The 144,179-nt window shown below is 38.5% G+C and overlaps 1 protein-coding gene across 1 annotated transcript; it reads left to right on the top strand.

Moving 5' to 3' along the window:
• Window positions 1–25,892: 25,892 nt before the first annotated feature.
• On the top strand, window positions 25,893–116,292 carry GLI2 (GLI family zinc finger 2). The gene is given in 13 exon segments (XM_053698083.1): window positions 25,893–25,994; window positions 47,314–47,510; window positions 51,091–51,282; window positions 76,540–76,719; window positions 76,722–76,740; window positions 77,130–77,328; window positions 80,162–80,275; window positions 82,039–82,170; window positions 82,354–82,503; window positions 86,306–86,470; window positions 87,937–88,218; window positions 93,830–94,160; window positions 113,299–116,292. Coding segments are annotated over 12 exon segments (4,134 nt in total). The 5' UTR covers window positions 25,893–25,994; window positions 47,314–47,428; the 3' UTR covers window positions 115,587–116,292.
• The last annotated feature ends 27,887 nt before the right edge of the window (window positions 116,293–144,179 follow it).

Genomic DNA, 144,179 nt, shown 5'->3' with positions numbered 1-144,179 from the left:
TAAATGTGCAATAACTTGCCTTGCCGTTATTTTTGGGAGTAGGAAAGAAAAACACTTTGTTTCTTGGCTCAGTAAGTTACTTTCCAGCTGCAAGACGCACCAACACAGAGGATATTTGCCTCACTTTGTGAAATGAACCCCTCTTCTGACCAGGGAAGGCAGATCTATGTGTGACTGGTTATTTGTGTATTTTATAAACCACCTGAGGTGGCATAATGGTGAACTTATTCATAAAAAATGTAATTTTACATATAAATGTATTTTATTAAAGGGATATGAAACCCACATTTTTTTTCTTTCATGATTCAGATAGAGCACGTGATTTTAAGCAACTTTCTAATTTACTCCTATTATCAATTGTTCTTCGTTCTCTTGGTATCTTTATTTGAAAATGCCAGAATGTAAGCTCAAGAGCCGGCCCATTTTTGGTTCAGCACCTGGGTAGCGCTTGCTGATTGGTGGCTACTTCAGCAAGGGCTACCCAGGTGCTTAGCCAAAAATGCTTTTCAATTAAAAGATACCAAGAGAACAAAGAAAAATAGCTAATATAAGTAAATTAGAAAGTTGCTTAAAATTGCATGCTCTATCTCAGTGGTTCCCAAACTTTTTCGGTTCATGGCGCAATTAATGTTTCAAGATTTTTCCATGGCACTCCAAGTCAAACCATAGTTCTATATTACATACCTGACTGTTACAGCGTGCAGTTGGTGACTTGTTGCGATTAGTTATATAAAAAAGTTAAACGCAAATAATCACATTTTTACACTTAAATTAATAAAATCATAAGGAATTTTTGTCATATTTATGATATTTCTGCTTCTTCACACACCCGCCACTACTTTGTGGTGCATCCTCTTCATTTCAGTCTTAGGCCCATATTTATCAAGCTCCGTATGGAGCTTGAAGGGCCGTGTTTCTGGCGAGTCTGAAGACTCGCCAGAAACACAAGTTATGAAGCAGCGGTCTAAAGACCGCCGCTCCATAACCCTGTCCGCCTGCTCTGAGCAGACGGACAGGAATAGCCGGAAATCAATCCGATCGAATACGATCGGGTTGATTGACACCTCCCTGCTGATTGGCCGCGAGTTAGCAGGGGGCGGCGTTGCACCAGCAGCTCTTGTGAGCTGCTGGTGCAATATTAAATGCGGAGAGCGTATTGCTCTCCGCATTTAGTGAGGTCTTACGGACCTGATCCGCACTGTCAGATCAGGCCTGCAAGACCTATGATAAATAAGGGGCTTAGTGTGCTTTTTAAAGTTCAATAAAAACTTGTAAATTTTTAGGGGGATAAATACTATGTTCTCACAGAACAATCTAGTCATTATATTCACGTGATAACTGACATCTGGGGGAGTTCATTCGGGTCTATTTTCTAAACGATACTATGCAGTCTCGTCAGTAGCACATAATTTATGAATGAACCAATCATAGCACCGGGGAAACACTTAGAAAAAGTGTTGGATATTGTTATTTTTGTATTTTCATCATTACACTTAATATATATTTTATTATAACGGTGGTATTATTATTATTTCTATATATTTTGAATTATGTTTGTATCTGTTACGGTTGCAACAGACGTTTAATATTTGAATATTTTGTGGCACCCCTGTAGGCCAGTCATGGCGCACCAGGGTGCCGCGGCGCACAGTTTGGGAACCACTGCTCTGTCTGAATCATGAAAGAAAAAAATTGGGTTTCAGATCCCTATTTAATAATGAGGTTTTATTAGTATCTCAACAAACCAATGATTACCTACTAGAACCTTTATCTCAGTAAACATTGTTAAATAGTTGAACAGGTCTATGTGTAAATTAAACATTGTATGCTGTGTTACTGTAAAGTAATACAATTACCCTAATAATAAGCATTTTGATTAAGATGTAAATTTTGTTTTCCAGTTTGCAAAGTTACTTGGCCATTTCAATTGTAAAGTATGTACAAATGGATATCATTAGGTATGAAATGGTTTTTAATAAATGTTATGTGACTTTCAGGAAATGTGTTGAATCTGTTATTTGTTTACAAAGCAGTAACATTTTGTACTATAAAATGATACAGGGAATACATGGAGCAAACACAAATGCTTCGGCTAGGAAGAGCCTACCATCTAGATGTGGGCACTGCTAACAGATGTTTAAAGGGATAGTCTAGTCAAAATTAAATTTTCATGATTCAGATAGAGCATGCAATTTTAAGCAACTTTCTAATTTACTACTATTATAATTTTTTCTTTGTTCTCTTGATATCTTTGTTTGAATGCAAGCTTAGGAGCCAGCCCATTATTGCTTCAGCACCTGGGTAGTGCTTGCTGATTGGTGGCTACCTTTAGACACCGATCAGAAAGTGCTACCGATCAGAAAGTGCTACCCAGGTGCTGAACCAAAAATAGGCCACCACCTATGCTTACAATTCCTGCTTTTTCAAATAAAGATACCCAGAGAACTAAGAAAAATTGGTAATAGGATTAAATTAGAAAGCTGCTTAAAATCACATGCTCTATCCAAAAAAAGTATGAAAGTTTAATTTTGACTAGACTATTCCTTTAATATCCAGCACATATCCATGAAATCTGCATAGACAAACATTAGCAGTACAATGGATTGTATTTAAGAGCTGTGGAAATGTCAGAGGATGACACCTTTTACCACAAGTCAGTTTCTGCCCAACTAAATCTGCCCTGGTCAAATGTAACTGCTATTAGTGTGAAGTGGAAGCATCTAAGAGCATCAGTGGGGCAACCACTAAGTGGAAGACCTACAAATGCATAGAGCAGGTTAGAAGAGTGCTGAATCACGTAGCACATAGCAATCACTTCTCACCAGCACTCACTACATAGTTCCATACTGCCTCTGGAAGCAACATCAGCACAAGAAATGTACATCAGAAGCTTCATTAAATGGGTATACACAGCCGAGCAGCTGTGCACAAAGTTCACATGCACAATGCAAAGCATCAGCTGAAGTTGTGTAAAGCCGCTGCACTCTGGAGCAATAGAAACGTTCTCTGGAGTGATGAATTACGCTTCACTATCTGGCAGTCTGATGAAAGAATCTGTGTGTATGCCAGGAAAATGCTACCTACCATAATGCACAGTGCCTACTGTAAAGTTTGGTGAAGGAGGGGTAGTGGTCTGGGGCTGTTTTTTAAGGTTTGGGTTATGTCCTTTGTTCCAGTGAAGGGTCGTCTTAAAGGACCAGTCAACACAGTAGATTTGCATAATCAACAAATGCAAGATAACAAGACAATGCAATAGCACTTAGTCTGAACTTCAAATGAGTATTAGATTTTTTTTCTGACAATTTTAAAAGTTATGACTTTTTCCACTCCCCCTGTACCATGTGACAGCCATCAGCCATTCACAAATGCATACACGTACCATGTGACAGCCATCAGCCATTCACAAATGCATACACACTTATTCTTGCACATGCTCAGTAGGAGCTGGTGACTCAAAAAGTTTAAATATAAAAAGACTGTGCACATTTAGATAATGGAAGTACATTGGAAAGTTGTTTAAAATGGCATGCTCTATCTGAATCATGAAAGTTTAATTCTGATTGAGTGTCCCTTTAATGCTGCAAGATACAAAGACATTTTAGACAACTGAGTCCTTTTCTATTCCAGCATAATTGTTCCCCTGTACACAGAGAGATCCATTAAAATGATATTCTACTGTAAAGTGAGATTTAAAAAAAAAGTGTTTGCTACCCCCTATAACCCTTCAGTAATAGCAGTGTTCTCCCTAGGGCCTTTTTATTGGCCATACCAAGTGACCACCTGGCTAAAATGTAAGCTAATATTAGCTAATATTAAACACGTTCAATGCTTATTTCACAGATTAAAAACACAGAATTTGTAAAACTTTGAAAAAGTATGTAAGGAGGAGCAGGTAGCCAGCCGCCTTACAAATCTGCTCCATAGAGGCCTCATTCTTGAAGGCCCAAGAAGAAGCCACAGCTCTAGTTGAGTGAACCGTAATCCTCTGAGGAGGCTTATCTCCCGCTGTCTCATAAGCCAAGCGAATCATGCTCCTCCGCCAAAAAGATAGGGAAGTAGAAGAAGTCTTCTGCCCCTTGCGCTTCCCTGAATAGACAACAAACAATGCTGAAGTCTGTCTAAAATCCTTCGTAGCCTGAAGATAGAAGTTCAAAGCTCGAACCACATCCAAATTAGTAGTAACAATTCCTTCGAAGAAGAAGGATTAGGACACAAGGAAAGAACCACAATCTCCTGTTTGATGTTGCGATCAGAAACAACCTTTAGGGAGAAAACCCAACCCAGTGTGAAGAACAGCCTTAGCAGCATGAAAAACGAGGTAAGGAGGCTCACATTGCAAGACCGCCATCTCAGAGACTGCGCAATGAAGCAATAGCCAGTAGAAAAAGAACCTTCCAAGACAGTAATTTAATGTCAACTGAGTGCATGGGCTCAACCGGAGCCTTCTGCAAAATTTAAGAACCAAATTTAAACTCCAAGGAGGAGCGGAATGTCTGAACACAGGCCTGATTCTGGACAGAGCCTGAACAAACGACTGAATATCAGGAAGCTCAGCGAGCTTCTTGTGTAACACAGAAAGAGCCGAAATCTGTCCCTTTAAGGAACTAGCGGCAAGTCCCTTCTCCAAACCGTCCTGGAGGAAGGAAAGGATCCTGGATACCTTGACCTTATAATTCAAGAGAATAAAGGGAGAGGAAAGAGGTATATATATGGCACACTTGAATAAAGAGACTTAAAGGGACACTGAACGCAAAAATTTTCTTTCGTGATTCAGATAGAGCATGCAATTTTAAGCAACTTTCTAATTTACTCCTATTATCAATTTTTATTCGTTCTCTTGCTATCTTTATTTGAAAAAGAAGGCATCTAAGGTTTTTTTGGTTAAGACTCTGGACAGCACTTTTTTTTTCCGTGGGTAATTTTATCCACCAATCATTAAGTACAACCCAGGTTGTTCAACAAAAATGGGCCGGCATCTAAACTTACATTCTTGCATTTCAAATAAAGATACCAAGAGAATAAAGAAAATTTGATAATACGAGTAAATTAGAAAGTTGCTTAAAATTTCATGCTCTATCTGAATCATGAAAGAAAAAATTTGGGTTCAGTGTCCCTTTAACTACGTTTAAATGATGCAATTCATTTCCTTCCTTATATGAGGAGAGTCCACGGCATCATTCCTTACTGTTAAGAAATACTGAACCTGGCCACCAGGAGGCGGCAAAGACACCCCAGCCAAAGGCTTAAATACTCCCCCTACTTCCCTCATCTCCCAGTCATTCTTTGCCTTTCATCACAGGAGGTTGGCAGAGAAGTGTCAGAAGATTTGGAGTAGTTCCTTATATCTACCCTTCGAAATGGGACTGGAGTTTTAAGTAGTCTTGTCAGCCTCTAAGTGAGAGCATTGACGAAAGTTAGAGTCTTGAGATGCATGGAGAGTCTTTCTGCGAACGCATCCAGACTCGTATTTACAGCTCCTAAGCAATCAGTGTTGACGAGTTTCACTGTCTGCTTCCATCACTCAAGTCCATTTCAGGAGTGATGCTACAAGACTGTCAAACTTGTGAGGCTGTGTTTCTGTTCCACGGCTAGATTCCGGTAGTTTTGTTTAATTTTTAATTTTTTTTTACACGTATGATAACGCAAGAAGACAGGGTCACAGTGTGGTTCATTTTATCTGTATGGAATCAAGGGTTAATATCTCAGGAGGGGGATTATTGAAAAGTGGGGATTAATCACATAAGTTTATTTGATTATGTTGCGACATGTGTGAGATGAGGCTTAGGCAGATGTTGGAACGTACAGGGTTTTACTTTCGTTTTGGAAGCTGCACAGCCTGAAATGCTTGGCACTCTTTTTTGCTATTATAGCAGGGGCGGTCCTGCATTGCGCACCACGTGACTGGGTGTGGTCACACTTATTTCCTCTTTCCTGACCGTGCGGTTTACCGGAGAAGAAGCGGTTTCTCTGTTTGGCCTGGGTCATAGGAGGTGGTGAGTGCCCCAGCCATTGGGGGTATAAATGTGCCGTTTTTTTCTTATTACGCAATAGGCTGCTTTGTAAGCGCAAGCTATGGAGGATTCTGATGCGTTAGAGGGTACTCCCTCTTTACCTAAGTCTAATACCTGTCTATATTGTGAGGATGCTGTGGTATACCCGCCCACTCAACTATGTTCTACATGCCTTGATAAAGTAATCATGTTAAAGAAGGTTAATAATTTTGATACCACTGAGCCGTCCACCTCTGAGGAGTCTCCGTCCCATGAGGTGCGCACCCTACAGTCATCTCCTAATACACATGTAGCTTCCTGTAGCACTCCTAATCCTCCATCTGGAGGGGGCCTTTTACCGCCAGACTTTACAGAGCAGTTGCAAATGGCAGTGTCTGCGGCCTTTAGTGCTTTACCTCGCCCTGCTAAGCGCAAGCGAAAGGCCATATTGCTATACTTCCCAGGGGTCATCAACTAGTTTATTTGATTTATCTGATACAAGATTATCCGATGATGAAGGCGCCTCTGATACTTCAGAGGGTGCTCTTTCTGGGTCTGCTGCCTCTAAACCTCTAGTTGCAGAGAAACCAGATTTTAGATTTATGATTGAGCATTTATGCTTTTTGTTGAAGGAAGTTTTGGCTATGTTAGAGGTTCCAGAGCCCAAATTTTCTGAGGAACCATTGATTCCTAAATTAGATAAGGTTTACGAGGACAGGGTTGTTCCACAGACTTTCCCGGTTCCCGTAAAGATGGCGAACATTATTAAGAATGAATGGGAAAAGATTGGTTCTTTATCTTCCCCTTCTTCTTCCTTTAAAAAATTGGTCCCGGACTCTCAATTGGAGTTGTGGGGTTCCATCCCCAAGGTGGATGACTCTATCTCCACGCTTGCTAAATGCACTACTATCCCGCTTGAGGATAGTTCATCGTTTAAAGAGCCCATGGATAAGAAGATAGAAACTCTGTTAAGAAAGATGTTTTAACATACAGGATATTTGTTTCAACAGGCAGCGGCTGTTGCTGTGGTTGCTGGAGCGGCTACCTTCTGGTGTGACAACTTATCTGATCTGGATCACGTAGGGGGCAGACTGTTGCTCTTTTCGGACGCTTGGTTTGGGGACGTGCAAGACCCGTGGGTTTGCGTTCCTGGACCAGCACTTCCAGTTTATTGCACTTCCGTTTGGTCTAGCTACTGCTCCAACAGTTTTTACAAAGGTTACGAAGACCATTCGAAATCTCTTCTGTTTCTTCAATCTCATGGTTGGAAGATAAACTTAGAAAAGAGTTCTCTTATTCCCAGTACCAGGGTGGAATTCCTGGTTACTATAATAGACTCCATATCCATGAGGATATTCCTTACAGACCAGAGACGTTACAAGCTAACTTCCACTTGTCTTGCCCTCAAGACCTCTTTAAGGCCCTCTGCGGCTCGGTGTATGGAGGTGATTGGTCTCATGGTGTCCAGCATGGACATCATTCCTTTTGCCAGATTCCACCTCAGACCACTTCAGCTGTGCATGCTGAGACAGTGGAACATCGATCATTCTGATCTGTCTCAACAGATTTCTCTGGACAAGCGGTCAAGAGAATCTCTCTCCTGGTGGCTCTGTCCAGATCACCTGTCCCAAGGAACATCCTTCTTGAGACCATCCTAGGAGATTGTGATTACGGACGCAAGTCTATCAGGATGGATAGCTGTTTGGGGTGCCAGGATGGCACAGGGCCTGTGGACCCGAGAGGAATCCCTCCTCCCGATCAACATTCTGGAACTTCGAGCAATCTTCAATGCTCTAAAGACTTGGCCTCTTCTGGGTTTGTCCCAGTTTATCAAATTCCAATCAGACAACATAACCTCGGTGGCTTACATCAACCATCAGGGGGGAATGAGTAGCTCCCTAGCAATCAGGGAAGTATTTTGGATTGTGGAGTGGGCAGAGGCTTACAACTGCTTGCTGTCAGTGATCCACATTCCAGGTGTGGACAACTGGGAAGCGGATTTCCTCAGCAGACAATCCTTTCATCCGGAGGAATGGTCCCTCCATCCCGAGGTGTTTGCAGAGATTAGCAACAAATGGGGGACGCCGGAGATGGATGTCATGGCGTCCTGGCTCAATTCCAAGCTACCCAGATATGGGTTGCAGTCCAGGAATCCTCAAGCGGAGCTAATAGATGCATTAGCAGTGCCTTGGAGGTTCAATATAATTTACATGTTTCCGCCATTACCACTTCTTCCCCGTATAGTGGCCCGCATCAAGCAGGAGCAGGCATCAGTGATAGGTATTGCTCCATCGTGGCCGCGAAGGATGTGGTTCGCGGACCTGGTGGGGATGCCCTCATCTCCTCCGTGGAAGTTACCTTGTCACAGGGATCTGCTGGAACAGGGTCCTTTTGTTCGTCAAAATCTAGATTCTCTGAGGCTGACTGCGTGGAGATTGAATGCTTAGTCCTAGCCAAGAGAGGTTTCTGAGAGGGTTATTGACACTCTCATTCAGGCTCGTAAGCCTGTTACTCATCTCATTTATCATAAGGTGTAGAGAGCTTACTTATTCTGGTGGGAAGAGCGTGGTTTAGCCTGGCACAAGGTTAAAGCTGCCAGGATACTTTCCTTTCTCCAGGAGGGTCTGAAGAAGAGCCTTTCTGCCAGTTCCCTGAGGGGACAGATTTCGGCCCTTTCTGTTTTGCTGCACAAGAGACTCACAGATCTTCCTGACGTGCAATCTGTCATTAAGGCTCTTATTAGAATTAAACCTATGTTTAGATCTAACGCTCCATCTTGGAGTTTGAATCTTGTTCTTAAGTTTTTGCAACGGGCTCTGTGTGAGCCTATGCATTCGGTTGACATTAAATTATTGTCCTGGAGGGTTCTTTTTCTATTGGCTATTGCGTCGGCATGCAGAGTTTCTGAAATAGCTGCCTTGCAATGTGAGCCTCCTTTTCTGGTGTTCCACACTGATAAGGCTGTCCTACGTACCGGCTTGGGTTTTCTACCTAAGGTGGTGTCTGATCGTAACATTAATCAGGAGATTGTGGTTCCTTCCTTATGTCCTAATCCTTCTTCTTCAAAGGAACGTTTACTTCATAATCTGGATGTGGTTCGTGCTTCAAATTTTTATCTTAAAGCTACTAAGGATTTTAGGCAAACTTCTTCCTTGTTTTTTTCTACTCTGGGAAGCATAAGGGTCTGAAGGCGTCTTTGACTTCCTTATCTTTTTGGTTGAGGAGTGTTATACGCTTAGCATACGAGTCAGCAGGACTTAGACCTCCTCAGAGGATTACGGCTCATTCCACTAGAGTGGTGGCTTCCTCTTGGGCCTTTAAGAACAAGGCCTATATGGATACGATTTGTAAGGGGGCTAACTGATCCTCCTTACTTACGGCTAGATGACGAGATGTGCATTAAGGTAAAAAAGCAGCGTTAACAAGTCCTAACGCTGCTTTTTTACGCCCACTGCTATTACGAGTCTTGCAGGTATAGGTGTACTGCACACTTTTTTGGCCTTTCCGCAAATCAACTTACATAAATTTCGTAATGGGACTTGCATAGGGCCGGTATTACGAGTTTGTCCTTGGAGGCCAAAAAGTGAGCGGTACACCCTCTACCGCCAAGAACGCATTTTAAAGTCAGTAGTTATGAGTTTCACTCTACAAAGCTGTAGAATAAAACTCATAACTAACACCCATAAACTACCTATTAACCCCTAAACCAAGGCCCTCCCGCATCGCAAACACTAAAATAAAAATATCAACCCCTAATCTGCTGCTCCCGACATTGCCGCCACCTACCTACATTTATTAATTCCTAATCTGCCGTCCCCAACGTCGCCGCCGCCACTATTCTAAATTTATTAACCCTTTAAACCTAAGTATATCCCTAACTTAAATATAATTTAAATAAATCTAAATAAAATTCCTATCATTACCTAAATTATTCCTATTTAAAACTAAATACTTACCTATAAAATAAACCCTAAGCTAGCTACAATATAACTAATAAGTTAAATTTTAGCTATCTTAGGGTTTATTGTTATTTTACAGGCAAGTTTGTATTTATTTTAACTAGGTAGAATAGTTACTAAATAGTTATTAATTATTTAATAACTACCTAGCTAAAATAAATACAAATTTACCTGTAAAATAAAACCTAACCTAAGTTACACTAACACTAAACTACAATTAAATAACTTACCTACATTAAATACAATTAAATAAATTAAATACAATTAGCTAAATTACAAAAAACAAACACTAAATTACAGAAAATAAAACACAAATTACAAGATCTTTAAACTAATTAAACCTAATCTAAGAGCCCTATCAAAATAAAAAAGCCCCCCCAAAATAAAAAAAAAAAACCCCTAGCCTAAACTAAACTATCAATAGCACTTAAAAGGGCCTTTTGCGGGGCATTGCCCCTAAGAAATCAGCTCTTTTACCTGTAAAAAGAAATACAAACAACCCCCTCCAACAGTAAAACCTACCACCCACACAACCAACCCCCCAAATAAAAGCCTAACTAACTGATGCAATCAGCCAATAGGCTTGAGCTTGCATTCTATTGGCTTATTGGAACAGCCAATAGAATGCAAGCTCAATCCTATTGGCTGATTGGATCAGCCAATAGGATTGATCTTCAATCCTATTGGCTGATTGCATCAGCCAATAGGATTTTTTCAACCTTAATTCCAGTTGGCTGTTAGGGCTATTAGATTAGGTGTAATTAGTTTAAAGATCTTGTAATTTATTTTTTATTTTCTATAATTTAGTGGGGGTTTTTTTGTAATTTAGCGAATTGTATTTGATTTATTTAATTGTATTTAATTTAAGTAATTTATTTAATTGTAGTGTAGTGTTAGGTGTTAGTGTAACTTAGGTTAGGTTTTATTTTACAGGTAAATTTGTATTTATTTTAACTAGGTAGTTATTAAATAGTTAATAACTATTTAATAACCATTCTACCTAGTTAAAATAAATACAAACTTGCCTGTAAAATAAAAATAAACCCTAAGCTAGATACAATGTAACTATTAGTTATATTGTAGCTATCTTAGGGTAAGTATTTAGTTTTAAATAGGAATAATTTAGTTAATGATAGTAATTTTATTTAAATTTATTTAAATTATATTTAAGTTAGGGGGTGTTAGGGTTAATACATTTTATAAAAAATTATATTAAATTTAAATTTAATAAATTATATTTAAGTTAAGGGGTGTTAGGTTTAGGGGTTAATAAATTTAGAATAGTAGCGGCGTTGGGGGTGGCAGATTAGGGGTTATTAAATGTAGGTAGGTTGCTGCGACATTGGGGGAGGGAGATTAGGGGTTAATAAATATAATGTAGGTGTCGGCGATGTTGGGGGCAGCAGATTACGGGTTCATAAGTATAATGTAGGTGTCGGCGATGTCCGGTACGGCAGATTAGGGGTTAATAAGTATAATGTAGGTGTCGGTAATGTTGGGGCGGCAGATTAAGGGTGTTTAGACTCGGGGTTCATGTTAGGGTGTTAGGTGTAAACATAAAATGTGTTTCCCCATAGGAATCAATGGGGCTGCGTTACTGAGTTTTACGCTGCTTTTTTGCAGGTGTTAGACTTTTTTTCAGCCGGCTCTCCCCATTGATGTCTGGGGAAATCGTGCACGAGCACGTGTAACCAGCTCACCGCTCACTTAAGCAGCGCTGATATTGGAGTTCAGTGTGGAGCGCAATTTTGCTCTACGCTCACTTCTTTCCTGTTAACGCCAGGTTGATAAAAACCTGTAATACCAGTGCTGTAGGAAAGTGAGTGGTGAGAATAAACTGCAAGTGAGCACTGCACCCCTGTTACCGCACAACTCGTAATCTAGGCGTTACTTTCTCAAAATTCTACAAGTTCTGCAGCTTTTGGTAGAAAGGTTTTACAGGCTGTGGTGGCCTCGAATAGTGTGCGCCTCTCTTTTACCCCTTCCAGTATCATTCAGTGTCCTCTAGAGCTTGGCTATAGTTTTCCCAACAGTAAGGAATGATACCGTGGACTCTCCTCATATTAAGAAGGAAAACATAAATTATGCTTACCTGATAATTTAATTTCCTTCTGTATGAGGAGAGTCCACAGCCCCCTCTTGTATACTCCGATGGGTGGACCAAAATTAGTTTTCGTCTCCCGTCACCATTTATACCCTCCTACTGTTCCTTGTTCCCTTGGCAGAATGACTGGGATATGAGGGAAGTAGGGGGGAATATTTAAGCCTTTGGCTGGGGTGTCTTTGCCTCCTGGTAGCCAGGTTCAGTATTTCCCAACAGTAAGGAATGATGCTGTGGACTCTCCTCATACAGAAGGAAATTAAATGATCAGGTAAGCATAATTTATGTTTTGTGCTTTGGATATCAGAAAATGCTATAATTTAATAAAATATTACACTGCACCCACCGGGCTATTTCTTAATGCCACCCACCTGGCAACATTTTCTGTGGAGAACACTGTAGGGTCTTATTTTTCACTTGATAAAGCAACCAACCCTAACTATTCAATTCTGTAAAATACCAAATGAATATGTGCTGGGATCAAAGCTCATTAAAGGGATAGTAAACCACAAAATGTTCTTTTATGATTCAGATAGAACATACAATTTTAAACAAATTAGCATTTTACTTCTATTATCAAATTTGCTTCATTCTTTTGTTATCCATTGCTGCTGGCAACTAGCTGAACACATATAGTTATCCAATCACAAGAGACAAATGTGTGCAGGCACCAATCAGCAGCAGCTCCCATATGATGTGCATATTCATTTTTTAACATGGGATACTAAGAGAACAAAGCACATTTGAAAATAGAAGTGAATTTAAAAGTGTCTTAAAATTACATGCTCTATATGAATCATGCTAGTTTAATTTTGACTTTCCTATCCCTTTAAGTGTTAGGATCCTATTTGATTGATTACCAATATTTTGTCCAGTTCCACAAAGCCAAGTGTCACAAACAGGACACTGCAAATTACCCACGAGTCCTAGAACATGAACTTCCTCCAACGCTGGAAGGGTCAATCTTCATATTCTATATGCTGTTTTTTTCCTTTAATTCCTCTGTGAAATTAAAACCAAATGTGTTACAGTTTTAATTGTTTTTAAGTCTTTAAATGGTTTCTTTTTTTCCACTATGAAAATATATCTATAAAATAAAATAATCACTAGGCACACACACAGGGTTGCTATGCAGATCTCTCTGTATTGCATATTAATTTAGTGCTAATGACCAGGTCATAGCTATGCTGACTTTTAATATACTATATATATATACAATTTTTACTAACTTGAATCACAAAAAATAGATGCAGACAGAGCATACAATTTAAAAAAAAAACAAAAAAAAAAACTTTCATTTATTTCTGTTATCAAATTTGCTTTGTTCCTATGATATTCTTTTGTTGAAGAGAGACCTAGGTAGGTGTCTGGAGCACTAAATGGCAGGAAATAATAACTAAAAGGGTTAATAGATTTAACTTTTAGTAAATGAAAACCAAATGTTTCTTTTAAACAAGCTGAAGCTGCGGTAATCACACAATAGTGTTTCTGGTCATTTTCATTCAGATGGATGTGTGTGTTGATTATTACAAGTTTTTTGGCACACACAAAAGGTCTCTCAGTAAAGTAATAAATAAAATCTTATAAGAATCCTATCTGTTCCTAAATCTTTTATGTGAATTAAGCACTACATACACAGTGTGACAGAAGGTCAGAAAAATAATGAGATTTTCTGTAAATGCTGAGCAAGATAAAGTGAATAACCCTCACAACCTTAAAGGGACATAAAACCCCATTTTTTTCCCAATTTCCTTCTATTATCAAATTCTCTTTGTTTTTTTGCTATGCTTTGTTAAAAAGTAGGAAGTAAGTTTAGGAGTGTTCATGTGTCTGCAACAATATTATACATTAGAAAGAGCACTAGATGGCAGCACTTTTTCCTGTCATGTAGTGCTCCAGTCGTGTGCATGCTACCTATCTAGATATCTCTTCAACAAAGAATGACAAGAGAACAATGCACATGTGATAATAGAAGTAAATTGGAAACTTTTTTTTTTTATTGCCTATCTGAATCATGAAAGGAAAAGTTTGTGTTTCATGTTGCTTTAACCTTGACATTACATTTCTTTGTGTCTCTCTTTTATATGGGGTAGAGTGGCAAGACGGAAGCCTTTTCTTACAAAAAAACATCCAAGCCCAGCTACATTTTGCAAAAACACATCTGAAGTTTCCCAAAAGCATGTTGCAAAAGGTGTTCTCGTCTGATGAAACCAAAGTTGAACTTTTTGGCCATAATTCCAAAAGATATGTTTGGCGCAAAAACAAAACTGCATATCACCAAAAGAACACCATACCCACAGTGAAGCATGGTGGTGTCAGCATCATGCTTTGGGGCTGTTTTTCTTCAGCTGGAACTGGGGCCTTAGTCAAGGTAGAGGGAATAATGAACAGTTCCAAATACCAGACAATATTGGCACAAAACCTTCAGGCTTCTGCTAGAAAGCTGAACATGAAGAGGAAAATGTATCTTTCAGCATGACAACGACCCAAAGCATACATCCAAATCAACAAAGGAATGGCTTCACCAGAAGAAGATTAAAGTTTGGGGATGGCCCAGCCAGAGCCCAGACCTGAATCCAATTCAAAATCTGTGGGGTGATCTAAAGAGGGCTGTGCAATTCTGTCAGATTTAGAGTGTTTTTGCAAAGAAGAGTGCGCAAATCTTGCCAAGTCAAGATGTGCCATGCTGAAAAACTCATACCCAAAAAGACTGAGTGCTGTAATAAAATCAAAAGGTGCTTCAATAAAGTATTAGTTTAAGGGTGTTCACACTTATGCAACCATATTAGTTTAGTTTTTTATTTTTATTTCCTTTACCTATATATATATATATATATATATATATATATATATAACACAGGGCTCGACAAACTCAGGCACCAAGGAGCCACTGGCTTCTTAAAAGTGTTATTTTATAATGCATGTGTATGTTATGTGTGTGTATATACACATTTGTCTATGAATATACTATAATAAAAATGTTGATGTTATTTGTATAACTATCTAATTCTCATAGGGGACTAAAAGTTTATAGCTCCTAAATAAGTTTATGGGTAGCTCATAGATTTTGAACACATTTGTTGATAGAACACATGTTTACATACCCATTCACAGTACAAGATATTGTTTACTTTGCCTTTAGGGTTACCATCCTGCCAGTATTTTACCAACACGGCTAGTATTTTTAAGGTTTAGGTCAATGTTGGAAATAAAGAATACATATAAAAAAAAGAAGTTTTACCATGATATCCTCTTTAAAGGGACATAATACTCATATGGTAAATCACTTGAAAGTGATGCAGCATAGCTATAAAAAGCTGATGTAAAAATATCACCTGAACATCTCTATGTAAAAAAGGAAGATATATTAGCTTAAAATGTCTTCAGCTCAGCAGCGTAATTGCACTGTGAACAGTTATACTTTAGCTGCTGTCTAGCGTCAAGTTAAATAAAAGGCAATCAGTATCATCAGTGCCGAGGTCATGCTTTGCTTTAATGTGATCTCATGAGATTTCATAGTAAACTTTCTTAAAATAGGAAAATAACATGACTGTGCCTGCACATGCCAAATGCACACTCCCTTGCAAGTCCTGGAACTATCATCTTGATTGGCTGCTTAAAGTTTCTTAACAGTGGGGGTTGTGTCAGCTTTTTACAGCTATGCTACATCATTTTCAAGTGCTTCAACATTTGGGTAACAGGTCCCTTTAAGTGTGCTAGAATATAATTGTAAGCTAATAATTATTTACAATCCGTCCTAGCAGCTTTAGTTCCTAATTTATGCTGTAAAACTATTTATGCAAACAATGCTAATGAGCTTGGCGGTAGTTTTTGTCCAGAAAAGGTGGCAACTCTATGCCCCTTTATGGTTGAACCTTAAAAATACCAAAAAACAACAACATTTATTTGTATATTTATACAAGAGCTTGGCAGATCCTGGGAGCCAGGGAGCATAACTTATAGAATTTTACTTCTTGCTTCTAAATTTTTGGTTTTCTCTACATATGTCTATATCTGTCTGTCTATCCATCTATCTACCCTAGGTTGGAAAAAAGTTACCAGTAGAGAGACAAAAAGTTACTTGTCCACTCGATATGAGAAAAAGCCTAATTTCTTACTCATTCACTTCAATTTCTTACTAGTCTTGGACTTGTGGAATTTCCCAGCTCTGTATATAATGCTTGTTTAGCTCCTAAAAATATGTATCTGGCTCTTTAATATTCTGAATGCCTTCTAACATCCAGATAAATGTATCAGCCTCAGTGCCATACATTATTGGGTTATGTAATACTATGTATGTTACCTGTAATAGACTAGTACAGCGAGTAAGTTACATATGTCTGAAACCTCGCCATAGTAGTCATCTGTAATTAGATATATTAAAGGGACAGTCGATGAGGGATGGGCGAATGTGTTTATATTCGAATTCGAATGTTAGAACGAATGTTATTGTAGAAATTTGATTTACATAATAGAATGTTTATAAGAACGAATATTCGTAAAAATTCCATTTTTGAATGTTATTTACAGTTTTCGAATGTCACATACGAATTCGAATATTACATTTATAAAACACAATTGTAGACTAGAAACACTATTTCGAATTCGAATGTCACAATCGAATCATATCACATTTGAATTTGAATATTACATTTATAAAACACAGTATTAGACTAGAAATACTATTTCGAATGTTACATTCGAATCGAATATCACATTCAAGTTGAATATTACATTTATTAAACACAGTTGTAAACTAGAAATACTATTTCAAATTTGAATGTCACATTTGAATTCGAATGTCACATTCGAATTTGAATATTACATTTAAAAAACACAGTCGAATCGAATATTACATTTATTAAACACAGTTGTAAACTAGAAATACTATTTCGAATTCGAATGTCACATTCGAATTCGAATATTATATTTAAAACACAGTATTAGACTAGAAATACTATTTCAAATTTGAATGTGACATTCAAATGTAGCATTCAAATACTATTTACATTTACAATAATATTACATTTCGAAATTGAATGAATACATATCTAAACATTCTATTATTCCAACGAATATTTTCGAATTTTATTGAAAAATTCAAAAACGAAAATTTGAAAATAGAATGTTATGCAAACATTCGAAATTCGATTCGAACGAATGTATAAAGATTCGTTTTAAATTTCGAAGTTTTAGAAACATTCGCCCATCCCTACAGTCAACACCAGAATTGTTGTTGTTTTAAAAGATAGATAATCCCCTAATTACCCATTCCCCAGTTTTGAATAACTAACAGTTATAATAATATATGTTTTACCTCTGTGATTAACTTCTATTTAAGCCTATGCAGACTGCCCCCTTATTTCAGTTCTTTTGACAGACTTGCATTTTAGTCAATTAGTGCTCACTCCTCGGTAAATTTGTGTGCATGAGCTCAATGTTATCTATATGAAACACGTGAACTAACGCCCTCTAGTGGTGAAAAAATGTCAAATGCAGATGCGGCCTTCAAGGTCTAAAAAATTAGCATATGAACCTCCTAGGTTTAGCTTTCAACTAGGAATACCAAGAGAACAAAGCAAAATTGGTGATAAAAGTAAATTGGAAAGTTGTTTAAAATTACATGCCCTATTTGAATCATGAAAGTTTTTTTGGGACTTGACTGTCCCTTTAAGATGCCTATATTATGTGTGAATCTGAGTGTCTGCTTCATGCACTTAGTGAAGAACAGCCGCTGCCAGGTCTGATCATAGATTCTGTTCATGATGATATATATCTAAGTCATTCGCTAAGCATAGCACACTGTAGATAAGCCATTAAAATCAACACCACATCTGCTAGCGGAATCAGAGGATGTTTGAATATTAATAACACAGAGAGATGATTTGTCACTGGAGGACTCTCTGTACTTGCAGACATAAAACTAAATTAGGCAGTGTCCCATTTCCCTGTGTTTTTTACTGGAGCTTTGAGCTGCCACCACAGGTGTACAAACTATAGAGGTGGCAGTGACCCAATTAGCTTGAAATATAGCTGTTTTACAAATAGCTGACACATGGGCTCAGTCTTTTTGGAGCCTCCCTCATTCAGACTTTTTTAGCAATGAAATTCTTGTGGACTTCCTGTTCATTACGCTCAGGAACGTCTACATAAGAATTGATAGATGTGCAGTGCTGCTTTGTCCCATATGTAACCATAGACTCCTAATAATAAAAGGTAAGGCATCAACTAGATGTGTGTAATCTGTATAAAGATGTCAACAGTTAAACTAGAATGCAGTTCTAACAAAATATACAAATAATTATGTGTCAGATTACCGGTAGTTTGTGATTAATAACATCATTACATTATATGCCATTTTAATAAGTATTTCCAGCTTTATGAATAGTAGAGCTGTTTTAAAAACCATAACAAAATTGATGCATCAGAATTTGGATACATACTTTTATATATTCTTGTTGCAGGACTTGATTTATCTTTAAGGAGCCAAAACATATATACTTACCGTTTTAGTACTCCAAAGCAATGAGCATGTATCTAACAAGTTAAATAATTCCCTATTTTCATGTGATAAATCTGTAGAGAAAAAGAGACTTTTTGTATCATTTTTTTCAATGTACTTCTAATCGCAAAACATCATTATAGTCAAACTGATCATTTCTTTACTATGCATGTGACCTGGGTAACATATAAGCTGTAGGTCACATGTATTCAGTATTTTTACCAGTACAGACTAATATTGCATCACCTCCTGTACCCCTACACTGGGCAAAAGGCATAACTGATATATTTTACTAGAAACATTGCTAATAGAATTGTACTGTTAACATTATTCTGATTGCATTGCAAATACATGTGCATTTCAAATTTAACTAGAATTCCTCCTTATAGGGACAAAGAAATTTGCTTCATTTTCCTGGCATCCTTTATTGAAAGAGCAGCAATGCACTACTAACATCCAGCTAGCTGAACAAAAAGCCAATGAAAAGAGGCAGCCACCAATCAGCAGCTAGCTCCTCTTTTCCCGGCCTACTTTATCTAAGCAAATGTAAGTCAATTGGAAAGTTGTTTAAAAGGATATGCTCTGTCCCAATTATTAAATTGATTTGTAAAGTTTGGCAATGTAATGCACAGTATATAAAAATATTTTTAAAAACAGGGGCTCTTTCATTCCATAAAATTTTTAAAGACGCTTCATTTGTAAAATAATTTACAATCACTTTCAAGAAAAAACTTGGGTTTCATGTCCCTTTAAGTATACATTTAGGGGCACCATCTGTATTATGTGGTCTGACTTGTCCTGAAGTAATTATTTATGTAAATGCTGCCTCTTAAAAAATTATATTTAAAATGATGTTACACAAGAAGGCTAAGAGGTTATGTTGCCATAACAGCATTAACAATATTGTAAACTGTTTCAGCTTTTTCTGTATTTTTTAATGACATTAGACAATATAAATAAAATCCTATCTATAAATCAGTTCATAAAGTCATATTGTCACATTACTATACACTGCAGGCCTCACTGGCAGTTAAGGGGTTAAAAGGGCGGCGCAGGGCTTGGGTCTGCTGTGATTAGGATTGCAGCCAGTTTCTCCAAAAGGAATTTCCTGCCTGATTCCAATTTCCTTTGCTTTTTTTCTCTTATGCTTTTAAATTGAGACAGAAAATCTTTTTTTAATTACAGGGCCCAGGGTCAGCCCTCAAGAATATTATTATTATTCCAATAAGTACTTCCTGCCCAGAGAGGGGAAACTCAGTCAGCAACTTTCACCAAGAGTGAAGAGAATCCTTGTGTTGTGCGCACAGACCCCAAAAGCACCTAGCCACCAAAGGGTTAAAAACTATAAATCCCTGACTTGGGCTCGCAATTTTTTTATTTTTTTTTATTGATCATTGTATTGTTTTCCAGATTGTATTATATGGTATTTAGAAGTTGCAGACTTGTGTTAATTAGAATACAGATGTTAAAGGGACAGTCAACACCAGAATTTTTGTTGTTTAAAAAGAAAGATAATCCCTTTATTACCCATTCCCCAGTTTTGCATATCCAACACAGTTATAATAATACACGTTTTACCTCTGTAATTATCTTGTATCTAAGCCTCTGCTGACTGCCCCCTTATTTCAGTTCTTTTGACAGACATGCAGTTTAGACAATCAGTGCTCACTCCTAGGTCACTTTACGTGCATGAGCTCAATGTTATCTATATGAAACATGTGAACTAATGCCCTCTAGTGGTCAAAATTTATTCAGATTAGAGGCAGTCTTCAAGGTCTAAGAAATTAGCATATGAACCTCCTAGGTTTAGCTTTCAACTAAGAATACCAAAAGAACAAAGCAAAATTGGTGATAAAAGTAAATTGGAAAGTTGTTTAAAATTGCATGCCCTATTTAAATCATGAAAGTTTTTTTTGGACTTGACTGTCCCTTTAAAGGAATGGTGGTAAGACAACTTTTTAAAGGGACATGAATATTAACTGGCATAGAAGATTGTAGCTGCAGTTTCAGTAACTCCTTTTTGCATTGGTTAGCTTTGTGATTATTGGACTGATTGTTTTGCTCTGAAGAGAAATGTATCATTTGCAGTTTTCCATAGAGAAAATATTTCAAACTTGCCTTTACAAAATCACAGCAGAAAACTGAGATTATTTTTTTTTTTTTATATATTTTGCTTCGTTTATTTTCTTTTTCTTAAATAATAAAATAGAAATATTGATATCATTTTGATATGGTTCTGAAATAAGAAGAGAGTAAATATATCCAGAATTTTCGTATTTGCTGTAAACTGTGCATTGTAGGGGAATTCAACAGTATACTAGATGATACATGACTGAGTGCTTTCTTTTTAATATCATATCTATGATTTCATAATATCAAAGGCTTTCATGAGAGAAACTGAGTATGCGACTGTGGAAGAGGGGTTCAGAACTATATGCTCCGTATAACTAAGATAAACAAGTTTACCTCATTTAATACTACATTTAAATATAAATTTAATTCACCTTTGATAAATAACACACAGCGTCTCGTCTTTATTTTGCCCGGAATTGCTAATTTGCAAGGACCAATATGATAAATTTAGGGTGTTTTTGGCAGAGAAATTACACATTTAGATACCACTGGAACTTCAGATTATATTGCTGGAGTTCTATATTTAAAAGAAACCACAAACAAGATGTATCTTCCTCTATGCTCAGATACCTGTGGTACCATATTACTACAAATATGTAAAGACCAGATCTATTTGTGTGTTACCAGCAAGCCAGCAATGTGGTCAAATGTGACTGGCTGGGAAGCCTGGTGGTCACTCTGTGTGAACTTATTCCTGCTATTCAAGCAAAATTCCTTTTCGGCTACTTCACATTTATGTGGACAGCTGTTCCAGGCTGCTCTAGACCTCATACTCTGCTTGCATGGTTCGGAGGAGCTTTGGCATTTCTGCCTTGGGACAGACTATACCAGGACAAGAATGCAGGACAGGTGGTAAATCAGACTGTATCCAGCCTTAAAATCCTTTAATTGTTCTACAATAGCCTTAAATTGGGTAGGCTCTGAGTGTGTGCCTATAAAGCTGGTTTAGCCCACATCATTGGACTGTGCTGAAGCGGTCCAGCTGAGTTCAGATGTGAAGTTACGTCTATTTTCCATGGGTACTGGGTGGCTGATTCCAATCATTGTTCCTGTGGGGTATACCCATATCTCCTGATTGGCCATCTCTTGGTATGAATTTGTCTCTACCATCTGTTTCCTGTATCAGCTGGTCTATAAAATATACCTCCTGGCAAAATATATTTGAGATTAGGCATTATTTTTTTAATGCAATATATTGCAAAGTTGTGACTATGTAGCCTGTAAGGATATTCTGTTTTACTTCTCTTTATATCCACTTATATGTGTGGGACTGAGGGTGTGCAAGTGATTTGTAGAGCAGGATATGTATTTTCTGGCAATTAAAAAAGGGCAATATTACCTGATAAAGAGGAGAGAATTGGGTAATTAAGAGAAGCTTCCTAAAGTCACATGTGACCCTTGAGTTGCCAAGATGAGGTGAGTATCATATCTTGACCATGCGGTTTGAGAATCATTTGTTCATGTACATTGCAATTGCAATTAGATGGTCATCTCTTGAGGGAGGGCACAGTTAATTATTAATGAATTAAATATTCATATGTTTATTGGATTATATTTGTCAGGGAATGAATGGGGGAAAAACTGATTCTCATTTTTGTAATTGAAGACACATTTCTGTGTTTGATTTGTGGTTTCAAATGTAAATATTCCTACTAGCAACGGAACAAGCACTTTTTAAACTGCTTTTGTTTTGAAGAAAAATAACCAATTTTGAATGAAAAACATATAAGTTTATTGTATCTTCCTGTGTTTGAGTGTCAAGCGGAAAAGGGACTTCACCTATAAGCTTATTTTACTGAGCATTATATTTTACAGTAAGTGTCTCTCCTTCACATAAAGTTATATTAGTGATCTCCTCTTAATAAGATACATAGCTCCTAAGGTACAAATTGCCTTTAAAACAATCCCTGATGGGCCTCGTAATACTGATAAAGCATGTTATAGAATCTCGCCAGACCAGGCGGCTATAGAAAATTAGGCCGTTAGGCAAGTGGTTCCAACTACGCAAGTACTGAAGGGGGAGCATGTATGCAAATAGTTTAGGTAGGCACAGTGTAGTTTGAAGTGGTTTGAAATGCACAGAACCAATATTCTGAGGTTTTAGGCTTAATGCAAATACTGATTAATTCAGATTAAGCATGCAATTTTAAGCAACTTTCTAATTTACTTCTATTTATCTAATTTAATCATTCTCTTGGTTATCTTTTGTTGAAAAGCAGGGCCGTAAGTTTAGGGGCTTGCAAGGGTCTGGCGCTCTATATGGCATCAGTTCTGCAGGAATGTTATACATTAGCAAGAGTACTAATTGACAGCACTATTTCCTGCCACGTAGTGCTCCGGACACCTACCTAAGTATCCCTTGCTTTGTGGGTTAATGGCGGATTAGGGGTTAATAGTTTTAATAGGGACTTTGCGATGTGGGTTAATGGCGGATTAGGGGTTAATACATTTATTAGGTAATTTGCGATGTTGGGGTTGGCGGATTTTGGGGTTAATACTTTATTAGTTTCGATGTGGGTTTGATGGCGGATATAGGGGTTAATATACTTTATTCGTTATTGCGGTGGGGGATTGCGGTTGACAGGTAGATAGATATTGTGCATGCGTTAGGTGTTAATATTTTCAGGCAGTTACGGTGCTCACATACTCAGCGCAAGACTTGCTGCGGCTGCCTTTGTGTGGCAAGGTGATAATGGAGTAAAATGTCTCCATTTTCGCCACGTAAGTCCTTGCGCTGAATACCAATTTGCGACGTGGTTCTATGTTAGCTTATGGGAGTAAAAATTGCGGCCGATGGGTGAAATATAGGTGCCGCATTTATATGCGGCGCTGTATATGTGATACCAAAATCGCGTAAAAAAATGGCTTTTGTGGGCGACGTCGCATATGTAATGGAGCCCCTCTTTTGAAACACAAATTTTTATTTCAAATATATTTATCTCATTATGCAGAGTCCATGTGAAGGAGAGACACCTACATTACAATATAAGGTCTCAAAAAATCCTAAAGATTTAGCTTGATTTCTATCTATACCGGCGAGATTTTGAATATCAGGCCCAGAATCACAAAATATTTATTTTTGTGATTCATATCCTTTTGATTATTAATACAATGCAATATTCAAATATGCCTCAATTACGGTTTGCCTTATACAGTACATACAGTGTACAAAAAGGTGTGAATTTGTTATTATCATTTCTGAAAGTTTTGTTGGTTGAATATAAATATTGTAATACAAATATAGGGACAGAAATATTAAAGGGACACTGAACCCAGTTTTTTTCATTTGTGATTCAGATAGAGCATGCAATTTTAAGCAAGTTTCCAATTTACTCCTATTATCAATTTTTCTTCGTTCTCTTGCTATCTTTATTTGAAATAAAAGCCATCTAAGCTTTTTTCGGTTAAGAACTCTGGACAGCACTTTTTGATTGGTGGATGAATTTTTTCCACCAATCAGCAAGGAAAACTCAGGATGTTCACCAAAAATGGGCCGGCATCTAAACTTAGATTCTTGCATTTCAAATAAAGATACCAAGAGAATAAAGAAAATTTGATAATAGGAGTAAATTATAAAGTTGCTTAAAACGTCATGCTCTACCTGAATCACAAAAGAAAAAATTTGGGTTCAGTGTCCCTTTAAGGTTGTTCTGGTGGCTGTGGGTGGTTCTAACTGCCTTGTTCAGTGGTGTAATTTCCCTACACTTACGGAGTTATTATTTGCATCCTGGCTCCCTGCAGAATATGTTTAATACACCACATGTGAGCTTTCTATGAGCCATTTGGATTATTTATTTGCCTGAGTACAAATCATACTTCACACAACATGCAGCCAACTGAAATCTCTGCAGCCGTCTTCCCTCCCCAACAAGCAGTGCATTCTTCATGTAACGGGATGGTAAATACAATTTATGCAGCACAGATGAAATCTAGCTTTGTGTTATATTGAGAATTTGTGTTCCAGACCAGCACTGTGGAAATATATTCTTTTAATCGTGGAAAAATATTGCAAATAGGCTGTTTTGGTGTCTAAGGGGTTAAAGTGATAGGATGAGTCATTAATTCCATTAAAGGGATAGAAAAGTCTAAATTAAACTTGCATGATTCAGAAAGAGAATGTAATTTAAAGACACTTAAAGGGACATAATACTCATATGCTAAATCACTTGAAACTGATGCAGTATAACTGTAAAAATCTGACAGGAAAATATCACCTGAGCATCTCTATGTAAAAAAGGAAGATATTTTACTTCACAATCTCCTCAGCTCAGCAGAGTGAGTTCTGTGTAAAAAGTTATACTCAGCTGCTCCCAGCTGCAGGTAAAAAAAAATAGAAAATGAAGAAATGAACAGCAGCCAATCAGCATCAGCAGTGCTGAGGTCATGAACTCTTTTACTGTGATCTCATGAGATTTCACTTAACTCTCATGAGATTTCATTGTAAACTTCCCTAATCTGAATAGGGAAATAATATGAGAGTGCACGAGGCTCATCCTTTCAGCTGTCCCAGGACAGACATACTAATATGCTGCTTAGAAATCCTTTACAATGGGATGTGGCTACTGAGGAACTTTTGAGGTAAAATATCTTTCTTTTTTACATTGAGATGTTCAGGTGATATTTTCTAGTCAGCTTTTTACAGCTATGCTGCATCACTTTCAAGTGTTTAAACATTTGGGTATTATGGCACTTTAAATTCTTTTCTATTTTCAAATTTGCTTTGTTCTCATAGTATCTCTTGTTGAAAAAGAATATGCACATATTCCACACTAGTGGGAACTAGCTGCTGATTGGTGTCTGCACACATTTGTGGTTGGCTAACTAGATAGGTTACCTATAGGATATCTACCTGCCAGTAGTGCAGCAAATGATAACAAGAGAATGAAGCAAATTTGATAATAAAAGTAAATTGGAAAATTGTTTAAAATTGTATGTTTTAATCCAAATCACGAAAAAAAAAATTGGGGGTTCTGTCCCTTTAAAGACTATAGAACCAAAGCACAGAGGGGATCAAGCACTGAATAAATTTCAATGAGAATTCAACCAACATCATATTTTTAGATTTATTAATGTTATGTTTGGTCGAGGCCCCATTTGTTTTACCTCCTTTAATGTTCATGTCCTGCTGCCTGATAATGCAATGTGTGCATTTTTGTTGTGATTGTTTGTTTTAATGTCTCTCAATGTCCTTTGCTCTCCACAGCTCCAGCACATCTCTTTCCTGCGTTTCATGCGCCATTTCCAATTGACATAAGGCATCAAGAGGGAAGATATCATTATGAGACTCATGGGATCCACGCCATTCATGGGTGCGTTTGTTATGACATTTGATAATTGATGCTGGTGACAAAAAGGGATGGGTGAAACGTTCTGAAGTAACTGTTACAACATATATCTAATTCATTTCTTCTGTTACTCCGTATAGATGCTTTCTGTATACAGGTGGCCCTCGTTTTACAACGGTTCAATTTACACCGTTTCAGAATAACAACCTTTTTTTCCAGTCATGTGACTGCTATTGAAAAGCATTGAGAAGCAGTGCATTTATTAAAATAGCCAGTAGGTGGAGCTGTCCACTTGTGTTGCAGCAAAGCCAAGCAAGCTGAAATTAATCAGTTTAACCAGACCTGAGCTATCGAGAAGATTTCAAAGGAACAAAATCTTCCTGTCTATAAATCAGTCCAGATTGGAATGCATAGAAAGAACTGTTTGCAGAAAAATGCAAGTGAAGTCTGTGTTGTGTGATTATTTTATTAGGTTTATAATGCTGTTTAGCATTTAAAGTCTTAATTTCAAAGCTTTAAAAATAATGTATTCAGTGTTACTTATGACAATTTTGAGAGGGGCCTGGAACCTATCTCCCTCACTTCCCATTGACTTACATTATAAACTTGGTTTCAATTTACAATGGTTTCGATTTACAACCATTCCTTCTGGAACCTAACCCCGGCGTAAACTGAGGGCTACCTGTATTCTATATCTGATCCATATAATGTGCCCCATAAGAATTTTCCTTACATCACCTCTGTTCTGCCAAATAACATCTTTATATAAAACACCTGACTACTATAATCATTTAGTTCTCCATAAAGCTCACGTTAAATCTCCTTTTTACAGGTGAGTTTGAGGTATGTAGTGTACAGTGAGCACCACCTAATTTAGAACTAGTCTTGAAGTTCACCCCTTCCTAGTTCGTCTCACAGAGGAGTAATGAATATCGGCCATATTACTGCAAATTAATCGCTGCTTGTTGGTACCGTAAAAACTAATAACTGCATCAATAAAATATCCTATTGCTTCATATTAGCCTCCCTATAATAATGTATAACTGTCCATTTAATTTTTTTATAGTTTCATATAACTCTTTACATATCTTTTTCAATTGAATATTTAAAGGGACTTGCAATTTCAAATGTTTCCTTTGTTTCCTGTTTACTTTTTGTTATATAATTTGCTTTGTTCCCTTAGTATCATTTGTTGAAAAGTATACCTAGGTAGCCTCAGGAGCTGGGAGCTAGCTGCCGATTGGTGGCTGCACATATATGCCTTTTAAGTTCTGCTTACCAATGTGGTTAGCTAGCTCTCAGTAATACATTGTTGCTCCTTCAAAAAAGGATACCAAGTGAATGAAGCAAATTTGATCATGGAAGTAAATTGGAAAGTTGTTTACAAATGTATGCTCTGTTTGTTTATTTATCCACTCTAACTTATGTTGCTTCATATACTCCTCACATTTCTCAATATAGCCCATCACTACAACTCTTGTAAGACAGTATATTCCGTTTCTGTGATGCCTGATATGTCATATAGCGATATGTTTTCAAACCTTATTAATCAGGCGTGGGGGGTTTACTACCTCAGACTAAAGAACGCACACAAATCTGGGAATTAATTTGTGTGTTGACACAAGTACTAAATATTTAATGATTAAAGGGACATTAACTACCTCTTTATTTGTGTAAAATGTGTGTTTAGTCCCACACTCCCTAGAGAGGCAAAAAGATAGGGGCCCGATCCAATATGCAGCGTCGCTCGCAAAAGCCGGCGAGGCCAAATTTTGCGTGGGTTTGGTATCCTATATACGGCGTAACCTAGAAGTTACGCTCTTATATTTCTGCCTTCGGCCGTAGTTTTTTGGCCCATAGACAGGTATACCAAACCCGCGCAGTTTGGTATCCAATATACAGCGTAAGGACTTACGTGGCGAAAATGGAGAAATCTTACTCCATTTTCACCTCGCCACAAAATGCAGGCGTAGTAAGCCTTACGCTGAGTATTGGAGCCCCGTAACTCCCTAAACTACCTGCAAAATAAAACCTAACGCATGCGCAATGTCTATCTACCTGTCAATCGCAATCCCCCGCCGCAATCCCTAATAAAGTGCTTAACCCCTAAACCGCCGCTCCCGGACCCCGCCGCCACCTACATTAAAATGATAACCCCCTAATGTGAGCCCCCTACACCGCCGCCACCTCAATTATATATCTAACCCCCTAATGTAAGCCCTCTACACCGCCGCCACCTATATTACATATCTAACCCCCTAATGTGAGCCCTCTACACCACCGCCACCTATATTATATATCTAACCCCCTAATGTGAGCCCCCTACACCGCCGCCACCTCTATTATATATCTAACCCCCTAATGTGAGCCCTCTACACTGCCGCCACCTCTATTATATATCTAACCCCTAATGTGAGCCCCCTACACCGCCGCCACCTCTATTATATATCTAACCCCCTAATGTGAGCCCCCTACACCGCCGCCACCTCTAATATATATCTAACCACCTAATGTGAGCCCCCTACACTGCCGCCACCTATATTATATATCTAACCCCCTAATGTGAGCCCTCTACACCGCCTCCACCTATATTATATATCTAATCCCCTAATGTGAGCCCTCTACACTGCTGCCACCTATAGTATATATCTAACCCCCTAATGTGAGCCCCCTACACCGCCGCCACCTCTATTATATATCTAACCCCTAATGTGAGCCCTCTACACCGCCTCCACCTATATTATATATCTAATCCCCTAATGTGAGCCCTCTACACCGCCGCCACCTATATTATATATCTAACCCCCTAATGTGAGCCCCCTACACCGCCGCCACCTCTATTATATATCTAACCCCTAATGTGAGCCCTCTACACCGCCGCCACCTATATTATATATCTAACCCCCTAATGTGAGCCCTCTACACCGCCACCACCTCTATTAAAATTATTAACCCCTAATGTAATCCCCCTACGCCGCCACCTCTATTAAAATTATTAACCACTAAACCTAAGTCTAACCCTAACACCCCCTAATGTAATTATTATTAAAATATATCTAAATAATATTAATAATAAATTATTCCTATTTAAAACAAAATACTTACCTATAAAATAAACCCTAAGATAGCTACAATATAATTAATAATTACATTGTAGCTATTTTAGGGTTTATATTTATTTTACAGGTAACTTGGTATTTATTTTAACTAGGTACAAAAGCTATTAAATAGTTAATAACTATTTAATAGCTACCTAGTTAAAATAATTACCAAATTACCTGTAAAATAAATCCTAACCTAAGTTACAAATACACCTACACTATCAATAAATTAATTAAATAAACTACAATTATCTAAACTAAAATATAATTAAATACACTAAACTAATTAATTACAAAAAAAAACACTAAATTACAAAAAATAAAAAAAGATTACAAGAATTTTAAGCTAATTACACCTAATCTAAGCCCCCTAATAAAATAACAAAACCCCCCAAAATAAAAAAAATGTCCCTACCCTAAACTAAATTACAAAAAGTAATCAGCTCTATTACCAGCCCTTAAAAGGGCCTTTTGTGGGGCATTGCCCCAAAGTAATCAGCTCTTTTACCTGTAAAAAAAAAGAACAACCCCCCCATTACAACCCACCACCCACACACCCCTACTCTAAAACCCACCCTATCCCCCCTTAAAAAAACCTAAGTCTAACCCCCAAGTGGTCCTTACCTGTCCTAAAGACCGGCGGAGAAGGTCCTGTTCCAGGCGGAGAAGTCTTCTTCCAGGCGGCGACCTCTTCTTCCAGGAACCAACCGGCGCGGAGCGGAGACATTGAAGACCGATGACCGCGGAGCTGAAGACCGTCCTCTCTGGAACTGAAGACCGGCGATACAGGAACTGAAGATCGGCGACGCTGGAACTAAAGACCGGAGCCATGGAGCATGGAGGATTGTCTTCATACGATCGCCGCCGTACACTGAATAGGAATTCAAGGTACACAATTAAAAATGGCGTCCCTTGAATTCCTATTGGCTTTTTTGAGCCTTCAAATTCAAATCAGCCAATCGGATGAGAGCTTCTTTAATTCTATTGGCTGATTTGAATAGCCAATAGAATAAGAGCTACTGTAATTCTATTGGCTATTCTAATCAGCCAATAGAATTACAGTAGCTCTTATTCTATTGGCTATTCAAATCAGCCAATAGAATTAAAGTAGCTCTCATCCGATTGGCTGATTTGAATTTGAAGGAACAAATCAGCCAATAGGAATTCAAGGGACGCCATTTTTAATCGTGTACCTTGAATTCCTATTCAGTGTACGGCGGCGATCGTATGAAGAGGATCCTCCACGCTCCATGGCTCCGGTCTTTAGTTCCAGCGTCGCCGATCTTCAGTTCCTGCATCGCCGGTCTTCAGTTCCAGAGAGGACGGTCTTCAGCTCCGCGGTCATCGGTCTTCAACGTCTCCGCTCTGCGCCGGCTAGTTCCTGGAAGAAGACTTCTCCGCCTGGAACAGGACCTTCTCCGCCGGTCTTCAGGACAGGTAAGAACCACTTGGGGGTTAGACTTAGTTTTTTTTAAGGGGGATAGGGTGGGTTTTAGAGTAGGGGTGTGTGGGTGATGGGTTGTAATGGGGGGGTTGTTCTTTTTTTTCACAGGTAAAAGAGCTGATTACTTTGGGGCAATGCCCCACAAAAGGCCCTTTTAAGGGCTGGTAATAGAGCTGATTACTTTTTGTAATTTAGTTTAGGGTAGGGACATTTTTTTATTTTGGGGGGCTTTGCTATTTTATTAGGGGGCTTAGATTAGGTGTAATTATCTTAACATTCTTGTAATCTTTTTTTATTTTTTGTAATTTAGTGTTTGATTTTTTTTTTGTAATTTAGTTTAGTGTATTTAATTATATTTTAGTTTAGATAATTGTAGTTTATTTAATTAATTTATTGATAGTGTAGGTGTATTTGTAACTTAGGTTAGGATTTATTTTACAGGTAATTTGGTAATTATTTTAACTAGGTAGCTATTAAATAGTTATTAACTATTTAATAGCTATTGTACCTAGTTAAAATAAATACCAAGTTACCTGTAAAATAAATATAAACCCTAAAATAGCTACAATGTAATTATTAATTATATTGTAGCTATCTTAGGGTTTATTTTATAGGTAGGTGTTTGGATTTAAATAGGAATAATTTAGTTAATATTATTAATATTATTTAGATTTATTTTAATAATAATTATGTTAGGGGGTGTTAGGGTTAGACTTAGGTTTAGTGGTTAATAATTTTAATAGAGGTGGCGGTGGTGTAGGGGGATTACATTAGGGGTTAATAATTTTAATAGAGGTGGCGGCGGTGTAGGGGGATTACATTAGGGGTTAATAATTTTAATAGAGGTGGCGGCGGTGTAGGGGGATTAAATTAGGGGTTAATAATTTTAATAGAGGTGGCGGCGGTGTAGAGGGCTCACATTAGGGGGTTAGATATATAATAGAGGTGGCGGCGGTGTAGAGGGCTCACATTAGGGGGTTAGATATATAATAGAGGTGGCGGTGGTGTAGGAGGGTCAGATTAGGGGGTAATACAGTTAATATAGGTGGCGGCAGGGTCCGGGAGCGGAGCGCCGTATATAGGATTGCGCCCTAGGTTTTTAAAATGCTGCTGTTTCCCTGAACCAGCTATTTCATTTGCAGCATTTTAGATTACAGAATGTGATTTTTAGCTTCTCTAGGGAGCATGGGAAAAATACAATTTTTACACAAGCAAGAGGTGTTTAATGTCCTTTTAAAAAAAAAAGAAAACACAATACTTCAGTAAAAAAATATTGTAGGTTGTACAAGAAATACATGTCAAGTGTACATTTGCTACTGAAATGTCATTGTAGCACCAGAATGTTTTAACAATTAAAATGTTATTAGAAGAAAATAAGCATATTTATTATTCGTTATCCCCTAAGGCTTGACAATTCAGGTAACCAGAACTTCTAGAATGTTATGTCTGGCTCCTAATTTTATAGATTATTCTTCAAATGTCTATATAAAAAAAAAAACTCTTGCTTGCTTACAAAAACATGCTTAGATGTCTGTCTAGTCAATGTGGCTACTTAGAAAGATGCATGTTTCCATAGCAATTTGTTACCAGAATATTGTTTTAGTGATTTTATTTGGGCTTATTTGTTAAATTAAATTTATAGTAAATTACTCAGTCTTGGGTATTGTAGGTTTTGAGTAATAAAAAAGCTGTTTAGATGATAAAAAGCTTTAAAGCTTAGAAAACTTTATTCTCCTAAACAGTCTGTCCCATCATCCCTCAGCCCACATAAAGTGTCAGGTAATGTAGCATGTCATTTTAGCCGTTTCTGTGTAGCTTACAAATAACGTGTACTTGTAGTATTTACAAGGGTTAACCAATACTTGCAGAAACAAGTTTGTAGTAACAAACACAGATAACTCATTTTCATGCCAAACAAAACTATTTGTATATTTTTTTAATAAATGGGTATTATGTTAATTTGGTTACGAAATAAAAATATGCAAATCACATTTAATATTTTATGTGAAACAGTTGTGTTTTTTATTACAAGGTCTGAGTAATATTTTTACTGTATTTGTGAAATAATGCCCAATTGGTTTAATCCGGATTTGGGTGGTCTGATGTCTGTTCTAAAGAATGCAAATAAAAAAAAATCTAGTGATTATCACACCAAACACAATGCAAATAAATACATTTATAGTGTAATGAATGTAAACTGATGCATAACTGATGTAACAGAGCATATGGTGTCAGACCGATCCAACATAATATGTTTGCAGCTGGGTAGGCTATGCGTTAACCCTTTCATGACAGCTGATATTTGGACTGGCATTCTCTGTGATTAAGACCCTTTCTGCACAACATCAGAACAGGATGCCATTTATTCAGTCATTTAAAAAGAAAAATAACATGTCTGGTCTTTGGCACTCATGATTAATGTGATGTGTGTGTGACAGAGGACCCCTCATATATCAAACCCACATCCCAACTGTCTTTAGCTTCCCGGGCTCCAAACATACCTAATTACACCAGCCCTGCACAGCAAATGAAGTGTGGCTTTGCTATGTAAGGCTTGGGGCGGTTATCTGCCTGCCCATACATGTCATAGGGCCGTGTCCTGATTTGTCCTGTGACGTTGCTTTACTAATGCCTCTCTAGTCCTGGAACACTGAATGCATATGGTTATGTCTGAAGCACACATGGGGGGTCAGAAGAGCTATGTGAAAATATGAAGTAAGTTCTATTAAATATACTACATTTGGTGTGAACCAATGAGCAGCTGCAAATTTGTCTTAATCATACTTGGCAAGCTGGTAATACAGTGATGTCATAATTTTTAGGCAAAAGTTGTATTCATGATGTGTGGGTTCCTAGTTGAATTTTGACTTGTATATCTCTTAAACACAGCACCAGATTTTAAACAACTCCCTGTTTTCATGGTCAGTCTGAAAATGCATAGACAGGGAACAGTGAAAATACTAAAATGTTGCTGGAGAGGTAACTAGAATGTTTGATTTTACAGAAAGAGAAATCATTTTAAAATATCTATTTAACATCTATCAGGCATATGACAGAGCACTAATTGTACATATTAAAAATGTGCATGGCAAAATTAAAGTAAAGATGTTTAAATTTATTTTTGAAACTAACAGAAAGTGCACTTTTTTCACAGCTTATTCAAAGGGACAGACTGCCCATTGCTAAAAAAAAACAAAACAACAATGAGGTTAAATACATAGTTAAAGTCAGTTACAGATTGGCAGTGCACAACACAACTAGTCTGAAAATATAAATGGTCACTGAATCAATTAGGGGCAGCCTATGTGTGGCCAATCACCAGCTCTGGACTGGAATTATATTGGAGTTGGCTTTAAAGGGGCATGAAACACAATTTTTTTCTTTCATTATTCATATAGAACATGCTATTTTACATAAGTTTCTAATTTACTTCTATTATCTAATTTGTTTAGTTCTTTGTATCTTTTTTTTTGTAGAAAGATATATAGGTAGGCTCAGAAGCTGCTAATTGGTAGCTACACACACACACACATATATATATATATATATATATATATATATATATATACCTCTTGTCATTTGCTTTCAGCTAGCTCCCAGTAGTGCATGACTACTGATTCAACAAAGGATACCAAGAGAAGGAATCAAATTAGATAATAGTAAATTGGAAAGGTGATTAAAAATTGTATGATCTATCTAAATCAAGAAAAGAAAATTGTGGCTTTCATGTCCCTTTAACTATGTGTTTAACCCATTGTCACACAGTATTGCAATAATAAAAGGCATAATAGAGCATTTTGTTATAGCTCCTTTACAAGAAAACCGATTTCTGTCTGATAGGTGAGTGTAATAATTGTATAATAGGGGACATACAGTCTTGCCTCAGGGTACAGTGTGAGAACCTTTGCTTGCTGTTTGCGACACAAACACACCCATGCTCAGAGCTATAGGGCTGGAGGTATATTTGCAGAGTAGAAGTACCCTTTAAATTAATGCGAGCAATTACAGTAAGTACAAGCTTGGACAAAGTGCTTAATTACATCCTGTAATGATGTTATTGTGTAAAGTGCAACCAGCTGTAATTTTGAAACAATTAAATAACAATGAGTAATTAGTGTTTGCTCACATGTTTATTATGGTGTAATTCTGGAGAGGCCAGAAAGAGTGGTCTAAAACAAGCACCTGGATATTTTATGCATGGAACATACACTCTTATATTATAGCAAAGTTTAATATCTGTGACATTCTTTTAACAAAATGTGAGTTTTTTATGTGATATGTAATTTGTTTTTTCTTTCGTGATTCAGATTGAGCATGAAATTTTAAGCAACTTTCTAATTAACTCCTATTACCAAATTTACTTCATTCTCTTGCTATTTGAAAAGCAAGAATGTAAGTTTAGAAGCCGACTCATTTTGGGTTGTCCTTGCTGATTGGACAGCACCAATAAACAAGTGCTGCCCAGTGTCTAAACCAAAAATTGTCTGCTTCCTTAGCTTAGATGCCTTCTTTTTCAAATAAAGATAGCAAGAGAATGAAGAAAAATTGATAATAGGAGTAAATTAGAAATTTGCTTAAAATTGCATGCTCTATCTGAATCATGAAAGGGAAACATTGGGTTTAGTGTCCCTTAAACCCCTTGAGTGCTAACGACGGCTCTGTGGCGTCGCAGAGTTTCCCACTCTGGTGCTAATGACGGCTCAGAGCCGTCGTTAGCACTCTCCCACCTTGAGGAAGATCTGGGGGCTTCCACCCCCTCCTACTCCGGCGATCGGGCCTGTATAGTGACAGGCATTGCCGGGGCTTCACGTTTTGCGTAGTGACGTCACTCGCAATGACATGACGTCACTGCGCAACTTTATAAAAAAATACAATGGACAGTATAGGGAAAGGGGGCATGCTGCTTAAAAGCCTGTATCTCAGGCATCTAAGCAGCTACAGACCCCCAAGACCTACCGTTGGAAAGGCAATCGCCTAACCTTTCCAATGGAATAAGTCTTGGGGATCTGAAAGAAGAAGAAAAAAAGTTAAAAAAAATTAAAAAAATCAAATCAGCTCAGCACTCAGGTGGGAAAGTGCTTAGCACTCAAAGGGTTAAGACTTTGGTTATGGCTGATTACAGGCTGCATCAGCAAAGTATGTGATATTTGTTAATTTGATCTGCTGGGGGTTCTGCTATTGATTGGCTGAGTTGCACTCGTTATTGGAATTGTGTCTGTGTGTGTGTAGAAAGGATATGTAAACAAGAGGCAGCAAACAGCAATCATGTTCTCAGTAGGAAGTGGAAGAGATAGGTAATAAACATGTTCATTTCAATTGCTGTCTATTGACCAATGTGTAAAGACAAAGAGATAAGATGAGGAGGCCTTAAAGTATAAGCATTTCTACAGGCACAGTCCTTTTATATTAGCATGTTTTTGAGAACAATGGGCTGAGCACTTCAATCAGCAAAATATATATTTCACATACAAAAATAAACGTAAAGGATCACCTGTCCATATATTTTATACTCTGCAGCTACTATAACAAGGGAACATTAAAGTGAAGGTAAAGTTAAAGGACCAGTAAACACAGTAGATTTGCATAATCAACAAATGCAAGATAACAAGACAATACAATAGCAATTTTATTCCAACAAATTTCAAAGTTATGTATATTTCCACTCCCCCAGTACCATGTGATAGCAATCAGCCAATCACAAATGCATATATGTATAGTCTGTGAATTCTTGCACATGCTCAATAGGACTGGTGACTCAAACAGTGTAAATACAGGGAGTGCAGAATTATTAGGCAAATGAGTATTTTGACCACATCATCCTCTTTATGCATGTTGTCTTACTCCCAGCTGTATAGGCTCGAAAACCTACTACCAATTAAGCATATTAGGTGATGTGCATCTCTGTAATGAGAAGGGGTGTGGTCTAATGACATCAACACCCTATATCAGGTGTGCATAATTATTAGGCAACTTCCTTTCCTTTGGCAAAATGGGTCAAAAGAAGGACTTGACAGGCTCAGAAAAGTCAAAAATAGTGAGATATCTTGCAGAGGGATGCAGCACTCTTAAAATTGCAAAGCTTCTGAAGCGTGATCATCTAACAATCAAGCGTTTCATTCAAAATAGTCAACAGGGTCGCAAGAAGCGTGTGGAAAAACCAAGGCGCAAAATAACTGCCCATGAACTGAGAAAAGTCAAGCGTGCAGCTGCCAAGATGCCACTTGCCACCAGTTTGGCCATATTTCAGAGCTGCAACATCACTGGAGTGCCCAAAAGCACAAGGTGTGCAATACTCAGAGACATGGCCAAGGTAAGAAAGGCTGAAAGACGACCACCACTGAACAAGACACACAAGCTGAAATGTCAAGACTGGGCCAAGAAATATCTCAAGACTGATTTCTCCAACATAGGTGTGTCCGGTCCACGGCGTCATCCTTACTTGTGGGATATTCTCTTCCCCAACAGGAAATGGCAAAGAGCCCAGCAAAGCTGGTCACATGATCCCTCCTAGGCTCCGCCTACCCCAGTCATTCTCTTTGCCGTTGTACAGGCAACATCTCCACGGAGATGGCTTAGAGTTTTTTAGTGTTTAACTGTAGTTTTTATTATTCAATCAAGAGTTTGTTATTTTGAAATAGTGCTGGTATGTACTATTTACTCAGAAACAGAAAAGAGATGAAGATTTCTGTTTGTATGAGGAAAATGATTTTAGCAACCGTCACTAAAATCCATGGCTGTTCCACACAGGACTGTTGAGAGCAATTAACTTCAGTTGGGGGAACAGTGAGCAGTCTCTTGCTGCTTGAGGTATGACACATTCTAACAAGACGATGTAATGCTGGAAGCTGTCATTTTCCCTATGGGATCCGGTAAGCCATGTTTATTACGATCGTAAATAAGGGCTTCAAAAAAGGGCTTATTAAGACTGTAGACTTTTTTGGGGCTAAATCGATTGATTATTAACAAATATTTAGCCTTGAGGAATCATTTTATCTGGGTATTTTGATATAATAATATCGGCAGGCACTGTTTTAGACACCTTATTCTTTAGGGGCTTTCCCAAAGCATAGGCAGAGCCTCATTTTCGCACCGGTGTTGCGCACTTGTTTTTGAGAGGCATGGCATGCAGTCGCATGTGAGAGGAGCTCTGATACTTAGAAAAGACTTTCTGAAGGCGTCATTTGGTATCGTATTCCCCTTGGGGCTTGGTTGGGTCTCAGCAAAGCAGATACCAGGGACTGTAAAGGGGTTAAAGTTCAAAACGGCTCCGGTTCCGTTATTTTAAGGGTTAAAGCTTCCAAATTTGGTGTGCAATACTTTTAAGGCTTTAAGACACTGTGGTGAAAATTTGGTGAATTTTGAACAATTCCTTCATGTTTTTTCGCATTTGCAGTAATAAAGTGTGTTCAGTTTAAAATTTAAAGTGACAGTAACGGTTTTATTTTAAAACGTTTTTTGTACTTTGTTATCAAGTTTATGCCTGTTTAACATGTCTGAACTACCAGATAGACTGTGTTCTGAATGTGGGGAAGCCAGAATTCCTATTCATTTAAATAAATGTGATTTATGTGACAATGACAATGATGCCCAAGATGATTCCTCAAGTGAGGGGAGTAAGCATGGTACTGCATCATTCCCTCCTTCGTCTACACGAGTCTTGCCCACTCAGGAGGCCCCTAGTACATCTAGCGCGCCAATACTCCTTACTATGCAACAATTAACGGCTGTAATGGATAATTCTGTCAAAAACATTTTAGCCAAAATGAACACTTATCAGCGTAAGCGCGACTGCTCTGTTTTAGATACTGAAGAGCATGACGACGCTGATAATAATATTTCTGAAGGGCCCCTAACCCAGTCTGATGGGGCCAGGGAGGTTTTGTCTGAGGGAGAAATTACTGATTCAGGGAACATTTCTCAACAAGCTGAACCTGATGTGATTGCATTTAAATTTAAGTTGGAACATCTCCGCATTCTGCTTAAGGAGGTATTATCCACTCTGGATGATTGTGACAAGTTGGTCATCCCAGAGAAACTATGTAAAATGGACAAGTTCCTAGAGGTGCCGGGGCTCCCAGAAGCTTTTCCTATACCCAAGCGGGTGGCGGACATTGTTAATAAAGAATGGGAAAGGCCCGGTATTCCTTTCGTCCCTCCCCCCATATTTAAAAAATTGTTTCCTATGGTCGACCCCAGAAAGGACTTATGGCAGACAGTCCCCAAGGTCGAGGGAGCGGTTTCCACTTTAAACAAACGCACCACTATACCCATAGAGGATAGTTGTGCTTTCAAAGATCCTATGGATAAAAAATTAGAAGGTTTGCTTAAAAAGATGTTTGTTCAGCAGGGTTACCTTCTACAACCAATTTCATGCATTGTCCCTGTCGCTACAGCCGCATGTTTCTGGTTCGATGAGCTGATAAAGGCGGTCGATAGTGATTCTCCTCCTTATGAGGAGATTATGGACAGAATCAATGCTCTCAAATTGGCTAATTCTTTCACCCTAGACGCCACTTTGCAATTGGCTAGGTTAGCGGCTAAGAATTCTGGGTTTGCTATTGTGGCGCGCAGAGCGCTTTGGTTGAAATCTTGGTCGGCTGATGCGTCTTCCAAGAACAAGCTACTTAACATTCCTTTCAAGGGGAAAACGCTGTTTGGCCCTGACTTGAAAGAGATTATCTCTGATATCACTGGGGGTAAGGGCCACGCCCTTCCTCAGGATCGGCCTTTCAAGGCAAAAAATAAACCTAATTTTCGTCCCTTTCGTAGAAACGGACCAGCCCAAAGTGCTACGTCCTCTAAGCAAGAGGGTAATACTTCTCAAGCCAAGCCAGCTTGGAGACCAATGCAAGGCTGGAACAAGGGAAAGCAGGCCAAGAAACCTGCCACGGCTACCAAGACAGCATGAAATGTTGGCCCCCGATCCGGGACCGGATCTGGTGGGGGGCAGACTCTCTCTCTTCGCTCAGGCTTGGGCAAGAGATGTTCTGGATCCTTGGGCGCTAGAAATAGTCTCCCAAGGTTATCTTCTGGAATTCAAGGGACTTCCCCCAAGGGGGAGGTTCCACAGGTCTCAGTTGTCTTCAGACCACATAAAAAGACAGGCATTCTTACATTGTGTAGAAGACCTGTTAAAAATGGGAGTGATTCATCCTGTTCCATTAAGAGAACAAGGGATGGGGTTCTACTCCAATCTGTTTATAGTTCCCAAAAAAGAGGGAACGTTCAGACCAATCTTAGATCTCAAGATCTTAAACAAGTTTCTCAAGGTTCCATCGTTCAAGATGGAAACCATTCGAACTATTCTTCCTTCCATCCAGGAAGGTCAATTCATGACCACGGTGGATTTAAAGGATGCGTATCTACATATTCCTATCCACAAGGAACATCATCGGTTCCTGAGGTTCGCATTCCTGGACAAACATTACCAGTTCGTGGCGCTTCCTTTCGGATTAGCCACTGCTCCAAGGATTTTCACAAAGGTACTAGGGTCCCTTCTAGCTGTGCTAAGACCAAGGGGCATTGCTGTAGTACCTTACTTGGACGACATTCTGATTCAAGCGTCGTCCCTTCCTCAAGCAAAGGCGCACACGGACTTGTCCTGGCCTTTCTCAGATCTCACGGATGGAAAGTGAACGTGGAAAAGAGTTCTCTATCTCCGTCAACAAGGGTTCCCTTCTTGGGAACAATAATAGACTCCTTAGAAATGAGGATTTTTCTGACAGAGGCCAGAAAAACAAAACTTCTAGACTCTTGTCGGATACTTCATTCAGTTCCTCTTCCTTCCATAGCTCAGTGCATGGAAGTGATCGGGTTGATGGTAGCGGCAATGGACATAGTTCCTTTTGCACGCATTCATCTAAGACCATTACAACTGTGCATGCTCAGTCAGTGGAATGGGGACTATACAGACTTGTCTCCGAAGATACAAGTAAATCACAGGACCAGAGACTCACTCCGTTGGTGGCTGTCCCTGGACAACCTGTCACGAGGGATGACATTCCGCAGACCAGAGTGGGTCATTGTCACGACCGACGCCAGTCTGATGGGCTGGGGCGCGGTCTGGGGATCCCTGAAAGCTCAGGGTCTTTGGTCTCGGGAAGAATCTCTTCTACCGATAAATATTCTGGAACTGAGAGCGATATTCAATGCTCTCAAGGCTTGGCCTCAGCTAGCGAGGGCCAAGTTCATACGGTTTCAATCAGACAACATGACAACTGTTGCGTACATCAACCATCAGGGGGGAACAAGGAGTTCCCTGGCGATGGAAGAAGTGACCAAAATCATTCTATGGGCGGAGTCTCACTCCTGCCACCTGTCTGCTATCCACATCCCAGGAGTGGAAAATTGGGAAGCGGATTTTCTGAGTCGTCAGACATTGCATCCGGGGGAGTGGGAACTCCATCCGGAAATCTTTGCCCAAGTCACTCAGCTGTGGGGCATTCCAGACATGGATCTGATGGCCTCTCGTCAGAACTTCAAAGTTCCTTGCTACGGGTCCAGATCCAGGGATCCCAAGGCGGCTCTAGTGGATGCACTAGTAGCACCTTGGACCTTCAAACTAGCTTATGTGTTCCCGCCGTTTCCTCTCATCCCCAGGCTGGTAGCCAGGATCAATCAGGAGAGGGCGTCGGTGATCTTGATAGCTCCTGCGTGGCCACGCAGGACTTGGTATGCAGATCTGGTGAATATGTCATCGGCTCCACCTTGGAAGCTACCTTTGAGACGAGACCTTCTTGTTCAGGGTCCGTTCGAACATCCGAATCTGGTTTCACTCCAGCTGACTGCTTGGAGATTGAACGCTTGATCTTATCGAAGCGAGGGTTCTCAGATTCTGTTATCGATACTCTTGTTCAGGCCAGAAAGCCTGTAACTAGAAAGATTTACCACAAAATTTGGAAAAAATATATCTGTTGGTGTGAATCTAAAGGATTCCCTTGGGACAAGGTTAAGATTCCTAGGATTCTATCCTTCCTTCAAGAAGGATTGGAAAAAGGATTATCTGCAAGTTCCCTGAAGGGACAGATTTCTGCCTTGTCTGTGTTACTTCACAAAAAGCTGGCCGCTGTGCCAGATGTTCAAGCCTTTGTTCAGGCTCTGGTTAGAATTAAGCCTGTTTACAAACCTTTGACTCCTCCTTGGAGTCTCAATTTAGTTCTTTCAGTTCTTCAGGGGGTTCCGTTTGAACCCTTGCATTCCGTTGATATTAAATTATTATCTTGGAAAGTTTTGTTTTTAGTTGCAATTTCTTCTGCTAGAAGAGTTTCAGAATTATCTGCTCTGCAGTGTTCTCCTCCTTATCTTGTGTTCCATGCAGATAAGGTGGTTTTACGTACTAAACCTGGTTTTCTTCCAAAAGTTGTTTCTAACAAAAACATTAACCAGGAGATTATCGTACCTTCTCTGTGTCCGAAACCAGTTTCAAAGAAGGAACGTTTGTTGCACAATTTGGATGTTGTTCGCGCTCTAAAATTCTATTTAGATGCTACAAAGGATTTTAGACAAACATCTTCCTTGTTTGTTGTTTATTCCGGTAAAAGGAGAGGTCAAAAAGCAACCTCTACCTCTCTCTCTTTTTGGATTAAAAGCATCATCAGATTGGCTTACGAGACTGCCGGACGGCAGCCTCCCGAAAGAATCACAGCTCATTCCACTAGGGCTGTGGCTTCCACATGGGCCTTCAAGAACGAGGCTTCTGTTGATCAGATATGTAGGGCAGCGACTTGGTCTTCACTGCACACTTTTACCAAATCTTACAAGTTTGATACTTTTGCTTCTTCTGAGGCTATTTTTGGGAGAAAGGTTTTGCAAGCCGTGGTGCCTTCCATTTAGGTGACCTGATTTGCTCCCTCCCTTCATCCGTGTCCTAAAGCTTTGGTATTGGTTCCCACAAGTAAGGATGACGCCGTGGACCGGACACACCTATGTTGGAGAAAACAGAATTTATGTTTACCTGATAAATTACTTTCTCCAACGGTGTGTCCGGTCCACGGCCCGCCCTGGTTTTTTTAATCAGGTCTGATAATTTATTTTCTTTAACTACAGTCACCACGGTACCATATGGTTTCTCCTATGCAAATATTCCTCCTTAACGTCGGTCGAATGACTGGGGTAGGCGGAGCCTAGGAGGGATCATGTGACCAGCTTTGCTGGGCTCTTTGCCATTTCCTGTTGGGGAAGAGAATATCCCACAAGTAAGGATGACGCCGTGGACCGGACACACCGTTGGAGAAAGTAATTTATCAGGTAAACATAAATTCTGTTTTTTCTAAGGTTTTATGGACTGATGAAATGAGAGTGAGTCTTGATGGGCCAGATGGATGGGCCCGTGGCTGGATTGGTAAAGGGCAGAGAGCTCCAGTCCGACTCAGACGCCAGCAAGGTGGAGGTGGAGTACTGGTTTGGGCTGGTATCATCAAAGATGAGCTTGTGGGGCCTTTTCGGGTTGAGGATGGAGTCAAGCTCAACTCCCAGTCCTACTGCCAGTTTCTGGAAGACACCTTCTTCAAGCAGTGGTACAGGAAGAAGTCTGCATCCTTCAAGAAAAACATGATTTTCATGCAGGACAATGCTCCGTCACACGCGTCCAAGTACTCCACAGCGTGGCTGGCAAGAAAGGGTATAAAAGAAGAAAATCTAATGACATGGCCTCCTTGTTCACCTGATCTGAACCCCATTGAGAACCTGTGGTCCATCATCAAATGTGAGATTTACAAGGAGGGAAACAGCACACCTCTCTGAACAGTGTCTGGGAGGCTGTGGTTGCTGCTGCACGCAATGTTAATGGTGAACAGATCAAAACACTGACAGAATCCATGGATGGCAGGCTTTTGAGTGTCCTTGCAAAGAAAGGTGGCTATATTGGTCACTGATTTGTTTTTGTTTTGTTTTTGAATGTCAAAAATGTATATTTGTGAATGTTGAGATGTTATATTGGTTTCACTGGTAAAAATAAATAATTGAAATGGGTATATATTTGTTTTTTGTTAAGTTGCCTAATAATTATGCACAGTAATAGTCACCTGCACACACAGATATCCCCCTAAAATAGCTATAACTAAAAACAAACTAAAAACTACTTCCAAAACTATTCAGCTTTGATATTAATGAGTTTTTTGGGTTCATTGAGAACATGGTTGTTGTTCAATAATAAAATTAATCCTCAAAAATACAACTTGCCTAATAATTCTGCACTCCCTGTATAAGACTGTGCACATTTTTTTTAATGGAAGTAAATTGGAAAGATGTTTAAAATGACATGCTGTATCAGAATCATGAAAATTTAATTTGACCTGAGTGTCCCTTTAACTTCACTAGTTTAAGCCATATTGAAGATTTTATAAAAATAGGGCTAGTTTAATTCATCAGTTTTTTTATACCATATTATATAAATCTGTTTCTTACCATTTTAACAGCCAACGATGATAATCTTTCCTCCGCCCGCCATTTTGTTAAATTGATTGACCCGGGGGGTTCAGCCCATTACTCGCAACGTCATGCGAGTGTTAAGTGCATGCGTCCAACCCATATTAGCCTACTGTCTTCTCCATGCTCGTTCATGAGACGCGCATGAGCTGTCGGCATCACTGTTAAACCATTGGATACAAAATACATTCCGGATCGATTGTGTTCATAGTAAGTACTAAAGCTTGTTACATAGCGTACTTAGGCAATCCAACTTTTAATATCTTGTACATTTTGTTTAAAATATGTAGCAACGATTGCGATTGCCGCATGCACATTGTAAATCTGGATCTGGAACGTGCTTTTGAGCGACGTAGAGAGCAGATGGGACCGCTCAAGATGTCAGACAGAGAAGAACAAGGAAGTAGGGGTTGGGAGGAGTCGACATTGATGCGGTACCGATTTAAAAGTATATATATTTTAAAAACAAGAACTGGTATAGAAAAATTTTTTTAGCGACTACATTCATGTACTATTGCTAAATGCCTGGGTGTCTTTCATAACTGTTAACTATACCTTCACGTTAAGGGGGAACTATTTTACAGTACAATGTCCCTTTAAAAAAAAAATTGTTAAAAGTAATAACAGAGATCTTTTTTTTTTTAGCTTTTAGGGCAGAGAGAAAAAAAAATGATCCTAAAAGTAAATTTCTGCAGAATTTGTCTGTCACAATATAAAGTAAATGATAATACATAGAAATGATGTAAAACTATAACTTTTTCAGTCTTATAATCAAATGAAAGTGCTACAAGTCCGTTCAGCAGAAGGGTTAAGGTACAGACCCATAACCAGCTGCTAGCAAGCTGTGCCAAGCCTTGAGAATAGGTGTTGGAGTCATGAGCAGATTTACAGACCAATAATGTAACTTTTCACCAGAAATCTTGGGCCAGACTGACTGCACCTGCTTTTATTAGAGGTGTCTGCAATTAACCCTTGCACTGACTGTGCATAGGTATATCTATCACACACTACTTAACATGTATAAAAAAAAGACTTTAAAAGAACTGCAGTTCCTCTCTACCCCCATACAACAATATTCTCTACCCACAAACCTCTGCATTCATTCCACTGTCACCCCACACCTGACCCTTCTGAGGATTCTAGAGCTGCACTGATTGCTCATCACCTCTGTAGATAGAATACATTTATATAGAATATAAAGTAATTGAATCCTATTGTTGCGGCAGTAATGCTTTTATAAGAATGTGCACTACATATTCAGCTTTTATTGAGCTATTTTCAGTATTTCACAAGCTGTAAGTGGTTAAAGTATCTTCTGAAAGCTATAGAAAGCTTTATATCTAACTTTTAGGGACTCTTTATAAAGCCCTTATCACTGAGTGACTGGATGGTTCTTTTATTTCTAAATAACAGTATTTTATCATATTACCACTTTCTTGAATTTTTGCTAGTTTGACCTTATACTTATTATCACACTGGTTTGTTATGCCAATAAACTAGCCCAGAAATACTCAATGATTTGTACCTTCTACAGACACTAAGTAACACTAAGGGCTAGATTACAAGTAACGCACAATATAGCGCTTTTGCTCACGCTCAAACACCACCAGACATAAACCTTTAACATGCACGGATTAGCGTGTGTATGTAACTTCAGGACTTCGGTTATCACAACAGCGCCAATCTTTTTCTCCCCTTAGAATTTAATGGAGCCACAAAGTTAAAAAATATACTAACACCTATCGTTTACGAGCTAACCGGACTGCATTTAACCAAGTGCGCTAAAGCCGACTTGGGTTATAAATATTTTACATTCACATTGAAGAAAATGTTCTTTTTATTTTTATCGTACCCATGCACTAACATTAGGGCGCCACTACAAGTACATACATATATGTGTGTGTGTGTGTGTGTGTATATATATGTGTGTGTGTGTATATATATATATATATATATATATATATATGTGTGTGTATTTATAATTTTTTCTATTTATGCAATTATGTTTTTTAGTGCTGTTCATGTGCATGTGTTATTTTGCGTTTATATAAAATGGTAATGCAAAGCTGTGCTTAATTCATTTACCTAGTTGCAGATTCATTACCAGTTTATTTTTATGTAGCATCTTCTGTTCTAGCACATTAACTTCTCTGTATAATCGTGTAGAACACAAGGGTCTGGTTACTAAATTATTGTTTTGTAAAGACTTGACATAAGTGATTTGACACACTTTTCTATTAATTTTGTTTGCAAAGGATGCAGTGAAAACATTGTTGTAGAATAAGGACGCTAACAAAAGCATTAAGCTAGAACAAGAGGCAGTGGTGATCAGCAAGAGGAGGATACTTAAAGTAGCAGTGTACTATAAAATTGGTTGCATCTTAATCTGTTTCCAGTGACTTGTTATACCAACTGCAGAGTTTAAAACGTATGGGAAATTGTTCCTTTAGTTATATTTTGGTGTATGAAATAGTTGTCTCTGCTAATTGAACCCCTAATTGAAACTTTCATTTCTCACTGTAAACACAGTGAGACAAAATATATAGGGGCCTATTTATCAAATGTCTTGTGGACCTGATCCGACAGTGCAGATCAGGTCCGCAAGACATCACTGAATGCGGAGAGCAATACGCTCTCCGTATTCAGCATTGCACCAGCAGCTCACAAGAGCTGCTGGTGCAACGCCGCCCCCTGCAGACTCGCGGCCAATGGGCCGCCAGCAGGGGGTGTCAATCAACCCGATCGTACTCGATCGGGTTGAATTCCGGCGATTCCTGTCCGCCTGCTCAGAGCAGACGGACAGGGTTATGGAGCAGCGGTCTTTGTGAAGATTCGCCAGAAACACGGGCCGTCAAGCTCCATTCGGAGCTTGATAGTTAGGCCCCATAGAGTTAGCAATTGAAAATGGATATTTTAATACCTTTCTGTCCCACACCCCACTGGGAATGGGATTTCTTCAAAACCCCTAGTTTATGTATCTTTTCTATAATCAGTACTCGGGTATTGGTATTGCTATAATGGGCAAATCAGCCATTTCAAATTGCAAAATAAAAGTAAAGGATCCAAATGAACAATATTTAATACATTTCTGCAGGTAAAATGGATCAAGGGGAGAAAAAAATCACTGCACTCTCCCCTTAACAGAATTTGTTGACTTATTCCTATAGATCTTATTCAAACAGAAATATTACCTTATATTACTGAACTTAACTTGATTAAATCTGTGTATGCAATATCCTTCTTTAAACATGTACCTATAGTGACAGAAGTCGTTAAGAAAAGCTCAGATGCACGTGTTTTATTGTATTTTCTGTTTCTATGCAGAACTGTAGTGTTGAGCTTCGATTAAATACAATCTGTTCTCTGTTCACAGCCCCCCAGGTCTTAGCTCCAGCCCAGTCATTTCGGACATCTCCCTAATCCGTCTGTCCCCTCACTCAGTGGGAGCGGGTGAGTTCAGCCATACTCACCACTATGTGAGCCCCCATATGGAGCACTATCTGCGGTCGGTGCACAGCAGCCCAACTCTGTCTATGATTTCTGCTGCCAGGGGCTTGAGCCCAGCTGAGGGTAAGTGAAGTACAGCAAAGATATATCCTGTTCTCTAGTTTTCTTATTTTCATATAAATGAGACTGTTTCCCACATTAATGACCTTAGGATTTACTTTGCAGTCTCGGAGGTCCTCAACAGAAGAGATAGATAAGGAGAAACCTAGGTTTCAACATTGCAATTTTGACTTTTTTATACACACTTAAACTTTATGCTTATTTCTTCAATATTTACACCACTGTTATAAATGATATTTTCAGTCTGATCTTTGCTTTGAATACATCATTATATCTAGCATATATTTACTGTCTTAATCCCCCTGTTAAGTAATCAAAATAGAATTCCAGTTTGTTAATGATGATTATAATAATGGAGTTATGATTTATTCTTCTATTTATGAGCAGTGACTGTAAACATGAAATTGATCATTAATAAAAGCATGCAGCAGGTATTCTAAAGCATTGAATTACAGTGTTGCTGTGCTATCCTATGGGCATGCGGTGTTCAGCAGGGAACAGTAGCGTATGTTGTCAAATGATTCATTCCAAAAAGTCGCAAACATAGTTTGATACCTAATCCCATGTAAACCTGTGTGTATCATATTGCAGAGGAATCCACACCCCCATTTAGGTCCCGTTACACAGGATGGGCTTACGTCTGTTATGGGTAAACATGATCATCAGCCAGCACAAAGAAGCTATTCAAATGTTTGTGTGGAATTATCTCCCAATCATACTGATGTCAACTGCTCCTTCCTGTCCTAGGATTATACCAAAAATCCACCATAATACACATCACAATGCCAGTTTGGCAGTAAATGGGCTTAACTGGCAAGTGAGAGCTGGCAGTGCAATCAAACCTTTGCATGGGGTAATTCCTAAACTGGGTGAGGAGCCTGTGTTTAGTGAAAATAGATATGATATTTATTTATTTTTTTTAAACCAGAGATTTTGTAATGCTAACATGGGAAAATGTAATAATACCTATATAATATTAAAGAAATATGAAACTCAAAATTTTCTTTTCTGATTCAGACAGAGCATACAATTTTAAGAAAGTTTCCAATTTACATCCGTTATCAGATTTGCTTTGTTCCCATGGTATTTGTTGAAGAGATCCCTAGGAAGGAGTGTGGTGCCCTGCAAGGCAGGGAATAGTGCTGTCATCTAGTTCTCTTGCAAATTTGCTGCCATATAATACTCCGGACATGTGCAAAATTATGAGCTTACATTCCTGCTTTTCAACCAAAGATACCAAGAGAATGGAAAAAAATGTTAATATAAGTGAATTAGGTTTTAAAATTGCATGGTCTATTAGAATCATGAACATTTTATGTTTCATGTCCTTGTGAACTTGTAGATAGAAGAGGAAAGAGGTACATGACTTTTTTATTATTATTGTGATGTACAAGAACTACTATTTATTAAATGTCATGAGAAACCTGCACAATGTAACAGAATACAAGTTAAAGGGATATAATAACGTAATAGTAAACGGATCTAATTTGTTGCATTCAGGTAATATAATAAAATGCTTTATGTATCCTTAGGGATTTAACAAACAACTTGTGCAGGATACGTACAGTGATTGTAGACTGTTTCTGCTCCTTATTGTCTCTCTGGTTGTGGTCTGTTAAAAAGCAGCAGTGCAGTGAACACATAGTTACAAACAAACTGTTGTTACAAATTAGTTAATTATATTATTATATTAGTATGTCTCTTTAAAGGGACAAGGAACCCATTTTTTTTCTTTCATGATTTAGAAAGAGCATGCCATTTTAAACAACTTTCTATTTTACTTATATTATCTAATTTGCTTCATTCTCTTGATATCCTTTGCGGGAAAGCATCTAGATAGGCTCAGTAACTGATTGGTGGCTGCACATAGATGCCTTGTGTTGTTGGCTTACCCATGTGCATTGCTATTTCTTCAATAAAGAATATCTAAAGAATGAAGCAATTTACATAATAGAAGTAAATTGGAATGTTGTTTAAAATTGTATTCTCTACCTGAATCATGAAATAAATATTTTGGGTTTAGTGTCCCTTTAAGAAGAATTTTCAAACAGCTTGCAAAAAATAAGTAAATAACTGAGATATTTTTTTAGGAAAGAAATATATTTATTTTTCTAAAACTAATAGGACTGGTTAAGGTAAATTGCACCCCATTATTCTATACAGCTGTGGGACTTGGAGATGGAATAATAATGTAACCTGAACTCTATGTAGATGGAGAGAATTGCTGGACAGTTTCTTGCAACCATCTCTGGCAGCCAAGGGGTTAATCTGACAGTGCCCATTTACAATACCTCTGACCTCACTGAATGAGTGCAGACAACCATTTACTCCATATATTTATTTTTGCTCCCGCAAGCTGACCCCTCCTTTCTCCGTTTTACAATGAGAGTGAAGTTTTGAGGATTTGCAGCTGTGAGAAAGCTGCTATAATTGGCTCTGGCAAAGTAAAGGGTTTCAGGAAGCCAGCGGCTAGGACTATGTGCTTTCAGCAGCTCTCTAGGACCATGTGTGTTGTGTCAGGATCAGTGTGATTAGTAAAGACAGTAATGGGCCTGTTTAGACTGTGAGCGGCTATTCTTACAAACGGTTCATGCATACTCTGCTAAAAACAAACATTTCATTTTTACATAAATGTGTAGCTGCACTGTACATAAGTAATGCACAAAAGAAAAGCATTAAAGATGAACAAAGGGACTATATTTTTAGGTTAATGGCTCTCTTAATTTATTTATTTTTGTATGTGATTGTGTATAGTATATATAAACAATTAGCAATTCCACATTTTAAAATAATTTAAAACTGTAATTTTGTTAGTAAAAGTTTCTTTGTTTTTCAGTCCTGGTAGACACCCCTTGAAAAACCTGTTAAGTATGGTTATCTTTTCTATTTTACTGTAGGACAGATATAAATTAGCTTCTACGCTGATCAAGCAATCCTTATGTAGCAAGTTGCAGGGTATGATTTTGAATCCTATAGCATGCAACCCAACCTCTATAGGAACAATGGGATAAAACTGCATATTTAGTGGTAAATTACGTGGGGGGGGAATGAAAGGCAAAATCATTAAAGTTCATTGCAAGGTGTGTTATATGCAACATTTTAAGATTTTATTTAGACTTAATTCAACTTGATGAGTTCAGGGATTGACAATTTTAGGAGCTAAGAAGCCATGACCACTAAGTTACATATACATTTATTCATTCATTCATTCCTGGCATTAGATTTTTTTATTTATTTAATAAAAAAGAGAAATGACTATACCATATAGGAGTAAAATTGTTTAGATGGTCATACATTATATTTATAAAATAATTTTGCTCAAGTAAACAAACAGTGCAAAATCAACACAGAATTGGGTCTTTAGGTACAGCCTTCAAGGAGTCTATATTTAGAAATCTATAAATAGAACCAGTCCTGAACTAACATTTAAAAAATATACTTGTCACATTATCTTGTATCCAGCATTCTTTTGTCCGGCTGCATAAACAATCTTGGGCTAACCTCATTACATCCCTTAAATACTTCCACATGAGCTGGTCTGCTTTACCTTCTATTACACTCTATCTCTCTCTTTTTTTCACAGTAGCCCACGAGCACTTAAAAGAACGAGGTCTTTTTGGCTTAGCACCCCCACCTCCTGGTGCCAATCCTGCAGAATATTACCATCAGATGACCCTCCTTGCTAGCCATCCAAGTCCCTACGGAGAGCTCCTGATGCAGAGTGGGGCAGCTGCCACGGCTGCCCACCTCCATGATTACCTAACTCCCATGGATGGTAAGTCATCAGATCCCATGCTTTAAAACTAGCCAACACTTCACCATGTAGAACTATATCTGCAATGTCCAAACAATAAGTCATTTCAGGGTATAGTTGGGAATAAAACTGGACATCTCCATATGGGTTTTACATATTGTTGTCATACACATTAATATTTTTAATTAGATATGATTAGTGTGCCAATAGGTTGTTTAACGTATACATAAATATTTCTGGGTTTGTACATTTTTTATAATATTTAAGTGTTTCAAAAACATTCCAATGGGGTTCAGTCATGAAATTTGAAGCATTGGATATTTCTACTTAATAGTAATAAACTACTGAGTGGACGAGTAAAGTCTTTTGACATGACACATAAAATAGAAATAAAGATATATAAAATCATAATAAAACTGCATCTGCACTCACCAGATTTGATGCAGCTAAGCAAATATCAAAATAAATTAAAGGGACACTAAACCCCAAAAAATGATTTCATGATTCAGGTATAGAATACAATTTAAACAACATTCCAATTTACTTCTACTATCTAATTTGCTTAATTCTTTAGATATCCTTTGTTGAAGAAATAGCCATGCACAAAGGTGAGCCAATCACACAAGGCATCTATGTGCAGCCACCAATCAGCAGCTACTGAGCCTATCTAGATATGCTTTCAGCAAAGGATATCAAGATAATGAAGCAAATTAGATAATAGAAGTAAATTAGAAAGTTGTTTAAAATTGCATGCTCTTTCTAAATCATGAAAGAAAAAATGTGTGTTTCATGTCCCTTTAAGCCTATTTAAATTAAATTCCAGTAGTGCTTTTAATTTGTTCTAGCACCCATGTTGTACTCTAGAGCAGCGGTCGCCAACCAGTGAAGATTTTGGTGGTCCATGACACCATCAAGCAGGAATTAATCTCCTCTGATGGTGTCATCCCGTCGTGCCGCAACTCCCTACAGTGCGTGGTTGGGCATCAATGAAAATCGACGGAGGAGTCAAATTACAATCTCCCTACACACGTTGCGTAGTACTGCACAAGTTGTGTAGCTAGATCGTATTTTTAACTCTTCCCCCCCCGGTGCTCTGCTCAGAGGAAGATGCTTCCATTCTAAAGCCAGGAGAGATTGTTATAGTCTTGGCTTGAAATAGTGGAATTAAAGTGTATAAAAAAAAGAAAATCTTTTAAAAAACTCTCTCTTATATTTCATTTATTTTCTTCCCTTTACCTGTCTCTTTGTAGTAGTTTTCCTAATTCCTTCAGATGGATTTACATCGTTTTTTGTCTTCCTCCCCTCCATCTTCTTTTTTATTTTTTTATTAAATATGAATTATTTTTCATTCTAATAATTTTCCCGCAGCAACAAAGCCATTCCACCTGAATTGCAGTAATTGCCATCCAGCAGATCAACCATATCCCACCAGTATTATAGTAATTGCCAGTAACATCAGTCGTGGTTAGCTCACATCCATATTGAGAGCTTTCTGATATAAACTTAATTTATGATGCCAATGTCAATGATAAGTAGTTTTGAATAATTCCTAACTGGGGAGGTAACTTGGAAGACTTGTGGTCCTTTTAAACATAGTTCTTTTTTCTGCCTCTCTGTTCCCAGCTCAACAGTTGGCACTCACCCTTCATCTGTCATTTGGAAGTATTCTGTCATTAAGTTAGTTGATTCCAAAAAAATAATTCTTAAACATTTGTAAAGTGGTTGGAGGTAGAAAAAATTGCAGGCACTACACATAATTTCAATTGCAAATAAAATCCACAGTTTATTAGATGGAAACAACGGTAAATACCAATCCAATGAAAAGCTTTTCATTGGATTGGTATTTACCGTGTTTTCATCTAATAAACTGTGGATATTATTCATTGGATTGGTATTTACCGTGTTTTCATCTAATAAACTGTGGATTTTATATGCAATCAAAATTTTGTGTGTAGTGCCTGCAATTTTTTCTACCTCCTATACTTTTTTCCAGTTTGGTTTCACTGCCTCTTGCTACGGCACTCCAGGAGTATTCGGCTCTACGGAAACTTTTGTGTTACTTCCGGTTCAACAGAGGGAGACTGTGTGCTAGAGTTGCTGGATCTATCTTTTCTCCAAATATGGCGACCCCTGCTCTAGAGCAGTCAACTTTTTAACAGATCAATGTTTTTGAAGCCTTAGGGCACTGGTTTTCAAACCTTTTCTCAGGCCTCCCTAACAGGCCAGATTTTGAGGATATCTGAACAGGAGCACCGGTGAAATAATCAGCTGATTAGTAAACATGGTTATTTTACCTGCTCTCACCCAAGGTAATCCTGAAAACCTGGCCTGTTTGGAAGGCCTGAGAACCAGTGCCGTAGGGGCTTCATATAGAATTATGACTCTCTCTCTCTCTCTCTCTCTATATATATATATATATATATATATATATATATATATAAAGTTCAGTGGTACAGCAGGACCAGCTTTAGTAGATAAAGTTGTAAGATACCCTCTGCCTCTAGTTCTTACCTTCAGAGGTCTCTTTTGAGTTGCGGCCACCATAAAGAACTCATTGTTAGTTCCACCTTTTCCTGGTGACAGACAAGCTATGCCACGCACTCTTAGTTCCGCTAAAAAAAAACTAGTGGAATGGGCTGCCATGTTGGTCATTTCTGCTTTTATAATATGAAAAGCTGAACCATTTATTATGTGCTATATATATTACTACATACACAGTTTGTTGTTTGTTTTGTTATGGTATTTTGAATAATGCCTATTTCTCTTGCAAGCTGTATCCAGTCCAGTTCATCCTTTACTTGTGGGATATTCTCATTCCCTACAGCAAAGAGAGCACACAGCAAAGCTGTCCATATAGCTCCCCCTCTAGCTCCACCCCCCAGTCATTCTCTTTGCTGGCTCTAAGCACTAGGGTCTCTCTCGGGAGTGTAAAGTGAATGTGGTGTTAGAATACTTTTGCTTCTTCGGAGGCTATTTTTGGGAGAAAGTTTTTGCAAGCAGTGGTGCCTTCCGTTTAAGGTACCTGTCTTGTTCCCTCCCTTCATCCATGTCCTAAAGCTTTGGTATTGGTATCCCATAAGTAAAGGATGAATCCGTGGACTGGATACACCTTGCAAGAGAAAACAGAATTTATGCTTACCTGATAAATTACTTTCTCTTGCGGTGTATCCAGTCCACGGCCCGCCCTGGCATTTAAGTCAGGTAAAAAAATTTTTTTGTTTAAACTACAGTCACCATTGCACCCTATGGTTTCTCCTTTTTCTTCCTAACCTTTGGTCGAATGACTGGGGGGTGGAGCTAGAGGGGGAGCTATATGGACAGCTTTGCTGTGTGCTCTCTTTGCTACTTCCTGTAGGGAATGAGAATATCCCACAAGTAAAGGATGAATCCGTGGACTGGATACACCGCAAGAGAAAGTAATTTATCAGGTAAGCATAAAATTCTGTTTTTTGTAGGTGAAGTTCACTGATGCAATGCAATTTATATATTTATTTATTTATATATTTACTTACTGCAGCTTGTATTTCATTATTTAAAAATTTTGAGCCCAAATATATTCCTTATACCTTTGCTGACTGGACATTTTGGTAACTGGTACCAGCTCATAATGGGATTTTATTAGTCTTTTAAGAGTTTCTGTATAAAGCCTTATTCCCCAAAGCATAACATGCTGTGATCTGAGATATCATAGCAGAAAATGCAGAACGAACGGGACACATGCAGGAACGGTTTGCTTCGCAAGGCTGTTCCACATTAGGCTGTTCAAACAGGGCTGTGCTCTTGCTGCTCTGTGTAAGTTTTCCTTCATTGCGAGGTGCTGTTTGAAGAGAATAGTGAAATACCAAGCAGCACTAGAAAGCGACAGTGCATTGATGTATGATTGGCTGTTAGGGATTTTTTTAACCCTGCCCCTAGGCTTTCCTGGTCGACAAAGCTGTGATTCCTAAATATAAGGTGTTCTTGTGAGCAATGCACCATTGTTATTACTGCATTTTTACCTTATAATTATGTGACATTTTATTTAAGAGGCATTTTAAAAACGTAAGATTTCTTTGTTTTGTTCTCTCTGCAGCTAATATGCAATGCAAATGTCAACTGCTGCAAAATATTATTAAACGTTAAAATATGCTTTATTCTCCAGTTAATCAAAACATTGCAATAATTTAACCCATCACCTAATTACTCCATAGGGGTTGCTTTACTGCACATTATAGTAACACAGAATGTCTCTTAACTACCCAGCCACTCCTTACTTTCTGAATATTTATTTATTTATTTAGGAGAAAACGTTTTTATTCGGAATACCCATTCCCATTGTAGATGCTCGTACTCATTATACACTATATAGATCCACCACACAATGTTTTGCATTGTTACAGTGCAGATACCTTTTTAATTGCTTCCTTGTGTACTGCCTTGTATTAGATTACCTTCTGCCCAGGACACAATACTTGTGTGTGCACAGGGACTGATCAGTTTCTCCTCCACTGGACACCCGTCGTCATCTTCTGGCTTTAATCAATCTACAGAATTGTTGTTTTACTTTGCATGTAAATGTAGATGTAATCATTTGCAGATCTCCCCATCGTACGTAGGCATCTTATTATTATTATTATTTATTTTTTTAATTTCTGAAAAACGTACATTTTTGCACCAGTGTCTCATTATTTTTTATTATGTTTACTACTTTTATTATTATTATTATTTTAACAAAGTATTTGTACATTTACATTTCTGGTACCTTGTTGAAATATGTCCATTTCCTGAGTAGATGTCCCTCTTTAGGCCATAAGGTCACTTTGATGGAAGCCTTAGCAATCTGGTTGTTTATATATTTCCATAAGTGAATGAAAAATGAAATGTGTCAGCAGTGACATCTGGGGAGTTCTGCTCTTCGGGGGAACCTCTGCATTAACTAGTCATGAATTTGCAGTCAGTCTGTTTTCTTTCTTTATATTCTTTATTGCCAGAATTTTTTTTTCATTAGTCTTTGAGGAGAAAATATGAAGGTGTTACTCTATCGGCAAACTTTTTATTTTATATTGTTTATTGCATAAGATACAGTAAGAACATTGTTGTTTTCCAAGAGAATTCAACCCTGTAACACTTGGTACTTTTCTCCAGGTTCAGTTTATTGCAGTTTCAGTATATGTTTCCCATGGAAGAAATGCAAATAGTGTTTAACCCCTTAATGACCACAGCACTTTTCCATTTTCTGTCCGTTTGGGACCAAGGCTATTTTTACATTTTTGCGGTGTTTGTGTTTAGCTGTAATTTTCCTCTTACTCATTTACTGTACCCACACATATTATATACCATTTTTCTCGCCATTAAATGGACTTTCAAAATATACCATTATTTTCATCATATCTTATAATTTACTATAAAAAATATTATAAAATATGAGGAAAAAATGGAAAAAAACACACTTTTTCTAACTTTGACCCCCAAAATCTGTTACACATCTACAACCACCAAAAAACACCCATGCTAAATAGTTTCTAAATTTTGTCCTGAGTTTATAAATACCCAATGTTTACATGTTCTTTGCTTTTTTTGCAAGTTATAGGGCCATAAATACAAGTAGCACTTTGCCATTTCCAAACCACTTTTTTTCAAAATTAGCGCTAGTTACATTGGGACACTAATATCTTTCAGGAATCCCTGAATATCCATTGACATGTATATATTTTTTTTTAGAAGACAACCCAAAGTATTGATCTAGGCCCATTTTGGTATATTTCATGCCACTATTTCACCGCCGAATGCGATCAAATAAAAAAATTTTTTTACTTTTTCACAAATTTTTTCACAAACTTTAGGTTTCTCACTGAAATTATTTACAAACAACTCATGGAATTATGGAATAAATGGTTGTAAATGCTTCTCTGGGATCCCTTTTGTTCATAAATAGCAGACATATATGGCTTTGGCGTTGCTTTTTGGTAATTAGAAGGCTGCTAAATGCCACTGCGCACCACACGTGTATTATGCCCAGCAGTGAATGGGTTAATTAGGGAGCATGTAGGGAGCTTCTAGGGTTAATTTTAGCTCTAGTGTAGTGTAGTAGACAACCCCAAGTATTGATCTAGGCCCATTTTGGTATATTTCATGCCACCATTTCACCGCCAAAAGCAATCAAATAAAAAAAAATTGTTCACTTTTTCAAACTTTAGGTTTCTCACTAAAATTATTTACAAACAGCTTGTGCAATTATGGCACAAATGGTTTTAAATGCTTCTCTGGGATCCCCTTTGTTCAGAAATAGCAGACATATATGGCTTTGGCGTTGCTTTTTGGTAATTATAAGGCCGATAAATGCTGCTGCGCATCACATGTGTATTATGGCCAGCAGTGAAGGGGTTAATTAGGTAGTTTGTAGGGAGCTTGCAGGGTTAATTTTAGCTTTAGTGTAGAGATCAGACTCCCACCTGACACATCCCACCCCCTGATCCCTCCCAAACAGCTCTCTTCCCTCCCCCACCCCACAATTGTCCCCGCCATCTTAAGTACTGGCAGAAAGTCTGCCAGTACTAAAATAAAAGGTATTAAAAAAAATATATATATATTTTTTTTTAGCATATTTACATATGCTGCTATGTAGGGTCCCCCCTTAGCCCCCAACCTCCCTGATCCCCCCAAAATAGCTCCCTAACCCTCCCCCTCTGCCTTATTGGGGCCATCTTGGGTACTGGCAGCTGTCTGCCAGTACCCAGTTTGCAAATAAAAATGTTTTTTTTATTATTTTTTTTTATTTGTTTCTGTAGTGTAGCTTCCCCCCCACAGTCCAATACCCCACCAGCCAAACCGATCAACAAATAAATATATAAACCCCTTTGATCCCCACTTCTAAGAAAAAACTTTCTGTAGCGTAGTGGTTCCCACCCGCTCCCTCCCCGTGCACGCGCCCGCCCGGCCTCCCCGTGCACGTGCGCGCAACCGTGCGCGTCCCCCCGGTCGTCCCCGCCCCTGATCCCGCCCCCCTCCGCATCACAAAGGCCATCGATGGCCGCCACCCACCTCCCACACCGGCTCCCACCCACCAACGAACATAGCCGTTAATGTCCGGTGCAGAGAGGGCCACAGAGTGGCTCTCTCTGCACCGGATGGCTAAAAATGGTTATTGCAGGATGCCTCGATATCGAGGCATCACTGCAATAACCGGAAAGCAGCTGGAAGCGAGCAGGATCGCTTCCAGCTGCTTTCCACACCGAGGACGTGCAGGGTACGTCCTCAGGCGTTAACTGCCTTTTTTTTGAGGACGTACCCTGCACGTCCTCGGTCATTAAGGGGTTAATGGTATATTTTATTTAGTTAGACATTAAAGGGATATTAAAGACAAAATTAAATGTGCATGATTCAGATAGATCATGTGATTTTAAGAAACTTTTAAATTCACTTCTATTTTCAAATGTGCTTCGTTCTCTTGATATCCTTTGTTGCAAAATAATATGCACATATCATACACTAGTGGGAGATGGTTGCTCATTGGTGCTTGCACACATTTGTCTCTTGTGATTGGCTAACTAGATGTGTTCAGATAGTGCAATGTTGTTCCATCAGCAAAGGATAACAAGATAATGAAGCAAATTTGATAATAGAAGTTAATTGAAAAATTGTTTAAAATTGTATGTTCTATCCAAATCATGAAAGAAAACGTTGGGGTTTCCTGTCCCTTTAATGCAGCCAATCAAGCTGTGAGGACAAAATCTTAGGTTCTATGCAGCTCTTTTTTGCTTTAGAACATCAGCTAAAAACTTTAATTATTTGTAGAGTGCTAACAGATTCCGCAACTCCACTAATTTATTTTATATACTCATGATATCCCAACCACTGCTGTAGTATAACGATATACATTGAAAATATGATATCCCAACCACTGTTGTAGTATAACGATATACATTGAAAATATGATAATGTAAGATGTATACATATTGTAGCTATCAAGATGAAAACAAATATGCCAAAAAGAGCAAACTGGAATCTTTTTACCATCATTTTTAATTCTCACTCCCTTATCTGAGCGCTGTAACACCCTAGTGTTGCTCTGGTTGAGAATGCCTGAACTGCTTGATTATCTATGTAGATAGCAGTAGTTTGGCTAATGCTCCTTATGATTGGCTGGCTGCACTGACGCACACACACCTCAGATTTAACAAAGACAGTTCTATTATTTCACATACAAAATGCCCCTTTAAAAAAAATTATACATTATCCATGATATCCCCATCTGTTGGGGTGTAAATATGTGCAAAAGAATTCTGGAAGACTGTTATGCCTCCTTATTAGCATCTAGCTCATTATATGCAGATTTGTTGTATTTTGAGTGTGCTTGGCCTTGTTCTGGATTTCTATTCGGCACTGAAGGCCTTATATGACCTCGCTCTATGGATACCTTTTATAATGCTCATGTGCACAAGATGAGTCTGTGCCAAACGGCAGATACTCCACAGTTTACTTTCTTTGTCATATCCATCATTGTTTACAATAACATAGAACAGCCAGATTGCTTTACTAAAACCAAAGAGATCAGGGCGCAGTTGGAAAATGTGAGATCTTACATCAACCCTAACAAAAACTCTTTATGGCTCCCTTCCATTTCCCTAAAACTACCCCCACCACCTAAAAAAGTTACCTTTTGCTAATACAGGAACATCCTATTCAATTAACTAGTATTAATCAATAAAAAAAAATTCTAATAGTGTTTGTCCAGGGAACTTTTGAAGTCTATACCACATCTAAAAAAGCCTGAAGTCAAGATTGCAGGGAAAATTATTACCAGTTAATTGCCTGAGTGCAACTGTTTGCATTCAATGCTGCTGAAGGAATAGCCTTTCAAACTGAATGAGCTCTCTCTCTCCCACCACCACTGAGTTGCTGATTTCTGTTGATGTCTCTTATTATTCACAGTACTGTATTCAGTTTTTCAGTATAAGTGTCAGGGTCAATTGTCAAAAGCATGCTTATCAAATCTCAAAGTAAAAGTAAAGAAGCTATTTGTAAACAATTTAAAGGGACAGTCTACTTGAAACATTATATTGTTTAAAAAGATAGATAATCTCTTTATTACCCATTCCCCAGATTTGCATAACCAATACTTATATTAATACACTTTACCTCTGTGATTACTTTGTATCTAATCCTCTGCAGACTGCCCCCTTATCTCAGTGCTTTTTACAAACTTGCATTTCAGCCAATGAGTGCTGACTCATGCATAACTCCACGGGAGTTAGCTCATTTATCTATGTGGCACATATGAACTTGCAATGTCTAGCTGTGAAAAGCTAATAAAATGCCCTGAGATAAGAGGCAGCTTTCAAGGGCTAGAAATCAGCCTACGAGTCTACCTAGGTTTAGCCTTCAACAAAGAATACCAAGAGGACAAATCAAATTTGATGATAAAAGTTGTTTAAAATTGCATGCCCTATCTGAATCATAAAAGTTTAATTTTGGCTTATCTGTCCCTTTAATACATTCCAGCAGATGAATAGATCATTGGTTTCACATCAAAAGGGGACAAAAACAGTATAATGCTACTTCAAAATTTAGCATTGATTAAGACAATGGGGCATATTTATCAAGCTCTGTATGGAGCTTGATGCGATGTGTTTCAGGCGAGCCTTCAGGCACGCCAGAAACACAGGTTATGAAGGAGCGGTCTAAAGACCGCTGCTTAATAACCTGTCCGCCCGCTCTGAGGAGACAGACATTGCTGGAAATTGACACACCCTGCTAGCGGCTGATTGGCTGCGAATCTGCAGGGACGGCATTGCACCAGCAGTTCACAAGAACGCTGTCGGCATTTATCGATGTGCAGCGGACATGATCCGCAATATCGGATCATGTCTGCTCGCACGTTCTTAAATAGGCCCCAATGTATGTATAGGTTTATATTATGATGATGATCCAAATTCAGGGTGAATAAAGGATTCAGTTACCAAACTGTTAGTACAAGTCTTGGTGATAAAAATAACTGATTAAATAGACTGGAGATCTAAGAAACTATTTAGCCAAACTGGCATTAGAAGTATACATTTATCTTGTTAAGTGTATCCAGTCCACGGATCATCCATTACTTGTGGGATATTCTCCTTCCCAACAGGAAGTTGCAAGAGGATCACCCACAGCAGAGCTGCTATATAGCTCCTCCCCTCACTGCCATATTCAGTCATTCTCTTGCAACTCTCAACTAAGATGGAGGTCGTAAGAGGACTGTGGTGTTTTATACTTAGTTTATTTCTTCAATCAAAAGTTTGTTATTTTTAAATGGTACCGGAGTGTACTGTTTATCTCAGGCAGTATTTAGAAGAAGAATCTGCCTGCGTTTTCTATGATCTTAGCAGAAGTAACTAAGATCCTTTGCTGTTCTCACATATTCTGAGGAGTGAGGTAACTTCAGAGGGGGAATAGCGTGCAGGTTTTCCTGTAATAAGGTATGTGCAGTTAAAATATTTTTCTAGGGATGGAATTTGCTAGAAAATGCTGCTGATACCGAAGTAATGTAAGTAAAGCCTTAAATGCAGTGATAGCGACTGGTATCAGGCTTATTAATAGAGATACATACTCTTATAAAAGTGTATTTTAAAACGTTTGCTGGCATGTTTAATCGTTTTTTACATATGTTTGGTGATAAAACTTATTGGGGCCTAGTTTTTTCCACATGGCTGGCTTGAATTTTGCCTAGAAACAGTTCCCTGAGGCTTCCCACTGTTGTAATATGAGTGGGAGGGGCCTATTTTAGCGTTTTTTTGCACAGCAAAAATGACAGACACAGACATCCAGCTTCTTCCTGCATGATCCAGGACTTCTCTGAAGGGCTCAAAAGGCTTCAAAAGTCGTATTGAGGGAGGTAAAAAGCCACAGTAGAGCTGTGGCAGTTGTTGTGACTGTTTAAAAAACGTTTTTGTCATTTGTTATTCCGTTTTTGGTATTAAGGGGTTAATCATCCATTTGCAAGTGGGTGCAATGCTCTGCTAACTTATTACATACACTGTAAACATTTCGTTAGTGTAACTGCATTTTTTCACTGTTATTTCAAAATTTGGGAAAATTTGTGTTTCTTAAAGGCGCAGTAACGTTTTTTATATTGCTTATAAACTTGTTTTAAAGTGTTTTCCAAGCTTGCTAGTCTCATTGCTAGTCTGTTTAAACATGTCTGACACAGAGGAACCTACTTGTTCATTATGTTTGAAAGCCATGGTGGAGCCCCATAGGAGAATGTGTACTAAATGTATTGATTTCACCTTAAACAGTAAAGATCAATCTTTATCTATAAAAGAATTATCACCAGAGGGTTCTGTCGAGGGGGAAGTTATGCCGACTAACTCTCCCCACGTGTCAGACCCTTCGCCTCCCGCTCAGGGGACGCACGCTAATATGGCGCCAATTACATCAGGGACGCCCATAACGATTACCTTGCAGGACATGGCTGCAATCATGAATAATACCCTGTCAGAGGTATTATCTAGATTGCCTGAATTAAGAGGCAAGCGCGATAGCTCTGGGGTTAGGAGAGATACAGAGCGCGCAAATGCTGTTAGAGCCATGTCTGATACTGCGTCACAGTATGCAGAACATGAGGACGGAGAGCTTCAGTCTGTGGGTGACATCTCTGACTCGGGGAAACCTGATTCAGAGATTTCTAATTTTAAATTTAAGCTTGAGAACCTCCGTGTATTGCTTGGGGAGGTATTAGCTGCTCTGAATGACTGTAACACAGTTGCAATTCCAGAGAAATTGTGTAGGCTGGATAGATACTATGCGGTGCCGGTGTGTACTGACGTTTTTCCTATACCTAAAAGGCTTACAGAAATTATTAGCAAGGAGTGGGATAGACCCGGTGTGCCCTTTTCCCCACCTCCTATATTTAGAAAAATGTTTCCAATAGACGCCACTACATAGGACTTATGGCAGACGGTCCCTAAGGTGGAGGTAGCAGTTTCTACTTTAGCAAAGCGTACCACTATCCCGGTTGAGGACAGTTGTGCTTTTTCAGATCCAATGGATAAAAAATTGGAGGGTTACCTTAAGAAAATGTTTATTCAACAAGGTTTTATTTTACAGCCCCTTGCATGCATTGCGCCTGTCACTGCTGCTTCGGCATTCTGGTTTGAGGCCCTGGAAGAGGCCATCCAGACAGCTCCATTGAATGAAATTATTGACAAGCTTAGAACGCTTAAGCTAGCTAACTCATTTGTTTCTGATGCCATTGTTCATTTGACTAAACTAACGGCTAAGAATTCCGGATTCGCCATCCAGGCGCGTAGGGCGCTATGGCTTAAATCCTGGTCAGCTGACGTGACTTCAAAGTCTAAATTACTCAACATTCCTTTCAAGGGGCAGACCTTATTCGGGCCTGGCTTGAAGGAAATTATTGCTGACATTACTGGAGGCAAGGGTCATACCCTTCCTCAGGACAGGGCCAAATCAAAGGCCAAACAGTCTAATTTTCGTGCCTTTCGAAATTTCAAGGCAGGAGCAGCATCAACTTCCTCCGCTTCAAAACAAGAGGGAACTGTTGCTCATTCCAGACAGGCCTGGAAACCTAACCAGTCCTGGAACAAGGGCAAGCAGGCCAGAAAGCCTGCTGCTGCCCCCAAGACAGCATGAAGGAACGGCCCCCTATCCGGAAACGGATCTAGTGGGGGCAGACTTTCTCTCTTCGCCCAGGCGTGGGCAAGAGATGTTCAGGATCCCTGGGCGTTGGAGATCATATCTCAGGGATTTCTTCTGGACTTCAAAGATTCTCCTCCACAAGGGAGATTTCATCTTTCAAGGTTATCAGCAAACCAGATAAAGAAAGAGGCATTCCTAAGCTGTGTGCAAGACCTCCTAGTAATGGGAGTGATTCATCCAGTTCCGCGGACGGAACAAGGACAGGGATTTTATGCAAATCTGTTTGTGGTTCCCAAGAAAGAGGGAACCTTCAGACCAATCTTGGATCTAAAGATCTTAAACAAATTCCTCAGAGTTCCATCATTCAAAATGGAAACTATTCGGACCATCCTACCCATGATCCAAGAGGGTCAGTACATGACCACAGTGGACTTAAAGGATGCATACCTTCACATACCGATTCACAAAGATCATCATTGGTTCCTAAGGTTTGCCTTTCTAGACAGGCATGACCAATTTGTAGCTCTTCCCTTCGGGTTGGCCACTGCCCCGAGAATTTTTACAAAGGTTCTGGGCTCACTTCTGGCGGTTCTAAGACCGCGAGGCATAGCGGTGGCTCCGTATCTAGACAACATCCTGATACAGGCGTCAAGCTTTCAAATTGCCAAGTCTCCTACAGAGATAGTTCTGGCATTTCTGAGGTCGCATGGGTGGAAAGTGAACGTGGAAAAGAGTTCTCTATCACCACTCACAAGAGTCTCCTTCCTAGGGACTCTTATAGATTCTGTAGAGATGAAAATTTACCTGACGGAGTCCAGGTTATCAAAACTTCTAAATGCTTGCCGTGTCCTTCATTCCATTCCACGCCCGTCAGTGGCTCAGTGCATGGAAGTAATCGGCTTAATGGTAGCGGCAATGGACATAGTGCCATTTGCGCGCCTGCATCTCAGACCGCTGCAATTATGCATGCTAAGTCAGTGGAATGGGGATTACTCAGATTTGTCCCCTCTACTAAATCTGGATCAAGAGACCAGAAATTCTCTTCTCTGGTGGCTTTCTCGGGTCCATCTGTCCAAGGCTATGACCTTTCGCAGGCCAGATTGGACAATTGTAACAACAGATGCCAGCCTTCTAGGTTGGGGCGCAGTCTGGAACTCCCTGAAGGCTCAGGGATCGTGGACTCAGGAGGAGAAACTCCTCCCAATAAATATTCTGGAGTTAAAAGCAATATTCAAGGCTCTTCTAGCTTGGCCTCAGTTAGCAACACTGAGGTTCATCAGATTTCAGTCGGACAACATCACGACTGTGGCTTACATCAACCATCAAGGGGGAACCAGGAGTTCCCTAGCGATGTTAGAAGTCTCAAAGATAATTCGCTGGGCAGAGTCTCACTCTTGCCACCTGTCAGCGATCCACATCCCAGGCGTAGAGAACTGGGAGGCGGATTTTCTAAGTCGTCAGACTTTTCATCCAGGGGTACATCGTTGGGGCAAACCAGAACTGGGTCTCATGGCGTCTCGCCAGAACGCCAAGCTTCCTTGTTACGGATCCAGGTCCAGGGACCCGGGAGCAACGCTGATAGATGCTCTAGCAGCTCCTTGGTTCTTCAACCTGGCCTATGTGTTTCCACCGTTTCCTCTGCTCCCTCGACTGATTGCCAAACTCAAACAGGAGAGAGCATCGGTGATTCTGATAGCGCCTGCGTGGCCACGCAGGACCTGGTATGCAGACCTAGTGGACATGTCATCTCTTCCACCATGGACTCTGCCTCTGAGGCAGGACCTTCTAATACAAGGTCCTTTCAATCATCAAAATCTAATTTCTCTGAGACTGACTGCATGGAGATTGAACGCTTGATTCTATCAAGGCGTGGCTTCTCCGAGTCAGTCATTGATACCTTAATACAGGCTCGGAAGCCTGTCACCAGGAAAATCTACAATAAGATATGGCGTAAATATCTTTATTGGTGTGAATCCAAGAGTTACTCATGGAGTAAGGTTAGGATTCCTAGGATATTGTCCTTTCTCCAAGAGGGTTTGGACAAAGGCTTATCAGCTAGTTCTTTAAAAGGACAAATCTCTGCTCTGTCTATTCTTTTGCACAAGCGTCTGGCAGAAGTTCCAGACGTCCAGGCATTTTGTCAGGCTTTGGTTAGCATTAAGCCTGTGTTTAAAACTGTTGCTCCCCCGTGGAGCTTAAACTTGGTTCTTAAAGTTCTTCAGGGAGTTCCGTTTGAACCCCTTCATTCCATTGATATTAAACTTTTATCTTGGAAAGTTCTGTTTTTGATGGCTATTTCCTCGGCTCGAAGAGTCTCTGAGTTATCTGCCTTACATTGTGATTCTCCTTATCTGATTTTTGATTCAGACAAGGTAGTTCTGCGTACCAAACCTGGGTTTTTACCTAAGGTGGTTTCTAACAGGAATATCAATCAAGAGATTGTTGTTCCTTCATTGTGTCCTGATCCTTCTTCAAAGAAGGAACGTCTTTTGCATAATCTGGACGTAGTCCGTGCCTTGAAGTTTTACTTACAGGCTACTAAAGATTTTCGTCAAACATGCCCTGTTTGTCGTTTACTCTGGACAGAGGAGAGGTCAAAAAGCTTCGGCAACCTCTCTCTCCTTTTGGCTTCGGATCATAATACGCTTAGCCTATAAGACTGCTGGACAGCAGCCCCCTGAAAGGATTACAGCTCATTCTACTAGAGCTGTGGCTTCCACTTGGGCCTTTAAAAATGAGGCCTCTGTTGAACAGATTTGCAAGGCTGCGACTTGGTCTTCGCTTCACACCTTTTAAAAATTTTACAAATTTGACACTTTTGCTTCTTCAGAGGCTGTTTTTGGGAGAAAGGTTCTACAGGCAGTGGTTCCTTCCGTTTAAGTTCCTGCCTTGTCCCTCCCATCATCCGTGTACTTTAGCTTTGGTATTGGTATCCCACAAGTAATGGATGATCCGTGGACTGGATACACTTAACAAGAGAAAACATAATTTATGCTTACCTGATAAATGTATTTCTCTTGTAGTGTATCCAGTCCACGGCCCGCCCTGTCCTTTTAAGGCAGGTCTAAATTTTAATTAAACTACAGTCACCACTGCACCCTATGGTTTCTCCTTTCTCGTCTTGTTTCGGTCGAATGACTGGATATGGCAGTGAGGGGAGGAGCTATATAGCAGCTCTGCTGTGGGTGATCCTCTTGCAACTTCCTGTTGGGAAGGAGAATATCCCACAAGTAATGGATGATCCGTGGACTGGATACACTACAAGAGAAATAAATTTATCAGGTAAGCATAAATTATGTTTTCTGTTTGCCTTGCATGATATTTTCATTTGTGTGGAGACCAGAGCAACTGGACTAAATGCTAACAATTTTCTCTTCACATCATGGGATCTTTCTGGAGTTACCCACTTTCTGTAAATATCACAAAATTCCTCTACATGAAATTCTGGAGACCTGGAGTATGAATACCTGAGATCTCCTTAAGGTTACTGTGACTTCACATGAGTATTTGAGCAGCTTTTGAAACTGCAGACCTAAAGTGAACCCACAGAGATGGTTGACATAAGTAACCAAAGTCATGTTGGCAAAATCTTAACATGACATGAAACAACAAGAGACCCAAGATCTGCAAAGGCAGAAAACTATAATTAAGTTCTAGAACAAAATAACTTAAAGAAACCAATGTCCCTGAGCTCTGGGTTTTTTGTATATGAAACCCCAACATACTGGAGCTGATGTCCACCACCCAATCTTATTGCACATTTTTAACGCCTCATGCATCTCCCTCTTATTTCCTTAAGGTGAGGGTTAATGTTTTGGAGACATTCTAATACAAAAATATGATATGCTATAATTTGTTAGCACATTTATTTTTTTGTATTACTAATCCTAGCTCAATTTATGTTTAACCACCAAAAAGTTTAAACACATAGGTAAAATCTTGCTTTGGAGTCCACAGGCATTGCAGTTCCAGAGCAGGAAACTGTTGATTGGCCAATTGGTAGCAGCAGTATCATGTATTCGACAACCACCAGCGGTTTTATCCTCCGCAGATGCAATGCTTGCAACTCCAAAGGGGGACCTGACACTTGTGTTTAACCCCTTTGCAGAGTTAAACATATTGTTATATCTAGGGTCAGTTATACAAAAGTAACATATACTCTAACAAATTAGTGCATGTCATTTTTTTTATATTATTCCATTTTAATGAATATATTCCTGTCAAATTAGATGAGCAAACAGCACATAACCTAAACTGCCTGTATGCAGCTAAAACAGGATTATTTACTCTGGCATGTCTGGGGAAAAACCTTCAGATCCCCTAAACTAACAAAGTAATAGCCACTGTTTGGCAATATATGTGTTTATCTGTACAATTAGTAGTGGTGATTTGTACAGAAGACTGTCTGAAATCCATTGTGGCTACAAACCAAATGTCACACAAACGTTACATGTGTAACAAGCTTCCATAAACCGCAATGTCGAGTAGCAGTGAATAAAACACTTCATAAACAGACAATCTCAACAAGCCATCATCACTGGCTTGTACTTTATATTAGTTAACATCTACTCTGTTTAATGTCCCTTTAAATGTGTTATAGCTGAGATAAAATATAGGTAGTGTTTATGCTTCACGAATCTGCATCAAATCCCTAGTAATATCTGACTGAGTGATCTGCAGATAAGAAATAACTCTTCCTTATAGCGTCCTGTTAAAAAGTCTGAAGCGCCAGCTTTTATGTGATGACTGAGTTTTTTAATGATTCACGTTTATATAAGATTTGAGGTAAGTATATAAATATATTTATATTTGTGATTATCCTGTTTTTAGTAGGTTTGGAACAAATTATGTAATATTCTGTCAGATCTTAGCTTTTTACTGGATATGTTATGTTATAATTTCTTACCTGCACTAGTAAAAAAATAAACAGAATCCTTACAGAGCTCAGTGCTTTACCTCTGTAAATGAATGTGTGTGTGTCACTGGCATGCAGAGAACTCATTACTTGCAAGTCACGTTTTGGGAGACTGCGGCCAGCATTACCCAGGCGGGCAATAAGAGTCTATGTGAGCACTGTGGCCTGAAAAAAGCTGGCACAAAACGACATAGTCAGATTTGTCTGGTCGGCGTCCGTTCGTGCCCAAAGTCAGAATATTAGGAGACCGTAACCTAGAATTTTGTGTACAGAGAGGAAAATGGAATTAGTCCACTGAGCCCCATCTGATTCTGAGAGGTCAATTGCTCTTCCCTAAGTTGTGCTTTATGTATATAGTTTATTTTTTTTTCATTTATGAATATCTAACAACTGCTGCATTCTGTCTGTCTGACTGAGTTGCTCTCTCTGTATTCCCTGCCTATACCTGTACCTGTTTTCTCACAATTCGGCAATGATTTGTGTCCAGTAGGTAACCAAATCTATTACAGTAAAACTGGGCTTTCTACCCACCTGTTCCAAATAAGCATTGTATCATGGAGGGGAAAGAGAGATTTGTCATAGCAAATCTAGATAGAGACTGCTACTGCTTGCCAGAAAAAAAGACTGATAATGAGGTGATAAGCAGATTATTAGAGGAAAAGAGACAGGCGAGATGAATAGGGCAAGAGAAAACAACAAAGCAGTAGAAAGCAAAGACTTGACGATCAGTGGCTGTAAGAAAGGAGACAGACATCCGAAACTGATGTTATATTGTCAGGCAGTTTCAACTGGTTATAATGTATCAGAATACAATGATTCTTATCTAGTGAGGATTGTTTCGTTCTTTATCAATGGAACCGTCATAGCCCAATCGCAGTTGGCCAGTTATGCCTATCCTGTGCTCCTTGCCAAAGTGTGTAAAGATAAAAATATGCTACTGTCTATATGAACTGAATAGGAAAAAGCTCTTATTGGTTACAGAATTTAAATATATTACTCCAATGTCCCACATTCTAGTATACATAGTATTTTATTTTTTAAACAAATTCATTTTTACCACGTGTTTAACGCATACAAAGGGGTTAAGTGCATAGTCAAAATTGTGCTCCAGTGCCACATCATATCAGGATACAGTTGGTGAGCAAATGAGAAGCAGAAATACATGAGTGCGCTCCAATCACTTACCACATTTTTCTTCTAACAGATATCTAAATAATCTTTTAACACCCTCTGTGGTTCTCATGTACATGATACGTGACCGTCTTTACTGACCACCCCCAGTTCCGGGGATTTTTTCTGTTTCCAGACGATGTGTGCACAGCGCTATAGAGCTTCACCCAGCACTGTGACGGTCCTTACAGCTTCTGATTGGCTGTACTGCCTGCTAAAAGAATTGTAAACCAGTATGAGGCCACCGATAACTGTCAGTAGCTTGTAGACCAGCACCACAGTGGGTGCTTTAATATTATTTAGCAATAGGGTTAAAGAAAAACACTGGTTAACCAGTACTATAACCATACTTTTTAAATAATCATTAGTTTTGTGTATTCAAAAAGATTTAGCACTTAGTAAAATAAATCTGTTGTAGAATAAAGCAGTTTCTATTTACACTAAAGTGTCCCTTTTATTTACGTCTGAGCCCCAAATGTTCTCAGTATATTCCCCTCAAAGAAGGTTTCTGTGCCATGCTCTGCCTCTCCAGGATATGTTGCTAAAGAAGGGCTTCATGTTGGGTAGAACTACAAAACTACCCACAGAAAATTCACAGCTCATTTTTAATAAACACCAAAGAAGGTGTACAAATGGCCTGCCTGTGTGTTCCATGCTTTTCTTTATACCTTTTTATGTATTTTTTTTAACCCAAGCAAATCCAGCTCTGCCCTTCTCAGTACTGGGGCCAAATCAAATCCTCCTCCTGTTTGGGTTGGATCTGAAGTATAAATTTGCAATAGGACAAGGCTGCTGTGTGGCAGGATTTAACCTCTTAGATGCTAGGTGACTCAAAATAAATTGACAGCAGTGGATATGTTTGTGTGTGTATATATATATATATATATATAAATATTATATATATATATATATATATATATATATATATAACCTCATAGATTGTTGTATCTTTAAATCTAAGCACATCTGTTACCTACAAATTAACATTTTCACTGTCGGGAAATCCTTTTATCATTTGAAAGGTGATTAATGCAGCTAAGTGGTACACCACCATTGCGTGAGTGTTGGCACAGTGTTCTGAATGATACTGTCCAGCTGCAAGGTCTGGTCACTCACTGATTGGCTTTTTTCTCTCATAAACGCAGATGCGGCAGAACTGGACATTAGCTCTGGCTCCTGGTTCCAGATTTCATATGCTCCAATCCCAGGACATTATAACACTTTTGATAGTCTTCTGGTGGGACAGGCAGACAGACACCCAGTCTGATACATAGAGAAGGCTGTTTATTACAGACCACAGGGAGCATTACACTGCAAAAATTTGTTTCCATCATGTTGATGTATTATGGGTGTTGTGCTTATTTCCTTATTTCACTGTAACTGTTTTAATACATAAATGAGCTTGTTTAACAGAACCATTTATATAAATATTAGAGACAACAGTATCATTACATGTTATCCCAGTGTGCAGCTGTTCACTATGCAGCAAGAGAAACACAACATGTTACACCACATCAAGCATGGCCAATACCTGTCAAGTACATATACATCATAAGGTTTATTTTGTTTTAGGTCTATAAAATATGCATGTTCATGTGCTGAATAAATATAAAATTGCAAAACCAACGCTTACTGTGTAAATGCTGCTTTTCATATGCATTATAGAAATGTTTTGACAACTATGTCCCTTTAAATATAACTTTGAATGCAAATTGAAGCTATTGCATTTAGAAACTAGCTTACTGGTCCGACTGTATGATCCTGCTTTGTCATGTGATAGAAACAGTATTCAAATACAAACAGCACCCGCTAGTGGCTGGAGGAGGCAAATGCATTAAATACCTATACTTGTTAATAGGACCAATGGCTAAGCCCACAATGTGAACATAAATCACAGTAAGAGAAGAAAAGAAAAATGAGTACAAGGTTTTTCTCTGTGTTTAATAATTTATCAAGGGAAGTGGCACATTAATAAACAGGTCTCCCCAGAGGTGAGTGGCTAACGGAGATAAATATGGCTGCCAAAGCTGGCCTGCTTTTCTCAGCTAATGGAGCAAAAGATTGGGAGAAATGCAAATGCAAGAAAAACAAATCTAAATACTTTGTCTCCAAATCTTGTCATTTTTCATTCCTCCTCGGATAATTATAACCACAGCGGAAGCTTTCTTTTGTGTTCATTATCCACACTAAAAAAGATGTGAGCAGTAATTAGGGTACATGTTTCTCTCCATTGTGATAAGTTGTCTGTGGAAGCAGTTTTGTGAATAAGCTTTTAAGTATAAATAAAATATTGTTAACAAAGAAAAAAAAACATTGAATGCATTGTAACTGTGATTCAATGGCAGGAACAACTATTGTATTAATATAACCTATGTAATTACAATATATTATTGAAACATATCAAGTTACAAGGTATTAAGGACTGGAAAAATATAACTACTTTATTTAACAGTAAATTGAAAATAAGTTACTAGTTCACTCAGTGTTAGACAGAAGCCTAGTTGTACACTTTGCGTGTGTGTGTATATATATATATATATGTGTGTGTGTGTATGTATTGTGTGTGTATATATATATATATATATATATATATATATTTATTTATATATATTAATAAATAATAAACTTTACTCCACTGGAAGGGACTGTAGTGAAGCAGAACATACTTGTGCCAAAAAACATTCTTACATTTCTTTTAACGTGAGCCTGTACTATGATTACTGGCTGAGATGGGAATGGGAAATCCCAGTCTTGCTTTATAAAGCACCTAGAGCAATATTAATGCCTTAGTGTCACAATGAAGGTAATTCCTCTTATTTGTATTCATAGCATTGTTACCTTAATCACTGTCATTAACCTAATTACTCAAAAATGCAGATTTATACCACTAAATGACTACTTGGAAGTGTAGTTCATCATGGAGCAGCTGACACAGAATACCATATGTAAGGGAATGAAATGCAGGCTGGTAAAATATGCTGTATTTTAAAACTGTTTGCTATACCTGGATATTAAATAATGGATAGCCCAACATTCTATCATGACTACACCAGCAGAAAAGGGTAGCTTCGAGAAATAACTTTTACGGTATCCTGTAGAGCTTGCAGCATGGGCTATTGTTGCTCCACACTTCTGCATTCACATTATTTGAAAGTAGATTTGTGAATAATGCACTTGTCCTCTGTATCGTTTCTGAATGGCTGGAGAACATCAACATGAGACTTGAATATGGGAGAGTGGAGTTGTGGATAGTCTCTCTACCAGGGGTTTTCAAACCTGTCGTCAGCCTCCCTAATAGGCCAGATTTTCAGGATATCTGAACTGGAGCACAGGTGAAAAAATCAGCTGATTAGTAAACATGGTTATTAACCGGCTCTCACCTAAAGTAATCCTAAAAATCTGGCCTGTCAGTGAGGCCTGAGGACAGGTTTGAATATCCCATGTCTACCAAGTACGATTTTTACAATTTAGACCACTCACACTTCCTTAACAAATGTTTCTGAAGAACATTATAAATAAAAATAAATAATATATATATATATAATTGTAGGAAGGAAACTTGTTATAAAATCTAACAAATAAGGAAACTGCACAGCTTTTTTTTTTTGGTCTAGATCAGTGGGTTGCAACTTTTACTGCCTTGTGCAAGTCTGAAATTCATATGAAAATCGCTGAATTATTTTTGTATGTCTGTATCACTCTTAAAGGCATAACTACTGCGATTACATAATAAAGGGACACTAAATACATTTCACTCACCTCCTTCTAATCATGTTTGCCACCATTATGGAACTTAAGTTACAAGTATAAGAAGAAGAGTTGCTGCACATGTGCAGACAGGTCAGTACTTTAATGTAGTGAAAGACAGATTTTAACATGACTAGAGGAAGGCGGCGAATAACCTCAATATGTAATTAGGGCTAGATTACAAGTGGAGCTCTATTTAGTGCTCCCGCTGTAGCGTTAACTGAGCTAGAAGTAAGCTTTATGCACGCATCGGGTTGCACTCGTATTATGAGTTAAAAGTTAACTGTATTTCGCTTGCACTCTAACCCGAACTTATGATATCGCGCTGCGATAAGGTATTCCCCCATAGAAATCAATGGAGCAAAAAATTGGGGGAAAAACTATCGTGCTACTCATGTTCAAACATGATCGCATATTCTCAAGTGCACTAACCCGACATGAATATATGAATATTTCACATTCAAATGTTCTTCACATAGAAGAATATGTTCTATTTATTCATACATACATATTTCTATACATATATGATGGTATTTTGGTACAATATATATCTATACCTATATGTAAACATGATTATATGAAGGTATAGATATATACAGTTATATATAGGAATATATGTTAAACAATACACAGAACATATTCCCTCATGTGAAGAACATTGGAATGTCAAATATTTACAGTAAATACACAGTATAACACTTTATTAAATATGAATATTGCATAAATATGTTTTTACATGTTTTCATCTACTTAACTGCAAATGGCTCCAATTCACTTATATATATGTCTATACATGCATACATATGTATTTAGGTGTTTATATGTGTATATATGTCTGTAAATACATATATACACATAGAAATACATATGTACACACACACATATATATATATATATATATATATATATAGTATCAATGAACAAATGGCTGCACTCACTGGTCCTTTTCAATCAAAAATATTTATTTCTGTGACGTTTCGGGGACCGTATCCCCTTCCTCAGACAGAGGACACATGCAAGATGCATCCCTTTATACAAACACCAATGCAAACAAATGAAGACCCCACCCCCCACAACGTGGAAAAAAACGCCAAAGGTTGTCAAAGCAACCTCCCAAGCACAGTGAACACAATGCATAAACAGTGATATATACAAAACATAAATATAACCATCTCATCAGTGATAGCAGCAACAGGAGATCATATATAACTAACCAAACTAAAATTGCATTCCTAGAATATGTTTATGATATCAATGCTGTAACCTTAATATACTGCAGACACGCTGCTGCTCACAAAATATAATACCATGCATATGCCCTATTATACAAAAGGACGATACTATTAAATTTATTACCAAACTTTGGGGAAAAGGAACCTTAATATATATATATATATATATATATATATATATATATTTACACAGGTGGCCCTCGGTTTACGACGGTGCAATTTGGGCCATTTCAGAATAACCCTCTTTTTTTCAGTCATGTGACTGCTATTGAAAAGCACTGAGAAGCAGTGCATTGATTAAAATAGCCAGTAGGTGGAGCTGTCCGCTTGTGTTGCATCAAAGATGTGCAACCCTACCTAGCAAGCTGAAATTAATCAGTGTAACCAGACCTGAGCTATCCAGCAGCTTTCAAAGGAACAAGATCTAGCAGCCACGTCCCTTTTATCTATAAATCAGCCCAGACTGGAATGCATAGAATAGCTGCAGACCTGATATTATGTAACATGCTAACAATGCAGAGAACTGTTTGCAGAAAAATGCAAGTAAAAAAATGTTTTTTTTTTCATTAAACTTAGTTTGATAATACATTCTGTGTTGTGTGATTATTTTATTAGGTTTATAATGCTGTTTAGCATTTAAAGTCTTCATTTCAAAGCTTTAAAAATAATGTATTAGGTGTTACTTATGACAATTTTGAGAGGGGCCTGGAACCTAACTCCCTCACTTCCCATTGACTTACATTATAAACTGGGTTTCAATATATATATATATATATATATATATATATATATATATATATATATATATATGTATAATAGAGATAACGGTCTCTATTTACAACCATTCCTTCTGGAGCCTAACCCTGGTGTAAACTGAGGGGCTACCTGTGTGTGTGTGTGTGTGTATATATATATATATATATATATATATATACACACACACACACATACATATACATCTTAAGAAATGTATATATTATGTATGTATTGATTTGTTAAAGCCCTTTGCCTGTTTTTTTTTTTTTCTGACACCTGAGACCTCATATCTTTGAGCCCTTATAACCTTTCATTAGCCAGTGTTATTATGATTGTAACTGTACTTTGTAATGTATTTTTGATGGTTTTTTTGTGACTCTTTTTTTGTTTTGGGAAACAGTTTACCAGAGTTTTGTGGACGCAGTAATGATTGTTTCAAATTTTAACTTGTAATGCGAGCGGAAAACCCAACGTGTGCAAACAGCCGCAATAAACTGTTAATTCGCCACTCGCAATCTGGCCCTTAGTGCCTAATATCCCTTTAAAATACTGTGAACTAAGACGTGTGTGTGTGTGTGTGTGTATATATATATATATTATGTACATGTGTGTGTGTGTATATATATATATATATATATATATATATATATATAGTATGTATGTGTGTGTGTGTGTATATGTATATATATATATATATATATATATATATATATATATATATAATATATATATATATATATATATATAAATAAATGAAACATTGTACAATGTGTGTTCACTGTTAAGTGAAATGTGTAATAAAAAAATTTAGGATTGATTTTTTTTTATTTCTTTGAATTAAAGTGTCGAGATTCTCAAGCCCCAGGGTGACCCCACGGTTAAGCAGGAAGCGAGCACTGTCAATCTCGCCCCTCTCTGATGCCAGCATTGACCTGCAAACCATGATCCGCACTTCGCCCAACTCTCTTGTGGCTTATATCAACAACTCTCGTAGTAGCTCTGCTGCCAGTGGGTCTTATGGTCATTGTCAGCTGGAGCAATAAGGTAACCAAGTTGTGTGTTTACATACTCTCTACACAAATCCTTATATTTTAGGAAGTATTATGTTTGGTCACTTCCAAAAATCCCCACATATGAGCATAGTCGGCTTGTGGTTTCTGGAGTCTGTTGTTCCAGTAATTCAGCATCCCATATCCTGCAGTCAGGCTTAAGATTTTTTTTTTTTTTTTTGCTTAGATATGGTCTTTTTTGGATTGTTAACATCTACTGTCATATTGTTTATCTTTAAAATCAAGTAAATTTAGTTTTGCTGTGCAACCAAAGCAAAATAAAATGCAGCTTAGCCTACAGCAGAAAATTAACGCACTGAGCACCAAAGGTTATATGTGGAATATTTATTTCTCATTGCATGTGTCTGTACATTTTTTTTCCAGTCCAGCCTTCAGCTTTCCCCATCCTATTAATCCTGTGGCATACCAGCAACTTTTAAATCACCAGCGTAGTCTGAGCTCATTTGGACACTCTCCTCTAGTCCAGCCTTCTCCCGCTTTCGCCTCACGGCAACCTGAAACCCTCTCCTCATCCAATCCTGCACCTAGCAGTAACCACATCTCTGCCCCAGACTCCAGTCAGGTAAGCAGCATGCTGAAAGAAAAAAAACGGCTTCCTTGGTGGGTGAGGTACATCTGTATAGTCCTTCAGAGCCACCTCTGGTGCATTGTTCACTTGCAGAGTTAGGATTTGCAGTCGTATAGGTTTTGATAGCACACACTATTAGCTCCTTAGCATCTATCATCACCTAGCAGCTTACAACATCTCCAGGCCTAAAGCTCCCCAGGTAGGTCAGATCCTGGTTTCTGATTTGCTGGTGGCATTTTAGAATAAAGGTTGATTGATTTAGGAAATATATTTATTAATATCAAAATTTACAAATCAGACATGCTACTGTCAAGTTATTTGTATCACACATATACTTCCGGGTTGTGAACTTTGTGTTACTGGAAGGCTTGAGAAGCATCCCCATCACAGCTTACTCTATTGAGAAGATTTGTGGTGCTTCAGTCTCTATTCAGAATCAGCCTTAAAGAGACATTAAACACTAAATAAATGCTAAATAGAATGAAGCATTCAAAGAAAAGATTAGTCTGAGAATAACATGTTTAAAGTTTCATTAGTTGGGAGTTGCCATGTTGTAACTTAGGTTACCTTCTCTGCTGTGGCCAATTAGAGACAGTTATAAATAGGTTGCTAGTGTACTGTCAATGACTGTGTGGAATATAACAGTGTTCTGCACTTCCATTTCTATCAGGAACTGAAAAGCTCACAATTTCAGAATGGAATTACAGGAAAAGGGGTCAAAATAAATTAAATTAAAGTATATTGCAGAGTTTTTTTGTAACATATTCAATTTATCATTTTATATTACCATCCCAAAGTGTTTAATGCCCCTTTAATCACTCTAAACCAGTGGCGTATTTAGGTTTTGTGCTGCCCTAGTCACTTAAACTCCTGCGCTCCCCCCCAGGATTTAGGCCAGCATTAGATAAACAGGTTAGACTGTCACTGGGCCCTTACTTAATAACCTCTATACTGCCGTACAATTTTTTTTTAATATAAAATGTATGAATGTGTGTGTGACTAATGATGATGTGAGAGAGGAGAGAGATTGTGATTATAAAGAGTGGTGAGAGAGTCATCTCTACAGGAGAAGTAGCTGGTGGTGAGAGGAGAGTTCAGGAAGGAAGCCTTGGGCACTATAAAATCTGGGCTCTGACATATTGCTGTCACTTCCACTTCCTATGGGTCATCATGTGACATTGCATTTTTTTAATGCTCACTCAGAGATTGTACCTACTGCCAGCATTAACCTATTCTCTGTCTCTGAGTCTGTAATGATTATGTTCCCTAACGTTTATACTGGGGACTGGGGTACTACCTGTTTGTCATAATAATAACTAAATAAGCCCTAAATAGAGGCATTAACCAGACCGTCTGGGTAAGGCCTCCATTTAGGTTTTATTTAGTTATTATTATGACAAACAGGTAGTACTCCAGTCCCCAGCACAACCGTTCTGGTTAATGCCTTTATTTAGGACTTATTTAATTATTATTATGACACAGGTAGTACCCCAGTCCCCAGCCCAATCGTTAGGTTAGGGAACATTACAGAATATAGAGACTCAGAGACAGAGAACAAGACCGCTACTACCGCTACTAGTTTTCTTGTCACTACCTGCTTTCTGCTTCCCACCCTCCCAGAGCAGTTACTGCATGATGAGCGCACGCCATAGTGACAGAGAGCACTATCTATTCTTGTGCCAAACGGTCAGGGAACATCTGACCGCCAGGGGCAACAGTCAGTGCGGCAACTACATAATTAAATTTGTTCAGTGACCCACCTGTCCTGAGTCCTTCCAACGCTTTTTCACCGCCACCAGTGCCAGTCTGCCACTAATGTGTGAAGGCTGCCTTCGCCTCTTCAGCCAAACTGACATGGAGATCATGTGCGCACGTGCCATGTACAGACTGCACTGCAGGGAGAGCGCTATTGGTGGAAAAAGTCACGTGAAGTCAGCAAGCCAGACCAAGTCAATTTTAGTTTATTAAAAAGTACTGTCAGTGCAGCAGCCAGAACTGTAGTAATGGGACCAAAAGTGCTGCAGCTGCCGTCCCCTCAAATGTGCCACCCTAGGCACGGGCCTTGTTGGCCTAGTCCTTAATATGCCCCTGCTCTAAACCATTTACACCTATCCCTATTTTATCATTCCATTGGTGCAGATCACCTCCAATAGCAGATATCTAGAAGCAGAGGCACAAAGAACAACAGTCTGATAGTTTTACTCCACAAAGAAATGAAAATATCTGTGTCTATATAAGTGTTGGTACAATCAGTTCCAACAAATTTTAGATTTAGAAGAATACGCCTACATGAAAAATAGGAGGAAGGATACTTTCTTGCAAATAAAAATAGTCTGGGACACATTTATAAACAATGTATTTGCATCAGAAAAATAGATAGATGTTTTAGAATACTAGAGTCAGAGCGCCAGTTGTTTATGAAACTGAAAGAGTCTTACCTAAGATAGGCTCACCTAGTTTTATTTCTCTCGATACACATGGGAAATGTAAATGCAACTGTTTAATTTTGTTACGTTATTTGTTGTTTCTACACTATTAAACCAAAAAGATCAGCACTTTTAATATGTACAATTGTCATTTTCATTTGAGAATTTTACTTACTTCTGTAACCTTCTAATCGCAAAGTGTGTACTCTGATTTTAATTACTCAATAAAACTGATTTTATAAAACCAAACAAAAAGACAAAGGTATACTATAGTATATAGTAAAGCTGCCTGTTAATCATTTCACTGTGGTTGCCATGAATAGCTGGCAGTTAAATAATTCCTAATTACCTGGACGAGTAGTTGACTGTTTTATAGAACTCCCTTTATTATTTATTTGCAGAACAAACCAAGCAGTGAGTCTGCTGTCAGCAGCACTGTTAACCAAGTAATCAACAAGCGCAGCAAAGTAAAGACAGAAGAAGAAGCACATCGAAGGGACTCTCCCAGTCCTCAGGTAATCCCCTTTTTAAAGGGACTGTCTACCATAGAATTGTTATTGTTTTAAAAGATAGATAATCCCTTTATTACCCATTCCCCCAGTTTGCATAACCAACAAAGTTATATTAATGTCACTTTTTACCTCTGTGATTACCTTGTATCTAGGAACATTCTTCCAGCCCCCTGATCACATGCACTGTGACTGTTTATTATCTATTGTCTTACATTTAGCATTGTTTTATGCTAAATCTTAAATAACCCCCTGTGCCTGAACACAGTGTTATCTATATGGCCCACTGTGTACTTTCTGTCTCTTTGTGTTGAAAAGAGATTTAAAAAGCATGTGACTGATAAGAGGCAGCCCTCAAAGGGCTTAGAAATTAGCATATGAGCCTACCTATGTTTAGTTTAAACTAAGAATACCAAGAGAAAAAAGCAAATTTGATGATAAAAGTAAATTGGAAAGTTGATTAAAATTAAAAGTCCTATCTGAATAATGAAAGTTATTACTAGACTGTCCCTTTAATAGCCTGGGGTTGTTTTGTAGGCCTCTGTATCACACTCTACCCACATTGTTCAGCAGAAGTAGATGTGGCACTATACAGTGCTGTTATCCAATCTGGGCTTTGAAGTATCAGTATATTGTTTTGAAGGGACCCCAACACGTGGCTGTGTAAAAAAAAACCCACATAGATATAAAAAAAATACTCCCTGATATTTACTACTGTATTGTTTTATAAATTATTCTAATTGCTTAAAGAGATATTAAACAATAAATCAATAATCTGTTGGCACTCTACAAATACCTTATAATAATAATATTAGATATAATGATGTATTCAAATTAGAGATTAGACTGAAAATACTATGTAGATGTATTTTTTTTTTTAAATTATATTTGTTGTTTAAATATTGAAGATATACGTGTTAAAGTTTAGTCATTTCTATGTTGGTTTTCCCTTACCTGTCTCTCTTGCTGAGGACAATTAGACACTAATATAAAACAGGCAATACATGAGGAGCGTGCAAACAAGGGTGTGTTAAATATTGGTTTGGTAATATTATTATATAACCGGGTTTCCACACAGTCTTGTTTTCACGCTCTCTTTATTGTTTTTTTATATATATGTCCCTAATTATCCTCAGCAGAAGAGATAGATAAGGGGGAGAACATAGGTTTCAATATGGCGGTGCATTTTACTTTACAGAAACTCAGATGAATTAAGAAAACCAACAAGTCAAATTACCGGAAAAGTGTGTCAAATAAATAATCAAAGTATATTGTAAAGTTTTTTTACTACACAAAATTAGACATTTTATATTACAAGCTAAACTGTTAAATGACCCTTTAGCAAGTAACTAGGAGCAGCTGCCTGTGACCAGTGATCTTAACAGTTAATACATTTATTTGTCCTGCTATAAGGTCAATTCATATAACCAAATATCTTACTGTTGTCTTCATATATTTTATTGCATTGTTTACCTACCTCTATTTCTTTAATAGACACGTGCACTGCACAACTGTTTTTATTATTCATTTGTAAAATGAATAACTAATTTTGTCCCAATGTAGTGAACAAATATAACATTTGCTGATTTATGTAGTTTCCCCTATGTATTAACTGGATCAACTAAACTAATGAACAAATTGTGTATTTGTTTATTTAATTAACCTATTTTAGAAAAAAGTAGTTCAAACTGATTTTTTGCACATCTAGTTGTTGATATCATCCAGTTAGTGTCCAGAGATCTAAATAGCGTCTAATTTTGCTTTTCCAGGACCATCTGACAGACCTAAAGGAAGATTTAGATAAAGATGAATGTAAACAGGAACCTGAGTTTATATATGAGACAAACTGCCACTGGGATACCTGCACCAACGAGTTTGACACACAGGATCAGCTTGTGCATGTAAGCCTTAAATACTATAATATTTACATTATGTATATGAAAATGCAGCAATTAAAGGATTATTAAATACAGAAGAATTACATACAAATTCATAATAAAAAGACAATGCACTCTGAATTTTAAATGAAAACATTATATTTTCTGGCCCCTTCTTCATTGTCCCTAATGTGTTTTCCTCTTTAGCACATCAATAATGATCATATCCACGGGGAGAAGAAGGAGTTTGTATGTCGCTGGCAGGACTGCACACGGGAACAGAAGCCATTCAAAGCACAGTACATGTTGGTGGTACATATGAGACGACACACGGGAGAGAAGCCGCATAAATGCACTGTAAGCTACTCCTGCTATAAATGTGCCTTGCTCAGCATACCCCATAAATATATACATGCATACCACCAAGGGAATGCCACTAAGCACTTAATTTACGGCACCTCAGGCTGGAGCCCGGGGGAATTCCTGGGAAAGTTGCCCTGTTTACTAGATTTTGGTTCATAAGCAAAACATGCAGCAACCGGAATATAGAACAATAGCTCATATTTATCATTTTGTTGGTGCAGCCACTTCTGAGTTATAAATTTCATAGTTTTTATAATCTTACAAGCAGGAGACACTTGTATGAGAAAGGAGCAATAAGAATTCTCATTGTAGTATGAAAGAGGCATGAAAAATATTGTGCAAGGGAGGATGACAAATTTAAAAGTACATTAAGCACGTCTTGGCCCCCGGTCCCTAGATAGGTCAAAATGGAAATTCTGAAACCTGCAAATGTTGCCAATCAAATAACAGGGCGTGAGGTTTAGGCCAGGTTTCTTCAAACTTTTTTCCCAAGACCCATTGCAATCACATACCTTTACAACCCTAATTTTATGGTTGGTCTAATAATTTCTGAAGTAATATACAACTAGATGGTTGCAATTTCTGGCAAAGTGACTTAAATGTGTACATGTTATTCTTGAGTGTAGTCAAACTTGAAAGTGTAAAATGTAATAACACACACACTCTCATACAACACACACACACACACACACTCCCAAACAACACATGCTCTCTCTACAACACACACATTCTCATACAACACACACACTCTCATACAACACACACACTCTCATACAACACACAATACACACCACACATACTTTCATACAACACACACCACAAACACACTCAAAAAACACACACACACTACCAAACACATGCATTCTCGTACAACACACACGCACACTCCCAAATAACACACACATTCTCATACAACACACACACACATTTTCATACAACACATGCACTCTCATACAACAGACAAACACACCACACACACACTCTCATACAACACACACAGTCTCATATACCACACAGTCTCATACAAAATAGACGCACACCACACACACTCTCAAACAACAGACTCACACTACACACATTCTCATACAATATACTCTCATATACCACACACTCTCATACAAAATAGATGCACACCATACACACTCTCAAACAACAGACTCACACTACACACATTCTCATACAATATACTCTCATATACCACACACTCTCATACAAAACAGACACACACTCTCATGCAACACACACACAAGTCGTGACCCAGTAAACATGGTGTTACGACTCAGTATTCTGTCCTGATCAGAATTTTCAAGAACCCTGGGTTAACCCTGGGTAGTGGTATAAAAAAAAAAAACAACTAGCCCTAGGGAGCGTGGAACAAAGAACATTTTTTACTTAAACAGGCGGTGTTTAAGGTTCCTTTAAAACATTTGAAAATTATGAACTTCTTGTGTTACTGTAATTTAAACAGGAGAATGGTGCAAATTAGTACTGACTTCTTTACTCTCTTTTGCCATACACACTATTAATACACACTAAAGAAATATGATTTTTTTATAATATTTGCAAATATTTAGAAGTTAAATGGTGCAAATTAGTGCTGGCTGCTTTACTCTCTTTTGCCATACACACTATTAATACAGACTAAATAAATATGATTTTTTAAATAATATTTGCAAATATTTAGAAGTTTAAAAATAAAACCTAGTGTATCAATATTCCTTAAAGGGACAGTCTAGTCAAAATTAAACTTTCATTATTCAGATATGACATGTAATTTTAATCAATTTTCCATTTTACTTTTATCAACAAATTTGCTTTTTTCTCTTGGTATTTTTAGTTGAAACTAAACCTAGGTAGGCTCATATGCTAATTTCTAAACCCTTGAGGGCTGCCTCTTATCACAGGCTTTTTAAATTGCATTTCAACACAAAGAGACAGAAAGTACACGTGGGCCATATAGATAACACTTTGTTCAAGCACAGAAAGTTATTTAAGATTTAGCACAAAACAATACTAAATTTAAGACAATAGATAATAAACAGTCACAGTCATGTGATCAGGGGGCTGGAAGAAGGTTCCTAGATACAAGGTAATCACAGAGGTAAAAAGTATATAAATATAACTGTGTTGGTTATGCAAAACTGGGGAATGGGTAATAAAGGGATTATCTATCTTTTAAAACAATAACAATTCAATGGTAGACTGTCCCTTTCAACATGCAAAAAAATAAAGTCTTAGACATGTTATTGTTGCACTATTGTTCACATACTGTGTAACTGTGTTTAGCTCCTGCAAAAATGTTTCTATTCAAAATTGAAATGCAGCCAGGCACTTTTCAATTTTGACCTTTGTCCCTTTAAAGTCCGCTCCAGAACAGCCGTGCACCACCTAGCTGTGCACATCTAGTGAGCCAATGACAAGAGCCCACCAATCACAAGCTATCCCCCAGTAGTGCATTGCTACTCTGGAGCTTATATAGATATACTTTTCAGCAAAGGATACCAAGAGAACAAATTAAATTTGTTAATGGAATTAGACAATTCTCTTAAAATTGCATGTTCTATCTGAAACATGAAAGTTTAATTTTAACTTTAATTTCCCTTTAACTCACAACACCAAGCAGCTCTCAAGCCTCCCAATAAGCTATCCTGAGCGTATCAATCTATGCTTTTCAACAAAGGACACACAAAGAACAAAGTACATTTGATAAACGAAGTAAAATAAAAACATTAACATTTTGTGCTCTATCTGAACCATTGAAGATTAATTTTGACTTTTATTTGATAACTTTGCTGTAATTAAAGGTAGTCTGGTGTATCAGAACTGAAATGTGATTTACAAACTATTGTCACCCCACACCAAAATTATATATTTTTTTAGCATTTGGTGAAAAGAACATTATAAAATTAAGCCTACACTTTAAAAGGAGTATGGGCTTCCTTAAAGTGAAAGTAAACTATCAATCACCTCTATGCCGGAACATAAAATACATATAAAATTATGTTGAGTTTAATTCATGATTTTTTTTATATATAATCTAATAAGGTCATAATTGTACCTTTGAATCCGCTTATGTATTTCGCCGTTCCTCCGCCTGGATTAAAAAAAAATCTTTATTTTTATATGACGAATATTGTCTTAAAGATTCTTATTGGTCCCCCAGAGGCGTATGAAAATCAGGACTTTACGCACATGCGTGTCTCATTGAATTTACTTCCTGTATAGAAGCGCGTTCATGAGACATGCATGCGCATTGTCCTTAATAGGGAAACTTTGTGATTGATGTACCACCATCTGCACAAAGCGATCGGATTAATATTTGAAATACAAACACTTATGAATTTATAAAGGAATCTGAGCATGTAATAGTTTATAATTTGGAATCTTTCACCGACAACGCATGCTCAATACATGTTTCTTCTCGGGAGCGTGCACGGATGAACACCTAAGAGCAGGTGGGACTCTTACTTGTTTAATAGCCAAACCAGGAAATGATCGGGGGGGGGGGGGCTGAGCAACATCAGAGACAGTATGTTAGAAAAATTGATAATATATAAAAGATAAAAAGGAATTAAAAAAAACAACTTAGCAACTACAAAGAGTGTTATAAGAGGAATCCATGACATTAAGTATGTTGGTGAAAATTTACTTTAACTTTAATGGATCTTTTGGTTCTTGCGTAACATCAAATGATGTTCTTATGTTTAATTCTGGCAGGAATGTCTTTAAACTGCATGTTTCCAGTGTAAAGTAATAGCAGTTGCAACTGTTCATTAATACCATCTTGTTTTTGCAGTTTGAAGGTTGCTTTAAGGCATATTCCAGACTAGAGAACTTAAAGACTCATCTACGGTCGCATACTGGGGAAAAGCCATATGTGTGTGAGCATGAGGGGTGCAATAAAGCTTTTTCCAACGCCTCTGACCGAGCAAAACATCAGAACAGGACTCATTCCAATGAGGTGAGGAACTAAACAGGGCAGTTCTTCCTTTCCCACATCTATCGTACTATGGCGATAAATATGTTTGCTCTTTTCTGCTGACAGTGGGCACTTTTCACTCTATGCAGGCACCAAAGACAAAACTTGGAGAATAAAGTTACTTGTCATACAATTTACTTTTCAGAGAAGCCAAACCACACCAACAGGCCTTTTTTGTCTCTCCTAAACCAGTAGCAGATGTTAAATGTTTTTGTGAATGGGTACATTTGGCTTTATCTAATGTCATAGACTTGTAGATAATAAATCATATTTTTTTAAATGAAAAAAACTAGTCAGAGGAAATTGATGTCTCCTTCACTGAAATGTACTTTTGTATCTGTTAAATGACCACAGCAATCTTAGAGCCACCCATTTTGTTTTCAGGTATCATAGATGTCATTAATAATCTGTGACTGTTTCATTGCTTGCTGCATACTGTCCAAATTTTCTAATGTGAGAACATTATGTGTGTGTATATATATGTGTGTGTGTATGTGTATATATGTATATATATATATATATATAAGAGAGAGTTTGGGGTAGCACTACTTTTTTTTGTCCCCTTGAGGGTTTCTATTTATTTACACTATGTTACCTCAATCTTATGAGGTAAGTGCCGTGTGGTGTATGGAGAGTCTCACAGGCACCTGGAATGTTGAACGCCGCTGCCTTCTGGGGTGTGGTAGTTTAGCATATGTTTCTGCAGTGCAGGTTTTCATGCAAAATAAAATGAGCAGAAATCCATAGCATAATAATGAATTTAACGGTACACATATACAACAATGGTTGGTCTTGCTCACATTTAGTGACCTCCATAAACAATGAAGTATTTCAAATGTAAGATCAGTAATTTCAGAAAGTCACACGTGCTGCTGTGCTCAAGTCTGTTGTCAGGGTGTAGCACCTGTATAATCATTCTGACACGTTTAGAAAGTTAGCTGAACTTATTCCTTCTTCATATATATTTGTGTGTGTGTGTGTGTATATACCTAACCATACATCATGCATTACCAGGGGTGTTTGTAGACCATACAATCTGGGGTTACAGACAAAGGTGACCCAAAAAGCTAAATGTGAGGGGTCCTATGTATAGCAGGGGGATAGATCTGAAAGAGCTCCCTCAAAACAAAACTTTTCCAGTTGTTCTCATTTCTCTGTGGCAATTTTCTGCATTCTATGAGGATCTGTCTAAAAACAAAACTACATGTTGCAGGTGATGACAATCCGATTTTTCTCTTTTAAACAATGGGCCACATGTCACTTCTAAGTGTGGGGGAGCCAACACAAGCACTCTCTACAGGCCCCTGACCACATAAATTATAGAGATAATACAAACTTTTTTGAAAACTAAAATAAATTATTAGATTTACTCTGAGTGCCTTAGAAACAAGAGCTGTTACTTGATTTTCATGCCCTTTGCTGACCTATTGTTTGTCTGCCCATAACAGAAACCATATATTTGCAAAATTCCTGGATGCACAAAGAGGTACACAGATCCTAGCTCTCTCAGGAAACATGTAAAGACTGTTCATGGGCCGGAGGCTCATGTAACAAAGAAGCAACGCAATGATATGCCACCCAAACCTTCAGCGTCCAAGGAAAATGGAGACAATGAGGCTAGTGCTAAACTAAATAATATGCTGTCTGAGGAACACTCTGAGGCAAACAGCACCTCTAGAGGCCGGGAGGACTGCTACCAAGCCAGGACTATCAAGACTGAGAACAGCATGGTGAGTTCTTTGTCAAATAAACTATATTTACAAACGCATATACACTTATTCTTAATATATATAGTTTGGTTTCATTGTGACTTAAAATCTTAATATTTTATTGTGAATGCTTCTGTTGATACAGTAGGCCAGAAAAGGATGTTGCGGAACTGTCTTGTAGTAATAATCAAATTTTACTGTTTCATTTTAACATCCATTATTGCTGATTTCAGATGTGGCAATATTTTTTTTATAAATGTTAATACAACACAGCATATTGAAGGCAACTACAGAGAAAACACACTATATGGCCAAAAGTACGTGGACACCTGACCATCAAAACCTATATGAGCGTGTTAGACATCCCATTACAAAACCATGGGTTTTAATATGGGGTTGGCCAACTCCTCTGGGAAGTCTTTCCACAAGATTTTGGAATGTATCTGTTGGAATATGTGCCCATTCAGCCATTTGCGAGGTCATGCACTGATGTTGGCCAATATGGTCAATTCATCCCAAAGATGTTTAGTGAGATTGAGGTCAGGACCCTGTGAAGGTCACTTGAGTTCCTCCACACCAAACTTGTCAAACCTTGCATTCATGGAGCTCACTTTGTGTATAGGGGCATAGTCATGCTGGAACAGGAAAGGACTTTCTTCAGACATATTAATTTTGCCCCATTTCCGTGTAATTTAGCTCTCAAAAGTAAGGGTTTTCTTAGTCTCTGAAATGAAATGCACCCTGATGACTTATCAAGGCTAACCCTGCTACATAGTCCCCCCTTATTAGGTTGAACTGATAACAACTGCAAAACAATGCACTTTATACCAACCTCATGACCATGGATAGCCTTTTTGTATACAGACTAAAGATCAGATTGGCTTCTTCAAACAAAGCAAATGGTGGGTAAAGTTTGGCTATTGAAAAATATTAGTAGTAAGTAAGAAATTAATTACAAGGTGTTCACTGTCTCTTTAAAGTAACTGAGCTCTTCAGTACTACCCATTGTACTGCCAATGTTTGTCTATGGAGATTTCATGGTTATACCGGTTAGCAATGGGTGTGGTTAAAACACCCAAACTCAATAATTACCAGGAGTGTTCTCTTACTTTTTTGGCTGTATATGCAGAGCGAGTCTGTTAGGGAACAAAGACAGGAAATAGGACATATAATGAATTAAATATTGTTTATTCTTTCCCTCTGCATACGCTTCACAGTGGCATATTTTACAAGGCACACTTTAATCTGACACAGTTCATTTGTATAGCACACTTTTTCACTAATACTTTATTTTGATGCACTCTATCTGGTACGTGTCATTATAGCAGTGTTTTTCAACCAGTGTGCCGTGGCACACTAGTGTGCCGTGAGATATCCTCAGGTGTGCCACGGCAGACTGACAACAGTGTGACATATTTTTTAAACTTTGCTTGTTTTTTACTCCCAGTGCAGGGGTAGTTTGTAGGATGCATGGCATAACATTACAATACATACAGTATGTGTGTGTTTGTGTGTATGTGTATATATATATGCTGTATTAGGCTACAATGTGTGATTTTTTTTTTAAATTTTGGGATGGTGGTGTGCCACAGGATTTTTTAATGTAAAAAAGTGTGCCACGGCAAAAAAAAGGTTAAAAATCACTGCATTATAGCACACATGTGTAACATGACATTTTATCTGGCACAATTTACAGTGGTTACCTAGCACAGTTCAACCGCCAGTTCACTATTTGGCACATTCCCAGCGACCTAATTTAACTGGTATTATTTGCAAACTGTGATCTATAGTGACTACATTTATATAAATCTGTGTCATAAAATGAAACAACTGTGGTCTTGCCCGCGTGTAAGCCTGGTTTATAAACCCATCAACAAAACCATTTGCAAAATGGCAAAGAAAGAGAAGAAGGCGCCACAATGGTGCAAGATCAACTATAATTGGATGCAAATACAGTTGTTTCCTCAAAATACTCATTGTAAAGGCCTGTTGGACCTTTATGAGCCATCCAGAAAGCTCACACTCCAGGAATGGAAAGCCAGTGGTTCACTCGATCTGTATGGATTAATTCTCATACAATGGCCCCAAACAGGTAACGCGTGTCTGCTTCCAAATACTGGATCAAAACCCCTTGGCAGAGCGAATAGCAATGATAAAATATAATATAATCACACTCACAGAGAATGTGCTAAAATGAGCCGTGCAAAGTCCATCTAAATAAAAACAACATGTTACTCGGTCCTCAAACGACCGTTTCATCAGGTCAATACAATATTGTTACAAAGCATGGCTTTTCATCAGGTGACCACAATATTGTTACAGACACGCGTTACCTGTTTGGGACCGGTGTATGAGAATTAATCCATACAGATTGAGTGAACCATTGGCTTTCCATTCCTGGAGTGTGAGCTTTCTGGACGGCTCATAAAGGTCCAGCAGGTGTTTGTGGCACTTCTCAAGTGCTATACAATTTGTGAGTATTTTGAGGATACAACTGTATTTGGATCCAATTATAGTTGATCTTGCACTATTGTGGCGCCTTCTTCTCTTTCTTTGCCATTTTACAGATTTCGTAGGCTTGGCTTTATGTAGAGCATTTGAAAGGAGTTTTCACTATTTCTGTGAAAACGGATTCCAGCAATATTGAACAAGTTCAGTCACCTTTTGAACTCTTTTTTTTCTAGGACTAAAAAACAAGTATTGTTCACCCATACTATTATTAATTTATATGTTTTTATAGCTATTATTGATACCGGAAATTTATAACACTGTATATTGTTTATACTATCAGTTTTTTGGCGCATCCAATAGCACTTTTCATTTTTTTCTAAAACCATTTGAAAATGTGTTATTAAAAAAGCTTGGCAGCAGTTTATTATTTATACTTCCATGTAATTCCTGCACATAGCTTGCTGAAAATGTCCCTTTAAAAGTTCATATCTTTCCAATGTCAGGCTGTTTCTGATTAGTAGGGCAAATATAAAGTTCTGCTTTTAAAGCCGTTATATGACCAGATTTGTAAATTTAAATAAATGATGTACTTTTCTATGTTGTAAAGTGAGTACCTGGATTTTATGTTTAGGTGCTCAACTATTATAAGGAGAAAATATAGCTTTGCTACCGTATGTGTCGGCCTTCATAAACATTCACCCAAAGTTGGTGGATTAAAAATGCTTAGTTACTATTTGGGTTATCTTACTAACTACTGTCTATGTAAATGTAGAATCTCCTTGTGTGTGTGTAAATACAATATATATATATATATATATATATATATATAAATGTGTATGTGTGTGTGTGTATATATATCTATATTTATGTGTGTGTCTGTATATATGTAGTGGAAAAAAGAACATCGGTAGAACAAGGAATCCTTTGATGCTTAGTAGATGGTTAATTAGAACCAAATGTAATTATACAGACAGTCTGTAATGGCAGCACGGCATGATATGACGCGTTTTGCGCTTCCTCAGAGATCAATTGTCACTGACATTGGAGATCTTTTTTACACATTTCTGTCCAGTCATAAGTTCACCTACATTTGATTAGCATCCGATACCAGCTGTAACACTATATGTACGTGTGTTTATATATACAGTGTATGTGTGTGTGTGTATATATATATATATATATATATATATATATAAAATGTGTGTGTATGTATAGATATGTGGGTGGGTGTAAATACAATAATATATGTGTGTGTGTAAGTACAATAATATATGTGTGTGTAAGTACAATAATATTTATTTATGTATGTGTGTGTGTGTGCATATTTTGTATTTGTTAAGCAGAATATTAATTTAAATGTGCTTATAAACAAACTCATATTTACTTAACAACTAGCAATCTGTTACTAACAGTTTCTCTTTTTTCTGTCTCCTGTCCTTTTCAAACTTTCATAAGGACAGGTCATATCAAGGTGAGAGTAATACTAATGTATTTTAGCGCATGAATATGACAAAGTAGCCTGGAATGTGTCATATTTGTTATTGATTTATATAAATGAAGAGAATATGACGCTATTCTGTGCTTCTGCTATCTGAAAATAATGCATCTTACCCTAAAGAAACCAATACAAGCGAGTGTTTTTGCAAGCTAGTTTGTTAGATCATTCACAGATGTAAAACCAAACAATAGCTCACATTTGTTCTGCCAGTAGCAGTTTGTTTTGCTAAAAAGGAGCCAGCAATTGCTCGTACAACTCAGATTGCAATTCATTTTTGTTTTGAATTACTGCTATACAACAATTTTCTAGGAAAACCAGATTTTCTATGTTGACATGATGGGTAATTTGCGCTATTGCACTATAAATGTAATTACACTAAATATTTTTTCTTTGCTAAAGCATTCTCTACAATTTAACATAAATGGTTTTAAACAATATTAAAATCATGCACAATAAATATAATAAGCTACAGATTATCACACAAAAAACCCCAAATATTACTTACAGGATTCAGACAGAAAATACAATTTAAAAAAAATCGCGATTGACATATATTATCAAATTTTCCTTATTAAAATGTTAGTCTTTGTTGAAAAAATATCTAGATAGGTAACGTGCACATGTCTGGAGTGCTACATGACGGTTAATAGTGCTGCCATTTAGTTCTCTTTCTAATGGATAACATTCTTGCAAAACTGTTGCCATATAGACATGTGCACTTACCTCCTTGCTTTTCAACAAAGGATAACTAGAAAACAACATGTGATAAGAGAACTTAATTGGAAAGTTGTTTAAAACTGAATGCTCTATCTGAATATGAAAGAAAAAGATTGGGTTTTATGCCCCTTTAAGATAGACATTTGAAACCTAGTGTTATGAGTCACACAGGCCCACGTACGGAGCTTGAAGGGACGTGTTTCTGGCGAGTCTTCAGACTCGCCAGAAACACAAGTTATGAAGCAGCAGCCGATTGGCCGCGAGTCAGCAGGGGGCGGCGTTGCACCAGCAGCTCTTGCGGACCTGATCCGCAGTGCCGGATCAGGTCCGCAAGCCCTTTGATAAATGGGCCCCATAGTCCTTTCCCCTGAAATACATCTGTTTAGGAGTTTTGCCTTAGAAACATACGTGACAACTTTTGCCTCCACCCACAATCCATTTTAAATGTCTTTATTATGCTCACCACCTTACCCATTATTCTGAATACGTTGTTCCTTCACTGTCTTTCCATATCCAGCAGAATAACCAGTTCAAAATATTGACCCTTAGCTGCTAATATACTGTGTAACTAGCACAGCTACCCCTGTATTTATGCTCTCACACCCAACCATCCTTTATGCTTATCTCATAACTGGATCCTATCTCATGTTGCACCTGCTCTGCTGAACACTCTTCTTGCTGTGCGTTTTATCTCCAAATTGTCATCTTTGGATAACCCCTCTATAAAACACTTATTCAGAGAGACACTCAGTCCCCTAAAATAAAGTAATAAGCATATAGCCATTTAATAATCTTTATCTGTCCTGCCTGTGATGAAACCACACACAGCCGATTCATCTTAGAGCACCCTTTTCATCTAATTGTCAGTGATTCATGTTTTCTAATGCTTTCTTACATAGTTCCTGATATATATATATATATATATATATGAACAAATGTATAATCACTTTATTAACTGCTTCTCAGATGCACCAGTCCAGCCCTGGCGGGCAGTCATCCTGCAGCAGTGAGCCGTCACCAATTGGCAGTGCCAACAACACTGACAGTGGAATAGAGATGAACCTTCACAGTGAGGGAGGCCTGGGAGACTTGTTTGGCTTGGAGGACACCAGCCCAATTGTGGATTCTACAGTCACATCTGGCAATGCCACTGTCAGCCTCGGGCTCAGGAAACACAGCAGCACAGTGCATAGGCTGGAACAACTGAAGAAGGAGAAGTTAAAAACTATGAAGGAATCTTGTGCGTTCATCAACCCACCTGCCAGGAACACCAAGCTCCCTGCCATCCCAGGAAACGGTAGGTATACTGGATCAGTCACATTCTCACTAAGCAACAAAGACAGGAGCGTGCTCACACCTTCAATACTTATTATTGGTATTACATTGTGTTCAATGGCTTTAGATGTAGTTGTAATGGACTGTGAGCAGTTTTCAAATATGTCCATGAGAACATTGCTGATATCAGGAAATCAGAGCAAACCGTTTTGACCGTATGTCTGCGCTTAGATTCATATAAAAAAGGCCATATACCTGCACAAAGCTTCCTTAGAAAATTCACAACCAAACAGCAAATATTATACAATTAGCTTCTGCTTATAAGCCCTGTCTCTTGTTATACTCACAGCCGGCACTTGTATTAAAGGGACATACAACTCTATTTTTTCCTTCATGATTTAGGTAGAACAAACAACTTTCTAATTTACTTCTATTATCATATTTTCTTCGTTTTCTTGTTATGCTTTGTTGAAAAGCAAAAATGTAAGTTCAGGAGTGTGCACGTGTCTGCAGCACTATATGGCAGCAGTTTTGCAACAATGTTATACATTAGCAGGAGCACTAGGTGGCAGCACTATTTCCTGTCATGTAGTGCTTCAGGCATGTGCACGTTATCTATTCTCTTCAACAAAGAATAACATGAGAATGAAATACATTTGATATATTTATTAATGTGCACATATAAGTATGTGCTTAAGTGATTAAAGGGACATGAAACCCAAAGTTTTCCTTCATTATTTAGATAGGGAATACAATTTTAAAGTACTTTCCCATTTACTTCTATTATCTAATTTGATTCACTCTCTCTGCATCCTTTGTTGAAGAAGCAGCAATGCATTACTGGGAGCTAGGTAATGCATTGGGTGAGCCATTAAAATTAGGCATATATGTGTAGCCACCCATCAGAAGCTCCTGAGCCTACTTAGGTATCCTTTTCAGCAAAGGATACCAAGAGAACAAAACAAACAAAAGTAAATTGGAAAGTTGTTTAAAATCACATGCTCTATCTGAGTCATGAAAGAAAAAAATTGGGTTTCATGTCACTTTGGCTCCTCCCCCATATATGATTCTTGGAGACACTTGTGCTGATTGGCTGTGTCACGCAGAGCCACTGCTGTGTTATGCACAGCTATTGCTATTTGATTTACTCTGCAGTTACCACGTGGTCAAAAAACAAAAACTGGATGTAAATTATTTAAAAACTGGACAGATTTATTTATTTATTTATAAAATATTTTACCAGGAAGGATACATTGAGATTTCTCTCGTTTTCAAGTATGTCCTGGGATCACAAAACATTGCATTGATACAATAGGGTACAATAAAATACAAAAACAATAATAAAAATACACATTATATGCAAACATTTAACATAGAGCAGGTATGAAATATTTATCCATGACAGGAGCATTCTGTTTTGAGATATGTATAGAGGGATCTCTTAAAGGATTTTAGGCTTGGGGAAGTTTTTAAAGTGTGAGGGAGGTCATTCCATAATTGTGGCGCTCTGTAGGAAAAGGAGGATCGAGCTGCTTTTTTTTTGTATTGAGGCAAGCTAAATAATGTGCTGTTATTGGATCGGAGGTTATAGGAGGTGGGAATAGCAGGGGAGAGCATTCTGCTCAGGTAGGGTGGGAGCTTCCCAGAAAGGCTCTTAAAGACAAGGCAGGAAAGATGGAGGGTGCGTCTGGATTCTAGCGACAGCCAGTTTAGTTCTTTTAGCATGTCACAATGGTGGGTCCTGTAGTTACATTGTAGCACAAAGCGGCAGAGCGAGTTATATAACGTATTTAGTTTATTAAGGTGAGTTTGCGGAGCAGGTGCATATACTATGTCCCCATAATCCAAGATAGGCATCAGCATTTGCTGTACAATCTTTTCCTTTACTGTAGGGCTGAGGCAAGATTTGTTTCTGTACAGGGCACCTAGTTTTGGATAAAGTTTAGAGGCAATTTTTTCTATGTGGAGTCCAAAAGATAGATTGGGGTCTAACAACATACCTAAGTATTTAAAAGAGTGGACTGCGGTCAGCGTGCAATTGGATTTTGTTTTGATGCGAAGATGGGAATTTTGTAATTTATGTATTTTAGGTCCCATTCCAAAGATCATTGTGACCGTTTTGTCAGTGTTTAGGAAGAGTTTGTTTTTCGAGATCCACTTTTCTACCTCTGTGAACTGGTCTTGGAGCACTGTTTCAAGCTGCAGCAGATCAGATTTGTTTGCATAGATTACCGTGTCGTCTGCGTACATGTGTACAGTTGAGGATTTGCAGACATTAGGCAAATCATTTATAAATAATGTGAATAGTAGGGGGCCGAGAATGGAACCTTGGGGAACACCACACGTGACTGGGAGAGGGAGGGAGTCAATGTTAGAGACAGAGACATATTGTGATCGATCCGATACATATGATTTAAACCAGGTTAACGGGTGATCAGCAATACCAGAGTTTTTTAGTTTGACAAGTAGTAGGTCATGGTCCACTGTGTCAAAAGCCTTTGCAAAATCAAGGAAAATAGCTCCAGTTAGGTCTCCTTGTTCCATGGCAGTTTGGATGTCGTTGCAAACTTTTAGGAGGGCAGTTGTAGTGGAGTGATTCGGTCTGAAACCTGATTGATCAGGGGTCAGATAGTTAGAAAGTTGGTAATACTCGCATAATTGCGTATGGACGCATTTTTCTAGGATTTTTGACAATACAGGGAGCAGTGATATAGGACGATAGTTAGAAACCAAGGTTAACTCCCCACTTTTATGAATAGGCACTACTCTTGCAGTTTTCCAGAGTTTGGGTATGTATCCAGACACCAAGGATTCGTTAATTAGGGTTGCAACAGGCTTAGCAATTGCCGGCGCACTGAGCTTCAACAGCATTGCTGGGATTTGATCAGGTCCTGACTGGTTTTTCATTTTTAGATTATCGAGGTGTTTCTTAATGACATTGAAGGGTACAGGTCTAAAATTGAACTTTTCTATATTGGGTCTTTGCTGTTTTAGTGGGGCCTGATCCACATTTGTAGCTTCAGGATGCGTGCCATTTATTAGTTTGTCAATCAGGGTGGTGGAGCATCCTACAAAATAATTGTTAAAGGCATTTGCTACTTCTAAGGGGAGTTGCAGGTTTTGGTTATCCACATTGACAGTAGAGGGTTGGGAGTGGATTGGTGGATTTTGTAAGTTATTTATGAGTTTCCAAAACTTTCTAGGGTTACATATATTATTGTTCAGATTTTCACAGAAATATTGCGCCTTAGCCAATTTTGTTTGTTTAGTACATATATTTCGCCATTTTCTATATACACAGTGATCATTCATAGAGCCAGTATGCTTGAACTTTGACCACAATGAATCCCGAAATTGGTACATTTGAATGAGGTCAGCTGTGATCCAATTCAAGTGTGCTCCTTTTACTCTCACCTTACGCAGCGGTGCATGTAAATTCCAAACTTGTAGGAGTTCAGACTGAAAGAATTCAACTGCAGAGTCTAGATCTGGGATTAGGTTTAATCTGTGCCAGGGGAGGTTCTTGATGTCATTTAGAAATGATTGAAGATTAAATTTTTTGAAGGACCTGGTGATTGTAACCTTGGGAGAGGATTTAGTTGCCTTTATTTTGCGCACGCAGTACACTAAGCAGTGGTCACTGAAATTGTTAGGGAGAACACCTGCCTCCTGGATTCGGTTGGGAGAAGTGGAGAGAATCCAGTCGAGCAGGGTATGATTATGGCTTTTGATGTTTATGCGAGTTGGGGAGGAGATTAATTGCGTTAGATGCAAAGATTTAAACAGCGAGCGACAACTGTTATTTTTTGGATTCAGCCAATTGATGTTAAAATCTCCAAAAACCAAAATTTCACTTTTTGGGTTTTGAGTTATGGATTCACTAAGGAGCTGTGCTATGTCCGAAATGGAATGCACAGGGGAGCTTGGTGGGCGGTAGATTCCTGCAACAATGATTGATTTACTGCACGGGATCTCAATTTTGCCAGAAAGGAAATCAAAGGTGGCAGGAGAGCTAGATTTTTGTAAGGGGGTGAACTTTGTGGAATTGTCAACATAAATTACAATGCCACCTCCTCTCTTTGCTCTATCATTTCTATGGCATGAATATCCATGTATTGCAATGGCAGAGTCAGGTATTTTGCGGGTTAGCCACGATTCAGAGATCACAATGATTTTGGGTTTGTATTGTAAACACCAAGCTTGCAGTGCATCAATTTTCGGTAGTAAGCTGCGGATATTACAGTGCACAAAGGAGAGGCCTTTCTTAGCTGGAAGGCTAGGAATGGAATTTGTTAGGGGACCAGGGTTAGACTCTACGTCATTTGCAAGGGCAAGTAACATAAGGAATAGGAATTTGGAAATCATTTTTGATTGGCCATATAGTGAATGTGATACTTTATAATATTGTGAGGTGGGGGTAGGAGGGTTATTTTTTATAACCCTCCACCAGCACTCAGCAGATAAGTTACAGCAACAGAGCAGGCCATGATGTATGATAATTTGTTTTCCAGTTTGAGGTGTGTGCTTATGGCGGTTATTATGTGAACCAAATTGGAGTGAGAAAAGGGTTATCATGAATAACAGTAAGGATATATTTGGATTCATGTTAGTGGTATGAGGTGTGTAGATAAAAAATAAAAATGAAAAGTATATACACTATTGATGTGTGATATATAGCTATATGTAGGAAGAGAGGGTATTTATTCTATAGGGTTAAGTAGAAGGAAGGATGTGCTGATCAGTGGTTGCAGCTGTCATTTAAGGAGAATGAAATAAGTGTGGGAGACTATCTATAAAGGAAGAAATGAGCCTGGGGTGGGTGAGGTGAGGGGCAGGGTGGGAGGGAAACTATCTTGCAGGATCTACCTTTTTGCAAAGCAGGGGCACAGCTGAGATAAGTTCTGTATTTTCTTGCAAGGCTTGGGTAGATATGTTTAAAAATCAGACTTTTTGCAAAGCAGGGGCACAGCTGAGATAAGTTCTGTATTTTCTTGCAAGGCTTGGGTAGATATGTTTAAAAATCAGACTTTTTGCAAAGCAGGGGCACAGCTGAGATAAGTTCTGTATTTTCTTGCAAGGCTTGGGTAGATATGTTTAAAAATCAGACTTTTTGCAAAGCAGGGGCACAGCTGAGATAAGTTCTGTATTTTCTTGCAATGCTTGGGTAGATATGTTTAAAAATCAGACTAAAGGAGAGAGATAAATTAGCGTCAGATTGGGCTGCAAACATTTAGAGGAATGGGGAGGGAATATCTATGAACATTTGAGCTAAGGGTCATAAAAGCAAAAACACAGGGAAAGTTAAAATTACAGAGATAACACAGAGGTATTCATGTAGGGGAATAAAACCATTAAAGTCCAAAAAAGATACATGGCCTTAGCTGATTAAACTAACTTTTAACATAATGGTCAGACATAATGGTAATAAAATATGCATTTTAAATCATAAAAACAAAACAATAAATAGCCAATACATATAACAATACACACATCAGAAAATAACAGGGTAGGTTAAATATAATGATATAACTATCTTGCAGGATCTACCTTTTTGCAAAGCAGGGGCACAGCTGAGATAAGTTCTGTATTTTCTTGCAAGGCTTGGGTAGATATGTTTAAAAATCAGACTTTTTGCAAAGCAGGGGCACAGCTGAGATAAGTTCTGTATTTTCTTGCAAGGCTTGGGTAGATATGTTTAAAAATCAGACTTTTTGCAAAGCAGGGGCACAGCTGAGATAAGTTCTGTATTTTCTTGCAAGGCTTGGGTAGATATGTTTAAAAATCAGACTTTTTGCAAAGCAGGGGCACAGCTGAGATAAGTTCTGTATTTTCTTGCAAGGCTTGGGTAGATATGTTTAAAAATCAGACTTTTTGCAAAGCAGGGGCACAGCTGAGATAAGTTCTGTATTTTCTTGCAAGGCTTGGGTAGATATGTTTAAAAATCAGACTTTTTGCAAAGCAGGGGCACAGCTGAGATAAGTTCTGTATTTTCTTGCAAGGCTTGGGTAGATATGTTTAAAAATCAGACTTTTTGCAAAGCAGGGGCACAGCTGAGATAAGTTCTGTATTTTCTTGCAAGGCTTGGGTAGATATGTTTAAAAATCAGACTTTTTGCAAAGCAGGGGCACAGCTGAGATAAGTTCTGTATTTTCTTGCAAGGCTTGGGTAGATATGTTTAAAAATCAGACTTTTTGCAAAGCAGGGGCACAGCTGAGATAAGTTCTGTATTTTCTTGCAAGGCTTGGGTAGATATGTTTAAAAATCAGACTTTTTGCAAAGCAGGGGCACAGCTGAGATAAGTTCTGTATTTTCTTGCAAGGCTTGGGTAGATATGTTTAAAAATCAGACTAAAGGAGAGAGATAAATTAGCGTCAGATTGGGCTGCAAACATTTAGAGGAATGGGGAGGGAATATCTATGAACATTTGAGCTAAGGGTCATAAAAGCAAAAACACAGGGAAAGTTAAAATTACAGAGATAACACAGAGGTATTCATGTAGGGGAATAAAACCATTAAAGTCCAAAAAAGATACATGGCCTTAGCTGATTAAACTAACTTTTAACATAATGGTCAGACATAATGGTAATAAAATATGCATTTTAAATCATAAAAACAAAACAATAAATAGCCAATACATATAACAATACACACATCAGAAAATAACAGGGTAGGTTAAATATAATGATATAACTATCTTGCAGGATCTACCTTTTTGCAAAGCAGGGGCACAGCTGAGATAAGTTCTGTATTTTCTTGCAAGGCTTGGGTAGATATGTTTAAAAATCAGACTTTTTGCAAAGCAGGGGCACAGCTGAGATAAGTTCTGTATTTTCTTGCAAGGCTTGGGTAGATATGTTTAAAAATCAGACTTTTTGCAAAGCAGGGGCACAGCTGAGATAAGTTCTGTATTTTCTTGCAAGGCTTGGGTAGATATGTTTAAAAATCAGACTTTTTGCAAAGCAGGGGCACAGCTGAGATAAGTTCTGTATTTTCTTGCAAGGCTTGGGTAGATATGTTTAAAAATCAGACTTTTTGCAAAGCAGGGGCACAGCTGAGATAAGTTCTGTATTTTCTTGCAAGGCTTGGGTAGATATGTTTAAAAATCAGACTTTTTGCAAAGCAGGGGCACAGCTGAGATAAGTTCTGTATTTTCTTGCAAGGCTTGGGTAGATATGTTTAAAAATCAGACTTTTTGCAAAGCAGGGGCACAGCTGAGATAAGTTCTGTATTTTCTTGCAAGGCTTGGGTAGATATGTTTAAAAATCAGACTTTTTGCAAAGCAGGGGCACAGCTGAGATAAGTTCTGTATTTTCTTGCAAGGCTTGGGTAGATATGTTTAAAAATCAGACTTTTTGCAAAGCAGGGGCACAGCTGAGATAAGTTCTGTATTTTCTTGCAAGGCTTGGGTAGATATGTTTAAAAATCAGACTTTTTGCAAAGCAGGGGCACAGCTGAGATAAGTTCTGTATTTTCTTGCAAGGCTTGGGTAGATATGTTTAAAAATCAGACTTTTTGCAAAGCAGGGGCACAGCTGAGATAAGTTCTGTATTTTCTTGCAAGGCTTGGGTAGATATGTTTAAAAATCAGACTTTTTGCAAAGCAGGGGCACAGCTGAGATAAGTTCTGTATTTTCTTGCAAGGCTTGGGTAGATATGTTTAAAAATCAGACTTTTTGCAAAGCAGGGGCACAGCTGAGATAAGTTCTGTATTTTCTTGCAAGGCTTGGGTAGATATGTTTAAAAATCAGACTTTTTGCAAAGCAGGGGCACAGCTGAGATAAGTTCTGTATTTTCTTGCAAGGCTTGGGTAGATATGTTTAAAAATCAGACTTTTTGCAAAGCAGGGGCACAGCTGAGATAAGTTCTGTATTTTCTTGCAAGGCTTGGGTAGATATGTTTAAAAATCAGACTTTTTGCAAAGCAGGGGCACAGCTGAGATAAGTTCTGTATTTTCTTGCAAGGCTTGGGTAGATATGTTTAAAAATCAGACTTTTTGCAAAGCAGGGGCACAGCTGAGATAAGTTCTGTATTTTCTTGCAAGGCTTGGGTAGATATGTTTAAAAATCAGACTTTTTGCAAAGCAGGGGCACAGCTGAGATAAGTTCTGTATTTTCTTGCAAGGCTTGGGTAGATATGTTTAAAAATCAGACTTTTTGCAAAGCAGGGGCACAGCTGAGATAAGTTCTGTATTTTCTTGCAAGGCTTGGGTAGATATGTTAAAAAATCAGACTTTTTGCAAAGCAGGGGCACAGCTGAGATAAGTTCTGTATTTTCTTGCAAGGCTTGGGTAGATATGTTTAAAAATCAGACTTTTTGCAAAGCAGGGGCACAGCTGAGATAAGTTCTGTATTTTCTTGCAAGGCTTGGGTAGATATGTTTAAAAATCAGACTTTTTGCAAAGCAGGGGCACAGCTGAGATAAGTTCTGTATTTTCTTGCAAGGCTTGGGTAGATATGTTTAAAAATCAGACTTTTTGCAAAGCAGGGGCACAGCTGAGATAAGTTCTGTATTTTCTTGCAAGGCTTGGGTAGATATGTTTAAAAATCAGACTTTTTGCAAAGCAGGGGCACAGCTGAGATAAGTTCTGTATTTTCTTGCAAGGCTTGGGTAGATATGTTTAAAAATCAGACTTTTTGCAAAGCAGGGGCACAGCTGAGATAAGTTCTGTATTTTCTTGCAAGGCTTGGGTAGATATGTTTAAAAATCAGACTTTCTGCAAAGCAGGGGCACAGCTGAGATAAGTTCTGTATTTTCTTGCAAGGCTTGGGTAGATATGTTTAAAAATCAGACTTTTTGCAAAGCAGGGGCACAGCTGAGATAAGTTCTGTATTTTCTTGCAAGGCTTGGGTAGATATGTTTAAAAATCAGACTTTTTGCAAAGCAGGGGCACAGCTGAGATAAGTTCTGTATTTTCTTGCAAGGCTTGGGTAGATATGTTTAAAAATCAGACTTTTTGCAAAGCAGGGGCACAGCTGAGATAAGTTCTGTATTTTCTTGCAAGGCTTGGGTAGATATGTTTAAAAATCAGACTTTTTGCAAAGCAGGGGCACAGCTGAGATAAGTTCTGTATTTTCTTGCAAGGCTTGGGTAGATATGTTTAAAAATCAGACTTTTTGCAAAGCAGGGGCACAGCTGAGATAAGTTCTGTATTTTCTTGCAAGGCTTGGGTAGATATGTTTAAAAATCAGACTTTTTGCAAAGCAGGGGCACAGCTGAGATAAGTTCTGTATTTTCTTGCAAGGCTTGGGTAGATATGTTTAAAAATCAGACTTTTTGCAAAGCAGGGGCACAGCTGAGATAAGTTCTGTATTTTCTTGCAAGGCTTGGGTAGATATGTTTAAAAATCAGACTTTTTGCAAAGCAGGGGCACAGCTGAGATAAGTTCTGTATTTTCTTGCAAGGCTTGGGTAGATATGTTTAAAAATCAGACTTTTTGCAAAGCAGGGGCACAGCTGAGATAAGTTCTGTATTTTCTTGCAAGGCTTGGGTAGATATGTTTAAAAATCAGACTTTTTGCAAAGCAGGGGCACAGCTGAGATAAGTTCTGTATTTTCTTGCAAGGCTTGGGTAGATATGTTTAAAAATCAGACTTTTTGCAAAGCAGGGGCACAGCTGAGATAAGTTCTGTATTTTCTTGCAAGGCTTGGGTAGATATGTTTAAAAATCAGACTTTTTGCAAAGCAGGGGCACAGCTGAGATAAGTTCTGTATTTTCTTGCAAGGCTTGGGTAGATATGTTTAAAAATCAGACTTTTTGCAAAGCAGGGGCACAGCTGAGATAAGTTCTGTATTTTCTTGCAAGGCTTGGGTAGATATGTTTAAAAATCAGACTTTTTGCAAAGCAGGGGCACAGCTGAGATAAGTTCTGTATTTTCTTGCAAGGCTTGGGTAGATATGTTTAAAAATCAGACTTTTTGCAAAGCAGGGGCACAGCTGAGATAAGTTCTGTATTTTCTTGCAAGGCTTGGGTAGATATGTTTAAAAATCAGACTTTTTGCAAAGCAGGGGCACAGCTGAGATAAGTTCTGTATTTTCTTGCAAGGCTTGGGTAGATATGTTTAAAAATCAGACTTTTTGCAAAGCAGGGGCACAGCTGAGATAAGTTCTGTATTTTCTTGCAAGGCTTGGGTAGATATGTTTAAAAATCAGACTTTTTGCAAAGCAGGGGCACAGCTGAGATAAGTTCTGTATTTTCTTGCAAGGCTTGGGTAGATATGTTTAAAAATCAGACTTTTTGCAAAGCAGGGGCACAGCTGAGATAAGTTCTGTATTTTCTTGCAAGGCTTGGGTAGATATGTTTAAAAATCAGACTTTTTGCAAAGCAGGGGCACAGCTGAGATAAGTTCTGTATTTTCTTGCAAGGCTTGGGTAGATATGTTTAAAAATCAGACTTTTTGCAAAGCAGGGGCACAGCTGAGATAAGTTCTGTATTTTCTTGCAAGGCTTGGGTAGATATGTTTAAAAATCAGACTTTTTGCAAAGCAGGGGCACAGCTGAGATAAGTTCTGTATTTTCTTGCAAGGCTTGGGTAGATATGTTTAAAAATCAGACTTTTTGCAAAGCAGGGGCACAGCTGAGATAAGTTCTGTATTTTCTTGCAAGGCTTGGGTAGATATGTTTAAAAATCAGACTTTTTGCAAAGCAGGGGCACAGCTGAGATAAGTTCTGTATTTTCTTGCAAGGCTTGGGTAGATATGTTTAAAAATCAGACTTTTTGCAAAGCAGGGGCACAGCTGAGATAAGTTCTGTATTTTCTTGCAAGGCTTGGGTAGATATGTTTAAAAATCAGACTTTTTGCAAAGCAGGGGCACAGCTGAGATAAGTTCTGTATTTTCTTGCAAGGCTTGGGTAGATATGTTTAAAAATCAGACTTTTTGCAAAGCAGGGGCACAGCTGAGATAAGTTCTGTATTTTCTTGCAAGGCTTGGGTAGATATGTTTAAAAATCAGACTTTTTGCAAAGCAGGGGCACAGCTGAGATAAGTTCTGTATTTTCTTGCAAGGCTTGGGTAGATATGTTTAAAAATCAGACTTTTTGCAAAGCAGGGGCACAGCTGAGATAAGTTCTGTATTTTCTTGCAAGGCTTGGGTAGATATGTTTAAAAATCAGACTTTTTGCAAAGCAGGGGCACAGCTGAGATAAGTTCTGTATTTTCTTGCAAGGCTTGGGTAGATATGTTTAAAAATCAGACTTTTTGCAAAGCAGGGGCACAGCTGAGATAAGTTCTGTATTTTCTTGCAAGGCTTGGGTAGATATGTTTAAAAATCAGACTTTTTGCAAAGCAGGGGCACAGCTGAGATAAGTTCTGTATTTTCTTGCAAGGCTTGGGTAGATATGTTTAAAAATCAGACTTTTTGCAAAGCAGGGGCACAGCTGAGATAAGTTCTGTATTTTCTTGCAAGGCTTGGGTAGATATGTTTAAAAATCAGACTTTTTGCAAAGCAGGGGCACAGCTGAGATAAGTTCTGTATTTTCTTGCAAGGCTTGGGTAGATATGTTTAAAAATCAGACTTTTTGCAAAGCAGGGGCACAGCTGAGATAAGTTCTGTATTTTCTTGCAAGGCTTGGGTAGATATGTTTAAAAATCAGACTTTTTGCAAAGCAGGGGCACAGCTGAGATAAGTTCTGTATTTTCTTGCAAGGCTTGGGTAGATATGTTTAAAAATCAGACTTTTTGCAAAGCAGGGGCACAGCTGAGATAAGTTCTGTATTTTCTTGCAAGGCTTGGGTAGATATGTTTAAAAATCAGACTTTTTGCAAAGCAGGGGCACAGCTGAGATAAGTTCTGTATTTTCTTGCAAGGCTTGGGTAGATATGTTTAAAAATCAGACTTTTTGCAAAGCAGGGGCACAGCTGAGATAAGTTCTGTATTTTCTTGCAAGGCTTGGGTAGATATGTTTAAAAATCAGACTTATATATCAATAATATAATCTATATGTTTTACACATGTTAATAAAATGTACTCTACAAAGTCCTAAATTGCTTTTATTTTTTCCTTGAAATGTAATAATAGTTTTTGTGAAAAAATAATAATAGATTTTGTGGAAAATCAGCTCTGGCACAGTATGTCATTGGTTGTGTGCGTGTCAGGTGTCAGGGGAGGTTACATTTATCTTCGCCTGTGTAGCGCCGTCCTTGGTTATACTTATGTAAATTAGCATGAAAACCAGTCTCAAATCCAGATAGCAGTTAATGAAAAGAAGAACAGTGTCTACTTTAAATGGATACTAAACCCAATTTCTCCAACATAGGTGTGTCCGGTCCACGGCGTCATCCTTACTTGTGGGATATTCTCTTCCCCAACAGGAAATGGCAAAGAGCCCAGCAAAGCTGGTCACATGATCCCTCCCAGGCTCCGCCTACCCCAGTCATTCTCTTTGCCGTTGTACAGGCAACATCTCCAGGAGATGGCTTAGAGTTTTTTAGTGTTTAACTGTAGTTTTTATTATTCAATCAAGAGTTTGTTATTTTGAAATAGTGCTGGTATGTACTATTTACTCAGAAACAGAAAAGAGATGAAGATTTCTGTTTGTATGAGGAAAATGATTTTAGCAACCGTAACTAAAATCCATGGCTGTTCCACACAGGACTGTTGAGAGCAATTAACTTCAGTTGGGGGAACAGTGTGCAGTCTCTTGCTGCTTGAGGTATGACACATTCTAACAAGACGATGTAATGCTGGAAGCTGTCATTTTCCCTATGGGATCCGGTAAGCCATGTTTATTACGATCGTAAATAAGGGCTTCACAAGGGCTTATTAAGACTGTAGACTTTTTCTGGGCTAAATCGATTCATTATTAACACATATTTAGCCTTGAGGAATCATTTTATCTGGGTATTTTGATATAATAATATCGGCAGGCACTGTATTAGACACCTTATTCCTTAGGGGCTTTCCCAAAGCATAAGCAGAGCCTCATTTTCGCGCCGGTGTGGCGCACTTGTTTTTGAGAGGCATGGCATGCAGTCGCATGTGAGAGGAGCTCTGATACTTAGAAAAGACTTTCTGAAGGCGTCATTTGGTATCGTATTCCCCTTTGGGCTTGGTTGGGTCTCAGCAAAGCAGATACCAGGGACTGTAAAGGGGTTAAAGTTTAAAACGGCTCCGGTTCCGTTAATTTAAGGGTTAAAGCTTCCAAATTTGGTGTGCAATACTTTTAAGGCTTTAAGACACTGTGGTGAAAATTTGATAAATTTTGAACAATTCCTTCATGTTTTTTCGCAATTGCAGTAATAAAGTGTGTTCAGTTTAAAATTTAAAGTGACAGTAACGGTTTTATTTTAAAACGTTTTTGTACTTTGTTATCAAGTTTATGCCTGTTTAACATGTCTGAACTACCAGATAGACTGTGTTCTGAATGTGGGGAAGCCAGAATTCCTATTCATTTAAATAAATGTGATTTATGTGATAATGACAATGATGCCCAAGATGATTCCTCAAGTGAGGGGAGTAAGCATGGTACTGCATCATTCCCTCCTTCGTCTACACGAGTCTTGCCCACTCAGGAGGCCCCTAGTACATCTAGCGCGCCAATACTCCTTACTATGCAACAATTAACGGCTGTAATGGATAATTCTGTCAAAAACATTTTAGCCAAAATAAACACTTGTCAGCGTAAGCGTGGCTGCTCTGTTTTAGATACTGAAGAGCATGACGACGCTGATATTAATATCTCTGAAGGGCCCCTAACCCAGTCTGATGGGGCCAGGGAGGTTTTGTCTGAGGGAGAAATTACTGATTCAGGGAACATTTCTCAACAGGCTGAACCTGATGTGATTGCATTTAAATTTAAGTTGGAACATCTCCGCATTCTGCTTAAGGAGGTATTATCCACTCTGGATGATTGTGACAAGTTGGTCATCCCAGAGAAACTATGTAAAATGGACAAGTTCCTAGAGGTGCCGGGGCTCCCAGAAGCTTTTCCTATACCCAAGCGGGTGGCGGACATTGTTAATAAAGAATGGGAGAGGCCAGGTATTCCTTTCGTCCCTCCCCCCATATTTAAAAAATTGTTTCCTATGGTCGACCCCAGAAAGGACTTATGGCAGACAGTCCCCAAGGTCGAGGGGGCGGTTTCCACTTTAAACAAACGCACCACTTTACCCATAGAGGATAGTTGTGCTTTCAAAGATCCTATGGATAAAAAATTAGAAGGTTTGCTTAAAAAGATGTTTGTTCAGCAGGGTTACCTTCTACAACCAATTTCATGCATTGTCCCTGTCGCTACAGCCGCATGTTTCTGGTTCGATGAGCTGATAAAGGCGGTCGATAGTGATTCTCCTCCTTATGAGGAGATTATGGACAGAATCAATGCTCTCAAATTGGCTAATTCTTTCACCCTCGACGCCACTTTGCAATTGGCTAGGTTAGCGGCTAAGAATTCTGGGTTTGCTATTGTGGCGCGCAGAGCGCTTTGGTTGAAATCTTGGTCGGCTGATGCGTCTTCCAAGAATAAGCTACTTAACATTCCTTTCAAGGGGAAAACGCTGTTTGGCCCTGACTTGAAAGAGATTATCTCTGATATCACTGGGGGTAAGGGCCACGCCCTTCCTCAGGATCGGCCTTTCAAGGCAAAAAATAAACCTAATTTTCGTCCCTTTCGTAGAAACGGACCAGCCCAAGGTGCTACGTCCTCTAAGCAAGAGGGTAATACTTCTCAAGCCAAGCCAGCTTGGAGACCAATGCAAGGCTGGAACAAAGGAAAGCAGGCCAAGAAACCTGCCGCTGCTACCAAGACTGCATGAAATGTTGGCCCCCGATCCGGGACCGGATCTGGTGGGGGGCAGACTCTCTCTCTTCGCTCAGGCTTGGGCAAGAGATGTTCTGGATCCTTGGGCGCTAGAAATAGTCTCCCAAGGTTATCTTCTGGAATTCAAGGGACTTCCCCCAAGGGGGAGGTTCCACAGGTCTCAGTTGTCTTCAGACCACATAAAAAGACAGGCATTCTTACATTGTGTAGAAGACCTGTTAAAAATGGGAGTGATTCATCCTGTTCCATTAAGAGAACAAGGGATGGGGTTCTACTCCAATCTGTTCATAGTTCCCAAAAAAGAGGGAACGTTCAGACCAATCTTAGATCTCAAGATCTTAAACAAGTTTCTCAAGGTTCCATCGTTCAAGATGGAAACCATTCGAACTATTCTTCCTTCCATCCAGGAAGGTCAATTCATGACCACGGTGGATTTAAAGGATGCGTATCTACATATTCCTATCCACAAGGAACATCATCGGTTCCTAAGGTTCGCATTCCTGGACAAACATTACCAGTTCGTGGCGCTTCCTTTCGGATTAGCCACTGCTCCAAGGATTTTCACAAAGGTACTAGGGTCCCTTCTAGCTGTGCTAAGACCAAGGGGCATTGCTGTAGTACCTTACTTGGACGACATTTTGATTCAAGCGTCGTCCCTTCCTCAAGCAAAGGCTCACACGGACATCGTCCTGGCCTTTCTCAGATCTCACGGATGGAAAGTGAACGTGGAAAAGAGTTCTCTATCCCCGTCAACAAGGGTTCCCTTCTTGGGAACAATTATAGACTCCTTAGAAATGAGGATTTTTCTAACAGAGGCCAGAAAAACAAAACTTCTAGACTCTTGTCGGATACTTCATTCCGTTCCTCTTCCTTCCATAGCTCAGTGCATGGAAGTGATCGGGTTGATGGTAGCGGCAATGGACATAGTTCCTTTTGCGCGCATTCATCTAAGACCATTACAACTGTGCATGCTCAGTCAGTGGAATGGGGACTATACAGACTTGTCTCCGAAGATACAAGTAAATCAGAGGACCAGAGACTCACTCCGTTGGTGGCTGTCCCTGGACAACCTGTCACAAGGGATGACATTCCGCAGACCAGAGTGGGTCATTGTCACGACCGACGCCAGTCTGATGGGCTGGGGCGCGGTCTGGGGATCCCTGAAAGCTCAGGGTCTTTGGTCTCGGGAAGAATCTCTTCTACCGATAAATATTCTGGAACTGAGAGCGATATTCAATGCTCTCAAGGCTTGGCCTCAGCTAGCGAGGGCCAAGTTCATACGGTTTCAATCAGACAACATGACAACTGTTGCGTACATCAACCATCAGGGGGGAACAAGGAGTTCCCTAGCGATGGAAGAAGTGACCAAAATCATTCTATGGGCGGAGTCTCACTCCTGCCACCTGTCTGCTATCCACATCCCAGGAGTGGAAAATTGGGAAGCGGATTTTCTGAGTCGTCAGACATTGCATCCGGGGGAGTGGGAACTCCATCCGGAAATCTTTGCCCAAGTCACTCAGCTGTGGGGCATTCCAGACATGGATCTGATGGCCTCTCGTCAGAACTTCAAAGTTCCTTGCTACGGGTCCAGATCCAGGGATCCCAAGGCGGCTCTAGTGGATGCACTAGTAGCACCTTGGACCTTCAAACTAGCTTATGTGTTCCCGCCCTTTCCTCTCATCCCCAGGCTGGTAGCCAGGATCAATCAGGAGAGGGCGTCGGTGATCTTGATAGCTCCTGCGTGGCCACGCAGGACTTGGTATGCAGATCTGGTGAATATGTCATCGGCTCCACCTTGGAAGCTACCTTTGAGACGAGACCTTCTTGTTCAGGGTCCGTTCGAACATCCGAATCTGGTTTCACTCCAGCTGACTGCTTGGAGATTGAACGCTTGATTTTATCGAAGCGAGGGTTCTCAGATTCTGTTATCGATACTCTTGTTCAGGCCAGAAAGCCTGTAACTAGAAAGATTTACCACAAAATTTGGAAAAAATATATCTGTTGGTGTGAATCTAAAGGATTCCCTTGGGACAAGGTTAAGATTCCTAGAATCCTATCCTTCCTTCAAGAAGGATTGGAAAAAGGATTATCTGCAAGTTCCCTGAAGGGACAGATTTCTGCCTTGTCGGTGTTACTTCACAAAAAACTGGCTGCTGTGCCAGATGTTCAAGCTTTTGTTCAGGCTCTGGTTAGAATTAAGCCTGTTTACAAACCTTTGACTCCTCCTTGGAGTCTCAATTTAGTTCTTTCAGTTCTTCAGGGGGTTCCGTTTGAACCCTTGCATTCCGTTGATATTAAATTATTATCTTGGAAAGTTTTGTTTTTAGTTGCAATTTCTTCTGCCAGAAGAGTTTCAGAATTATCTGCTCTGCAGTGTTCTCCTCCTTATCTGGTGTTCCATGCAGATAAGGTGGTTTTACGTACTAAACCTGGTTTTCTTCCAAAAGTTGTTTCTAACAAAAACATTAACCAGGAGATTATCGTACCTTCTCTGTGTCCGAAACCAGTTTCTAAGAAGGAACGTTTGTTGCACAATTTGGATGTTGTTCGCGCTCTAAAATTCTATTTAGATGCTACAAAGGATTTTAGACAAACATCTTCCTTGTTTGTTGTTTATTCCGGTAAAAGGAGAGGTCAAAAAGCAACTTCTACCTCTCTCTCTTTTTGGATTAAAAGCATCATCAGATTGGCTTACGAGACTGCCGGACGGCAGCCTCCCGAAAGAATCACAGCTCATTCCACTAGGGCTGTGGCTTCCACATGGGCCTTCAAGAACGAGGCTTCTGTTGATCAGATATGTAGGGCAGCGACTTGGTCTTCACTGCACACTTTTACCAAATTTTACAAGTTTGATACTTTTGCTTCTTCTGAGGCTATTTTTGGGAGAAAGGTTTTGCAAGCCGTGGTGCCTTCCATTTAGGTGACCTGATTTGCTCCCTCCCTTCATCCGTGTCCTAAAGCTTTGGTATTGGTTCCCACAAGTAAGGATGACGCCGTGGACCGGACACACCTATGTTGGAGAAAACAGAATTTATGTTTACCTGATAAATTACTTTCTCCAACGGTGTGTCCGGTCCACGGCCCGCCCTGGTTTTTTAATCAGGTCTGATAATTTATTTTCTTTAACTACAGTCACCACGGTACCATATGGTTTCTCCTATGCAAATATTCCTCCTTAACGTCGGTCGAATGACTGGGGTAGGCGGAGCCTGGGAGGGATCATGTGACCAGCTTTGCTGGGCTCTTTGCCATTTCCTGTTGGGGAAGAGAATATCCCACAAGTAAGGATGACGCCGTGGACCGGACACACCGTTGGAGAAAGTAATTTATCAGGTAAACATAAATTCTGTTTTTTTTCTTTGCATGCTCTATCTGAATCATTAATTTATTATCAGTTTTTCTTTGTTCTCTAGCTATCTTTCTTGGAAGAACAGGAATGTAAAGCTTAGGAGCCGGCCCATTTTTTATCCAGAACCTGGGTTATGCTTGCTTATTGGTGGCTAAAGGTAGCCACCAATAAGCAAACGCTAACCAGGGTGCTGAACATAAAATGGGCCAGCTCCTAAGCTTTACATTACTGTTTTTTAAATACAGATATCAAGAGAAAGAAGACAAATTGATAATAGGAGTAAATTAGAAAGTTGCTTACAATTGCCTGCTCTATCTGAATCATGAAAGAAAAAAATTGGGTTTAGTATCCCTTTAAGATGAATACTATATTGGATTTTATAGATAATTGTATACGTATTCGTTATTTGTGCGTTCATTCCATACAAATATTTATATAAATCACAATTTATTGTAAAAGGGTTACAGTAAACCTATTAAAGTGTTTAAATGTAACTAAATTTGATAGTTTTTTTTTTTTTTAAATCGTATGCTCTATCTGAGTCATGAAACAAAAATCTGAGGTTTCATGTCTTTTAAAGTGTGTACAGCTTGCAGGTTAAAAGTCATCTGAGCCCTATGATAGAATATGATTTAAAAACTTTTAATTTAGGCATATAGTCCTTTTAGTGTTTAAACTGACACAAACCTAACCTTTTTCTTATCCCCATAAACGTAATGTACTAAAGTAAATGCATTCAGTAGTTTTTAAGGCTTTTTTTTTGTATACATATTACACTATTTGAAGTTTAGCCATGCCTACAGTGAAAACTACTGAATGGATTCACTTAAATTTTTACTTCGAAAACAGAAGCAACATTTTTGGGAAATTAATGAAAATATTAAAGGTTTATTTTACTGTAAATATAAAATACTCAGTTTTAAACAAATCCAGTATATTGCTTACCCTCTGGAAAGGCACACACAAATGCAAAATCATTTTAATTTTTAAGTATTTATTTAAGTTACAGATTCTTGTTACTTAAACCTGCATCTGTAATTAAATCATTTCCTTCATCTTCTAGGTTCTTTACTACATAATATTGGTGTCCCAAGCAGTGTGATCAACATTCCCAGAATCACAGACTGGTCAGTTAATGATGTCACTATGCTGAACCAGCTGAACGAGAGGCGAGATAGTTCCACAAGCACCATGAGCTCTGCCTATCACAGTCGCAGATCCTCTGGCATCTCTCCATACTTCTCCAGCCGTCGTTCCAGTGAAGCTTCACAGTTTGGGGGACGACTTAATAATTCAAGCTCTGCGGATTCATATGACCCAATCTCCACTGATGCGTCAAGGAGATCAAGTGATGTCAGCCAACACAGTGGTTTACCTAGTCTACTTAACCTTACACCTGCGCAACAGTATAGACTTAAAGCAAAATATGCTGCAGCCACTGGTGGTCCTCCACCAACACCCCTTCCCAACATGGAAAAGATGAGCTTGAGAAATAAGATGTCTCTTCTAGATGGACCAGACTACTTCCTACCTCCTTTCCGGCAACCCCCTGGCCCAAGACGATGCAGTGATGGAAGTGGGAATGCAGCAGTTACCATGCATCCACTTGAGATTCCTGGAAACAACTTAAGACGGGCAAGTGACCCTGTAAGGAGAGTAGGAGGCTTAGATGCTCAACCTCTTTCAAGGGTTCAGAGATTCCACAGCATGAACAGCATGAATTTGCTACATCACACACCCACCATGGACAGAAGAAATATAGGTATTCAGCAATACACACGCTCAGATGGTAACCTGCAGAGACACATCTATTCTCCCCGGCCTCCCAGCATCTGTGAGAATGTCATCATGGAAGCCATAGCTGCCGATCTTGATCTTCAAGGTGGAGATGATGATCTTGTACTGCCAGATGATGTTGTTCAATACATTAATTCACAGAATAATGGGGGACCTGAGCAACATAATGCTTTCAATTATAATAACCAGACTCAGAACTCCCAAAACAATATCAACCTCTCCCATCAAAATGGACAGGCCCAATGCAGGATGGATGGAGCTGGCACAAACAGAAACTATCTAGGTGTAGCAGATTGTCTTGGACCTACAGCTGAAACACAGAAAAATAACATGCCAGTACAGTGGAATGAGGTTAGCTCAGGAACTGTTGATATCATTGGTGACATGCCAAAGCAGCCATTTACACAAAGTAATTTAGCAGTAATTCAACAGAAGCAGAACTTTGGCCATTACCAACATTTTACCTACCAGCCAGTACAAACAACTCAAAACAATTTATCTGCAGCCCAGCAAGACGTTGTGCAGAGGAATGCCAGTTTTAATGGGCATAGGCTGAACTATGCACAGCAAAGGCAGCAGCATATGATTCCGTGCCAAAGTGCCACCTCTGATATAAACAGCGAAAAGAGATTTAACCAGCCTCAGCAAATGTTGAGCCAGAGAAAAGCTAATGAAACTCAGTATCAAGTGTCACCAGCCTGTGGTAACCTGGGGGTAAAATCTGGGCCTGTCACACACCCTGCACAGAATTGCATGAATATTAATCAGCACATGCTATTAAACAACAATCTAGAGGTAACAACTGGAACATTTAACCAGGGTTACTCACCAAATCATAACGTATGTACAAATCGTGGCACTCTCAACCAGCCAGGAACCTATGTAGCACATAATCAGCAAAATATATATGATCCTCAGCAGAATTCCACTGGGATATCAGGGCAGGTATTTAATCAAGGAATAATTCAGCCAAGACCTCCACTGACACCACATCCCCCAAATAGACCTAGGGGTGTGCACCCAGGGCATCAACCCAACCACATGAGGAGTCCACATACAGTTGATGATTTCAGCCCAAACCACCAAACAGCAGAGGCTACTCCAAAACGAATTAGTGAGGATGCAGACTCACAGCCAAGTTTGCAGGTTAAAGATAATTGCATGCTGTATTATTCAGGACAGATACACTTATATGAACCAAATGGGAACTTCAGCGCTGCTCCGAACTGCACAGCAAGGCAGCTCAACACCATGCCATCTCCAGGAGCTAATCAGGTGACAAGCACCGTAGACTTACATGGCTTGGAGCAGCCTCCTGCTATAGATTTTGATGCCATGATGGATGATGGAGAACATTCAAGCCTCATGTCTGGGACCTTGAGTCCCAGCCTTCTTCACAGTCTTTCCCAGAACTCCTCTCGCCTTACAACACCAAGGAATTCTCTGACTCTTCCCTCTATCCCAGCTGGGGTAAGCAACATGGCAATTGGAGATATGAGCTCCATGCTCACAACATTAGCAGAAGAAAATAAGTTTCTTAATCTGATGTCTTAACTAAAAGCACACATGCTTGGGCATTGCACTGAGAAACAGTTAAGTAATGGTTCTATGAACCTGTATTTAGTGACGTTTATATAGTTAGGGACTTCAGTGCATTGATAAGAATGCATTGCTCACCCCTCAACAGTTGGCCAATAAAATGTACTAAAGCCACAGTTAATTTTGTAGAATGTGGCCCCCAAAAATGTGCTGCTTTAGATTGCATTATTGATGCATGCTTAAAGGGAACGCTCGACCAGTGTTTTCCTCAATGGTTTTACAATGGCTAGATTTAGTGCCCTTTTAAAGGAAGTTACATTGAAACTGATCATTGAAAAAGGAATGTATGACATCTTAGAGAGCATTATATAATCATTTGCTGCTCACATGTTTTTTAAGCAGGTACCAGTATAAAAGGAAATTATATTTCTCATTTTGAAAACCACAGTTTCATATTATTTCTGCACATGAACTGCTTTTGAAAGCAATAATGAGATACAATGTATGCTGAAGAGCAAAAATGACATATAGACTTCATGAAAACCTATTTGTCAGAACACTGGCAAAAAGCAGTTTACACCATCTATGAAAACACCTAAATCCTGGATTTTGTTTCACTTTTGATAACAAAAACAACTTTACTCATCATGGTTAATGTAGGTCCATTTCAGTGATATGATAAGCAACAAGCCATATAATATATTAAGTAGGAGACCATTAACTGCCTGGTGTTATTGTATTAATTATTTGGGATTATATTCTTCATGAATATTTTCCAGACTACTGATGCGTCTGCAGTCAAGTGCCTTACTCAGATGCAAGTCAGCAATACACTACCAACTGGTGCCATGTACAATTCATGTTTATTCTCTCGGCCAAAACTGTAAAAAAAGTGGTAAATGATAAAAAATGTATAATGCACATCATTGTATATTGTGAACTCTGCTTATATTTAGTTACATGTTTGTATTCATTAAAGTGAAACTGAACACAAAACATCAACAATTAAACATTAATATTTTTCATGCAAAAATATTTTCAGAAGTTTTAATATATCTATAAATGCAGTATACATGCTCACTGGCATCTCGGAACAGTTTCCAGCTCTGTACTGGTTGTCAGCTCTGAGAGTTGGTTAAAACAAAATCTGTGACCCATTTTAAAATAACATCTATTAATTGCAACTAAAGATGCCTTTTGTGACACTTTATTCTGACCAGCGTAAAGTGCAGTAATGACTCCTATGCTGCAATGCTATAGTATGGTATTTACGCTAGCAAGCTATAGGATTCAGGAAATGTTTACAAAACTACTAGCCTAGTTATATTAACTTGTATTGTATTATATTATACTGATGGGAAAAATCCAAACACCCAAAGTACAATAAGTTAATGTATTAAAGTAAAAAATAAAAAGTTTGTTTAAATTAAACAATCAATTAATTTAAAAAAATCTATTGTGCACATGAAAGAACAGCAATTAAGCATAATGGAATATTTTTTGCATGAAAAAAATTCAAACTAAAGGTAAATTAAAGTCAATTATTTATTTATGCACAGCATATATCAGTAATCAAGCACTGTCTTACAAAATAAATGTTTTCAAAATATTTAACAGTTCAATTTGTTTGCAAGAGCAGTGTGATCACATTACCTATTCAAATTCTTCAGATCAAAAGAGATTCTGCAGCTGTCAATAATTATATATATATATATATATATATATATATATATATATATTTATACAATTTTTCTTATGTTTATTTTTTTGTTGTTGAAAGGTACGTTTAAAATGAAGCTGGGTGTATATATATATATATATATATATATATATATATATATATATAGTGCAGGAATACTTTCAGTGAGAGTTACTTTAAAGGGACAATGACAGATATCATTGAAAGTTATATTTAATATGACGCTGCATATAGTTTTTTTTGTTTTATTTTTTTCAAATACAGTGCAGAATTACTTCCTGTGAGAGGGTCACTGACAGATGACATAAGGCAGTGTATTTAAATGAAGTTAATCTGATATAGCTTATCATTGGATTTCAGATATAAATGTAACTTCATGTCAATTAATGATTTAATTATGGTATAATTTATAATTAATTAATTTTCATTTCTACGTTCATAATACTATTATTCCCTGTTTGAAAGTAATATGTCACTGATAAAATAACAACAGCATATCAATATCAGATCCTTTTGTCAATATGAAAGGTATATAAACACACATACATACATACAATTCTGTGTGTGTATACATATATATAGAGACACACACAATGTATTACTGGATAGCAGAAAATCTATATACAAAATTAAATATTTTAATTACAATGTTTGCATTGTTTAGCTGTCAGGGTCTCACCCATCAAGAAGTCTGAATATCTGTTACCTCCTTTGCAGTTGCCAATTAAGGACAGATTATAAGCTTGTGCACTGATCAAGCGGTCAGGGTTCAGCATTCCACAACATTCACTAGTCTCCCCAGAAGCAGAGGGAAAAACAGCTTTGAATTACAGGAAAAGGCAGCAAAAGATAATATAAAAGTGAAATGCATGAGAAATTACATTTTGAGACATTTTAAAGCAGTTTTCAAAATTTCTAAGGCACAGAACACACGTATTGACCTAGAGTACATTTCTCTTGTTAAGTGTATCCAGTCCACGGATCATCCATTACTTGTGGGATATTCTCCTTCCCAACAGGAAGTTGCAAGAGGATCACCCACAGCATAGCTGCTATATAGCTCCTCCCCTCACTGCCATATCCAGTCATTCTCTTGCAACTCTCAACTAAGATGGAGGTCGTAAGAGGACTGTGGTGTTTTATACTTAGTTTATTTCTTCAATCAAAAGTTTGTTATTTTTAAATGGTACCGGAGTGTACTGTTTATCTCAGGCAGTATTTAGAAGAAGAATCTGCCTGCGTTTTCTATGATCTTAGCAGAAGTAACTAAGATCCTTTGCTGTTCTCACATATTCTGAGGAGTGAGGTAACTTCAGAGGGGGAATAGCGTGCAGGTTTTCCTGTAATAAGGTATGTGCAGTTAAAATATTTTTCTAGGGATGGAATTTGCTAGAAAATGCTGCTGATACCGAAGTAATGTAAGTAAAGCCTTAAATGCAGTGATAGCGACTGGTATCAGGCTTATTAATAGAGATACATACTCTTATAAAAGTGTATTTTAAAACGTTTGCTGGCATGTTTAATCGTTTTTTACATATGTTTGGTGATAAAACTTATTGGGGCCTAGTTTTTTCCACATGGCTGGCTTGAATTTTGCCTAGAAACAGTTCCCTGAGGCTTCCCACTGTTGTAATATGAGTGGGAGGGGCCTATTTTGGCATTTTTTTGCACAGCAAAAATTACAGACACAGACATCCAGCTTCTTCCTGCATGATCCAGGACTTCTCTGAAGGGCTCAAAAGGCTTCAAAAGTCGTATTGAGGGAGGTAAAAAGCCACAGTAGAGCTGTGGCAGTTGTTGTGACTGTTTAAAAAACGTTTTTGTCATTTGTTATTCCGTTTTTGGTATTAAGGGGTTAATCATCCATTTGCCAGTGAGTGCAATGCTCTGCTAACTTATTACATACACTGTAAAAATTTCGTTAGTGTAACTGCATTTTTTTTTACTGTTATTTCAAAATTTGGGAAAATTTGGGTTTCTTAAAGGCGCAGTAACGTTTTTTATATTGCTTGTAAACTTGTTTTAAAGTGTTTTCCAAGCTTGCTAGTCTCATTGCTAGTCTGTTTAAACATGTCTGACACAGAGGAACCTACTTGTTCATTATGTTTGAAAGCCATGGTGGAGCCCCATAGGACAATGTGTACTAAATGTATTGATTTCACCTTAAACAGTAAAGATCAGTCTTTATCTATAAAAGAATTATCACCAGAGGGTTCTGTCGAGGGGGAAGTTATGCCGACTAACTCTCCCCACGTGTCAGACCCTTCGCCTCCCGCTCAGGGGACGCACGCTAATATGGCGCCAATTACATCAGGGACGCCCATAGCGATTACCTTGCAAGACATGGCTGCAATCATGAATAATACCCTGTCAGAGGTATTATCTAGATTGCCTGAATTAAGAGGCAAGCGCGATAGCTCTGGGGTTAGGAGAGATACAGAGCGCGCAAATGCTGTTAGAGCCATGTCTGATACTGCGTCACAGTATGCAGAACATGAGGACGGAGATCTTCAGTCTGTGGGTGACATCTCTGACTCGGGGAAACCTGATTCAGAGATTTCTAATTTTAAATTTAAGCTTGAGAACCTCCGTGTATTGCTTGGGGAGGTATTAGCTGCTCTGAATGACTGTAACACAGTTGCAATTCCAGAGAAATTGTGTAGGCTGGATAGATACTATGCAGTGCCGTTGTGTACTGACATTTTTCCTATACCTAAAAGGCTTACAGAAATTATTAGCAAGGAGTGGGATAGACCCGGTGTGCCCTTTTCCCCACCTCCTATATTTAGAAAAATGTTTCCAATAGACGCCACTACACGGGACTTATGGCAGACGGTCCCTAAGGTGGAGGGAGCAGTTTCTACTTTAGCAAAGCGTACCACTATCCCGGTTGAGGACAGTTGTGCTTTTTCAGATCCAATGGATAAAAAATTGGAGGGTTACCTTAAGAAAATGTTTATTCAACAAGGTTTTATTTTACAGCCCCTTGCATGCATTGCGCCTGTCACTGCTGCGGCGGCATTCTGGTTTGAAGCCCTGGAAGAGGCCATCCAGACAGCTCCATTGAATGAAATTATTGACAAGCTTAGAACGCTTAAGCTAGCTAACTCATTTGTTTCTGATGCCATTGTTCATTTGACTAAACTAACGGCTAAGAATTCCTGATTCGCCATCCAGGCGCGTAGGGCGCTATGGCTTAAATCCTGGTCAGCTGACGTGACTTCAAAGTCTAAATTACTCAACATTCCTTTCAAGGGGCAGACCTTATTCGGGCCTGGCTTGAAGGAAATTATTGCTGACATTACTGGAGGCAAGGGTCATACCCTTCCTCAGGACAGGGCCAAATCAAAGGCCAAACAGTCTAATTTTCGTGCCTTTCGAAATTTCAAGGCAGGAGCAGCATCAACTTCCTCCGCTTCAAAACAAGAGGGAACTGTTGCTCATTCCAGACAGGCCTGGAAACCTAACCAGTCCTGGAACAAGGGCAAGCAGGCCACAAAAGCCTGCTGCTGCCCCCAAGACAGCATGAAGGAACGGCCCCCTATCCGGAAACGAATCTAGTGGGGGGCAGACTTTCTCTCTTCGCCCAGGCGTGGGCAAGAGATGTTCAGGATCCCTGGGCGTTGGAGATCATATCTCAGGGATATCTTCTGGACTTCAAAGCTTCTCCTCCACAAGGGAGATTTCATCTTTCAAGGTTATCAGCAAACCAGATAAAGAAAGAGGCATTCCTAAGCTGTGTGCAAGACCTCCTAGTAATGGGAGTGATCCATCCAGTTCCGCGGACGGAACAAGGACAGGGATTTTATTCAAATCTGTTTGTGGTTCCCAAGAAAAAGGGAACCTTCAGACCAATCTTGGATCTAAAGATCTGAAACAAATTCCTCAGAGTTCCATCATTCAAAATGGAAACTATTTGGACCATCCTACCCATGATCCAAGAGGGTCAGTACATGACCACAGTGGACTTAAAGGATGCCTACCTTCACATACCGATTCACAAAGATCATCATCGGTTCCTAAGGTTTGCCTTTCTAGACAGGCATTACCAATTTGTAGCTCTTCCCTTCGGGTTGGCCACTGCCCCGAGAATTTTTACAAAGGTTCTGGGCTCACTTCTGGCGGTTCTAAGACCGCGAGGCATAGCGGTGGCTCCGTATCTAGACGACATCCTGATACAGGCGTCAAGCTTTCAAATTGCCAAGTCTCATACATAGATAGTTCTGGCATTTCTGAGGTCGCATGGGTGGAAAGTGAACGTGGAAAAGAGTTCTCTATCACCACTCACAAGAGTCTCCTTCCTAGGGACTCTTATAGATTCTGTAGAGATGAAAATTTACCTGACAGAGTCCAGGTTATCAAAACTTCTAAATGCTTGCCGTGTCCTTCATTCCATTCCACGCCCGTCAGTGGCTCAGTGCATGGAAGTAATCGGCTTAATGGTAGCGGCAATGGACATAGTGCCATTTGCGCGCCTGCATCTCAGACCGCTGCAATTATGCATGCTAAGTCAGTGGAATGGGGATTACTCAGATTTGTCCCCTCTACTAAATCTGGATCAAGAGACCAGAGATTCTCTTCTCTGGTGGCTTTCTCGGGTCCATCTGTCCAAGGGTATGACCTTTCGCAGGCCAGATTGGACGATTGTAACAACAGATGCCAGCCTTCTAGGTTGGGGCGCAGTCTGGAACTCCCTGAAGGCTCAGGGATCGTGGACTCAGGAGGAGAAACTCCTCCCAATAAATATTCTGGAGTTAAGAGCAATATTCAAGGCTCTTCTAGCTTGGCCTCAGTTAGCAACACTGAGGTTCATCAGATTTCAGTCGGACAACATCACGACTGTGGCTTACATCAACCATCAAGGGGGAACCAGGAGTTCCCTAGCGATGTTAGAAGTCTCAAAGATAATTCGCTGGGCAGAGTCTCACTCTTGCCACCTGTCAGCGATCCACATCCCAGGCGTAGAGACTTTTCATCCGGGGGAGTGGGAACTCCATCCGGAGGTGTTTGCTCAACTGGTCCATCGTTGGGGCAAACCAGAACTGGATCTCATGGCGTCTCGCCAGAACGCCAAGCTTCCTTGTTACGGATCCAGGTCCAGGGACCCGGGAGCAACGCTGATAGATGCTCTAGCAGCTCTTTGGTTCTTCAACCTGGCCTATGTGTTTCCACCGTTTTCTCTGCTCCCTCGACTGATTGCCAAAATCAAACAGGAGAGAGCATCAGTGATTCTGATAGCGCCTGCGTGGCCACGCAGGACCTGGTATGCAGACCTAGTGAATCCAAGAGTTACTCATGGAGTAAGGTTAGGATTCCTAGGATATTGTCCTTTCTCCAAGAGGGTTTGGACAAAGGCTTATCAGCGCGTTCTTTAAAAGGACAGATCTCTGCTCTGTCTATTCTTTTGCACAAGCGTCTGGCAGAAGTTCCAGACGTCCAGGCATTTTGTCAGGCTTTGGTTAGGATTAAGCCTGTGTTTAAAACTGTTGCTCCCCCGTGGAGCTTAAACTTGGTTCTTAAAGTTCTTCAGGGAGTTCCGTTTGAACCCCTTCATTCCATTGATATTAAACTTTTATCTTGGAAAGTTCTGTTTTTGATGGCTATTTCCTCGGCTCGAAGAGTCTCAGAGTTATCTGCCTTACAATGTGATTCTCCTTATCTGATTTTTCATTCAGACAAGGTAGTTCTGCGTACCAAACCTGGGTTTTTACCTAAGGTGGTTTCTAACAGGAATATCAATCAAGAGATTGTTGTTCCATCATTGTGTCCTAATCCTTCTTCAAAGAAGGAACGTCTTTTGCATAATCTGGACGTAGTCCGTGCCTTGAAGTGTTACTTACAGGCTACTAAAGATTTTCGTCAAACATCTGCCCTGTTTGTCGTTTACTCTGGACAGAGGAGAGGTCAAAAAGCTTTGGCAACCTCTCTCTCCTTTTGGCTTCGGAGCATAATACGCTTAGCCTATGAGACTGCTGGACAGCAGCCCCCTGAAAGGATTACAGCTCATTCTACTAGAGCTGTGGCTTCCACCTGGGCCTTTAAAAATGAGGCCTCTGTTGAACAGATTTGCAAGGCTGCGACTTGGTCTTCGCTTCACACGTTTTAAAAATTTTACAAATTTGACACTTTTGCTTCTTCGGAGGCTGTTTTTGAGAGAAAGGTTCTACAGGCAGTGGCTCCTTCCGTTTAAGTTCCTGCCTTGTCCCTCCCATCATCCGTGTACTTTAGTTTTGGTATTGGTATCCCACAAGTAATGGATGATCCGTGGACTGGATACACTTAACAAGAGAAAACATAATTTATGCTTACCTGATAAATTTATTTCTCTTGTAGTGTATCCAGTCCACGGCCCGCCCTGTCCTTTTAAGGCAGGTCTAAATTTTAATTAAACTACAGTCACCACTGCACCCTATGGTTTCTCCTTTCTCGTCTTGTTTCTGTCGAATGACTGGATATGGCAGTGAGGGGAGGAGCTATATAGCAGCTCTGCAGTGGGTGATCCTCTTGCAACTTCCTGTTGGGAAGGAGAATATCCCACAAGTAATGGATGATCCGTGGACTGGATACACTACAAGAGAAATAAATTTATCAGGTATGCATAAATTATGTTTTTTTGGGATTCTGTATTGTTTAAAATAACTTACAGGGATATGAAACTTAAACATTTTTGTTTGTTTTTCAGACAGTGCATACAATTGTAAAAATGTGCAAAATGTACTTGTATTATTAAATTAGCTTTGCATTCATGGTATTCTTTGTTGAAGAGATACCTCGGTAGGTGTCAAACACTACATGGCAGGAAATAGTGCTGCTATATAGTGCTCTTGCAAATATATAACATTCTTGCAAAGCTACTGCCATATAGCATGCTTCTGAGCTTACGTCCCTGTTTTTCAACAAAAGATTCAAAGAGAACAAAGACAGATGGATAAAATGAGTAAATTAGAAAGTTGCTTACAATTGTATGTTCTTTCTGAATCATGAAAGAATGTTATACAATGTTGTCTGACAGACTCTTTTCATGTTATACGGTAAAACATAAGATTTAAAAAATAAATACATAAATAAATTGTAGTTTATTTACCACCATCCTTTACATTTCCTCTGGGGTTTTTGTTGTTTTGTTTTTAATTGAGCTTTAGAAACATACTAATATTTTAATAGTAAAATATCTGAATGCAATTACCTCCAGAAAAACAAAAATATCTTAAACAAAAATCCAGGACAACTGTATATAGAGGCAGAACGACTGCTATTGAAGTATTAACCCCTTTGTTCACAAAGGGAAAGGAGACACATTTATTTGCACCACATTCTAGACTCTGAGCAGTGAAAATTCTAAATATGTATTTTTCTAATGTGTTACAAAATCTTTTATGTTTTCTGTATGTATATTACATCAGTGTTATGTAACCATTCCAATTATGTACATAGTTTGTAAAAAAAAAAAATGGCATTAAATTGAGTAAGCACTCCATAAAATTTCTATCTGCAGAGCATTTGTAGCTGTTTCTTTACATTGTAAGATCCAAAAACAGTTTGCCTAAATTGTACATATGCCTTTTTGTATATTAAAATGGTACTTTTTACACATCTTTTGTTACACTTGATTATTTTGATACAATATGGGAGAAATGAATAAACTGCTATATTGGAATAAAAAATAGAACATTGTTTTATGCAGTAACTCTGCATCTTTACAGAACACGGCAACATTTTGGTTTTGAAGACCTTTAAATTGTTTTGAAATTAGGTCCACTGAGGAGTTTATACAGACTCCGGATGGAGTAAGAGATTATAGGAGAATATGTATTAGAAGGATAAAGAGGTATCAGGTTAGTCAAATGAGGTAGAAAGGGCTAGGGTTTAGCCTTGGAAACATTTTCATGATGATATTTAATAATGGCTAGAATGCTATATTTCCCAGGAGTTAACCTAATATCGCATAATGTGAGAGGTCTTAACTCTGATATAAAAAGAAGAACTGCACTGACACAATATAAAAAACTTAAAGCTAATATTTTGTATCTGCAAGAAACTCATTTCTTAAACTCGCAGGTACCTAAGTATTGGTCCAAAGATTACTCCCAAAGCTTTCATGCTACCTGCAATACCAAGACAAAGGGAGTATCTATACTGATACATTCATCTTTGAATTTTGAGCATATAGACACAGTAAAAGATAAAGAAGGTCGGTATGTGATGGTACGGGGAAAACTGCAGGGAACAGAAGTTTTGCTATGTAATATTTATGCACCTAATGAACAGCAAGAACCCTTCTTTAGACACAATCTGATCTGCTCACAAATTGGTCTAGGATAAGAATAATTCTGGCGGGTGATTTTATTATAGATCTAGCAGCATTAGGGAAACCAATATCGAAAGGTGAATCCAAAAAGAAAATGAGACAACAGAGCATAGCCAAAAAAATTGTTGAGCTACTCACACAATATACAAGATTCATGGGCTATACTATATGGGGACACCACTGATACTACCTACTATTCTGCAGCACACAAATGCTACACCAAACTTGATTATATTTTTATCAGTCAATTGCTACAACCCATTTTACACAAGGCTAGTATACATGCATGTGTCTGGTCAGACCACTCCATTACACAAATTCTTATGGGATCTATGGCAACCCCAGGGAGAACTAGAACGTGGGTGTTTGATCCAAGTTGCCTGAGATACCCTGACACTAAGGCTAGAGTACTGAAGGAGATGAGTGACTATTGGAAAATTAACATAAATTCAACTGAAAATCCAGTATCAGTATGGGCAGCGCATAAACTTGTACTCCGAGGAGTGTTAATTAAAGAAAAAGCGCTTTACAAGAAAAAGGCAGAGATGCAGCAATTGAAACTCCAACAGGAAATTCTCCTTTTGGAAAGAGAACACAAACAGACTAAATTACAAATGATTTTACATACCTTACAACAGAAAAAAGCAGAACTACACACCATACTGAATGATAACTCGATTAGGGCAGCCCAAAGACTCAAAGCCAATTATTTTATATATGCAAACAAACCAGATAAATATTTAGCAAGGAGAATTAGAGATTCGTATCACTCAGTAGCCATCCCAAATATACAAACTACAACAGGACGAGTTACCTCACACCCGCAAGAAATTGTAGATGCTTTTGCAGAATACTATAGAGAGTTATACGATGGTAAAAAGGTTCAACTTAGTGACAAAACGCAGACTGCCCTTGAGAACTTCTTAGACCTAGCTGATCTGTCACATTTGACTTTAGAATAACAAGACCAATTAAATGCTAAGGTAACGCAGATAGAGGTGGTAGCAGCTATAAAGGAGCTCAAACCAGGGAAAGCCCCGGGATCTGATGGGTTCCCAGGAGAATATTATAGACTTTTTAGGCAAACACTGATTCCCCATATAGTCAAATAAATTATATTTTAGATGGCCAACCTATACCTGAAGATCTTTTACAGGCCAAAACAATTGTGATCCCGAAAAAAGGTAGAAACAATACGTTATGCTCTAGTTACCGAACCATATCCCTAATAAACCAGGATTTGAAAATTGTAACTAAAATTCTCGCCAACCGTTTGAAACATATACTCCCCTCTATTATACATCCTGACCAGGTTGGCTTTATCAAAAATAGGGAAGCACCAGATAATATTCGACGAATGATTACAATCATTGATTATTTACACCACAAGCGAACGCCTTCTCTGGTCCTGTTGCTGGATGCGGAGAAGGCGTTCGATAGGATAGATTGGACTTACATGAATACGGTGCTAACAAAGATGGGATTTAATGGATCATTTATGAAAGCACTAGGATGCATATACTCAAACCCCACAGCACATATAAGAGCGATTGGACACCAATCGAAAGTTATTAACATACGTAATGGAACAAGACAGGGCTGTCCACAATCACCCCTCCTTTTTGCAATATGTATCAAGCCCCTAGCCACGAATATACGAAATTCCCCAAATATCACAGGACTGCAGTTGCAACACACACATCATAAGATAGCTTTATTTGCAGATGATGTGTTGTTGACAGTGACCAAACCGCTCATTTCACTCCCTAATATCTATAAGATCTTACAACAATTCTCTGATATCTCAGGGTACAAGATTAATACTGAAAAATGTGAGGCATTATCGCTAGGCTTACCAAAACACACTATCAAATTAATAGAAATGAATTTCGATTTTAAATGGGTGAAAGACGATATCAAATATTTGGGAATCAGATTGTCGAAACAATCTACCCAATTGTACAAAGTTAACTATCTACCCTTGTTTAAATTAGTAAGATCTGACCTACTGAAATGGAAGAAACACAATTTCTCCTGGTACGGCAGACTATCAAACCTATTAATATAGACAAAACTGACTTGAGGAATCTGCAGACAGATCTTCATAGATACTTGAGAGGCTCTAGACACGCAAGGATCCCTCAGGATATACTCACAAGACATAGACAGTTGGGTGGAGTGGGATTTCCTAATTTGATGGACTATTACTCAGCGGCTAGGTTGGCCCAAAACTCACTACTAGGGAGGAAGCAGGACAAGGTGATATGGCCCCAATTAGAGGCTACTGTTGGAGGATATGAGACTCCTGAAGATCTCATATGGGGTGGAGACAACCAGACACATAAGAAGGACTATCAAAATCCAGTCACTAAGATGGCAATTAAACATCTAAAGGCAGCAAATAGAAAGAACTTGATCTTACCCACTAACTCGTTAATAAGACCTCTAAGATACATCCTGACAAGAGAGTCAAGGCGACTGATAGATAAATGGGCACATAAAGACCTATACCGAATAGCCGACTTCCTAGACAATAGGAAAATATTGACTTTCAATCAGCTGCAGAGTAAACTTGAGAATATTCGTTTACCATGGTTTTTATATCTACAAATAGCCTCAGCTATTAATATGTACATCAGAACTGAGTTAGGTCACAAAGCTAAAACTATCTTTGAAAAGCTATGTAGCACAACACACAGACAGAAACAAGCAATCTCACACTTGTACTTTCATATACAAGAGGCAAGCATAGGCTCCAAACCTACCATCATACTTCAATGGGAAAATGATATTGATAAGACATTAGATCTGAATACTTGGAATCAAATATTTTTAAATTCTACTAAAGGCCTGTTAGGAGCAGATTTAAGAGAAAACAATATCAAGACGATGTTTTGCTGGTATCTAACCCCTTTAAAGGCAGCCCACATGGTTAAGGGAAGTTCCAGGCAATGTTACAGAGGGTGTGCACAGCTAGGCACCTACCTTCATATGTGGTGGGAGTGCCCTAGGATACGGAAGGTATGGACTGATCTTTCTGAGATGATCACCACAATTTTGGAGGAACAAGTATTGTTAACACCGATGCAAGGGTTACTAAATGAGGGAGACCAAAGATGTAATGTGTACATAAACAAATTTATTAGAATTGTGTGTACAGTGACTCGTATTGCTATAGCAAAATACTGGAAACTGGGAGCACCAGAGTGGGGGGAGGTTTTGAGTAGAATTAGAAGCATATTTGCCATGAGTGAAACAGCCGCTTACCTTCAAGATACAGTGGAATCTTTCAATAAGATATGGTTCTATTGGATGTTAAATGAAAAAAAACTTACTTTATTAAGGTGATAAAAGAATAGGGCGGAGAGAAAGGATAAGTTTAGCACAAAAGTAAGTTGGCAGGGCATTTGAGCAAGCTCAGTGGATAATTAATGATTAATGATATATTTTTAGATATTTGCTGGACATCTATTAGTAGGAGGAGTACAGTGAAACTGTGAAACGGTTTATTGTTTATATTTGTTTTATATGTTATTTATTGTATATCTTTTAGAAATGGAACATTTAAAGATGGATTCTTGCCCAGTCAAGAGTTTTTCCTTTCCTTTTTTTTTTGCCTGAAATACACAAGTTTAATATTTCAAAAGAATGGTTTATTTGGAGAAACTATAAACTGTAAATAGATGTATTTTGTTTATATACTGTTTTCCAAGTGGAAACATTTGTGTATTGAGAAGATTGTTCAATAAAAAAAATATTTCATTCTAAATTGTTTTGAAATTCAGGAAATATTTTCAACTGAAATTCACACCCCATAGTTAGTGGTTTAGGCCAATGATAAAAATGTAAGAAATATGCATCTTCTGAACTATTCATACACCAAAAAAAGAAATCACTTTGAACCATAGCAAAGCTCAAGGGAAGCATAGTAGTGTAATATTTATCTGTGGAGGATCAGTTAGAAAGCTAAATTATTAGCATAGAAAACACAAGCATTGTGCAAATCAAATGGCTTGACTCTGTTTTCTTTCATGATTCAGATAGAGCATGACATTTTAAGCAACTTTCTAATTTACTCCTATTATCAATTATTCTTTGTTCTCTTGCTATCTTTAAAAACAGGAATGTAAATCTTAGCAACCAGACCATTTTAGGTTCAGCACCATGGATAGCGCTTGCTTATTGGAGGCTTACATTTACCCACCAATAAGAAAGCATAAACCAGGTTCTCAGCCAAAAATGGTCGAGCTCCTGTGCATCACATTCCTGCTTTTTAAATAAAGATAGCAAGAGAACGAAGAAAAAATGATATTAGGAGTAAATTAGAAAGTTGCCTAAAATTGCCTGCTCTATTTAAATCATGAAAGAAAAAAAGTTGGGTTCAGTGGCCCTTTAATGGAATAAAAGGGTACTCACAAAAGATCCAGCATTGGCAGTATTCACAGTGAGCTACCTGGCTTCTACAGACCTATCCGGCTTCAGCAGACATATCACAGGCTCGTCACCATTTGCACTGGCTCAGAATAGTTGAATGACTATGACTCCAATTTGATAATGAATAAACATCATGGATTCAAACTAGATAAAAACTGGGCTAACAATTTCCCATACAGTATGTAATGCCTTATTAATGCTGCACCTTTTGTGAGTACCCTTTTATTCCAGAGTCCAGCCACAAAGAATTAAGGCAGTTCTGGAGGCAAAAGTGGGTCCAACCCGGTACTAGCAAGGTGTACCTAATAAAGTGGCCGGTGTGTGTGTGTGTGTATATATATATATATGGAATGGGTGGTACATAACTAATATATATATACATATTCCATTATCAAGGCAGAGGAACTCCATCCATAACTGTGATAGACTACAATGTTCCACAACCATATTACAGGGTGAAAAGGGTGACTCCTGTCAGGGGGCCCCATGAGGTAAGCACAACTATTATTAAATATCTTTTTTTTTCTTTTCAATTTTGTCAGCCACCAGAGGGCGCTACAGCAGAGCGCTATTAAGCACGGGAAATGTCATTACAAGGAGTAAAGCATTAGCATTTGAGAGGATTTCTGAGTGTGCACTAAACCACTATGCACAGTGTGAGACAGACTTGGCACTTCAGTTTGTACAGTGTGTGCCTGAGTCAGACGGCAGATCACTTTCATTTGCAGAGGAGGTAGGACTTACTTAGTAAATGGTTATTTATTTCTTTGTGCAATTTCGGATTGTAACTTCAGTGTGGTAGTTGTATGGTGGGGTCAGGAGTCCATAAAAACACTTTTTTCTTCATAAATGGAAAGAGTCCACAGCTGCATTTATTACTTTTTGGAATTCAGAACCTGGCCACCAGGAGGTGGCAAAGGCACCCCAGCCAAAGGCTTAAATACCCCTCCCACTTCCCTCATCCCCCAGTCATTCTTTGCCTTTCGTCCCAGGAGGTTGGCAGAGAAGTGTCACTGTTCTTGGGCGATAACCTACGGGTTGCCTTATTTTTTGCTTTAATCCGGTTATAATGATTTTTTTGATTTTTTTTTTAGCTCATATTTATGTTTTTCCTTCGGGAACTTTTCTGGAATCGATGCTTGAGATTTTTTTGATCGCTCAGTTTACTTCTACGGAAGTTTGTTTGGTGTGAGGACATGTTAGTCCTATGTTTGTCTGCTTTTTATCCCCCATCTCTGGGGGTGACTATCTGTGGCCTTGACAGTATTGGTCCTTGGTTCAGGCTGGTCCTGATTGGGTTTGGATCCTTCTGTTCTTGCGTCCTGTTTCAGACAAGTGGTAACTGTTCTGCCTGGCTTGTCCGGTTGGGGCGCCGAGTGTATCACATTATTATGGTGTTATTCCTTGTTTGTAACAAGTTCAGCTAAGAATTTTGTGAAGACCTGAGGGTCCACGAGGCATGGGAGATGGTTCAGTCCTTATTAGCCTTTCTAGCTGGTCGACTGGGACTCAGTGAAGATCCACTGCAACACACTTTTTTATTCCGTTATTTCGTCCGGATTTTAAGTGTTTCCTTCCCTGCATGGGTTGGAAGTTTAGAGGACTCAGGGCCTCCTTGCCGCCGGTTTCTGGCAGTCTTGCTTTTTTAGGGGCTCCTTGGAATTGTCCTTTTTCTGGACCTGTTCCTTTTGAGGGTCTTCCTTTGGGTCGGCTTTCTGAACTTTGTCCGTTCTCCTTAGCGGTTTGGCCGCCTTATGGGGGTAGCAAGGTAGCCTTGTGGTTGGAGAAATAGTCATCTGATGATTATACTCTCTTTAAGGAGGGCCGTGTGGGAGATTGTCTTTTTCCCTATCATAAACTTTGGGCTGTGTTGACTCCTTCCTCAAGCTTCGCTTAGAGGGTTTTTCTAATGAGGTTGGGATGCTCTGCATTCTTTTTCCTTGGGTGTGGTCCTCTAGTTACGTACTCTGAGGCAATATGGAGACTAGCCTCTGTTCTACTCACTCTTCGGGTGACTTGTCCTCGATGTTCTCCCTTTGTCTTTAGAGTCTTGGCGCGTCACTGTCATGCCCTAGCTCCTTTTTGGAGTGTTGGACTTCTGCAAGGGGTGTTCTCTTCCTTTTGGGTTGGGATCTATGAGTGAGTCTTGTCCCGTTCTCCGGGGTAGTCCGGTTATTCCCCTGTGAGGTCTGCTTCTGCAGATGGGGTAGTTGTGTTCTCTGGACCGTTGTTTGTTTTAAACAATTTTAGGGTTCGGACCTTTCGTTTTTATTTTGGATCTTTCTGGATGTCCAGAAACTAATGATCCTGTGGCTGGTTTGGGGCGATCCAATTTTCCAGGCAGCTTGGCCAGGATCCTGGGCTCTTTCAGGTACGCTCCTTATGGCTTGTCTGGTCCTTTAAACAATTTGGGCTCTTCTTCATGGTGATTTCTGTCTGTGTTCATTAGTGTCGTCTGGTTGATTTTCATTTGGCTTTTGTTTTTAACAGACTATGGCACATGCCTGGTGAGCATGTGTGCTGTTCTTATATGTGCCTTTCCCTTTGGAGGGGTTGTTTGTCCTTCATAAGGAGGTTTTTTTTCCTCTCTCTGAAGGGTTTTTGTCCTGTCCTGTGTGTAAAAGGTTGGATCATGTGTTTTTATCCTGTATGCTCTGTTTCGTCTTTGGAGGTTGCAATCTCCATGTTGAGACTGTCAGTTATGCTGAGTCTTCATAGGGATCAACTGCATTTTGCTATGTTCATCTGCTATGGGGTTCTCTTTGGGAGGAACCGTTTGAAGGAGCTCTTTGGGCTCCCGAGTTCAGTGGGGGTGGCCGATTTCTCCCCATTACATCCTTCCCTTTGGGTTGGTGATTAGGGTCCTTTCTGGTCCCCTGTTTTTCAGACCTGTCTGTCGCCTGGGCTGGTTCGGTGTAGAGCAGGATCTGAGATCTGTTGTAAATCCTCGGGTCATTTGAGGTTTGGTGAGCCTCTTTAAAGTTCTGTGATCCTCCATGTTCAAGATATTGAGAAGGACTGGCGGCTTTTGGATAGCCTGTGATGTGCCCACTGTTTAGTAGAGGTTTTTACAGTCTGATGATTAGGGTTTGATGTCTCTTTTCTGCTGTTCTTACTTGCCTGCAAGTATTCTATTTCAGAGTCATCCTGGTATAACTGGGGCATGTGGTGTTGACTCAGGTGTTCGCTTATCTGGGGTTGCTGCATGTTTTCTATCTATGAATATTTCGATATTCTGAGTTATCTTGGGGACTCTGTCTTCAGTTATCCTTTAGGGTGCAGTTGCACTGTTTTTAGGAGCAGTTTTCTCCTCGGTTTCAGAGTCCCGGTCTTAACCTTGTGGTTTCTGTAAGATCCGGGTCTGGGCGTTGCCTGCCTTGTTTCTCAAGACAGGTTTGTTTCTCTGTGAGCTTTGGTTAGGTTTTTGGGGTTCCTTATTTTATTTGGAACTTATTGTACCCTATTTAGGGGTCTTCAGGAATCTTATTTTTTTTTCCACACCTTCTCCTTTTGGTGGAGGTTTTGGTGGTTGATCCCTTTTCTCTAGTAAGGGGTGTGTGGTTGGGGACCGACTGCTGGGCGACGGTGTCTTCTGGAGGCGTGTTGGCTCAGTCTAATCTATTTCTGCAGTCTCTAGCAAGGCTTATGGACTATCTGCGGGTCAGTGTCCTTGGGGCTTTTTCTTTTTCAAAGTTTTCTTGGCTTCGGACGAAGCGGGTTTCTGTGGGTAGGGTTTGCAGGCCTGGTGCCATCAGAATGGGCCATCTCTTGTACCCACCCTTTTGCATTCAGTGTCCTCTATAGCTTGGGTATTTTCCTAAAAGTAATAAATGCAGCTGAGGACTCTTTCCATTTATGAAGAAAAACATACATTTTACTTACCTGAAAATTGTCTTTTCTTCCACAGCTCCCGTCCGTGTTTTTATGTGGGGCGTCTATTATATTTATTCTTCTGGCACCTTTTCACCCTGATATTTCTTCTACTGTTCCTTGTTCCTCTGCAAAATGACTGTAGGGAAGTGGGGGGGGGGGGTCTTTGCCTCCTCCTGGTGGCCAGGTTCTGAATTCCCAAAAGTAATGAATGCAGCGGTGGACTCTTTCCATCTGAAGAAAATAAAATTACAAGGTAAGCATAATTTATGTTTTTTTTTTTTTTTTTAGCAATATGCAGCAGTGTATTTATGATTATTTGACAATGCTGTAGAATTAATTGACTGCACTTAAGAATAAAGTGGATATGTTTTAGTCACTTGGTCAAAAATTGCACATGTCAAAGGGGTGGCAGGGAGGGCGTGATCAATGGTAAAAGGGACAGTCAACACCAGAATTTTTGTAGTTTAAAAAGATAGATAATCCTTTTATTACCCATTTCCCAGTTTTTCATAACCACACAGTTATAATAATACACATTTTACAACTGTGATTACCTTGTATCTAAGCCTCTGCAAACTACCCCCTTATTTCAGTTCTTTTGACTGACTTGCATTTTAGCCAATTAGTGCTCACTCCTAGGTAACTTTACGTGCATGAGCTCAATATTATCTATATGAAACACATGAACTATGCCCTCTAGTGGTGAAAAACTGTCAAAATGCATTTAGGTTAGAGGGGGGCCTTCAAGGTCTAAGAAATTAGCATATGAACCTCCTAGGCTTAGCTTTCAACTAAAAATACCAAGAGAACAAAGTAAAATTGGTGATAAAAGTAAATTGGAATGTTGTTTAAAATTGCATGCCCTATCTGAATCATGAAAGTTTATTTTTGGACTTGACTGTCCCTTTAAGTAAGGGGCCCCAAAAGTGGCGGCCCTGGCAAGCATCATCCTAGGAAGAGAGAAATTTTATTTTATTTATCAACTTTCCACTTAAAGTTTCATAAAACATGTTGAGATCTGTGCATATCCTAAAAGGGCTAATTATGTATAAAATAGATTGCAAAAATAAATTGTTTAAAATTGCTGGCTAGTATTTTAAAATCATTTTCAAAAATAAGCAAAATTAGTTATAAAGCCATGCTGTCTAGGCATGCTCCAGCAGATAATCACTATGCACTTTTGCATTCTACCAAAACAATAGATATAGATACAGCCATAGAAGGAAATGTGTGGGGGAGTTAGAGTTTTACAATTCAGAAACTAAAAAGAAAGGGTTAATGGCGAGGCACTGCAATATAAATTTGCAGGTAAAGTAATTAAAGTACATTGCATTATATTTTGTCTCTATCCCAAATTGTTTTGTGTCCCTTTAATGCATGTCAAAATTGGATTTATATATATATATATATATATATATATAAACATAATTTATGTAAGAACTTACCTGGAAAATTCATTTCTTCCATATTGGAAAGGAGTAAAAAGCATCAACAAAGGAATTTGGAAAGAATTGTGCTTTATACAAAAAATCATAACCACCATAAAAAGGGTTAGTCTCATGGACTCTTGCCAATATGAAAGAAATTAATTTATCAGGTAAGTTCTTACATAAATTATGTTTTCTTTTATGTAATTGGCAAGAGTCCATGAGCTAGTGATGTATGGGATAGCAATACCCAAGATGTGGAACTCCACAAAAGAGTCACTAGAGAGGGAGGGATAACATAATAACAGTCATTTTCTGCTGAAAAAATAAATCCGCAACCCAAAATATAAGTTTATTCTCATAATGAAAAGAAAAAACTCAAACATAAGCAGAGGAATCAAACTGAAACAACTGCCTGAAAAACTTTTCTACCAAAAACTGCTTATGAAGAAGCAAATATATAAAAACGGTAGAATTTAGTAAATGTATGCAAAGAAGACCAAGTTGCTGCTTTGCAAATCTTATCAATTGAAGCTTCATTCTTAAAAGCCCACGAAGTGAAGACTAATCTAGTAGAATGAGCTGTAATTCTCTGAGGCAGGGCCTGACCCGACTCCAAATAAGCCTGATGAATCAAAAGCTTTAACCAAGATGCCAAGGAAATGGCAGAAGCCTTCTGACCTTTCCTAGAACCAGAAAAGACAACAAATAGACTAGAAGTCTACCTGAAATCTTTAGTAGCTCCAACATAATATTTCAAAGCTCTTACCACATCCAAAGAATCTCTCCAAAAAATTCTTAGGATTAAGACACAAAGAGGGAACAACAATTTCCCTATTAATGTTGTTAAAATTCACAACCTTAGGTAGAAATTTAAATGAAGTCCGCAAAACTGCCTTATCCTGATAGAAAATAATAAAAGGAGCTTCACAAGAAAGAGCAGATAATTCGGAAACTAAACTCTTCTAGCAGAAGAGATTGCCAAAAGGAACAGCACTTTCCAAGAAAGTAGTTTAATGTCCAAATAATGCATAGGCTCAAATGGAAGAGCCTTCAAAACCAAATTAAGAGATTGAGGAAACAGCTAGTTTGAGCTGAGAAACACGTTGCAATCTCACAACATTTGTTTATATATTTTATGGGTGATGTTTAACACCCTATCGGCCAGATTACGAGTTTTGCGTTATGAGGGGTGCGGTACTAACTTACACGTTATTGTCACCGCTCACTGTTCATGGAAATGGGGAGCATAGGTTTTTTTAGTTGGGGTTTTATTTGAGGGGGTTAGTTGTGTGGGTGGTGGGTTTTACTGTTGGGGGGGTTGTTAGGGTTTTATTTGGGGGGGTTGGTTGTGTGAGTGGTGGGTTTAACTGTTGGGGGGGTGTTTGTATTTTTTTTTTTCAGGTAAAATAGCTGATTACTTTGGGGCAATGCCCGCAAAAGGCCCTTTTAAGGACTATTGGTAGTTTAGTTTAGGCTAGTTTTTATTATTATTATTATTTTGGGAGGCTTTTTATTTTGATAGGGCTATTAGATTAGATGAAATTAGTTTAAATATCTTGTAATTTGTTTTTTATTTTCTGTAATTTAGTGGGGTTTTTTTGTAATTTAGCTAATTGTATTTTATTTATTTAATTGTATTTAATTTATGTAATTTATTTAATTGTAGTGTTAGGTGTTAGTGTAACTTAGGTTAGGTTTTATTTTACAGGTCAATTTGTATTTATTTTAGCTAGGTAGTTAGTAAATAATTAATAACTATTTAGTAACTATTCTACCTAGTTAAAATAAATACAAACTTGCCTGTAAAATACAAATAAACCCTAAACTAGCTACAATGTAACTATTAGTTATATTGTAGCTAGCTTAGGGTTTATTTTACAGGTAAGTATTTCATTTAAATAGGAATTATTTAGTTATTAATAATAAGTTTTATTTAGATTTATTTTAATTAAATTTAAGTTAGGGGTGTTAGGGTTAGGGTTAGACTTAGATTTAGGGGTTAATAAATTTAGTATAGTGGCGGCGACATTGGGGGTGGCAGATTAGGGGTTAATAAATGTAGGTAGGTGGCGGCGATGTTAGGGACAGCAGATTAGGGTTTAATAATATTTAACTAATGTTTGCGAGGCGGGAGTGCAGCGGTTTAGGGCTTAATATGTTTATTCTAGTGGAGGCGATGTCGGGAGAGGCAGATTAGGGGGTTATTAATTTTATTTTAGTGCTTGCGATGTGGGAGGGCCTCGGTTTAGGGGTTAATAGGTAGTTTATGGGTTTTAGTGTACTTTTTAGCACTTTAGTTATGAGTTTTATGCTGCGGCTTTGCAGTGTAAAACTCATAACTACTGACTTTAAAATGCGGTACGAATCTTGACGGGATAGGGTGTACCGCTCACTTTTTGGCCTCCCAGGACAAGCTCGTAATACCGGCGCTATGGAAGTCCCATTGAAAATAGACTATACGCAATTTGCGTAAGTTGATTTGCGGTAAGGCCAAAAAAGTGTGCTGTGCCCCTAAATCTGCAAGACTCGTAATCTACCCGTATGTTTTTAACATTTTTTTAAAATAAATATATGTTGTACCATATGGAAGCCTGAGCCTGTATTTCCTACCATACCACATTGATATCCTGGATCCCTACATCCTGTTGCAGGATCAGTGTAGCTGGGCCACTGTGAATCCCCATCCTGTGTCATTTAGCACATTGGGTGCTGCTCCCTTTGTGAGTATCATTTCAGATTGAAATCTGCTTTATTCATAACTTTAGCAGTGTTGCACTAGGAGGCGCCCTCTTTCTTTGTGATTTTATTCACAGATCTCTGACAAATTTACAACAAATGCACTTAGCTTTGGTAGAACTGTTATCAGGCAGCAGGGTTCCAACAGTGGTTTCTGAGACAGGATCAGATTGAGACTTCTTGCAAATGTAAGAGAAAAAACAACATATAAAGCAAATTATCAATTTCCTTTATGGCAGTTTCAGGAATGGGGAAAAAATGCAAACAGCATAGCCCTCTGAAATAGAAAAAAGGCAAGAGGCATATAGGAATGGGGTTTTAAATAATGAAATTATTTGGCGCCAAGTATGATGCACAACGCAAACTGAATTTTTTTTGGCGCTAACATCTTCAATGACATACTCGCGTCATTGAAGACACAACCTTGTGCAAGGAACTCAGCGTCAACTAAATTACGAATTTGCATCATCGGACATACCTTCGAGATAAAAAAATTCTCGTGCCAAGAATAACGCAATAAACTTTAGCATTTTGCGACCTCGCAAGCCTAATTTTGCCCGAAAAATTGAATGAAAAAGAAGTCAATTTAAAAAAGACTATACCCCAGGTAAGAAAAATATTTTCTTAAATATGTTTTTACCAAAATATGAAACTGACAGTCTGCAAAGAGAAATACACATAAACCTGACTCATGGCAAATATAAGTACAATACATATATTTAGAACTTTATATTAATGCATAAAGTGCCAAACCATAGCTGAGAGTGTCTTAAGTAATGAAAACATACTTACTGAAAGACACCCATCCACATATAGCAGATAGCCAAACCAGTACTGAAACAGTTATCAGTAGAGGTAATGGAATATGAGAGATCTGAATAAGGGAAGTAGGAGATGAATCTCTACGAACGATAACAGAGAACCTATGAAATAGATCCTCCGCAAGGGAAACCATTGCATTCAATGGGTGATACTCCCTTCACATACCTCTGACATTCACTGTACTCTGAGAGGAATCGGGCTTCAAAATGCTGAGAAGCGCATATCAACGTAGAAATCTTAGCACAAACTTACTTCACCACCTCCATAGGAGGCAAAGTTTGTAAAACTGAATTGTGGGTGTGGTGAGGGGTGTATTTATAGGCATTTTGAGGTTTGGGAAACTTTGCCCCTCCTGGTAGGTTTGTATATCCCATAGGTCAATAGCTCATGGACTCTTGACAATTACATGAAAGATATATATATATATATAGGTAGGTCCTATGTTTGTGGACTTGTATGATCATGTCAGATAGTCTGGTTTCTTGATTATCATATAGGCATGTGCTCATCCCATGTTATGACTTTCTGAATTCTCAGACACCTAAAATTCATGCCCATATTTTCTGATTTAATGTTCATTTGTAATCGAAACCTTCAGAATCTAAACGGTTCTTAAAAGTGTACAATTGACCCACTAATCTTTTGAGATCTTATTTTTTTTTTCCATCAAAGTAATTTCCACTTGTAGCAAGAACAGACATATTTAAGATTAGGAAGATCTGCAAGCCGAGGTGGCCTATTCGGATACCCTTGGCTTTTTACCAAGGATAGGATTTCTATAAGAAACCACAACACGTTTCATAAAACTACAAACCTCTTTCTTTTTTCAACCCACATTGACTCTCATTCTGTTCATTCAAAACGTTATTCTAGCTGTAAAAAAGAAACAACTTGTCTTGCTTTGAGGCGTCTGGTCACCATTCGTTCCAGTGTTAGTTCCACTGAGCTAGTTTTGCACAGTTACAGCAATAATCTCAGCAAAAAGGCTTTTTCATGAAAATAACCTTTTTTTTTTTTTTTCAACAGGATGAAATGATTATAAACACTTTGCTGGTTTACTAAAATGTTCAAATGTATCCAGTCATGAAGTGTTTAAAATTCCTATACAAATAATTATTTTACTGGACTAAATGTTTTCATTTAATTGAAGTGTTCAAGTGAAACTACAACAGTTTATAAAAATTGTCTTGTGCACATTTACTTTGGACAAGAATTTAAAATGTTGTCACATTTATGAGTTTACAATGTTGCTATGTTTGCTTTTTTAATTAAATATGAATTTAACACTTTCAAAAGGTGTTCAACAATGCACAATACTTAGGTAGCTGTTAATCAATATTATACAATTATCATGTATAAATATTCATGATTCTGGGTTAACATTAACAATAACATCTGGTTTTAAACATCTGCAATCTGTTTTCACTGCTTCAGTGGCATTTACAACCAATTAAGTCTGACTAACACAATAAAGCATTATTAGGGATAATGATAATGAAAGATGCCGATTTGTTAACCAGGAAAACATAGGCCATGTTTATACTAACAAATGGTTTTCAAAACTTTATTAATCATTTCAATTAGCTAAGAGTTGCATATTTGAGTATTTTTCTTTTTTGACAAATTGTTAAAACTATGTTACAAAAACACCTTTAGTACATTACCTATATATTAGAATATAACATTGTAGCACAGAAAATAAAGAAATTTTACTTGCATAGCTGGAAATGTTCTACTAAACAACAATATAGGTAATATTATAGCTCCATGTCAGTATAACTAAAGATTAAACAGGAAATATATATTTATTTTTAAATGTCTATAACTTTTTTGATGGTTTTATTAGTATTCCAAACCACTACAAATTTAAAAAATTGTAAATTAATTGGTTCATTATATCTTAAATTTTGGATGCATGAATAATATTTTTTTTAAGACATTTTTGGAGAATGCTAGAACAAAGATCATTATGAAACATTAAATGTCCCAAAAATATTGATGATCACAGTCTTTACATCCCGAAAAACTCTACAAAATTGTTATTATCTTATATTATATGATGGAATGAAGAAGCCTGAGCTTAAAGTGAAGATAAAGTTATCCTTTGTTTAATCAATGTAACTATTTATCACTATATACTTATAATAGTCGCTAAGTTTTTTTTTATGAATATTCAAATATTTGTGTTAAAAATTAATTTCAAAATCCCTACCATTTGTCTCCCGACTCCTCCCAAGCCTTTACTTCCTTCTGCATTTTGTGACGTCTCTACGCCTCGCAAATGCGCGTGCACGACCCAGGATAAAAATTGCGCATGCGCTAATTTGCCTTGTAGTATAGTATTGAATGAATAGGTATATTCATTCAGTACTATACGATCAGAGACAGGAGCTGCATTTATTGCTATCGTTGAAACGTTTCTTAAAAACATCGATCTATTAACTCGGTTTGCCCAATTGTACTATAAAATCTATAGTACCATTGGGCAAACAGAGTTAATAGATCGATGTTTTTAAGAAACGTTTAAACAATATCAATAAATGCAGCTCCTGGCTCTGATTGTACAAGACGATGAGGTAGTCTGTGTGGGACGCATGCGCAAAACTGGAGCGCGCTTGGTTGAGAAGATGAGGAAAAATTACAGTGCGCATGTGGCGACGAGTAAAGGGGACGGATGACGTCGGTTTACGGCCGCCTAACGGCCTAAAAATCAATTGGCTATTAAATATATGTGATGTAAAGGAAAAAAAAAAAAGAAATTACGGGTTGAATTTAGGGATGTATATAAAAAGGAATATAAAGGTAATATATTTATTTATAACTATTTATATAAAAAATTATGAATTAAAGTCATATTATTTTTAAACATTGAATGATATTCTAGATAGTGATGAGGGTAACTTTACCTTCACTTTAAGAAAATACAAATTAAAATTGTTTTTTGTAAATGGCTAAAGAACAACCAATGTCTGCTAAATAACATTTGCATAATGAGCTATTTTTTTTTAACACATTTCGCCTGAATTTATGATGGATTCAGAGCAGTGGCAGTTCTAGGGGGAAGAACGATGGTAAAAGGTAAAAAATAACTATTCGTTTGTCCTTTTAAGCAGGCCACATCCCACAACTGCCTATCCACATCCCCACAACTGCCTAACCACATCCCCACAACTGCCTAACCACATCCCCAGACCACCTGGATCTGCCCATGGAACACCCATAACTATGCATCCTCCCATCCGTGGAACATTGCTTGCCCTATAGTAAGTTTTCTCGAACAGACACCTACCTAGAGTGGTGTAAATATAAAGTGTGAAACTGCAAAATTGACCTCCAAGTGGCCAAAAATAGAGATTTATGCTGTACTAAAATTCATGAGGCAATTACTAATTTCATTTTTATTTAAAAATATATTTCTACAGGGGTGTACATTTGGCTACTTCATTAGGATTCAAATGCAGAAGAAGGTGGTTGTTTTCTTCTAGATATCCTCCACAGGCTGCTTGCCCATCCAGAGGCAGGATTTGTAATCCAATACGTATTCTGATCTTATCCGTGAGTGCTTGCAGACTTCAACTGTGTGATGTAACAACTTGCTGTGTGGTGACTTTTTGCAGACAAAACCGAGTGTGTAAATTTTTACAAAACAGCTTCCGTGATCATCTCAAGTACTCCTGACCATTCGCTTACAGTCAGATGTATTAGCTAAATATGGATACAAGAAATTATGTCTGTAGATTCCTACTAGTAAATTGCAATCAAACCCCTATATTTAGTTTTAATATGCATGCTATACCCTTAACCCCTTCACTACTGGGACCTTCAGAGAAAAACTTGCCCAAAATAACAGAGAATTTTTAGCATTTTTGCTATCACTCCATTTTAACATAAATAGAGCCTTGTTTTTTTCTATTTACTTCTCAAAACTATCTATTTTTTTAAGGAGACAACCCAAGGTATTGATTTAGGCCCATTTTGGTAAATTTTGATGCCACCATTTTACAGCCAAATGCCGTCATAAAAAAAATAATCTCTTTTTCAGAAACTTTAGGTTTCTCCCTGAAATTACCTTTTACCCTCCTCCCCCTAGAACTGCAACTGCTCTGAATCCATTATAGATTCAGGTGAAATGTGTTTAAAAAAAAAAAATTAGCTTATTATGAAAATGTTATTTAACAAACATTCGGCTAGATTACGAGTTTTGTGTTATGAGTAAAAAAGCAGCGTTAAGCCTCATAATGCTGCTTTGTTACTACCGCTGCTATTACGAGTGTTGTAGGTACAGCTGTCCCGCACACTTTTTTGGCCTTACCGCATATAGGGCTAGATTTAGAGTTTTGTCGGTAACGACCCGAAAAGCTAACGCCGGCTTTTTTCTGGCCGCACCATAAAAATAACTCTGGTATTGAGAGTCCACATAAAGGCTGCGTTAGGCTCCAAAAAAGGAGCGTAGAGCATATTTAACGCAGCTTCAACTCTCGATACCAGAGTTGCTTACGGACGCGGCAAGCCTCAAAAACGTGCTCGTGCACGATTCCCCCATAGGAAACAATGGGGCTGTTTGAGCTGAAAAAAAAACCTAACACCTGCAAAAAAGCCGCGTTCAGCTCCTAACCCAGCCCCATTGTTTGCTATGCGGAAACACTTCCTACGTCTGCACCTAACACCCTAACATGTACCCCGAGTCTAAACACCCCTAACCTTACACTTATTAACCCCTAATCTGCCGCCCCCGCTATCGCTGACCCCTGCATATTATTATTAACCCCTAATCTGCCGCTCCGTAAACCGCCGCTACTTACATTATCCCTATGTACCCCTAATCTGCTGCCCTAACATCGCCGACCCCTATATTATATTTATTAACCCCTAATCTGCCCCCCACAACGTCGCCTCCACCTGCCTACACTTATTAACCCCTAATCTGCCGAGCGGACCTGAGCGCTACTATAATAAAGTTATTAACCCCTAATCCGCCTCACTAACCCTATAATAAATAGTATTAACCCCTAATCTGCCCTCCCTAACATCGCCGACACCTAACTTCAATTATTAACCCCTAATCTGCCGACTGGAGCTCACCGCTATTCTAATAAATGTATTAACCCCTAAAGCTAAGTCTAACCCTAACACTAACACCCCCCTGATTTAAATATAATTTTAATCTAACGAAATTAATTAACTCTTCTTAAATAAATTATTCCTATTTAAAGCTAAATACTTACCTGTAAAATAAATCCTAATATAGCTACAATATAAATTATAATTATATTATAGCTATTTTAGGATTAATATTTATTTTACAG

The sequence above is a fragment of the Bombina bombina genome, chromosome 1 (assembly GCF_027579735.1).
Source record: "Bombina bombina isolate aBomBom1 chromosome 1, aBomBom1.pri, whole genome shotgun sequence".
NCBI lineage: Eukaryota > Metazoa > Chordata > Amphibia > Anura > Bombinatoridae > Bombina > Bombina bombina.
The sequence above is the reverse complement of the archived record's forward strand: the minus strand, read 5'-3'. Positions and strand labels throughout refer to the sequence as shown.